This window comes from Mobula hypostoma, chromosome 15, assembly GCF_963921235.1.
Source record: "Mobula hypostoma chromosome 15, sMobHyp1.1, whole genome shotgun sequence".
In the NCBI taxonomy this organism is placed as follows: Eukaryota; Metazoa; Chordata; class Chondrichthyes; order Myliobatiformes; family Myliobatidae; genus Mobula; species Mobula hypostoma.
In genome coordinates this window covers 71,468,096-71,612,274 of record NC_086111.1, presented here as the reverse complement: position 1 = coordinate 71,612,274, position 144,179 = coordinate 71,468,096, and the positions used below count along the sequence as shown (strand labels likewise).

Here is a 144,179-nt window from a genome sequence, read left to right as displayed (position 1 = left end):
GGCCAAGTGGTTAAGGCATTCGACTAGTGAGCTGAAGGTCATGAGTTCGAGCCCCAGCTGAGGCAGCGTGTTGTGTCCTTGAGCAAGGCACTTAACCACACAGTGCTCTGCGATGACACTGGTGCCAAGCTGTATTGGCCCTTGCCCTTCCCTTGGACAACATCGGTGTCGTGGAGAGGGGAGACTTGCAGCATGGGCAACTGCCGGTCTTCCATACAACCTTGCCCAGGCCTGCGCCCTAGAGAGCGAAGACTTTCCAGGCGCAGATCCATGGTCTCGCAAGACTAACGGATGCCTTTGGAGGAATTTCCTTAGCCAGGGAGTGGATAATCTGTGAAATTTGTTGCCACAGGTGGCTGTGGAAGCCAAGTCTTTGGGTGTTTTAAGGCAGAGGTTGGTCAGGGCATGAAGGGTTACAAGAGATTGGGCGCTGAGGGAAATAGATGGCCATGATGAAATGGAGGAGTGGACTGAATGGGCCTAGTTCTGCTCCCACACCTTATGGTCTAATCATGACAGTTTAGCAACATGAGCACCATCTTGATCAGAGTCAGGATTATTATCATTGTGAAATTCATTATGAAATGTGAAATTCAGGGAAGCTGACACAAAGTGACGAAGGAACTCACCAAATAAGAGGAATAAACAGCCATAGATTCTCTTGTGTGTATGTCATGAAATGTGTTGTTTTGTGATAGCAGTATGGCATAAAACATAAAACATATATTATAAATTACAATAATAAATATAAATAGAGTAGAAATAGAGCAAAACAGCGAGAGAGTGTCCATGAGTTCATGGACTGCTCCGAAATCTATTTATTTAGTTTCTGAGATACTGTATAGAATGGAACAGGCTCTTCCAGCCCTTCGGGTCACGCTGCCCGATTTAACCCTTGCCTATTCACCAGACAATTTACAATGACCAATCAACCTAGCAACCGGTACGTCTTTGGACTGTGGGAGGAAACCGGAGCACCCGGAGGAAACCCACGCGTCACAGGTAAAACATACAAACTCCGAAACCTGAGGAATTCTGCAGGTGCTGCAAGTTCAAGCAACACACATCAAAGTTGCTGGTGAATGCAGCAGGCCAGGCAGCATCTCTAGGAAGAGGTACAGCCGACGTCTCGGCCCGAAACGTCAACTGTACCTCTTCCTAGAGATGCTGTCTGGCCCACTGCGTTCACCAGCAACTTTGATATAAACTCCTTACAGGCAGTGGCGGGAATTGAACCGGGGGTCGCTGGTACTGCAAAGTGTTGTGCTAACCACTATGCTACCATGCCAGGCAGAGGGCAACTTTAGTAAAAAAAAATCTCTCAACCCAATTGGTCAAGGAAAGTGTTCATGCACCAGTGACCCTCATCTCACCCAACAGTATTCCTTTCCTAAAAAAAACAAGGGGTTCTGCAGACGCTGGAAATCCAGAACAACACACACTAAATGCTGGAGGAGCTCAGCAAGTCAGGCAGGAATGAACAGTCAACATTTCAAGCTGAGACCCTTCATCAGGACTGGAAATGAGGGGGGAAGAAGGTGGAATAAGAAGGCATGGGAGGTGAAGGAGTACAAGCTGACAGGTGATAGGTGAGACCAGGTGGAGAGGAAGGTAGGATGCTGGGTTGGGCCTATTCCTTTCCTTTTCACTTTTAACTGTAGACCTTGCTTCTCCTTAAATATTGCTTTTCTGTTCATATCTTTTTCACTTGGTGGTACATTCCACATCCTAACCACAGAGTAAACACAATTCTGTTGTCGCATGGCCAAGTGGTTAAGGCATCGGACCAGTGACCTGAAGGTTGCTAGTTTGAGCCTCAACTGAGGCAACATGTTGTGTCCTTGAGCAAGGCACTTAACCACACTTTGCTCTGTGATGACACTGGTGCCAAGCTGTATCGGCCTTAGTGCCCTTCCCTTGGACAACATCGGTGGCGTGGAGAGGGGAGACTTGCAGCATGGGCAATTGCCGGTCTTCCATACAACCTCGCCCAGGCCTGTGCCCTGGAAACCGTCCAAGGCACAAATCCATGGTCTCACGAGACTAATGGATGCCTATAAAACACAATTCTGTGAAATAATAGTACAGTTATTCAAGCCTAGCTTGTATTCAGTCTCAACCCTTCAGGTGGACGGGAGAGGGGAGAAGAGAGAATGTCTGGGATGGTGGGGAGTGGGGTGGTCTTTGGTTGTGTCGGTTGTTTTATCAAGGCAGCCAGGTGTAGGTAGAGTCCATGGAAGGGAAACTGGTTTCTGTGATTTGTTGAGTTGTGCCCATAACTCTCTGCAATTTCTTGTGGTCACAGACAGAGCAGTTAATAATAATAATAATAATTTTACTAATAGAGCACTTTTCATACAGACAATGTAGTTTAAAGTCCTTTACAATGGTATAAAAGTGCAAACATGAAAATAAAATTTAAAAATTAAAATAAACATGAAAAAAGACAAAAAGATGTTCACTAAAAGCAAGGTTAAATAAATAGATTTTGAGCGGGCATTTAGAAGTGTCAACTGACTCTGCAACCCTTATAATTTTAGATATTGAATTATAGTTTAGGAGCATAGTTCAAAAAAGCTGACCTGGCAAGAATCTTTTGAGGGAGATTGTTTAAATTTAGGAGACTGGCAGAAACAGAACTGAGAGCTCGAGCAGGATTATAAAATGAAAATAATTCTGTGGTGTACTCTGGTCCCAGACCAATAAGAGTTGTCATAGCAGGCTGTGATACGTCCGGATAGGATGTGGCCAAGGGCAAAGATTCCTTGGAAGTGACTGTAAAGAGAGATGGGTGGCTGGTGTCTAGAACAAAGACACACAAGAAAATAGAAGCGGGGCAGGCCACTCAGCCCCTCTAGTCTGGCCTGCCATTCAATACAATCATGGCTGACCTCAAGATTCAAAATTGTTTAATGTCAAGCAATACACTCAAAATGCTGGAAGAACTCAACTGGTCAAGCAGTATCTATGGAAAAGAGCAAGCAGATCACATTTCAGGCCGAGACCCTTCAGCAGGACTGGAAAAAAAGGTGATAAGTTAGAGCAGAAGGTGGGGGGAGGGGGGATGGGAGGAAGAAGTACCAGGTGGTAGGGGACAGGTGAAACCAGGAGAGGGGAAGGGGTGAAGTTAAGAGTTGGAAAGCTGATAGGTGAAAGAGATAAAGGGCTCTGGGTCTTTTCAATGACTTCAAGTTCCTTGGCCCTGATCATCTCATTTTCACCATGGACATCCAGTTCCTATACACATCCATCCCCATCAAGAGGGCATTAAAGCTCTCTGCTTCTTTCCAGATAACAGACCCAACCTGTCCTCGCCCCCCCCCCCCCCAAACCACCACCACTCTCATCTATCTGGTGGAACTGGTACTCATTCTCAATAATTTCTCCTTCAGCTCCTCCCACTTCCTTCAAACCAAAGGTGTAGCCATGGGCACTCACACAGGTCCCAGCTATTTCGGCCTTTTTGTTGGCTACCTGGAACAGTCTATGTTCCAAGCCTACACTGGTATCACTCCCCAACTTTTCCTGTGCTACAACGACCACATTTGGGACTGCTTCCTGCACCCATGTTGAGTTTGCTGACTTCATCGACTTTGCCTCCAACATCCACCCTGCCCTCAAATTTACCTGGTCCATTTCTGACACCTTCCTCCCCTTGCTCAAGGACACACATGCTGCCTCAGCCAAGGCTTGAACTAGCGACCTTCAAATCACTAGATCAATGCCTTAACCACTTGGCCATGCACCAACACATACATACACATACACACACACACACACACACACACACAAATATATATGTGCTTGTGATATTAAACCTGATCCTGATTCTAACTTTATTTTTTATATGATTCTTTATTTGTTGTTAACTGGTGAATGCTGTTTTTTGTTGCATGTTCCACTGTGAGCAACGCACCACTGCAAAATTCCTAATACACGTAAATGTACATAATGAATAAAATTGATCCTAGATCCTTCATCTTTGAACAACCCTCTCATCCCAGCAACTATCCCAATGAATTGTCCCGTAGGCTGGAAAATTTAATTTTTAAAATGTATTTGGAGATGCAGCACAGAACTGGCCCAATGAGCCACACCGCCCAGCAACCCACATACGTGTCTTTTTTTAATACTAGCTCAATCACAGGACGATTTACAATGACCAATTAATCCACTGACCTGTATGTCTGGGAGGAAACCGGAGAACTCAGAGGAAATCCATGCAGTTCACGGGGAGAATGTACCAACTCCTTACAGACGGCGCCGGAATTGAACTCCAAACTCAGGAAGGCCCTGAGCTGTAACAGCGTTGCGCTAACCACTGCACTACCGTGGTGCCCACTTTCTCTAGTGCAACGGAGACCAAGGAAGGATTTGACAGCAGTTTATAAAGTAACGTGAGCAATAGATAGAAGGTCGACATTTTCTACCCAGGACCGAAATGTCCAACAGTAGAGAGCCAGAGGTGAGTGAGGAAAAGCACAAAGGAGATGTTGTTATCCAATGTCTCAAGTCTGTGAATCTCAGAAAGCTTGCTGGGGAAGTCTGTGCTCAATGCCTGTGCGTCTGGGACCAGCGGAGGCTGGAAGTTGAAGATGGCCTGTTTGGGGTGTGTGTGTGTGTGTGTGTGTGTGTGTGTGTGTGTGTGTGTGTGTGTGTGTGTGTGTGTGTGTGTGTCTGTGTGTGTGTGTGTGTGTGTCTTGTTTCGCTGTTGTTGTTTTGTTGCCTGTTGTGTTCTGCTGAGCATGATGGGCATGCTATGTTGCTGCAGGAATGTGCAGCAACACTAGTGGGCTACCCTCGGGTGTGTTGGTTGTCAGTGCAAACGGTGCATTTCACTGTACTGTATGCTTCGATGTACATGTGATGAGTAAATCTGAATCTGGATCTGAAAGTGTGGGGCAAGAATTTTACAGAGAGTGGTGGGTGGCTGGATTGCACTGCCAAAGGTGGTGATGGTTTCTGTGTTTCTGTTTCATACGAACCCATAAAAGATTCTCAGAAAGGGTCATTAATATGCAGAGAAGGAGGTTTTCAAGTGATGTGTGGGGAAAAGGATTAGATTAGAAGTATGGCGAAACCTGCACACTGCCCCCAGCAAATATTCACACGGTGTTGGTCGTGGACACAAAAGAAACATTTCACTGTATGTTTCAAAGTTTCAATGTACATTTGGCTAGAATTAGAGGTCATGGGTTAAGAGCGAAAGGTGAAATGTTTAAGGAATGTTCCATGAGCTGGAACTTGTTCACTTAGAGAGTGGTTGAAGTGTGGAACAAGCTGTCAGTGGATGTGGGTTCCATTTCAAAATTCAAGGGAAATATCGATAAGTAAACCTTTGGGGAGGGATATGGAGGGCTTTGGTCTGGGTGCAGGTTGATGGGACAAGCCACTGTAGTAGTTCAGCATGGACAAGATGAGCCAAAAGGCCTGTTTCTTTGCTGCAGTGTTCTCTGACTCATGCGACAAATAAAGAAAATCTTCATCTTTAGATTAATTAGGTTTAATTAGTCGGCACAACACTGTGGTCGAGGGGCCTTCCCTTTTTTCCAGTGTTAGTATAACATTCATGAAAGCAGTACCCGAGGTTGCTCAGAAGTTCACCTCTTCTAGTCTCTGACACCCTAGCAATAAAGGTCAATGCACCATTGGTCTCCTTGACCATTTGCTACACTTGCGTGCTAATTTTCTCAGTTTCATGCTTGATGGAAAGCTAAGAGGAATTTCGCCGTGTGATGATTTTTTTCTCTCCCATGGGCTCTTGCCTCTCCCAGATGATTCCTTGGTTGGGGGGAACAGAATACGTACATATGCAATACTGAGTTCAATGAATCAGCTGACCTCTTCAAAGTTCAAAGCAAATTAACTATCAACGAACATATATGTCACCATGTATAACCCCTAAGATTCATTTTCTTGCAGGCATTCGCAGTAAACGTAAAGAAATATAATAGAATGAAAGGCTGCACAAAACAAAGCACACAAACAACTGCAACAAACTGTGCAAATACGAAAAGAATAAATAAATAAACAAACAAACGAACAAATAGGCAAATAAATAAATAGGCAGGTGTTCCCATAACCAATGGACTCACTTTCAAGGACACTTCATCTCATGTTCTTGATATTTATTGCTTATTTATTTATTATTGTTATTTCTTCTTCTTGTATTTGCACAGTTTGTTGTCTTAGACCATAAGACCATCAGATATAGGAGCAGAATTAGGCCACGTGGCCCATCGAGTCTGCTCCGCCATTTCACCATGGCTGATCCAATTTTCCTCTCAGCCCCAATCTCCTGCCTTCCCCAGTATCCTTTCATGCCCTGACCCATCAAGAATCTATCAACCTCTGCGTTAAATATACATAAAGCCTTGACCTCCACTGCTGCCTGTGGCAAAGAAGTCCACAGATTCACCACTCTCTAGCAAAGAAATTCCTCCTAAATCTCCATTCTTAAAGGAAACTCATCTAGTCTGAGGCTGTGTCCTCTGGTCTTAGACTCTCCCACCATAGGAAAAATCCTCTCTATCAAGGCCTTTCACCATTCAATAGATTTCAATGAGGTCACCCCTCATTCATCTGAATTCTAGTAAACACAGGCCCAGAACCATCAAATGATCCCCATAAGACAAGCCATTCAATCCTGGAATCATTTTCGTAAACCTCCTTTGAACCCTCTCCAGTTTCAGCACATCCTTTCTAAGATAATGGGCCCAAAACTGCTCACAATACTCTGTGAGGCTTCACCAGTGCTTTATAAAGTCTCTACATGACATCCTTGCTTTTATATTCTAGTCTTCTTGAAATGGATGCTAACATTGCATCTGCCACCCTCATCATGACTCAACCTGCAAATTAGCCTTCAGGGAATCCTGCACAAGGACTGCCAAGTCCCTTTGTGCCTCATTTTTTGTATTTTCTCTCCCTTTAGAAAATAATCAAGCCTCTTTCATTTCTTTTCTACCAAAGTGCATGACCATACATTTCCTGATACTGTATTCCCCTCTGCCATTTACTTGCCCATTCTCATAATCTGTCTAAGTCCTTCTGTGGCCACTCTACCTCCTCAAAACTACCTGTTCCTCCACCAATTTTTATATCATCTGAAAAGATTGCAATAAAACCATCAATTCCATCAACCAAATCATTGACATATAACATAAAAAGAATCGGTCCCAACACAGATCCCTGTGGAACATTACTAGTCACTGGCAGTCAACTAGAAAAGGCTTCCTTTATTCCCACTCTTTGCCTCCTGCCAATCAGCCACTGCTTTATCTAGGCTAGAATCTTTTCTGTAATACCATGGGCTCATAGTTTGTTAAGAAGCTTCATGTGTGGCACCTTGTCAAAGCCCTTCTGAAAATCCAAGAAAGTCGACCGATTCTCCTTTGTCTATCCCGCTTGTTATTTCTTCAAAGAATTCAACAGATTTGTCAGACAAGATTTCCCTCAAGGAAACCATGCTGACTATGGCCTATTTTATCATAATCGACTCCAACATTTTTCCAATGATTGATTTCAGACTAACAGGCCTATAGTTTCCTTTCTCCTGCCTCTCTCCCTTCTTGAAGAGTGGAGTGACATTTGCAATTTTCCAGTCTTCTTGAACCATTCCAGAATCTAGAGATTCTTGAAAGATCATTACTAATGCCTCCACAATCTCTTTAGCCATCTCTTTCAGAATTCTGGGGTGTACACCATCTGATCCAGGTGACTTATCTACCTTCAGACCTTTCGGTTTCCCAAGAACCTTCTCTCTAGTAATGTTAACTTCATGCACTTCATGATCTCTAACACCCGAAACTTCCACCATACTGCTAGTGTCTTCCACAGTAAAGACTGATGCAAATTACTTATTCAGTTCATCCATGTTCCCTATTACTACCTCTCCAGCATAATTTTCCAGTGGTCTGATATTCACTCTCACCTTTCCTTCACAAGTATATATCTGAAGAAACTTCTGGTATCTTCTTTAATACTATTGGTTATCTTACTTTCGTATTACTTCTTTACGTTCTTAATGACTTTTTTAGTTGCCTTCTCTTGGTTTTTAAAAGCTTCCCAATCCTCTAATTTCCCACTAATTTTTGCTCTATTATATACCCTCTCTTTGGTTTTGACTTCTCATGTTACCCACCGTTGTATCATCTTTCCTTTAGAATACTTCTTCCACCTTTGTTTGTCTTCTGCATTCTGATTGAATGCCCTTGTTGGGCAGTCTTTCATTGATTCTATTATGGTCATTACTCTTGTTGAGTATGTCCATAAGAAAATAAATCTCAGAGTTGTATATGGTGACATACATATATTTTGATAATAAAGTTACTTTGAACTTTGAAATAAGCAATAAATATCGAGAACATGAGGAGTCCTTGAAAGTGAGATGATAAGTTGTGGGAACAGTTCAGTGATGGAGTGAGAGAAATCGAGTGAAGTTATCCCCTTTGGTTCAACAGCCTGATGGCTGAGGGTTAATAACTGTTCCTGAACCTGCTGGTGTGAGTCCTGAGGCTCCTGTACCTTCTGGTCTAATCTCACTGTCAGCTCAAAGGATAACAATCCTGTTAACACACACAAAATGCTGGAGGAACTCAACAAGTCAGGGAGCATCTATAGAGAGGAATAAACAGTAGATATTTTTGGCTGAGACCCTTCATTGGGACTGAAAAGAAAGGGGAAAGAAGCCAGAATAAGGAGATGAAGGGCAGGAGTAAATGCTGGCAGGTGATGGGTGAAACCAGGTGAAGGGGAAGGTAGGTGGGTGGTGGAGGAGGTTGAAGTGAGAAACTGGGAGGTGATAGTTGGAAAAGGTAAAGGGCTGAAGAAGGAATCTTCAACTTGATCAGGGCCAGTCATGCCCACGCATGGGGCATAAACTCCAAAGAAAAATGTATTGTTTATTGCGATACAGTGTGAAGTAGTCTCTTCGAGCCATGCCGCCCAGCAATCCCCCAATTTAATCCTAGGGACACTTGACAATGACCAATTAGCCTACCTACCAGTACGTCTTTGGACTGTGGGAGGAAACCAAAGCCCACAGAGCAAACCCACATAGTCACGGGGAGAACGTACAAACTCCTTTTGGGAATTGAACCCAGGGCTCCTGAGGTGTAAAGTGCTGTGCTAACCACCGTGCCACCTTCCTTCTTGCTGTCGAGCTAGCCTGTCTTTGGGATCCAGTACCTACATATCTCCAGTATCTGCATTGGTGAAATGTGGAAAGTCCCAGTAGACACGCCTACCTCCCCCCCTACCTGGCTTCACCTATCACTTTCCAGCCTGTATTCCTTTCCCTCTCCCCCTCACCCCGACTTCTTATGCTGATTCTTGTCCCTTCCTTTCCAGTCCTGATAAAGGGACTTCGCCCCAAACTTCAACTCTTTATTCCATTCTATGGATGTTGCCTGACTTGTTGATATCCTCCTGTACTTAGCATATTGATTTCCAGCACCTGCAGAATCTCTCGTATTTATGACAAACCCGTTCCTGAGTCCCGCGTCCTTAGAAGAAGGTGTAAGAATATTCTCAACAATGCCTTGGCGTTTGGATATAATGGTAGAATGGCAGGCAACCTCGGCACGAGTCCCTCGGCGTTCTGTGGTAGTTTGGCGCTCCAGAACGGTTATTCGTTTGAAGTCTTTGAGGGGTTCTATTTTAATTTCAAACCTGTTCGACTCGTTTAGTCTTCACAGATGAAGAATGCGTCCCCGTAACGAAGGCGCGCGGGTCAACGGAGAGTTATTAAAATGGCCGCTGGGTCTGGCGTTACCAACGGAAAGCGTTAAGATGCAGCTCGCCGAGTCGCCGACGATCCCCACCCTCGGCTTTCTCTCGAAAATATGATTCGTGTTTTATGTCATTGCTGTTACTGTCCCCGAAGGCCGATTGAAGCCGATGAAAGAAGGACCCCTCAAGGTTTATTTTACCGGGACCTCCCACATTTCATCAATGCAGATGGGAGTCGCCTGTTCTGTAGATACTGGATGCCAAAGACACCAGTCAGGTTAGCTCGACAGCAGGCACGAACTTCTTGTGTGGAGATTCCGATCTGGGGGAGTCACAGACGGTTTGATTGGAAAACGGGAGGTGGGAGCGGGAATGATCGAGGGGCAGAGGGGATATGGAACATTACAGCCAAGACCACCAGACGCAAAATGCTGGAGGAACTCAGCAGGTCAGGCAGCATCTGTGGAGAGGAACACACAAGCCCTGATGTCTTTAATAAACAAGACCACCTGTCCTGATGAAGAGTCTTGGCCCTCCTCTCCATAGACACTGCTTGACCTGCTGATTTCCTCAGGTATTTTGTGTGTGTTGCTCTGGATTCACAGCAGAATCTCTTATGTTTGCACATTACAGCCCAGGATGTTGTGCCAACCTTTTAACTACTAGACCAATCTAACCTTTCCCTCCCACATAACTCTCCATTTTTCTATCATCCATGCACCTAAGAGTTTCTTAAATGCCCCTAATGTACCTTCCTCTACCCTCACCCCTGGCAGTGTATTCCACACACCCATCACTCTGTGTAAAACTCTTACCTCTATCATCACCCCTGTACATTCATCTAATCATTTAAAAATTATACCCCTGGTATTAACCATTTCCCCTGGAAAAAGTCTCTGGCTATCCACTCTATCAATACCTTTCATCATCTTGTACACTTCTATCAGGTTGCCTCCCATCCTCCTTAGCTGGGATGGATGTTCAGTGAGATTGTGTGTGAACAGTTCCCTTTCAACTCCAATTCTCGTAATCGTTAACGCAAGAAAATCTGCAGATGCTGGAAATCCAAGCGATACACACAAAATGCAGGAGGAGCTCAGCTTCTGTGGAAAAGAGCAGACATTCAACGTTTCAGGTTGAGACCCTTCATCAGGGCTCATGAAGGGTCTCGGATGGAAACATCGACTGTCTACTCTCAGGGTGAACACACACAGGCTTTTTCTCAGGGAAGGGGAACTAAAAACTTGAGGGCATAGGTTTAAGGTGAGGGGAGAAGATTTAAAAAGGAACTGAGGGGCAACTTCTTCACACAGAGGGTGGTGGGTTTATGGAATAAGCTGCCAGAGGAAGTATTTGAGGTAGATACAATAACAATATTTATAGTTTTTGTTTTAGCCAGACATTTGGCTAAGTAACTACTAAAAGCTTAGATGGATATGGACCAAAGGCAGGTAACTAGGACTAACTTGAAGGGCACAATGGTCAACAGGGATGAAGGGCCTGTTTCTGTGTTGTAATACTCAATGCTATACTTTGAAGACCCTGATCTGACCTGCTGTTTAATTCATTTTGCTGCTAAATCCTCCAGAGCACTAATGATGATAATACATGATGCGGGTGAACACAGTGGCCGCTACGAGAACTTAGTTGAGTTATTCTTGGAGCTTTCCTTGCTCGTCTTCTCGCATGATCATGGTAGGTGTTGGGCGCTGGATCTGCGCACGACCACACAACAGGAGTTTACAACGCGTTTATTCTCAGCCACATCACGTTTCAGTGTTCAGCATCTGCCACACACAAAAAGTCACTCAAAGGTATTTCGTTTTATGGAGATACATCGTGGAATAGGCCCTTCCGGCCCTTGGAACCACGCTGCCCAGCAACTCCTGATTTATCCCTAGCCTAATCACGTGTGTGTGTTTTCCCTTCCAAGTGTACCAATTAAACTATTGAACCAAGAATCATGGATTGATAGGTTAATTACCCCCCTCGTGCAGAATCCAAGGCTAGTTCACGGGAAAACCTGTGCACTAATCCCGAAGATGCACAACATAAAACAAAAGATAATGGGCCAAATTTCATTTGTGATGGCTCACTGCCCATGCTCGCTAGTCAACTGCTTCCTAAACCTAAACATATTTCGGTGATATCACCTCTCAATATTCCAAACACCATTGGAAACCAGTCCAACAAGTTTGGCAGTGCAGTCTCCTCAAACTGTGAATCTACTAAAAAGCTTTGAGAATGGGAGGGTGGGCGGTAGGTGTAGGGTCGACAAATTTGACTGTGAAAGCTGTCAAACGGCTTGAAGGATTGCAGAGATCTCATTCACAAACATGTAAAGCCTAAAAGTGAAAAATACAATTTGAAAATTGGCAAAAAATTCAATAAAAATTAAAACACAAGTCAATGCTTGAATCGTACATTTAAAATCAACCCAATTAAATCGAACAGATGTCTTTAATCTCTCCGATGAAACTTTTGGAAGATTAAGAGGTGATAGCATTGGAATATACAAAGTTCTAAGGAGACACAAGAGACTGCAGATGCTGGAAATCCAGAGCAACACACACAAAATGCTAGAGGAGCTCAGCAGCTCAGGCTGTATCTGTGGAGAGAAATGGGCATTCAGCATTTCAGGTCAAGACCCTTCGGTGGTGGAAGACATCCAGTATAAAGAGGTGGGGGTGAGGGTTTGAGGAAGATCTGCTGATAAGTGGATCCAGGGGAGAAGGGGTGAGGGGTGCTGGGCAGACGGATGGGGGTGGGGTGCGGAGGGGAGTGGAGATCATGGCAGAGACTGGGAAGTGGGAGGATTAGGGAACACAAAAATTGATACAAAGAATATGTTAAAGTTATATTAAAGGAACAACATCTCATATTCCACCTTGGTAGCCTCCAACCTAATGGCAGGAACATCAATTTCTCTAATTCCCAATTACCACTTCTATCTGTCCCCTTTGTCCCTATCCCACCAGTGCCCATCACCCCATCTCTTTCCTCTCCCTCACCATTTTGTTCTTCCCTTCCCCCATGCATTCCACCCTCAGGTTCTTCTCCCCATTTCTTTCTCTTCAGATTCTATCAGATTCCGTCTTTTCAGCCCTTTGTCACTTCCACCTGTCACCTCTTTTTCCATTTCCCATTCTTCTCCATGCCTCACCTGCCTATCACCCCCTCTCACCTGGATCCTCCTATCACCCACAGGCTCATTCCACCATTTCCCACACCCACCCCCACCTCTTGTGTTAACTATCTCCTCTCTTCCTCTCTTTCTGTCCGGTCTTGATGAAGGATCTCAATCCAGAACATTGACTCTCCATTTTCATCAGTTGCTGCTGCCTGGCCCACTGAGTTTCTCGAGTATTTTGTGTTTTGCTTCAGAAGTCCAGCATCTGGAAATCCCTGTAACGAAACTCAATTTCCCTCAGGATCAATAAAGTATGTCTATGTCTATGTCTATTTTGTCAAGGATTATGTTTTCCATGTTCCGGGTATCTGAATATGTCAAAGGTCACAGTCTCAAAATAAGGTAATTCAGCTTTACAGGGTGGATCGAGATCAACTCTCCACCCTGTGGGTAGTTAACCTTTGTGGAGATGCAGTCCCTGGGTATCTTCAAGGCAGAGGTTGATGGATTCTTCTGAGTTTAGGGAAAACTGAGGTTGGTACAGAAAACCACTGTTGAGAAAAAAGCCCAGCTGTGGTGTGGTCAATGCAGAGGGGCTGGCCTTCATCCTCCTCCTCCCTCTATTGGAGGCAATGGGTTTGTTGCTTCTATCTATCCTCACAGGTGAAATGGGCAGAATTCCCAGCAAAACACTCCAGTAGAGTCAGAATCGGGTTTATTATCTCTGACGTATGACATAGAACTTGTTGTTTTGTGGCAGCAGTACAGTGCAGTACATTAAAAATTGCTACAAGTTATAATCATCATCATCACCATCATCATTATGTGCAGTGTCGTATGACGTGGGCGATCATGGTCTTTCCATGACCATGATTGTTCTTGGCAAATTTTTCTACAGAAGTGGCTTGCCATTGCCTTCTTCTGGGCAGTGTCTTTACAAGACAGGTGATCTAGCCATTACCAACACCCTTCAGAGATTGTCTGCCTGGTGTCAGTGGTCGCATCACCAGGACTTGTTATACGCACCACCTGCTCCCGTGGCTTCACGTGACCCTGATCAGGGGACTAAGCAGGTGCTACACCTTGCTTAAGGGTGTCCTGCAGGCGAGCAGAGGGAAGGAGCACCTTACACCTCCTTTAGTAGAGAAGTATCTCCATCCCGCCACCCAGACAAGTTATAATAACAAATATTTTAAAAAATAAGTAGTGCACAAATTGAGCAAAAAGTAAGGTCATGTCCATGGACCGTTCAGAAACCTGATGTCAGAGGGGAGAAAGCTGTTCCTAAAATGTCGAGTGCATGTCTTCAAGCTCCTGTATCTCCTCCCTGGTGACAGCAATGAGAAGAGGTTTTGTCCTGGATGGTGAAGAGTCCTTAACGCTGGATGCCGACTTCTTCAGGCATTGCCTATTGAAGATGTCCTCAATGGTGGGAAGGCTGCTGCCCATGGTGGAACAGGCTGAGACTACAAACCCCTGCAACACACAAAATGCTGGAGGAACTCAGCAGGCCAGGGCAGCATCTATGGAAAAGAATACAGTCAACGTTTCAGGCCAAAACCCTTCAGCAGGACTCAAATCTCTGCAGTTTTTTCCTATCCTGTACATTGGTGCCTCCACACCAGACACTGATGCAACCAGTCAGAAGGCTCTCCATGGTACTTCCATAGAAACTTGCTCAAGTCTTTGGTGTCATACCAGATCTCCACAAACTCCTAATGAAATATAACCGCCCTCTTTGTGATTGCATCAATGTGTTGGGCCCAGAATAGATCCTCAGAGATGTTGATATCCAGGAACTTGAAGCTGCTCACACCTTCCACTGCTGACCCCTGGCCAGGGTCAGAGGGCAGTGCATGATTCCCGAACTCCCTCACTAGAGAGGTGATAAATGCAGACGGCTCCACAGGGAACTGCCAACTCCTTTTGCCAATTTGGGGCAATAAAAGGAATTGGAAGATAGGAATTTTTTTTGGGTCATTTTATGCCTCTGATGTAATTCCCTTGCCATTCCCCTGAAACATGGAATCCAGGCGTGAACTCCAGAAAGCCATTAAGGGCGCCAAGAGGCAATATCAAGCCAAATTGGAAGATCAGGCTAACCAGAGGGATGCCAGTAGACTATGGCAGGGTCTAAATGAGATCACTGGGCGCAAAGAAAAGGCTGGGAGCATCAATAACTGTGGCGCTTCTCTTCCACTCGAACTTAACGTATTCTACGCAAGCAACACACATCAAAGTTGCTGGTGAACACAGCAGGCCAGGCAGCATCTCTAGGAAGAGGTACCCTCGACGTTTCAGGCCGAGACCCTTCGTCAGGACTAACTGAAGGAAGAGTTAGTAAGAGATTTGAAAGTGGGAGGGGGAGGGGGAGATCCAAAATGATAGGAGAAGACAGGAGGGGGAGGGATGGAGCCAAGAGCTGGACAGGTGATTGGCAAAGGGGATATGAGAGGATCATGGGACAGGAGGTCTGGGGAGAAAGACAAGTGGGGGGGAACCAGAGGATGGGCAAGGGGTATAGTCAGAGGGACAGAGGGAGAAAAAGGAGAGTGAGAGAAAGAATGTGTGTATATAATTAAATAATGGATGGGGTACGAGGGGGAAGTGGGGCATTAGCGGAAGTTAGAAAAGTCGATGTTCATGCCATCAGGTTGGAGGCTACCCAGACGGAATATAAGGTGTTGTTCCTCCAACCTGAGTGTGGCTTCATCTTTACAGTAGAGGAGGCCGTGGATAGACATATCAGAATGGGAATGGGATGTGGAATGAAAATGTGTGGCCACTGGGAGATCCTGCTTTCTCTGGTGGACAGAGCGTAGGTGTTCAGCAAAGCGGTCTCCCAGTCTGCGTCGGGTCTCACCATATATAGAAGGCCACATCGGGAGCACCGGATGCAGTATATCACCCCAGCCGACTCACAGGTGAAGTGTCATTCTACGCAAGATTCGCACAGAAGAGGAGTGTCCTGCTCCCTCCAAGATGATCTAGACCTGGTGGCATTGAGATTCATCATCACCGAGGAGGATGTTAGAAGGGCCTTCTTGAAGATAAATCCAAGGAAGGCGATGGGCCCAGATGGTGTCCCGGGACGGGTTCTCCGGGCCTGTGCAAGCGAGCTAGCTGGAGTGTTTGCTAACATCTTCAGCTGCTCCTTGCTTCAGTCTAAGATCCCCTCATGTTTTAAGAAAGCAATGATAATCCCAGTGCCGAAGAAGAGCAGTGTGGCATGCCTGAATGACTATCGACCTGTGGCTCTGACATCAATTGCTTTGAAGTGCTTCGAGAGATTGGTTATGGCACACATCAACCACAGCCTATCGGTCAACCTCGACGCTTCGCAATTCGCCTACCGGAGCAACAGGTCAACGGCAGATGCCATCTCTCTGGCCCTACATTCCTCCTTAGAACACCTGGAGAATAAAGATGTATACGTAAGGCTCCTTTTCATTGACTACAGCTCTGCCTTTAACACCATCATTCCAAATAAACTGATTCCTAAGCTCCGGAACCTGGGCCTTAGCACTCAGATCTGCAGCTGGATCTTCAACTTCCTCACAGACAGAACCCAGGCTGTAAAAATAGGGGACAAGCTCTCCTCTACAATCACTCTGAGCACCAGTGCCCCACAAGGCTGTGTACTCAGCCCCCTGCTGTGCTCACTGTACACCCATGATTGTGTAGCCAAGTTTCCATCAAACTCAATATATAAGTTTGCTGGTGACACCACAATTGTAGGCTGTATCTCGGGTAATGATGAGTTTGAGTACAGAGAGGAAATTAAGAACCTGGTGGCATGGTGCGAAGACAATTACCTATCCCTCAACGTCAGCAAGATGAAGGTTGTTGACTTCAGAAGGAGTAACGGACCGCACAACCCAATTTACATTGGTGGTGCTCAAGTGGAACAGGTCAAAAGTTTTAAGTTCCTCAGGGTCAATATCACAAATGTCCTGACTTGGTCCAACCAAGCAGAGGTCACTGCTAAGAAGGCCCACAAGCGCCTTTACTTCCTGAGAAAAGTAAAGAAATTTGGCCTGTCCCCTAAAACCCTCACTAATTTTTATAGATGCACCGTAGAAAGCATTCTTCTAGGGTGCATCACAACCTGGTATGGAAGTTGTCCTGTCCAACACCGAAAGAAGCTGCAGAAGATCGTGAACACAGCGTAGCACATCACACAAACCAATCTTCCGTCCTTGGACTCACTTTACACCGCATGCTGTCGGAGCAGTGCTGCCAGGATAATCAAGGACACGACCCACCCAGCCAACAGAGTTTTTGTCCCTCTTCCCTCCGGGAGAAGGCTCAGGAGCTTGAAGATTCGTACCGCCAGATTTGGGAACAGCTTCTTTCCAACTGTGATAAGACTGCTGAACGGATCCTGACTCGGATCTGGGCTGTACCCTCCAAATATTCGGACCTGCCTCTCGGTTTTTTGCACTACCTTACTTCCATTTTTCTATTTTCTGTTTATGATTTATAATTTAAATTTTTAATATTTACTATTTTTTATATTTGTAATCCAGGGAGTGTGAAGCGCAGAATCAAATATCGCTGTGATGATTGTACGTTCTAGTATCAATTGTTTGGCGACAATAAAGTATAAAGTATAAGTAGAAAAAGTATAAGCAGACCATTTCAAACAGTTACAGCCAGCCCAGTTACTTCAGTTCACAGACACAGATTGTTCTTCTGTATTGATCATTCTACCTTATCAAAGAACACTCCATGAATAATTTATTATTTGGAAATTATCTCTGGTTTACAATATTATTGATAGGGGCCTCGTTACATCCACTTTCGATTGCTTTAATCCAGCAAGGGTTAGTTCAGGAAACAGTTCACAAAAAGGTGGTCACAAGAACTGCCTCACAAAGTGGTGGACTCCATTCCTTGCCATGGCAACAACAAAGGCATTTGCTTTGTCTTTTTCCACTGTCCTTGACTTATTCCAGCTACTTGTTTTATAGATACTTCCTTCCTTCCTTCTTAACCAACAACCCTTTTCTCCAATTTTTACATTTCTGATAAAATGTCACTGACAAATATCATCTCGGTTTCTCACTCCATGGAGGCTGCCTGACCTGCTGAGTTCTTCCATCATTTTATGATTTTATCATCTCACAATCGGGATCAGAATCAGGTTTATTACCATCAACTGATATCGGTGGATGCAGGTTCAATTTCAACATTGAGAAATTTGGACAGGTACATGGATGGGAGGGATGTGGCAGGCTGTGGTCCAGGTACGTGTCGATGGGACTAGGCAAAATAACAGTTTGGCATGCACAAGATGGGCCAGGGGCCTGTTTCTATGCTAAAAATTCCAAAATTAATAAATAGCGCAAACTATGGATAATGAGGTAGTTTTCATGGATTCATGGACCATTCAGAAATCTAATAGTGGAGGGGAAGAAGATTTGAGGTTGGATCTTCATGCTCCTGTACCTTCTTGATGGTAGTAAGAGGGCTATCCTAGATAGTCAGAGTCCTTGGCAATGGATGCTGCCTTTTGAGGAACCATCTCTGGAAGACGTCCTCAACAGTGAACTGTGTGGTGCCTGTGTTGGAGTGGCCTGTCTTGGATTGGTGATTGTGGGTTGACGTATTCCTGGATCATTCAGGCACTGTACAGTGTCTCTAAGTTCCCACCACTACTCATCTATTGTGAACACTCACACACGAATCTGCCTTTGCAATGGAATGAGAGAGTGGCCTTAATTATCATTATGTAATTGGAACATAGAACAGAACTGTAACAGTCCTTTTGGCACAGATCTCTGCGCTGGCCACAATGCCAATTTAAACTAATCTGGCTGTACATGGTCCATGTTCCTCTATTCCCCGTCTGTGTATGTGCCTGTCTAAATGACTCCTAAATGTTGTTATTGTACATTCTTCTGTCAACCCTCTGGCATTGCTTTCCATGCCACTATCACTCCATCAGACAAAATAATCAAAGACCCCACCCACCCCGGCTTCGCTCTCCCATCAGGCAGAAACTGCAAAAGCAACACACATCAAAGTTGCTGGTGAACGCAGCAGGCCAGGCAGCATTTCTACGAAGAGATACGGTCGACGTTTCAGGCCGAGACCCTTCGTCAGGACAAACTGAAGGAAGAGTTAGTAAGAGATTTGAAAGTGGGAGGGGGAGGGGGAGATCCAAAATGATAGGAGAAGACAGGAGGGGGAGGGATGGAGCCAAGAGCTGGACAGGTGATTGGCAAAGGGGATATGAGAGGATCATGGGACAGGAGGTCCGGGGAGAAAGACAAGGGGGGGCGGGGAACCAGAGGATAGGCAAGGGGTATAGTCAGAGGATCAGAGGGAGAAAAAGGAGAGTGAGAGAAAGAATGTGTGTATATAAATAAATAACGGATGGGGTACGAGGGGGAGGTGGGGCATTAGCGGAAGTTAGAAAAGTCGATGTTCATGCCATCAGGTTGGGGCTACCCAGACGAAATATAAGGTGGTGTTCCTCCAACCTGAGTGTGGCTTCATCTTTACAGTAGAGGAGGCCGTGGATAGACATGTCAGAATGGGAATGGGATGTGGAATGAAAATGTGTGGCCACTGGGAGATCCTGCTTTCTCTGGCGGACAGAGCGTAGGTGTTCAGCAGAACGCTCTCCCAGTCTGCGTTGGGTCTCGCCAATATGTAGAAGGCCACATCAGGAGCACCGGACGCAGTATATCACCCCAGCCAACTCGCAGGTGAAGTGTCGCCTCACCTGGAAGGGCTGTCTGGGACCCTGAATGGTGGTAAGGGAGGAAGTGTAAGGGCATGTGTAGCACTTGTTCCGCTTACACGGATAAGTGCCAGGAGGGAGATCAGTGGGGAGGGATGGGGGGGACGAATGGACAAGGGAGTTGCATAGGGAGCGATCCCTGCGGAATGCAGAGAGAGGTGGGGAGGGAAAGATGTGCTTAGTGGTGGGATCCCGTTGGAGGTGGCGGAAGTTACGGAGAATAATATATTGGACCCGGAGGCTGGTGGGGTGGTAGGAGAGGACCAGGGGAACCCTATTCCTAGTGGGGTGGCGGGAGGATGGAGTGAGAGCAGATGTGCGTGAAATGGGGGAGATGCGTTTGAGAGCAGAGTTGATAGTGGAGGAAGGGAAGCCCCTTTTCTTTAAAAAAAGGAGGACATCTCCCTCGTCCTGGAATGAAAAGCCTCATCCTGAGAGCAGATACGGCAGAGACGGAGGAATTGCGAGAAGGGGATGGCGTTTTTGCAAGAGACAGGGTGAGAAGAGGAATAGTCCAGATAGCTATGAGAGTCAGTAGGCTTATAGTAGACATCAGTGGATAAGCTGTCTCTAGAGACAGAAAGATCTAGAAAGGGGAGGGCGGTGTCGGAAATGGACCAGGTAAACTTGAGGGCAGGGTGAAAGTTGGAGGCAAAGTTAATAAAGTCAACGAGTTCTGCATGCGTGCAGGAAGCAGCGCCAATGCAGTCGTCGATGTAGCGAAAGAAAAGTGGGGGACAGATACCAGAATAGGCACAGAACATAGATTGTTCCACAAAGCCAACAAAAAGGCAGGCATAGCTAGGACCCATACGGGTGCTCATAGCTACACCTTTAGTTTGGAGGAAGTGGAAGGAGCCAAAGGAGAAAGATCGACAGCATGGACCACCAGGCTGACTGTTATAAAACTATTGAATGGTTCCCTAGTATGATAAGATGGACTCTTGACCTCACAATCTATCTCATTATCACTCTATACCGCCTGTTACTCCAATGGCGTTTCGGGCAGCAATAAAGGTTCTCCATCTCTGACAGTGCTCAGAGCTTCCTTCATCGTATCAGTAGCCCGGTTTTCACTATTGTCAGTCATGCAAGACCCAGGTGGAGACTCAGGAACACCATCACACTCAGATGTAGAAGGATTCTTCATTGCTGTTTCTGTAACAGTTTTGTTTTACCAGTCAGGGTTGTTAGCCCTGGGCTGAACCCCAAATCCTGGAAGACCAGTAGACCACTCTTAGTCTGGCCTCTACCCTTTGACATGTTTGGCATGGGCAACCCTACCAAGAGCCAAAGCATAAAGTCCTGACTCCAGCTGACATACAGTAGCTCTCCAGGTCATAGAGGCACCCAGGCCTCCAAACCATGACGAGGTTTGTGGTCCTCTTGAAGGAACCTCATTATGACCTTGCACCTTATTGTTTACCTGCACTGCACTTTCTCTGTAACTGAAACGCTTTATTCTACATTCTGTTATTGTTATACCTTGTTCTACCTCAATGCTATCTGTTTTCATGCTATCTGTTTTCATGCTATCCATATAGATCATTTTCACTGTTCCTCAGTATATGTGACAATAATAAACCAATTTGCCAATTTAATTTTAATTTATTCTCTGTGTAAAAACACTTGCATGATAAATATTCTCTAAATTTTTACAAATTACAGAGGAGGTGTTTGCTGTCCTGAGGCAAATGAGGGTAGATAAATCCCTGGGGCTGAAAGGTGTTCTCTCGGGAGGCAAGTACGGAAATTGCTGGGGCCCTAGCAGAGCTATTTAAATCATCCTTAGCAAAAGCTGAGGTTCTGGAGGATTGGAGGGTAGCCAGTGTTGTTGCGCTATTGAAGAAAAGCTCTAACCATACACCAGGAAATTATAGACCAGTGAGCCTGACATCAGTAGTGGGAAAGTGTAGATGGAATCCTATGGGGGAGAGACTGGTTCCTGTGATGTACTGAGCTGTATCCATCATCCTCTGTGGTTTCTAGCAGTCATGGGCAAAGCAGTTGCTGTCCCAAGCCATTATGCATTCATGAAGGGAAGTAGCCAGTTGACACTTTGAGTCTCAGCCTGAAATGTCGACTGTCCACTTCCCTCCAGAAATGCAGCCTGACCTGCACTTTGTATGTTGTCCCAGAACTCCGCCAGCAGATTGTTTACAGTGAGTATCGCCCTCGTTTGGATATCTCATTTGACTTTTGTGGGGGGGGGTGGCTCCTCGTTAACATCTAAATCTTCTTCCTCCTCACTCAGTTGGACACGGACAGAGTGAAGGGAAGCGTCTGAATATATCGGATTTCAGAATTTACATCCGTGACTGCCTGCAACACATCGACATAATGAAGAGGCAGCATCCAAATCTAAAGCTTTATACCATTTCCTTCTCCATGGTAAGTAGCTTCATGGAACAAAAAGTTACGATAGTGTGACACAATTACAGCACCAGCCACCCGGGGACAATTCTGACTCTGGCTGTAAGGAGTTTATACATTCTCCCGGTGACCACGTGAGTTTCCTCCAGGTGCTCCGGTTTCCACCCATATTCCAAAAATGTACAGGTTAGTCAGTTAATTGTTATATGGGTGTAATTGGGGAGCGTGGGCTCATTGGGCTGGATAGGCCTGTCACTGTGCTGTATCTCTAAAACATATAAAAATAAAAAGATACAAATGAATTAATCTGGGTAGCATTCAGTTTTCTCAGTGTTTCTACACATGAACAAGGGGGTGAGTAACATAACCTGGAACTCAGACTCAATGATTGAGCATTCAACCATGCAGCACTGGCCAGGCCACTCAGCCACAATGTTTTGCCAATCTTGACGTTAATTTGTATTAATTTTCCTCTTCCTGTGTTTCATCCATATCCCTCCATTCCCTTCATATTTATGTTTCTATCTTAAATCTTCTTAAACTCCCCTTGTAACCTGTTCCTGGCACCTTCCACTCTCTGTGTGTAAAAAAAAACTCACCTCCACCCACAATGTTAAAAGCAGGTCCTCCACTGTTTGACATTTCTACCCTGGGGAAAGAATTCAGACTGTCAGAGCCTGTCATAATTTTAGTGACTTCTCACAGGTCTCTCCTCAGTCTTCGATGCTGTGGGGCAAGGATTCCCAGCATGGTGTCCATGGACCCTTTGCTTAATGGTATTGATCCAGGGCATAAAACAGGTTGGGTCCCTGCTCTAAGGAGAACAACCTACGTTTGTGCAACTTGTCCTTATAGCACATACACTGTAACCTAGATAGTATCCTGGTTAACCTGTTCTGAGCCCCCTCCACAGTCTCCACATCCTTCCTATAGTGGAGCAACCAGAGCTACACACATTGCTCCAAATGCAGTCTGACTAAAGTTTAATATAGCTGCAGCATAACTTCCTTACTCTTATGCTTGGTTTGTTGCCTCCCGGGTGCCAGAGTCCGGGATGTCTCTGACCGGGTGCACGACATCCTGGTACGAGAGGGAAAGCAACCAGAAGTCATGATACATGTTGGGACCAATGACATAGGCAGGAAGAGGGATGAGGTCCTGAAGTGTGAGTTTCGGGAACTAGGCAGAAGGCTGAAGAACAGGACCTCAAGGGTGGCGTTCTCAGGATTGCTGCCAGTGCTACGTGACAGTGATGGTAAGAATTGGAGGAGATGGCAGTTGAATGCGTGGCTGAGGAGTTGGTGCAGGGAGCAGGGTTTTAGATTTTTGGATCATTGGGATCTCTTCTGGGGAAGGTAGGACCTGTACAGATTGGATGGGTTGCACCTGAACTCGAGGGGGAGCAATATCCTTGCAGGTAGGTTTGCTAGCATGGGTTGAGAGGGTTTAAACCAATTTGCAAGGAGGTTGGGACCTGGAGCGATAGAGCAGTGAAAGAAGTGCATGGAGTAAAGCCAGATCTAACATATAGAGAGGCTTTGAGGAAAGAGAAGCAGAATAAACGATGTAAAGACACTAAGGTAGAAGGGCTGAAATGTGTGTACCTCAATGCAAGAAGCATCAGGAACAAAGGTGATGAACTGAGAGCTTGGATACATACATGGAATTATGATGTAGTAGCCATTACAGAGACTTGGCTGGCACCGGGGCAGGAATGGATTCTCAATATTCCTGGATTTCAGTGCTTTAAAAGGGATAGAGAGGACGGAAAAAGGGGAGGAGGGGTGGCATTACTGGTCAGGGATACTATTACAGCAACAGAAAGGGTGGGTAATGTAGCAGGATCCTCTTTTGAGTCAATATGGGTGGAAGTCAGGAACAGGAAGGGAGCAGTTACTCTGTTGGGGGTATTCTGTAGGCCCCCTGGTAGCAGCAGAGATACAGAGGAGCAGATTGGGAGGCAGATTTTGGAAAGGCGCGAAAATAACAGGGTTGTTATCATGGGTGACTTTAACTTCCCTAATATTGATTGGCACCTGATTAGTTCCAAGGGTTTAGATGGGGCAGAGTTTGTTAAGTGTGTCCAGGACGGATTCCTGTCACAGTATGTGGACAGGCCGACCAGGGGGAGTGCCATACCAGATCTAGTACTAGGTAATGAACTGGGTCAGGTCACAGATCTCTCAGTGGGTGAACATCTGGGGGACAGTGACCACCGCTCCCTGGCCTTTAGCATTACCATGGAAAAGGATAGAATCAGAGAGGACAGGAAAATTTTTAATTGGGGAAAGGCAAATTATGAGGCTATAAGGCTAGAACTTGTGGGTGTGAATTGGGATGATGTTTTTGCAGGGAAATGTACTATGGACATGTGGTCGATGTTTAGAGATCTCTTGCGGGATGTTAGGGATAAATTTGTCCCGGTGAGGAAGATAAAGAATGGTAGGGTGAAGGAACCATGGGTGACAAGTGAGGTGGAAAATCTAGTCAGGTGGAAGAAAGCAGCATACATGAGGTTTAGGAAGCAAGGATCAGATGGATCTATTGAGGAATATAGGGAAGCAAGAAAGGAGCTTAAGAAGGGGCTGAGAAGAGCAAGAAGGGGGCATGAGAAGGCCTTGGCGAGTAGGGTAAAGGAAAACCCCAAGGCATTCTTCAATTATGTGAAGAAGAAAAGGATGCAGGAGTGAAGGTAGGACCGATTAGAGATAAAGGTGGGAAGATGTGCCTGGAGGCTGTGGAAGGGAGGAGCGAGGTCCTCAATGAATACTTCTCTTCGGCATTCACCAATGAGAGGGAACTTGATGATGGTGAGGACAATATGAGTGAGGTTGATGTTCTGGAGCATGTTGATATCAAAGGAGAGGAGGTGCTGGAGTTGTTAAAATACATTAGTACAGATAAGTCCCCGGGGCCTGACGGAATATTCCCCAGGCTGCTCCATGAGGCAAGAGAAGAGATTGCTGATCCTCTGGCTAGGATCTTTATGTCCTCGTTGTCCACGGGAATGGTACCGGAGGATTGGAGGGAGGTGAATATTGTCCCTTTGTTCAAAACATGTAGTAGGGATAGTCCGGATAATTATATACCAGTGAGCCTTACGTCTGTGGTGGGAAAGCTGTTGGAAAAGATTCTTAGAGATAGGATCTATGGGCATTTAGAGAATCATGGTCTGATCAGGGACAGTCAGCATGGCTTTGTGAAGGGCAGATCGTGTCTAACCAGCCTGATAGAGTTCTTTGAGGAGGTGACCAGGCATATAGATGAGGGTAGTGCAGTGGATGTGATCTATATGGATTTTAGTAAGGCATTTGACAAGGTTCCACACGGTAGGCTTATTCAGAAAGTTAGAAGGCATGGGATCCAGGGAAGTTTGGCCAGGTGGATTCAGAATTGGCTTGCCTGCAGAAGGCAGAGGGTGGTGGTGGAGGGAGTACATTCAGATTGGAGGATTGTGACTAGTGGTGTCCCACAAGGATCTGTTCTGGGACCTCTACTTTTCATGATTTTTATTAACGACCTGGATGTGGGGATAGAAGGGTGGGTTGGCAAGTTTGCAGACGACACAAAGGTTGGTGGTGTTGTAGATAGTGTAGAGGATTGTCAAAGATTGCAGAGAGACATTGATAGGATGCAGAAGTGGGCTGAGAAGTGGCAGATGGAGTTCAACCCGGAGAAGTGTGAGGTGGTACACTTTGGAAGGACAAACTCCAAGTACAAAGTAAATGGCAGGATACTTGGTAGTGTGGAGGAGCAGAGGGATCTGGGGGTACATGTCCACAGATCCCTGAAAGTTGCCTCACAGGTGGATAGGGTAGTTAAGATAGGGTGTTAGCTTTCATAAGTCGAGGGATAGAGTTTAAGAGTCGCGATGTAACGATGCAGCTCTATAAAACTCTGGTTAGGCCACACTTGGAGTAGTGTGTCCAGTTCTGGTCAGCTCACTATAGGAAGGATGTGGAAGCATTGGAAAGGGTACAGAGGAGATTTACCAGGATGCTGCCTGGTTTAGAGAGTATGCATTATGATCAGAGATTAAGGGAGCTAGGGCTTTACTTTTTGGAGAGAAGGAGGATGAGAGGAGACATGATAGAGGTGTACAAGATAATAAGAGGAATAGAAAGAGTGGATAGCCAGCGCCTGTTCCCCAAGGCACCACTGCTCAATACAAGAGGACATGGCTTTAAGGTGAGGGGTGGGAAGTTCAAGGGGGGTATTAGAGGAAGGTTTTTTTACTCAGAGAGTGGTTGGTATGTGGAATGCACTGCCTGAGTCAGTGGTGGAGGCAGATACACTAGTGAAGTTTAAGAGACTACTGGACAGGTATATGGAGGAATTTAAGGTGGGGGGTTATATGGGAGGCAGGGTTTGAGGGTTGGCACAACATTGTGGGCCAAAGGGCCTGTACTGTGCTGTACTATTCTATGTTCTATGTTCTGTGCTCAACACCCCTACCAGTAAAGGCAAGCATGCCATACGCCTTCTTTACCATCTTATCCACTTGCACTGATGACACCACTGCTGCTGGCGGAATCTCAGATGGCAATGAGGAGACATACAGAAGTGAGATAGATCGGCATATTGAGTGGTGTCACAACAACCTCACACTCAATATCAGAAAGACCAAGGGATGATTGTGGACTTCAGGAAAGAGAAATCAGGAGAACACAGACCAGTCCTCATCAATGGGTTTGTCATGGAGAGGGTGAGCAGCTGTCAATATCTCAGAGGGTCTCTCCTGGGCCCTACATATTGATGCAATCATGAAGAAGGCACGCCGATGGCGATACTTCATTAATAGTTTGAGGAGATTTGGTATGCCATCAAAGACTCTAGCAAATTTCTACAGATGTAGTGTGGAGAGCATTCTGACTGGTGGCATCGCTAGCTGGTAGGAAGGCTCCAATGTGCAGGGATTCAAAGAGGCTGCAGAGGATTGTAGACTTAGCCAACTCCATCACGGGCACAAGCCTCCCCACCATTGAGTATATCTTCAAGAGACAGTGCCTCAGGAAGCTGGCATCTATCATTAAGGACCCTCACCATCCCAGGTCACGTTTCTGGTGTTGATGTAGCATGCCCACAACTTACTACCTCTAACCTGTATGTCTTTGGAAACCGGAGCACCAGGAGGAAACCCATGTGGTCATGGGGAGAATGCACAGACTCCTTACAGATAGGAACTGAACTCTGATCGCTGGCACTGTAAAGCGTTATGCTCGCCACTACATTATGGTGCTGCCCAACCATCGTCACCAACACAACTTCTATAGTCTGGAAGTCTTTACAGATTCCTTCCCCTTACCAGCGTGTTGTCTGCACTTCCCTCTTCTCTATCATAGAACATAGAACATAGAATAGTACAGCACAGTACAGGCCCTTCGGCCCACAATGTTGTGCCAACCCTCAAACCCTGCCTCCCATATAACCCCTCACCTTAAATTCCTCCATATACCTGTCTAGCGGTCTCTTAAATTTCACTAGTATATCTGCCTCCACCACTGACTCAGGCAGTGCATTCCACGCACCAACCACTCTCTGAGTGAAAAAACTTTCTCTAATATCCCCCTTGAACTTCCCACCCCTTACCTCAAAGCCATGTCCTCTTGTACTGAGCAGTGGTGCTCTGGGGAAGAGGCGCTGGCTATCCACTCTATCTATTCCTCTTGTACACTTCTATCATGTCTCCTCTCACCCTCCTTCTCTCCAGACAGTAAAGCCCCAATTCCCTTAATCTCTCATCATAATGCATACTCTCTAAACCAGGCAGCATCCTGGTAAGTTTCCTCTGTACCCTGTCCAATGCTTCCACATCCTTCCTATAGTGAGGCGACCAGAACTGGACACAATACTCCAAGTGTGGCCTAACCAGAGTTTTACACAGCTGCATCATTACCCTGCAACTCTTAAACTCTATCCCTTAACTTATGAAAGCTAACACTCCATAAGCTTTCTTAACTACCCTATCTACCTGTGAGGCAACTTTCAGGGATCTGAGGACATGTACCCCCAGATCCCTTTGCTCCTCCACACTACCAAGTATCCTGCCATTTACTTTGTACTCTGCCTTGGATTTTATCCTGTTAAACATGCTCAGGGCATCAGTCAGATTCAATGTAACGAATGCTGTACACTGTACTACCAAACCATCCAAGCAACAAGAGCCTCCAGGACATCAGTGTGGAAGCTGGCTGCCGTTAACTCGAGTCTGAGATGTCACCTCTTCTAGCCAGAGTGGCCCCTACTCCCCAATCCGCTGGTAGAGGGGACTGGTGTTACTCTGGTATCGCCATCATTTTGCAATATCTGTCCCTCAATCAACACAAGATCAGATTATCTGACAGTGTTGTAGCAATTGCTTTGTTCAAAGTGATTGCTAGTTTTACCCACCTTCTGTAGTCGCCTCATGACATGAGGGGCTTGGGGGCTTCAGAGAGAGTGCAGAAGAGGTTCACCAGGATTTGCTGCCTGGATTAGAGGGTTCAGCTATACGGAAAGGTTGGACAAACTTGGATTGTTTTCTCTGAAGCATCAGAAGTTGTGGGGAGACCGGACAGCAGTTTATAAAATGTTGAGGGGCAGAGACAGGGTAGTTAGAGCATTTTTCCATGGTGGAAATGTCAAATTCTAGAGGGCATAGCTTTAAGATGAGAGGAAAGAGGTTTAAAGGGGGTGCGTATGATTAGTTTTTGTTTTTACACAGAGTGGTGGGTGCCTGAAATCCACTGCCAGAGGCCGTGGTGGAGGCCGAGGCAATAGTGGCACTTAAGAGGCTTTTAGATGAACATGTGAACATGGAGATATATGGCAGTTTGTTTTAGCATGATTTGGCACCATGATTGGCACACACGTTGCTGACTTATCCTTAGCAACACACACACACACAAAATGCTGGAGGAACGCAGCAGGTCAAACAGCATCTGTGGAAAAGAGGCTGTGGGCCTACACTGGGGTTCTGATCTGAGGACTCCGTTGGTTCAGAACGCCGTTGTTCGCTTCAGTTGTTTGCATGCTCTGTATTTTGTTTTCTTTCTCTAGCACATCGAGTGCTGGTCTTTTATTTTTATTTTTATTCTTTTTTTTCTTTAATTGGGTTCTTTGGGGTTTCTTGGGTTCTTCTCAGGTAGTTTTGTGGCTACCTGAGAGCAAGCAAATCTCAAGGTTGTGTAATTTATATATTCTTTGATCATAAATATAGTTGAACTTGAATCTTGAAACAGTCGACGTTTCAGGCTGAGACCCTTCTTCAGGACTGACAGGCAAGGGAAAAGATGCCTGAACAAAATTTCTTCCCCTTTTCCTTTATTCTCCACTCTTACATTTTACGTCTTCTACCTGCCTACTACTTCCCCGGGTCCCCTCCTCTTCCTCTTTCTCCTATGGTCCACACTCCTTTCCTGTCGGATTCCTTCTTCTCCTACCCTTGAGCTTTCCCACCAACTTGGCTTCATCTATCACCTTCTAGCTAGCCTCTTTCCCCTTACCCCTCCTTCCTTCTCAGTCCCGAAGAAGGGTCTCGGCCTGAAACATCAACTGTTTACTCTTTTCTGTAGATGCTGCCTGACCTGCTGAGTTCCTCCAGCATTTTGTTCTGGATTCCAACATCTGCGATTTCGCGTGTTTGCTGAATTATCCCTGTAGTCTTCTATATTCAATGTTCTCAGAGTGTCTGAACTTAAAAATAACTTACTAGCCTTGGGATTGCTCTAAGCGGTGACAGGAGCTAAATAAATGTCTTTATTCTTCCATTTCTGCCACTTCTTGCATTCCAGGGAGGACTGATACAAATCTATATCATGAACAAGAGACCAAATATTGTGGCAGGGGCAATTTTTCTAGCACCCCTGGTCCTCATGAATCCTGAATCAGCAACTCCAATTAAGGTAAAAACAGACTCTTGAAACACCAGATGTTTCCAGTACTATTAGGTTCCATTTGCTCCGGCACCCATTCTTGCTCCATGTAGTCAGAGCAGGTCTGATCATTCTGTTACCATGGTACCCCACTGGGCACAATGAGTTCTAAGTGACCACTAGGCCTCAGGGAGTCGAGGAGCATCTGTGAGGGGAGAAGGAATCATCGACATTTTGGGTCGAAACTATCAGATCTAAGTCCTGATGCAGGGTCTTGACCCCAAAATGTCGACAATTCCTTTCTCTCCGGGGAAGTGTGGGTTCAAATTCAACATTTCAGGTAAGTTTGGATAAGTGCATGGATGGAAGGGGTACAGAGGGCTATGGTCCAGGTGCGGATCAGTGGGACTAAGCAGAGTAACAGTTCAGCATGGACCAATGGGGCTGTTTCTGTGCAGCCGTGCTCTAGGACTCAATGGCAATGACTCCGACAGATGCTACTTGACCCACTGGGTCCCTCTGGTAGACTGTGTGTTGCTCCAGACTCCAGCTTCTGCTGTCTCTGTTGTCCCCATCTAATTCACACTAATCCTGTTTCCCAACACATTTGCAGATGATACAAAGATCAGTGGCACTGTGAATAGTGTAGATTGCCAAAGAACACAGCAGGATATAAATCAGTTACAGATATGGGCAGAGAAATGGCAGATGGAGTTTAATCCTTTCAAGTGTAGGTGTTGCACTTTGGGATGTCAAATGTAAAGGGGGTGGCAGTTTCTATCGTATACGATGATGACAGGAATCCTGTACAGGAGAGATTTTAAAATGGAAAAGCTGCTGCACTGGGACAGTTCCACTCACCTGACCTCAAAATCCAGCTTCTGTGGGACAGGTAGTCGTCACAATTGGGGTCTTCCTTGGTTGCAATGGTTGGCCATAACTTGTTCTGTGCCTCATCATGTCCTTTGCTCTCCACGGAGCGTTGCAGAACCACCTGGCTGTTGGATCTCACTATAGATCTCATCGCACCCCGCCCCCCAGTCTGCCAGAGCTGACTTCACATGCTAGGACAGGCATGTCCCTACCTCACCGGGGTATGAGGCCCGACGGCTACCCTCACCTGGTTTAGCCCACCTGTCGAAGTGGTGTACCAGGGTGTGGCCACCGTTGCACGCCAACAGTTACTTGAAGCCACAGATGAGAGTTGAATGTCTGGTGGGGACCAAAGGCGAGAGAGCTGCCCCAGACTGGACACAACGAGTCCATTCACCAGAGGAGCTGCCTCTCCCCGAATACCCCATACGCCCCAAATGCAAAGAGACAGTACACAGTTATGACAGGATAATTAAGTGTGTTGATGTACAGAGGAATCTTGGGGTTAAAATCCATATCTTCCTGAAGGTAGCTATGTGGTAAAGAAGGCGTTTGTGTTCTTGCCTTTATTAGTCAAGGCTTTGAGTTCGAGTCAAGAAGTTATGTGTCAGCTTTATAAAACTCTAATCAGGCTGCGTCTGGAGCAGGGGTTCCCAACCTTTTTTTTTGAACCGCTACCATTAACTGAGGGGTCTGTGGACCCCAGATTGGGAGCCCCTGATCTAGAGTTTTGCATTCACCCCATTACAGGAGGCTGTGGAGAAAGTGCAGAAGAGGTTTGCCAGGATGTTGCCTGGATTAGAGGATATGTGCTACATGGAGAGGTTAGACAAACTTGGGTTGCTGTCTCTGAGGCTGCAGATGCTGAGAGGAGAACGGGTAGATGATTATAAGATTATGAGAAACAAAGACAGAGTAGGTAGCCAGTGTCTTCTTGTTAGGTTCAAAATGTCTAATAGTAAGGAGTATGCATTTAAAGTGGGACGCGGTAAATTTAAAGGGAAAGTTCAGGGCAAGTTCTTCTACACAGAGTGGCAAGTACCTTGAATGTGCTTCCAGGGGTGGTGGTGAAGATGGATACTACAGAGACAATTAAGAGGCTATGAGGTGAAAGTACAGCGAATGGAGGGATATGGACATTGAGTGGCAGAAGAGATGAGTTACACCACAGAGATCGGATCATAATTAGGCAATTCAGCCCATTGAGTCTGCTCCACCATTCGATTGTGCCTGATTTATTTTCCCGCTCACTACATTTGATGTTTAATTACTAATTTAATTAGTTTGGCATGACGACATGGGCCGGAGCACCTTTCCCAGTGCTGGGCTATGTTCTACATTCCAAATATACTCCAGAAAAGGCCATTCATGTCTCTGACACCAATTTTGTCCACTATGATTGGCTCTTCATTTCAGTTCGGTGACCCAAACATACACCCCCCCCCCACTGTGACCGAGGAATTTTAATCCCAGTGTGTAAGAATGCCGTGAGACCTCCAGCCCCAAGTTCCTGATGTGTGCTGGGATCCAATCGGTGACGTACATCTTCTCATCTCAGTTGTCCACAGCCCCAGATCTCTACGAGAACAGCGTCTAATCAAGGGCAGGGACTTTACTCAAATTCTTTTTGTTTTCTCTACTCTAGATGTTTCTGGCCAAAGTGATGTATCACATGTTACCACGCTTACCCCTGGGGTACATAGATCCCCATGCAATATCCACCAACGAACATGAGGTGTGTCGGTCTTTTCCTAGTTAAATAAGGAATTCAATGGATTCTATATGAATCTGTTGATGTAGCTCTATATATACATAAAATAGCTTATTTACATAGATTAGGTTCAGGACCAATAGGGTTCAGGACAGCTTCTTTCACCAGGTCATCAGATTGATCAATACACATTGATCTGATTGCATATCTGACTGTACATACATTATGCAAAACAATTATATATACAATTTCAGGGTTTGGGCAATACCTTCCCTCATTTCTCCTCTTTCTTGCTTGAATATTGCGACAGAGACGCAATATAAAGATTTTTACCCCCCTTGGATGTAAGAAATAAAACAAACAATTAAATAAAGAAATATACTGATCCCATTTGCCAGTGCTGTTCATAGCCTTTCACGTCTTAGTCCTTTTGAATTGTATCAAATATCAGCAGTGAAAACTTCCCTACTTCCCAAGATAATACGAAAACAGCTAATAATATTTCAATGGTTCAAAGTATATTTTACCTCTTCTTCCTGACCCCATCACCCTTACTGGGACATAGGACAACCAACAGCAGCTTGCCACAGTCCTCAGTCCTGGGCTGAAGGAAGGTTGATTGGCCTTGTGGCCTCCACTTTCACCGCATGCATTCTTAAGTCTTCTTAAGGATGGGGTCTTTGGAGCTTCTGTTGGCGTTTCTGTAGTTCTAGGTTTTCAAAGGATAGGATTGCTAGTTCCATGCCCAATCCAGCAGGCCAGGCAGCATCTATGGGAAAAGAGTACAGTTGACGTTTCAGGCCGTGGCCCTTCAGCAGGACTGGGAAAAAAAAGAAGAGTAGTTTTGAAAGGTGGGGGAAGGGGAGGGAGAAACACAAGGTGATAGGTAAAACTAGGAGGGGGAGGGGTGAAGTAAAGAGCTGGTGAAAGAGATACAAGGCCAGAGAAGGGAGAATCTAATGGGAGAGGACAGAAGGCCATGGAAGAAAGAAAAGGGGGAGGAGCACCAGAGGGAGGGGATGGGCAGGCAAGGAGATGAGGTGAGAGAGGGAAAAGGCAATGGGGAATGGTGAAGTGGGGGGGGGTGGAAATTATCGGGACAATGTATACATTCATGTTCCAAAGTCTTTCAGTTTCCTCTTCTAATTCAGCATATTTCTGGTGTTTTTCACTTATTGATTTCTGTAAGTTATGTGTGTTTGGAATGGCTGTATCTATTAAGTAAGCTGTTCTTGCTTATTTATCCTCTATTATTATATCTGGATGGTTATTATGGATTGTCCTATCTGTAATAACAGATTATTATGTAATTGCCCTATCTGTCATAATATAATTTGTGGTATTCCGACTCTAAAACTGGATCAGGCTTCTTTAATAAGTTTGTATTTTAAAGCAAGATTTTGGTGAATGATGTTTGCCATGTGATTATTATTATTATTTGTCTTTGGATGGTTTGTCTTCTTTGCATATTGGTTGTTTGTCAGTCTTTATTTGTGTTTTGTTTCTGATTCATTCTAGTGTATTACTTTATTCTACCATGAATGCCTGTGAGAAAATGAATCTCAGGGTAGTATACACACTTTGTAATATATTTAGTTTAATTTTGAACTTTGGAACATTTGCCACTTGACTGGAAAAGTACAATTCCAACAACCTTCAACAACTCAATGTCATCCAGGATAAAGTAGGCCACTTGATTGGAACTTATCAACCATTCTACCCTCCACCTCTAGTATACATTGGCTCAGTATGTACATCTGTCGTCGGGATTCTGAATGGTCCATGAATCCATTTTATTCTGTTTTGCAATATTTATTTATTTTCTAACTTGTAACTTTTAAAGTATTGCATTGTACTGCTGCTACACAAACAATTTTACAACATACTGTATGTCAGTGATAATAATATCACTGGCATGCATTGTGAAATTTGTTGCTTGCAGCAGCAGTACATTACAATACTTAATAATAAAAAACTATAACTTACAATAAGAAATATATTTCTAAAAATAAATTAAATAAATAAATAGAATAGTAAGGTAGTGTACATGGATTCATTGTCCATTCAGAAATCTGATGGGGGTGGGGAAGAAACCTCTCCTGAAACTTTGAGTGTGTGTCTTCAGGCTCCTGTATCTCCTCCTCGATAGTAGCAATGAGAAGAGGGCATGTCCTGGGTGATGAGGGTCCCTAATGATTGATGCCGCCATTTTGAGGCACCGCAGTGGTGAGGAGGCTAGTGCCCATGATAGAACTGGCTGAGTTTGCCACTTTCTATAGCTTATGCAGTGGCCTCTGCATACCAGACAGCAATGCAACCATTTAGAATGCTCTACACGGTACATGTGCAGAAACTTGTGAGTCTTTGGTGACATACAAATTCTTCCCAAACTCCTAATGAAACACAGCCACTGTAGTAACTTCTTTGTAATTGCATCAATATGTTGGGCCCAAGATAGATCCTCAGTGATGTTGACACCAAGAACTTGACAGTGTTCACCCTTTCCACTGCTAATCCCTCGATGAGGGCTGATGTGTGTTCCCTTGACTTTCCATTCCTGTAGTCCACTGTCAATTCCTTGGTCTTACTGATGCTTTCTGGTGATTCTGATCTTTTTATGTTCTCATCTTTGTCAAACAAAAGCAATATCCATCATCAAGTACCCCCACCATCCAGGTCATGCTCTCTTCTCACTGCTGCCATCAGGAAGGAGTACAGAAGCCTCAAGACTCACACCACCAGTTTCAAGAACTATTACCCCTCAATCTCTTGATCTAGATGGAACAACTTCACTGAGCCAACACTGAACTGTTCCCACAACCTATGACACACTTTCAAGGACTCTTCACCTCATGTTCTCGATATTTATTGCTCACTTATTTATTATTATTATATTTTCTTTTTGCATTTGTACCATTTGTTGCCTTTTGCACATTGGTTGTTAGTTCATCTTCTTTGTTGCTGTCTTTCATTAGTTCTATCGTTTCTTTGTAATTACTCTGAACACCTGCAAGAAAATGAATCTCATATTTGCACAGGGTGACATAGATGTACTTTGATAACAAATTTACTTTGAATTTTGCTTTCAAGTGATTCATTTAGTTACTAAGATTCACTCAGCTGCCAGCATGCTGAAAACCATTCTCATTTTTGCAGGTGGTGAGCTACATAAATGATCCTCTCGTCTGTAACGGACCAGTGAATGTAAAGTACTTTGTTGAGGTGTTACATGCACTAAGTAAGATAGAAAAGGTTTTCCCCACCATCAGCTCTCCTCTGTTGATAATGCATGGTGATTGGGACGCACTCTCAGACATCAGGGGTTCCTTCATCATGTACGGCAAGGTGGCAAGCATAGACAAAACGTTTAAGGTGATGCATCTTTCCACACGAACAAAATACTAAAACTGGTGTAACATAAGTTTGCTTAACTCTTAAATACTTGGGATAATACATGGGGCGCCACAGTAGAAGATGATAGGGCAACATTGCAGTCAGTGGGATGGGTTGCAGCGTAAAAGGGGGACAAAATTGAAAGGGGTGACAAATGCAGGACTGAAGGTGGCATATTTGAATGCATGCAGTATAGGGAGTAAGTTAGATGTTCTTGTGGCGCAGTTAGAGATTGGCAGGTATGATGTTGTGAATATCATGGTGTCATGGCAGAAAGACGATTGTAGTTGGGAGCTTACTATCCAGAGATACACAATCATAAGGAAAGGCAGGCAGGCAGAGGGGGTGGAGTGGCTCTGCTGGTAAAAACTGAAATCAAACCTTTAGAAAGACATAACATAGGACTGGAAGATGTTGAATCCTTGTGGTTAGAGTGGGAATCCTTGTGGAAAACTGCAAGGGTAAGAAGATCCTGATGGAAGTTATCTACAGGCCTCCTGAACGGTAGCCAGGATGAGGTCTACAAATGAAAGATTGAAAATGCATGTCAAAAAGGCAATGTCATGGGGGATTTCAATATGCAGACAGATTGGGAAAATCAAGTTGATGCTAGAATCAACTTCATCCAAGAGAGAGAATGTGTGGAATGACTTGAGATGGCTTTTTGGAGCAGCTTGTGATTGAGCCCACTAGAGATCAGCAATTCTGGATTAAATGTTGTGTAATGAACTGGACGATTAGGGAGCTTAATGTAATGAAACCCTTAGGAAACAGTGATCATAATATGATATAATTCACCCTGCAATTTGAGAAGGAGAAGCTAAAGTCACATATATTGGTACTACAGTGGAGTAAAGGGAATTACAGAGGTATGAAAAAGGAGCTGGTCCAAGTTGATTGCAAGAGGACACTGGCAGGGATGACAGCAGAGCAGCAATGGCTGGAGTTTCTGGGAGCAATTCGGAAAGCATGGGATAGGTACATCCCAAAGAAGAGGAAGTATTCTAAAGGCAGAATGACTCAACCGTGGCTGACAAGGGAAGTCAAAGTTAACATAAAAGCAAAAGAGAGGGCAAATAATAGAACAAAAATTAGTGGTTAGCTAGAGGATTGGGAACTTTTTGAAAACCAACAGAAGGCAACTAAAAAACAAACATAACGGGGAAACGATGAAATATTTAGGTAAGCTAGCCAATAATATCAAAAATGATACCAAATGTTTTTTGGGATATATAAAGAGTAAAAGAGAGGCAAGGGTAGATTTTGGATCACTGGAAAATTACGCGAGAGATAGAAATGGGACAAGGAAATGGTGGACAAATTGAATAAGTATTTTGCATCAGTCTTCACTCATAGTACGCTGGAAGTTCGAGAGTGTCAGGAGGCAGAAGAGAGTGCAGTTGCCATTACTAGAGGGATGGTACTTGGGAAACAAAAGGTCTGAAGGTAGATAAATCACCTGGACCTGATGGACTACACCCCAGGGTTCTAAAAGACATAACTGAAGAGATTGTGGTGGCATTAGTAATGACCTTTTAAGAGTCACCAGATTCTGGAATGGTTCTGGAAGATTGCAAAATTGAAAATGACACTCCACTCTTCAAGAATGGAGAGAGGCAGAAGAAAGGAAACCATAGGTGAGTTAGTCTGACCTCAGTGGTTGGGAAGATGTTGAAGTTGATTATTAAGGATGAAGTCTCAGAATACTTGGAGGCACATGACAAAATAGGCCAAAGTAAGCATGATTTCCTTTAGAGAAAACCTTGCCTGGCAAATCTGTTGGAATTCTTTGAAGAAATAACAAGCAGGATAGACAAAGGAGAATTGATGGATGTTGTATACTTGAATTTTCAGAAGACCTTTGACAAGGTGCTGCACATGGGGCTGCTAAACAAGATAAGAGCCCAGGGTATTACAGGAAATATACTATCATGCATAGAGCATTGGCTGATTGGCAGGAGGCAAAGAATGGGAACAAAGGGATCCTTTTCAGATTGGCTGCCAGTGACTAGTGGTGTTCCACAGGGGTCTGTGATAGGACTGATTCTTTCCATGTTGTAAGCTAATGATTTGGATTATGGAATTGATGGCTTTGTGCCCAGGTTTGCAGACAATACAAAGATAGGAGGAAGGGCAGGTAGTGTTGAGGAAATAGAGTGGCTGCAGAAGGACTGAGACAGATTAGGAAAATTGGCAAAGAAGCGGCAGATGGAATACAGTGTAGGAGGGTATATAGTTATGCACATTGGTAGAAAGAATGAAAGGATAGACTATTTTCTAAGTGGGAGAAAATTCAAAACTCTGAGGTGCAAAAGGACCTGGGAGTCCATGTGCAGGATTCCTTAAAGGTTAAGTTGCAGGTTAAATCGATGGTGAGGAAGGCAAATGCAATGTTAGCATTTATTTCAAGAGGACTAGAATATAAAAGCAAGAATGTAATGTTGAGGCTGTATAAAGCACTGATGAGGCATCACTTGAAGTATTATGAGCAGTTTAGGGTCCCTTATTTAAGAAAGGATGTTCTGACATTGGAGAGGGTTCAGAAGAGATTCATGCGAATTATTCTGGAAATGAAAGGGTTACCATATGAGCAGCAATTGAAGTCTCTGAGCCTGTACTTGCTTGTATTAAGAAGGATGGGGGGGCGTGGAGTCTCATTGAAACCTACTTAACATTGAAAAGCTTAGATAGAGTGGACAGGAGAGAATATTTCTTATAGTGCGGATGTCAAGGACCAGAGGGCACAACCTTAGAATAGAAGGACATCACTTTAGAACAGAGATGAAAGGAGATTTATTTAGACAGAGAGATGATGAATCTGTGGAATTTGTTGCCACGGGTGGCTATGGAAGCCAAGTCACTGGGGGCATTTAAGGGGGAGGTTGATAGTTTCTTGATTAGTCAGGATGTGAAAAGTTATGGGGAGAAGGCAGGAGAATGGATTGAGAGGGAAATGGATCAGCCATGATGAAATGCTGGAGCAAAGTCAATGGGTCCAATGGCCTAATTCTGCTCCAGAGCCTTGAATTTTGGAGTCCAATTCCGGTGCCCTCTGTAAGCAAGTTTGTGTGTTCCTTCCTGTGTGCATGTGGGTTTCATCTGGGTGTGCTCTGGTTCCCTCCCCCAGTCCAAAGTATATACTGGTTAGTAGGTTAGTTGGCCTTTGTAAATTGTCCTGTGATTAGGCTAGGTTTAAATCAAGGGTTGCTGGGTGGCATGGCTTGAAGGGCCTTTTCTGCACTGTATCTTTAAATAAATACTCAAATGCAGGGTTATACTAGTTTGAGGTGCAGGCACAAGGGAGGCTTCAGAGGCTGTAAATCTAGAGGAACATACAAGGCAGCAAAGGAACTCAGTGGGTCAGGTAGCATCTGTGGAGGGAAATGAGCAGCTGACATTTCAAGAAACACACAAGAAAATGCTGGAGGAACTCAGCAGGCCAGACAGAAAAGTGTTTTGTCAACAAGTTGAGATGTTTCGAGTTGAGAATTTTTGTCAGGACTGGAAAGAAAGTAGAAGAGAGGCAGAATATGAGGGTGGGGAGAGGGACGGGGAGGGTGAGAGTGGAAATGATGTCAGAATCTAGGAGGTAATGGATGGAAGTAAGGAAGGACTGAAGAAGATGGAACCTGATAGGAGAGGATGGTGGACCAAGGAATAAAGAGGTGAGAAGGAATTTCTTTAGCCACAGGGTGCTGAATCTGTGGAATTCATTGCTTTAGATGACTGTGGAGGCCAAGTCAGAGAGCATATTTAAAGCAGAGGCTGATAGGTTCTTAATTAGTAAGGGTGTCAAAGACTACAGAGAGTGGCAAGAGAATGGGATTGAAAGGGAGAATAAATCACCCATGATTGATGGGCTGAATAACCTAACTCTGTTCCTATGTATTATGGTCTTATGGTCTATATAGCATTGTGATATGGAAGGGCTGGTGGGGTTGATGAACTTGTGGAACTGGATAGGGAGACCATGAGGGGAAGATGGAACCAGACGGGAGTTTTGGTGGACGTGGAAAGATGAACAAAGGGAGAAGACATCTTGTTCCACCTGTCACCTTCCAACCTCTGTTCCCCAACTCCCACCCCCCGCCACCTTCCTTCATAACAGTATATAGATTCAAAGTTTCATGGAGCTATACAGTCACAGACACAGGCTTTTTAGCCTAATTCATCCATGCCAATCTATTGGTTGTCCATCATATCCAATAATGACTGGAGACCTGTGTGGAAAAAAAAGTTGCACTGGAACATTTCCCACTCACTCGAGCTCAGCAAAATGGGTCTAGTGGAATGAGTAACCATCACAAACTGGGGTCTTCCTTGCTTGCAATGGATGACCATGACTTCTTCTGTGCCTTGTCATGTCTGTCACTCTCCGCAAAGCATTGCAGAAACAGCTTTCTGCCTGTTGGATCTCTCTATTGATCTCATACGCCCAGTCCACTGCTAGGAGGTGATTTCACATGCTAGGACAGGCATGTCCCAAATGCCAATCTAATAAAATACCATTTCTCTGTGACATCCCCTCATAGGAAATATATGATTAAATCGGAAAGAGTGCAGAATAGATTTACGAGGATGTTACCAGGAAAATGATACTATTGTCCCCGTCTCACTGGCAACCCACCACGCTCAATATGAGAAAAGTTGCCCTTCAGGCTTAGGATGAGGGAGGAGAAATTTAAAATGGACCTATGTCCCCTAGTTTTGCACTCCCTACCTGGGGAAAAACTGTTACCATCCACTTTTTGTGATTTTAAACACTCTGTAAGGTTACCCTTCAGTCTCCTTCATTCCAAGGAATCGACCTAGCCTGGACAACCACTCCCTATAACTCAGACCCCCTAGTCATAGAACATAGACCATAAAACATGGCAGCAGAATTATACTACTTGGTCCATTGATTGTGCTGAGGACAGTATGGATGGTAAAAAAGCAAAGATAGCGTGCAGTCAGACTGTCAGGAAGGGCAGATGATAGGACAAAATTGCAGCCATTAGGGTGATTATCAGTACATTAAGTCATAGTCACAGTCATACTTTATTGATCCCGGGGGAAATTGGTTTTCGTTACAGTTGCACCATTATAATAAATAGTAATAAAACTATAAATACTTAAATAGTAATGTGTAAATTTTGCCAGGAAATAATCAGCCTATTGGCTGCAAGCCTAAGGATGCAAAATCAAAAAGGGTAGTAAATATAGCATGCAAAGCATTATATCTCAGTGCATGGGGTATAAGAAATAAGGTGGATGATCTTGTTGCACTTTTACAGATAGTCTGGTCTGATGTTGTGGCCGTCACTGAATCGTGGCTGAAGGATGGCTGTAGTTGGGAGCTGTCCAAGGTTACACTTTGTATTGGAGGGATAGGAAGGTAGGCGGGGTGGGGGGTAGTGGTTGGCGTGACTCTGATAGTAAAGAATAGCATCAAATCAGTAGAATGATGTGACATAAGGTTGGAAGATGTTGAATCCTTGTGGGCTGAGTTAAGAAACTGCAAGGGCAAAAGGACCCTGATGGCAGTTATATACAGGCCTCCCAACAGTAGCTTTGATGTGGGCCACAGATTACAACAGGAAATAGAAAATGTGTGTCAAAAAGGCGATGTTATGATAGTCTTGAGAGATTTCAACTTGCAGGTCGATTGGAAAATCAGGTTGGTAATGGATCTCAAGAGAATCAGTTTGTTGAATGCCTACGAGATCGCATTTTAGAGCAGTTGGCATTGACCCTACTGGGATCAGCTATACTGGATTGGGTGTTATGTAATGAACCAGAGGTGATTAGAAAGCTTAAGCTAAAAGACGCTGAGAGCGTGGTGAATTTGTGGAATTTGTTACCACAGGCAACTGTGGAAGTCAGGTCATTAGGTGTATTTAAAGCAGAATTTGATAGGTTCTTGATCAGACATGGCATCAAGGCCTCAATTGAGCATTGTTAACAATTTTGGGCTCCTCACCGAAGAAAAGATATGCTGGCATTTTGAGAGGGTTCAGAGGAGGTTCACAAGGATGATTCCGAGAATGAAATGATTATCATACGTGGAACGTTTGATAGCTCTGGGTCTGTACTCGCTTGAATTTAGAAGGATGAGGGGGGAATCTCATTGAAACCTTTCAAATGTTGAAAGGCCTAGACAGAGTAGATGTGGAAAGGATATTTCCCATGGTGGGGGAGTCTAGGACAAGAGGGCGCAGACTCAGGATAGAGATGCATCCATTTAAAACAGAGATGCAGAGAAATTTCTTCATCAAGAGCATGGTGACTTTGTGGAATTTGTTACCACAGGCAGCTGTGGAGGTCAGGTCTTTAGGTGTCTTTAAGGCAGAATTTGATAGGTTCTTGATCAGACATGGCGTCAAAGGTTATGGGGAGAAGGCCGGGAAGTGATGCTAAGGAGGGGGAGAAAAGGGTCAGCTATGATTGAATGGCAGAGCAGACTTGATGGGCCAAATGGCCTAATTCTACTCCTATGTCTTAAGGTCTTATTCATATCCATAAATGCTGCCTGACTTGCTGAGTTCCTCCAGCATATTGTGGGTGTTGCTTTGGATTTCCAGCACCTGCACTTTCTCATGTTAGTGATACAACAGGTTAGAATGTTACTAAAACCAGTTAGAACTCCTTGGTGAAGGAATAACTTCTTCTTTCATTTCATTAACAAGTAAATTTGAGTTTCTGAAGCACTAAGAAGATGTTTTTGAAGCATAATAATGCATTTCAATGGTCTTTTGATGTTCAGTCATTCCTACTTCTCATTCTTATGAATTTCTGCCAGATCTTTCAGAGTGCCTTTCATGACCTCCACCATGAGCAGCCAGATATTGTTAATGAGGTGTTGGCGTCTTTGAAAGCATGGCTTATGGAGCGATTACCATCTGAAAATGCAACTGATTTGTGATACTGGAAATTCTGAAGGCACGGATTTCTATGGAATAGAATTAATTGGGGAAATGTAGTTGAAAATAAATTTCAAATCAGAAGTAACGAAGAAAACCCTTTCTTTTCCCATGGTGTTTTTAAAACAAAAACAAACTCTGCCTAGCAACTTTCATCAGAACTTTGTGGAACTCAGGCTCTGGCAAGACTTTGAAAGTTAAAGAGATGTTTCCTTTCCTGTGTGCCGACTTCTCCCACTTGTCAGTGAAGTTTCCCTCAGCTCGTCTGTCCCCCATTGTCTGAAAGCATTTCTTTGTGTCCTGGGAGAAAACTGTGGAGCCCACACTCAGAGAGATTCTCGGTGTTATAACGGCATTTAAGTTTTATAGAATATGGATTAGGAGTACAACAAAGGGAAAACTGGATCAAATACAAGTAACGTCATTTCCAAGACCAACTATGCACATGACAGCTTGTCGGCCATTGTACTGACGGTATTACCTTAAAATATCTAAGATTCAGATACCTTACATCTACTTCTCAGACCGCCGAAGGAAATTGCCTTACAACCAGACTCTAAGGAACCAAAGAGCCAGGAAATCTGCTTCAGGTTAGCAACAATGATTACAAAGAAGAAACAAATTACAATTTTTTTAAAAACTGCATTCATTGTTAACTATTTCCTTCTTTCAAATAATGCCATTGCATTTCATGGCAAATTATCCATTTTACAATGCCAACCCATATATTTTATTTTACACTTACATCAAACCTTGTTGGTTGAACTCTTTCCAACACCGTATGCTAAGCAATGACCCAAGACTGCACTCCTCACACCCAAGTCGAGCAATCATAGGTTTCCATTCTGTAGATGAGATGAAGGCTCTTCGTTGAAGTGTGTGTCGGAAGCCTCTCAACCCCGGCGAAAGCTGGACCTTCCCCTCACTCAAAGCTTGAACAAGTTCATCACTTGTTTTGTTCCACCTGTGGGCATCTCACCTCATCAGAAAGACACACAACATTGTCATAAAATCGCAAGTCTGCCTTCAAAATTAAAAAAAAAATTTTAAGTTTTTCTTTTTGTTTCCTCCTAAGAAATCATTCAGTAGTTTCTATATTAAATTATTTATTCTGGGAATATGAGCTTTATGGCTAAATTTAGCTTTTGTACTCATTTGTCGCTCCCAGTAGGTGTGGTTCATCTTCCCATTACAGTGGAAAAGACATCTGGAAAAAGACCTATTTACACTCAGTGGCCACTTTATTAAGTACCTGCTGTACCTAATAAAGTGGCCTCTGAGTGTATGTTCATGGTCTCCTGCTGCTGTAGCCCATCTCTTTCAGGATTCGATGTATTGTGTGTTCAGAGGTACTATTCTGCACACCACTGTTGTAACGTGTCATTATTTTAGTTACTGTTGCCTTCTTGTCAGCTTGAACCAGTCTGGCCATTCTCCTCTGATCTCTCTCATTAACAAGGCATTTTCGCCCACAGAACTGCCATTCACTGAATGTCTTTTTGTTTTTTCACAACACTATCTGTAAACGTTAGAGACTGTGTGTGTGTGTGAAAATCCCAGGAGGTCAGCAGTTTCTGAGATACTCAAGACACCAACAATCACTCCACGGTCAAAGTCACTTAGATCACATTTCTTCCCTATTCTGATGTTTGGTCTGACAACAACTGAACCTCTTGACCATGTCTGTGTGCTTTTATTCATTGAGTTGCTGCCACAGGATTGGCTGATTAGATATTTGCATTAATGAGCAGGAGTGCAGGTGTCCCTAATAAACTAGCCACTGAGTGTGGTGTCTTGTGCCAAAGTGCTTTACAGCCAGTGAAGCACTTTGGAAGTGATGGCATTCCTGAAACGAAGGAAATTTGGCAGCTAACTTGCACACGTCAGAAGACAATATTGTGTGTCATGTAGACCCGGTCCAGTAAAGACAGTTTCCCATGACAAAAAAATTGTTTCTGTGGGTGATCCAGGTTCCAGCCTCTGCGTGAAAATCCCCCGGTTCCGCTTAAATATTTCACCTTTCACCTTTAACCTATGACCTCCAGTTCTAGTCTCACCCAACACAGAAGGAAAAACCTGCAAGCATTCACCCTATTTATACCCCCTATAATTTTGTACACCTCTGTAAGATTTCCCCTCATTCTTCTGCGCTCCAGGGAATAAAGACTTAACCTTATTAAAAAAAGTCATTGTTAATGAGTATTTGTCCACAGCCGTCCATTTTTCTTATGTCCATGCACCTATCTACTAAGAGTCTCTTAAACGTTTCTAATGTTTCAGCCTCTACTACCACTACCCCTAGCAGTGCATTCCAGGCACCTATCATTCTCTGTGTGGAAAAACGTACCTCTGACATCCCCCTATACTTCCCTCTGCTCACTGCAAAAAGAGTACCTCTGGTATTGACCATTGCCACCCTAGAAAAAAAAGGTACATGCTAGTCTACTCCTTCTATGCCTCTTGTAAACTTTTACACTCTATCAAGTCATTGAGTTGTAGAAAAGTACAGCACCAGAAACAGGCCATTTGGTCCATCTAGTCTGTGCCAAGCCATTTAAACTGCCTACTTCCATCGACCTGCACCAGGACCATCCATGTACCTATCCAAACTTCTCTTAAACGTTGAAATCGAGCCTTCGTGCACCACTTGCACTGACAACTCATCCCACACTCTCATGACCATCTGAAGAAGTTTCCCCTCATGTTCCCCTTAAACTTTTCACCTTTCACCCTTAACCCATGACCTCTAGTTGTAGTCCCATCAAACCTCGGTGGGAAAAGCCTCCTTGCATTTCCTCTATCTAAACTCCTCAAAATTTTGTATACCTCTATCAAATATCCCCTCGATCTTCTACATTCCAAGGAACAGAATCCTAACCTATTCAATCCCTCCATACAACTCAGGTCCTCCAGACCCAGCAAAATCCTTGTAAACTTTCTCTGTGCTCTTTCAACCTTGTTTACATCTTTCCTGTAGGTAGGTGACCAAAAGTTATTGGGGATTTCATAGGGTTCACTGGGAATTACTTGGGAGTTAGTTACTCTGAGCTGCAATTGGAATGGTGACAGAAAGCTGCAGCATACACCATCAGTCACTGCAGTGTTAACTTTTGCCACGGGGAAACAGAAACAAGGAACGTTGTTAAACTCATTTCCTCACACCATAGACACATAAACTCTTTCACAGCTAGTGAAAGCAAAACTAATATAAACCAGAACTTAATTCCGCTGAAGCTCAAGGTAAGGGCTGTCGCTTCGAGTTTGCACAGCATCAGACTGCTTGTATGTCATGGGAAAATTGGATGAGAGCTCTTGGACCCGAGATCATTTCACTTGCTGACACATTCCAATTATTGCTGGATGTTCTGGCAAATTGAATTTCCCAGGTAGAGCTGAAGAAGTCAAGAGTGACAGGTAGTGATCGTTCTGTCCAACATACCATACCAGACACTGACCATTGGGTGAAAACCACCAACACCCCAAACAGGGTCTATCCCATAAAAAGGTGGAGCAGATGGGCTGAATGGCCTAATTCTGCTCCTATGTCTCAGAGTTCACAGGGAAAGGGGTAGTTTTTAAAAATGCATGATGTATAGAACATCAATAAGTGTGGTTGTATGCAATGAATATAGAAAATAGAACACTCCAGCACAGTGCTGGCCCTTTGGCCCACGATGCTGCAGCAACCTTTTAACCTACTCTAAGATCAATCTGACCCATCCCTCCTGCATTCTATCTTGATATACAGATGAGATGTGACAACATCTGCTGGACATTGATGAATGTGGTAGTACAAAAGGCCATGAAACCATGACTTTAGAAGAGTACACTGCTATCATTGTACCAACAGCACAGATCCAATTCCGCTATGGCAAGCTTTTATCACACAGCATTGACAATATTGGCTTTGATGAAAATATTTGCAACAAGGTTCAAAATGTGAATATGGAAGAAAGGACCCCTGCTGTTTTATTTTAGTTGCAGCAGAACAAAATATGTGCAGGAAGAAACTTCAGTGCATAACTGAATTCTAATGAATGACTTAAAGTATTGCAGGTGAAACCAGTGGGATGTTAAGCAAACTGATCTCAAAAGATCACAAGAACGATGATGTCAGAGGTGCAATACCTTACTTTCCATCTGGGTAACCTCCAACCTGATGGCATGAACATTGATTTCTCATAACTTCTGGTAATTTTTTCTGCCTTCCTCCTTCTTCAGTTCCCCACTCTAGCTCCCCTCTTACCTCTTCTCTTCCCCTCACCTCCTCCTGGTGCCCCTCCTCCTTCCCTTTCTCCCATGGTCCACTCTCCTTTCCTATAAGATTCCTTCTTCAACCCTTTACCTTTTCCACCTATCACCTCTGATCGTCTCATTTCATCCACCCCTCCTTCACCTGTGCACCCACCTTTTCCCTTGTCTGGTTCCATCCTTCCCCTCCCCCTCCTTCTTGCTCTGTCTTCCGCCCACTTCCTTTCTAGTCCCGATGAAGGATCTGGGTCTAAAACGTCGACTCTTTATTCCACTCCATAGATGCTACCAGACCTACTGAGTTCTTCCAGTATTTTGTTTGTGTTACTCTAGATTTCCAGTATCTGCATAATTTCTTGTGTTTGTGATCTTCCCCTTTTTGTGCAGGGTGGGTACAACTTGGTGCAGGAAGCATTGGAACCATGATACAGGTTGATTCTACACAGCATGGCACACAGTACCAACAACCAATAAATAAATCATTTTCACAGTACTTCATATAATATTCCAGCAATGATCTCAGCACTAATATACTGCCAATTGTAAGGCTTATGGGAGAAACAAGATTGTTTGAAGAATCCATGGCTGTTTCATATCTCACCCAAACGGTTGCTTAATTAATACCTGGGTCATGAGCTCATTAATTCTCAATCTAAAACACTCCAAAACACAAGGGATTCTGCAAATATTGGAAATCCGTAACAGAAAAGGTGGAGGAACTCAGCAGGTTACATACACTGTAGAGAACATTCTAAGTGGTTGCACCACTGTCTGGTACAGACGGACAAGTGCACAAGATTGGAAAACGTCTGCAGAGGGTTGCAAACTCACCCAGCTCGATTATGACCTCTAGTCTCCCCACCATCGAGAACACCTTCAAAGGCAATGTCTCTAAAAGGCAGCATCCTTCTCTCAGGACATGCCCTCTCCTCATTACCACCATCAGGGAGGAGATACACTCAATGTTTTAGGAACAGCTTCTTCCCTTCCACCATCATATTTCTGAATGGTCAATTAGCCAGCCCACCCACTGATTTTGCTGTCTTTTTCCACTCTATATTTTTATATACTTCATATTGTATAGTTTTTTATGTACAGTATTGCACTGTACTTCGGCTGCAATACAAATGTGTTACATTGATCATCTTCAGTGTAATCATAACATTCCTATAGTGCAGGGACCTGAACTCCAGCTCTGACACAAGAGAAAATCTACATAGTTGATCCACAGTCTGTCTGCTCTTATATTCCATGCCGTGACTGATAAAGGCATAAATTCTCAACATTCAGTGTGTATTAGCCTCCCAAAACATAGCACCACTGATGTTTTAGGATGAAATCCCATCTGCTACTCCTCTGCCCAATTAACCAATTTATCAATATCATTCCTATGACATTTGTGGAGAGGATGTTTCCTACAGCGGGGGAGTCTAGGACCAGAGGGCACAGCCTCAAAATACAAGCACGTCCCTTTAGGAAACAACTGAAGAGGAATTTCTTTAGCCAGAGTGTAATGACTCTGTGGAATTCATTGCCACAGATGGCTGTGGAGGCCAAATCATTGGATATATATATAAAGCAGAGGTTGATAGATTGTTAATTAGTCAGGGTGTGAAAGGTTACAGGAAGAAGGCAAGGAGAATTGGGTTGAAAGGGATAATAAATCAGCCACGATGGAATGGCAGAGTAGACTTGATGGGCTGAATAGCCTATTTCTACTCTTATATCTTAAGGTAATTCAGTAGCTAAAGATAATCTGTATAACTATGACAATAGCACAAATTATCTGAAAGTTTATCAATCATACCTCCTACATCAACATCCAAATTGGTGACATGTTTACAATGGACTGAGAGTCACTGCACTGATCCTTATAGTACACCATGCCTAGGACCAGGCCCTTCGGACTATCACGTCTATCCCATCTTCCCACATGGAGTCTGTACCTCTCCAATCCCTGCCTGTTCCTGAGTTTTCCTTAATGTATCTAAAACGTTGTTATTGTATCTGCTATGACCATTCACATGGCAATACATTCCGGTCACTACCACTCTGTGTGGAAAAAAAAACCTACCTTCTAAAACTCTCCTCGCCTTAAAGCTTTCTCAAGTATTTGGGTTCAAAGGAGGTTCACAAAAATGATTCCAGGATTGAAAGGCTTATCATATGAGGAGCATTTGATGGCTCTGGACCTGTACTCACTGGAATTCAGAAGAAGGAGGGGGGGAGCTCATGAAACCTATCAAATGTTTAAAGGCTTTAATAGAGTGGATGTGAAGCAGATGTTTCCTATGGTGGGGGAGTCTAGGACCAGAGGGCACAGCCTCAGAAAAGAAGGACATCCATTTAGAAAGGAGGAGGATTTTCTTTAGCCAGAGGGTGGTGATGCTATGAAACTTGTTGCAACAGGCAGCGATGGAGGTCAAGTCACTGGGTATATTTAAGGCACAGGTTGATAGATTCTTAATTAGGCAAGGCATGAAGAGATATGGGAAGAAGGCAGAAAACTGGGGCAGAGAGAGAAAAAGGATCAGTCATGATCAAATGGCCAGCAGACTCGATGGGCCCAATGGCTGAATTCAGTTCCTATATCTTATGGTCTTATGGACATAAACAGTATATCCTGGGGAAAAGACTCTATCTCCCCTACCTATACCTCTCAATTTTATAAACTTCTAAAAGGTCATCCCTCAGTCTCCGAAGCTGCAAAAAATAAAACATCCAAGTTTGTTCAACCTTTCCTTAAAGCTAATACTCTGTAACCCAGAGTATGTGTGTATGTATGCATGTGCACGCCAGAATGTGTGTGTGTGTGTTTTTCTATTTGTGTGTGAGCATATGTTTATGTGGCTGAATGTATACCTATATGTATGTCTATTTGTGTGAGTTTGTGTGTGCAGCTGAGACTGTATATCTGAATGTACTGCATCTTTCCATATGTCCTTGAATACATGTCTACATGTTCAATACTGTGCAAAAGTCTTTGGCACATATATATACTGTAGCTCAGGTGCCTAAGTCTTTTGCACAGCAGTGTATATTATGTCTTTCCAGTTACCCAATAATGCTTAATACTACTAAGCTAATACAAAGTTAACTACTTTTTATTTCTGTTTCCCAACTATCTACCTATTTTAACCAATATTCAGTACTATGCAAAACTCATAGGCACACTAGCTAAGGACTTTTGCACAATGCAGTATATAAGTATCTATGTGAATGTGTGTCAGTCTATGTGGTATACACTTACATATTCACATATATTGTATGTTTGCATACTGTATTTACTATATGCAAACTAAAGTGTACATGAAAGTTTTGTGTGAATGTGTACCTGCGTGCATATATACCTCTGTGGTGTGTGTGTGTGTGTGTGTGTGTGTGTGTGTGTGTGTGTCGCATGCGCGCGTATATCAAAGGTGAAGGTTATTGGGAGAAGGCAGGAGATTGGGGTTGAGAGGGATTAAAAAAATCAGACTTGATGGAATGGTGAAGCAGGTTCAATGGGCTGAATGGCCAAATTTGCTCACTACTATACTCATTTATCCTTTGATGTATGCATTTCTCCAGTTCGATCTGCTACAATTACCAGGCATTCATTCCCCCCTCTTAATTGGCATCAAACTCTAGACAGTCAACTAGGTAGTCTTGTCCCCCACCTTCTCACAGCATTTCCTTCATCATCTTCACACCTGCCTTCTCCCCCCACACTTGTTTCCTCACTAGTCCAGCTCACAAGGCCATAAAACAGGAGCAGAATTAGGCCATTTGGCCCATTGCGCCTACTCTGCCATTCCATCATGGTAGATTTAATATCCCTCTCAATACCTACCTTCTCCCCGTAACCTAATCAAGAACCTATCAACCTCTGCTTTAAATATACCCATTGACTTGGCCTCTACAGCCCTCTGTGGCAACGAATTCCACAGAGTTACGCCCACCCTCTGACAAAAGAAATTCCTCCTCGCTCTGTTCTAAAGGGACGTCCTTCTGTTCTGAGCCTGTGCCCTCTGGTCCTAGACTCCCCCACTACTGGAAACATCCTTGCCACATCCACTCAATCTAAGCCTTTCAATGAAGATTTAGCAATTTAGAAACGTAACCCTGCATCCCTCATCACAAATCATCACTGAACCATTTTGTGTATCCCCGGGACCTTCTATTTCCAGTGTTTGCAGGGATTTGTTTTTTTTTCTCTCTATTCAGCTATCAGACCTTAAATGCAACATCACTCAACAGGGCCATTATAGATTCCGGATGCAAACGCAGATTGTGTTTGTAGCTATGGTAATTACTGATGTTGGCAGATGGGATCAATTTAAAGTAATGAGGTAAAATTATCACACAGGAATTACACTGTTTTAGTACAGAAGCTAACTGACATAAATATGATCCTTTTCATATTGGTCAGATAATACTTGGTGTATTGTGAGCAGTTTTGGGCCCTTTATCTAAGAAGTGGGCGGCAGGGTGGAGATACATCTCTACTGAACGAGGTGTAAGGGGCTCCTTACCTCCGCCTGCCTGCAGGTGACCCTAGGCAAGGTATATCACCTGCTTAGCCACTCTGATTAGGGCTATGTAAAGCCCATGGGAGCAGGTGGTGGATGGTCGTATGAGTAGCTGCTGCACATCACAAATCCTGGTAATGCGATCACTGACGCCAGACAGACAATCTCTGAAGTGTAGTGGTAATGGCTGGGACGACCAAATTGTAAAGACACTGCCCAGAAGAAGGCAATGGCAAACCACTTCTGTAGAAACGTTTGCCAAGAACAATCGTGGTCACCATGATTGCCCACATCATATGACATGGCACATAATGATGATGATCGAAGAAAGGATGTGCTGGTGTCAGAGAGGGTTCAGTGGACTTTCATGAGAATGATCCCAGAAATGAAAGGCTTAATGTAAGTAAAGCATTTGATAGCTCTGGGCCTGTACTCACTGGAGTTTAGAAGATTGGTGGGGGGGATCTCATTGAAACGTACCTAATATTGAAAAGCTTATGATAGAGTGGGCATGCAGAGGATGTTATCTACGGCAAGAGAGTCTAGGACCAGAGGGCACAACATCAGAATAGAAGGACAAACAAGAGAAAATCTGCAGATGCTGGAAATCCCAGCTATACACAATGCTGGAAGAACTCAGCAAGCCAGGCAGCATCTATGGAAAAGAGTAAACAGTCAACACTTTGGGCCAAGACCGTTCATCAGGACTGGAGAAAAAAAATGACGAGTAAGAAATACAAGGTAGTAGGTGATGGGTGAAATCAGGAGAGGGGGAGGGTCAAAGTGAAGAGCTGGGAAGTCAATTGGTGAAAGATATAAAGAGCTGGAGAAGGAGGAATCTGATAGGAGGTGACAGAAGGCGATGGTAGAAAGAAAAGGGGGAGGAGCACCAGAGGGAGGTGATGGGCGGGTAAGGAGATAAGACAAGAGAGGGAAATGGGAATGAAGAATGCTGAAGTGGGGGAGGGGCATTACTGGAAGCTTGAGAAATCGATGTTCTTGCCATCAGGTTGAAGGCTACCCAGATGGAATATAAGGTGTTGCTCCTCCAACCTGAATGTGGCCTCATCACGGCACATGGTAGTCAAGGAGGCCATGGACTGGCATGCCGGCATGGAAATGGGAAGTAGAATTGAAATGGGTGGCCACCGGGAGATCCCACTTTTTCTGGCAGACAGTGTGTAGGTGCTTAGCAAAGCAGTCTCCCAATCTTATGTTGGGTCTCACCAATATACAGGAGGCCTCACTGGGAGTACAGGATACAATACCGGACTCACAGGTGAAGAGTCATCTCACCTGGAAGGACTGTTTGGGGCCTTGAGTGGTAGTGAGGGAGGAGGTGTAGGGGCAGATATAGCACTTGTTCCACTTGCAAGAATAAGTGCCAGGAGGGAGACTAGTGGGGAGGGACGAATGGACAAGGAAGTTGTATAGGAAGTGATCCCTGCGGAAAGTAGAAAGTGGTGGGGAGGGAAAGATGTGCTTGGTGGTGGGAACCTTTTGGAGATGGTGAAAGTTACGGAGAATTATGTGCTGGGCACAAAGGCTGGTGGAATGGTAGGTGAGGACAAGAGGAACCCTATCCCTGGTAGGGTGGCGGGAGGATGGCATGGGAATCAGAATACAAGGATTCTGATACAAGAATTCCAACGGGATCCCACCACTAAGCACATCTTTCCCTCCCCCCCTCTCTCTGCATTCCGCAAGGATCGCTCCCTACACAACTCCCTTGTCCATTCGTCCCCCCCATCCCTCCCCACTGATCTCCCTCCTGGCACTTATCCGTGTAAGCGGAACAAGTGCTACACATGCCCTTACACTTCCTCCCTTACCACCATTCAGGGCCCCAAACAGTCCTTCCTGTGAGTCGACTGGGGTGATATACTGCGTCCGGTGCTCCCGATGTGGCCTTTTATATATTGGTGAGACCCGACGCAGACTGGGAGACCGCTTTGCTGAACATCTACGCTCTGTCCGCCAGAGAAAGCAGGATCTCCCAGTGGCCACACATTTTAATTCCACATCCCATTCCCATTCTGACATGTCTATCCACGGCCTCCTCTACTGTAAAGATGAAGCCACACTCAGGTTGGAGGAACAACACCTTATATTCCGTCTGGGTAGCCTCCAACCTGATGGCATGAACATTGACTTCTCTAACTTCCGCTAGGCCCCACCTCCCCCTCGTACCCCAGCTGTTACTCATTTTTATGCACACATTCTTTCTCTCACTCTCCTTTTTCTCCCTCTGTCCCTCTGAATATACCTCTTGCCCATCCTCTGGGTCACCCCCCCCCGTCTTTCTCCCTAGGCCTCCTGTCCCATGATCCTCTCGTATCCCCTTTTGCCTATCACCTGTCCAGCTCTCGGCTCTATCCCTCCCCCTCCTGTCTTCTCCTATCATTTTGCATCTCCCCCTCCCCCTCCAGTTTTCAAATCCCTTACTCACTCTTCCTTCAGTTAGTCCTGACGAAGGGTCTCGGCCTGAAACGTCGACTGCGCCTCTTCCTATAGATGCTGCTTGGCCTGCTGCGTTCACCAGCAACTTTGATGTATGTTGCTTGAATTTCCAGCATCTGCAGAATTCCTGTTGTTTGCAGAATACAAGGACGTTGCTTTAAAACAGATGAGGAGGAACCTATATAGGCAGAAGGGTGGTGAATCCGTGGAATTCATTGCTACAGGCGGCGGTGGACGTCAAGACATTGGGTGTACTTAAAGCGGAGGTTGCTAGATTCTTGATTAGTAAGGGTATCAGAAGCTACGGGGAAAAGACATGAGAATTGGGTTGAGAGAGATAACAAATCAGCCATGATGGAAGGTGGAGCAGACTTGATGAGCTGAATGGCCCAATTCTGCTCCTATGTCTTATGGTCTTATAATTTTAAGTTTAGTCCATTAAGACTCAACCCCATTTAAAACTTGATCTTTAATATCCAGCAGATACATATGATAAGCAACTTGTATCCCCAATGTTACCCCACTCAATTGAATTTCTACTAAATAATCAGAAATGACTCAATGAGGAAAGCAGTTTCTTCATCCAAGAACAAAAAAAAATTAAGACTTCCTGCTGGTAGCAACATATTGAGGTTTATAAATAACTTAGATCATTAACATTCATTTGCATAGAGAGCAAATCTCACATTTTAATGTGAAACTACCCGTGCTTATTTCTGAATTTCATCTCTTGAAATTGACAGCACCTGTAACAAATCTTCATGACAGTGAACCTGGAAAGAAGCACTGAATAATTAAATGAGGAGGAGAATAACCAATGTCCATAGCGCCGGAGAGTTGTAATATTTTTAGTATCTGCTGTTTTGGTGGGCCAAAGGGGTTTGACATATAAAAATATCATATACAATCTCAACTCGATAAAATAATAAAGGATATATTCTGTCATAGCTATTCAGTAACAATCATTAAGCAAGAATTTCCAATTTTTGTGCAATATGGGCCAAACATTGAGCTATGATCTGGAAATATGATTTTTAAAGCAACTTCACATTGTGCTTAAGAGCGACGCTGCAGACTGTAACATGGTAACTATGAGCTGGTTGTTGGTCTCACCTCTCGCTGTGGAAAGGGAGACACTTCTCTCTCCCTTGTTAGCCTGTGACATGTCGAATTGTTGGATGAACAATGGCTTTTGTTGGACTGCGGATCATGGTCTCTATTTGGGGGCTCTGCTGTTGCTTGCTTGGTGGGTGGTGGGTGGTGATTCTTCCTGCTGGAACAAGGGGAGGGAGGGTTGAACCTTTGCTATTGCTTGTGGGGGGGCTTTGGGGTTCTAATATTTTTCTGTCATTCATTCTTTGGGGTTTTCTTCTGTTTTGTGGATGTCTGAGAAGAGTAAGAATTTCAGGTTGTATACGGTAGACATTCTATGATATTAAATGTAATCATTGAACCAGTGGACTTTTGCATCCGGAATCCAAAATGATTGAAATTAGAAGTGCTATAATTAGTTACTCAGGTAGCTTAACGAGGAGGTGCAGGGTGAGCTGCTATTAAAGGCTGTGGGTTTGAAGGATCTCCGGGTTAATTGGGCACTAGTATAAGTGGTTTGATTCGAAATAATCTGGTGATGGGGACAGAGCTATGTGGAGAGGACAGGAGAACGGTTCAGCATGTGATGACAGGTTGGCCAATTCACACTCAGGGATGAGGTAAACAGTGGCACCCTCTTCATTATCAGCATCCCTACAGAATGATCTGAGAAAGAGTGACGGCATCGTGGAAAGCTCCATACTCACAAGCTCAAAGGGGGCACGGATACAGATTGAAGATTAAAGTGTTAAAGATGCTATGACTAACAATGAGAAGAGTAGGCTCAGAGGACCTAATTACCTGTGGGCCTGCATGAATAACAGTACAGAATCTGGGACAAAGTACATAATCAAACATCTCTAGCGTTTATCAAGAGGTTAAACAAAATAGGTAAAGATGGAATAATCAATTTCAACTTGGAGGAGAAAATAACAGCATTGTACTTCGCCCATATCCAGTTATTAGCAGATAAGTGATCCATTTCCAGATTCATCACACGTAGCTGCTCCTTTAGGGATTTAATACTTGAGATGCGTCACATGGGCTCCAAGCAATAAACCAAAAATGAACTGATCATCAAGAAATCTCAGCAACAGCAGACGTTCAGCTTTCCTGCCAACATTTTTCTTTGGCCTGCCAGACAGTTACACTGGGCCGGGCTGGTGCAGTTACCAATACTGTTATATAAATGATAAAAACAGCACCATGATGTTAGTGTGCTCATTCCTAGGACCAATGTTTTCTTGTGCAAACTTTCAGCAACTTTGGATCTTCATAGTAGAGGTTTTTAAAAAAAACAGCAAATAATAAACACCTTAAATAAAAGGACAGAAAACACTATAAAGTCAAAGCTTCACAATGAAAGAGGAAAAAGTAACCAAAGGAACATTTTGGATGAGGATATTTGATCAGATGTTCACTCATAACAGATTATGATTGATAAGGTGTCAATATTTAGCCGTTTTTTTATTCAAATGCTGGTTAAGATGCACACTGTCAAGAATTTGGTGGCATTTGGTGGCTATTCAGTTCACAACAGATGTCTAACAAGAATGCAGCAAACTGAAGTACCAATCTTGATACTCGAAATATTTTGCAGAAAATATTGATTGTTGAAATTCGATAATTGTGTTAGCTGGAACACTTGTAACATTTCTACCTTATTGCTTTAAACTTCCAACAAAATGGGGCACATCTTGTCTCATAAATGTCCTTGATTTTTATCGTGTAAAGATGCAGTCAAGCTTACAAAACAAGTTAAAGTATTGCCAGAGCAAAGGCTCACTGTTTTCAGTGCTGATCTCCAAGGCCTTCGATGCAGCCAGACACAACTGCAAAGCAATTTAACACTCGAGTTCCAGTCTAGCCAGGAGTTCATCCAGAGCTTTCAGTTTCTGGTTAGCTTCCTCGATAGCACTGTAAGTCAGTACGTTGCTAGTAACATGGAAGCGGATATCATCTACAAGGGGGATAGAGTCGGTCTCCTGGCGGGCCTCTACAGCTGTAGCGTCCTCTTTTACCACTTGAGCAAACTCCTCTGATTCCACAAGCTACAAAGTAGAAACAAAAGTGTTGAGAATTGAGATAAATTCCCCTCCCTTCATACAATGCCTTGTAAAAGTATTCAGCCACCAACCCTTTGTTCACATAACTGAGTATTACAATCAGGGATTTTGATCAATTTAACTGCAATTTTTTATTTGTCAATCACATGTTCCTTTTTTCACAGTAGAGCCCAAAAACAGGAAAATGGTAAAGCATGGAAAAGTAAAATTTCAAAACTTGAAAAGACAACAGTTCAAAAGTATTCATTCCCTTTTGCTCAGTACTTAGTTGAACACCTCTCCCAGCTATAACAGCCAGTAGTCTTTTTGGATAAGTTTCTATTAGCTTGACACAACGTGATGGAGCAAGATTTGCCCATTCCTCCTTGCAAAATTCCTCAAGCTGTTCCAGGTTAGTTGGGGAGCAGCAGTGCACAGTAATCTTGAGGTCTTGCTAGAAATGTTTGATCAGTTGAAGGTCAGGACTCTGACTAGGCCGCTCAAGAACGTCAATTTTCTTCATTTGAAGCCACTCCATGGTTGCTCTGGCAGTGTGCTTTAGGTTATTGCCCTGCTGAAAGATGAACTTCCTCTCCAGTTTAAACTATCTGGCAGAGGCTAACAGGTTTTTATCCAGGATCACTCTGTATTTAGCAGCATTCATCTTCCCATCAATCCTGACCAGATCTCCAGAAAAACATCTCCGTAGCATGATGCTACCTCTACCATACTTTACAGTAGGGATAGTGTACCTGGCTAATGCACAGTATTAGATTTACACCACATGTATTGCTTAGTATTGAGGCTAATAAGTTCCACTTTAGTCTCATCTGTCCACAAGACCTTCTTCTACATCTTTACAGTAAGTGATGCTTTGCAAAGATTTTACGGGCAAGGATATGTTTTTTTTTACCCAGGGCTTCTTTGCCACTCTTCCAAAAATACCTTTTTTATGCAAGGCCTCAGAGATTGTGGAGCCGTGAACTTCATCTCCAGGTGCAGCCACTGACTTCTGCAGCTCACTCAGTGACTGTTGGTGTCACAGTAGCCTCTCTTACAAGTGCCATTCTTCTCTAGTGACTAAGTTTAGAGGGACGTCCTGACCTAGGTAGTGTGGCTGTGTTTTCGTATTTTTTCCACTTTTTCATGATAGACTGCACTGAGCTCCAAGATATGTGCAGTACCTTTAAGATAGTCCTGTAATCTTCCCTAGATTTGTGCTTCTCTATTATCATTTCCCTGACTTGTCTTGAATGCTCTTTTGTCTTCATTTTGGTTTAGTCTGTTGAAAATCTACCATATTATTAAATCAACATACACAAAATGCTGGAGGAACTCAGCATCTATGGAAAAGAGGAAACAGTTGATGTTTTGGGCAGAATCCCTTCATCAGGACTGGAAAAAAAAAAGATGAGAGTCAGAGTAAGAAGTGAGGGGAAGAGAAGACAGTAGTGATAGGTGAAACCAGGAGAGGGGGAGCAGTGATACAAAGAAGTGGGGAGTCAATTGGTGAAAGAGATAAAGGGCTGGAGGAGGGGCAATCTGACAGGAGAGGACAGAAGAACACGGGAAGAAAGGGAAGGAAAGGAGCACCAGAGGGGGGTGATGGGTAGGTAAGGAGATAAAGTGAGAGGAGGAAATGAGAAATGGGGAATGGTGAAGGGGGGGCAATTACAGACAATCACAGCCACCTGTGGCAACAGATTCCATAGATTCACCACTCTCTGGCTAAAGAAATTTCTCCTCATCTCCATTCTAAACAGACATCCCTCCACACCCGCATGGTTTGTTGCCACCCGGGTGCCAGGGTCTGGGATGTCTCTGACCGGGTGCACGATATCCTGGTACGAGAGGGAAAGCAACCAGAAGTCGTGATACATGTTGGGACCAACAACATTGGCAGGAAGAGGGATGAGGTCCTGAAGTGTGAGTTTCGGGAACTAGGCAGAAGGCTGAAGAACAGGACCTCAAGGGTGACGTTCTCAGGATTGCTGCCAGTGCTACGTGATAGTGATGGCAAGAATTGGAAGAGATGGCAGTTGAATGCGTGGCTGAGGAGTTGGTGCAGGGGGCAGGGTTTTAGATTTTTGGATCATTGGGATCTCTTCTGGGGAAGGTGGGACCTGTACAGATTGGATGGGTTGCACCTGAACCCAAGGGGGAGCAATATCCTTGCAGGTAGGTTTGCTAGCATGGTTCGGGAGGGTTTAAACTAATTTGCAAGGAGGTTGGGACCTGGAGCGATAGAGCAGTGAAAGAAGTGCATGGAGTAAAGCCAGATCTAACATATAGAGAGGCTTTGAGGAAAGAGAAGCAGAATAAACGGTGTAAAGGTAGTAAGGCAGAAGGGCTGAAGTGTGTGTACCTCAATGCAAGAAGCATCAGGAACAAAGGTGATGAACTGAGAGCTTGGATACATACATGGAATTATGATGTAGTGACCCTTACAGAGACTTGGCTGGCACCAGGACAGGAATGGATTCTCAATATTCCTGGATTTCAGTGCTTTAAAAGGGATAGAGAGGGGGGAAAAAGGGGAGGAGGGGTGGCATTACTGGTCAGGGATACTATTACAGCTACAGAAAGGGTGGGTAACGTAGCAGGATCCTCTTTTGAGTCAATATGGGTGGAAGTCAGGAACAGGAAGGCAGCAGTTACTCTGTTGGGGGTATTCTGTAGGACCCCTAGTAGCAGCAGAGATACAGAGGAGCAGATTGGGAGGCAGATTTTAGAAAGGTGCAAAAATAACAGGGTTGTTATCATGGGTGACTTTAACTTCCCTAATATTGATTGGCACCTGATTAGTTCCAAGGGTTTAGATGGGGCAGAATTTGTTAAGTGTGTCCAGGATGGATTCCTGTCACAGTATGTGGACAGGCCGACCAGGGGGAATGCCATACTAGATATACTAGATCTAGTACTAGGTAATGAACCGGGTCAGGTCACAGATCTCTCAGTTGGTGAGCATCTGGGTGACAGTGACCACCGCTCCCTGGCCTTTAGCATTATCATGGAAAAGGATAGAATCAGAGAGGACAGGAAAATTTTTAATTGGGGAAGGGCAAATTATGAGGCTGTAAGGCTAGAAATTGCGGGTGTGAATTGGGATGATATTTTTGCAGGGAAATGTACTATGGACATGTGGTCAATGTTTAGAGATCTCTTGCAGGATGTTAGGGATAAATTTGTCCCAGTGAGGAAGATAAAGAATGGTAGGGTGAAGGAACCATGGGTGACAAGTGAGGTGGAAAATCTAGTCAGGTGGAAGAAAGCAGCATACATGAGGTTTAGGATGCAAGGATCAGATGGGTCTATTGAGGAATATAGGGAAGCAAGAAAGGAGCTTAAGAAGGGGCTGAGAAGAGCAAAAAGGGGGCATGAGAAGGCCTTGGCGAGTAGGGTAAAGGAAAATCCTAAGGCATTCTTCAATTATGTGAAGAACAAAAAAATGACAGGAATGAAGGTAGGACCATTTAGAGATAAAGGTGGGAAGATGTGCCTGGAGGCTGTGGAAGTGAGCGAGGTCCTCAATGAATACTTCTCTTCGGTATTCACCAATGAGAAGGAACTTGATGGTGAGGACAATATGAGTGAGGTTGATGTTCTGGAGCATGTTGATATCAAGGGAGAGGAGGTGTTGGAGTTGTTAAAATACATTAGGACGGATAAGTCCCCGGGGCCTGACGGAATATTCCCCAGGCTGCTCCATGAGGTGAGGGAAGAGATTGCTGAGCCTCTGGCTAGGATCTTTATGTCCTCGTTGTCCATGGGAATGGTACCGGAGGATTGGAGGGAGGCGAATGTTGTCCCTTTGTTCAAAAAAGGTAGTAGGGATAGTCCGGGTAATTATAGACCAGTGAGCCTTACGTCTGTGGTGGGAAAGCTGCTGGAAAAGATTCTTAGAGATAGGATCTATGGGCATTTAGAGAATCATGGTCTGATCAGGGACAGTCAGCATGGCTTTGTGAAGGGCAGATCGTGTCTAACAAGCCTGATAGAGTTCTTTGAGGAGCTGACCAGGCATATAGATGAGGGTAGTGCAGTGGATGTGATCTATATGGATTTTAGTAAGGCATTTGACAAGGTTCCACACGGTAGGGTTATTCAGAAAATCAGAAGGCATGGGATCCAGGGAAGTTTAGCCAGGTGGATTCAGAATTGGCTTGCCTGCACAAGGCGTGATTTTTATTAACGACCTGGATGTGGGGGTAGAAGGGTGGGCTGGCAAGTTTGCAGATGACACAAAGGTTGGTGGTGTTGTAGATAGTGTAGAGGATTGTCGAAGATTGCAGAGGGACATTGATAGGATGCAGAAGTGGGCTGAGAAGTGACAGATGGAGTTGAACCCGGAGAAGTGTGAGGTGGTACACTTTGGAAGGACAAACTCCAAGGCAGAGTACAAAGTAAATGGCAGGATACTTGGTAGTGTGGAGGAGCAGAGGGATCTGGGGGTACATGTACACAGATCCCTGAAAGTTGCCTCACAGGTAGGATAGGGTAGTTAAGAAAGCTTATGGGGTGTTAGCTTTCATAAGTCGAGGGATAGAGTTTAAGAGTTACGAGGTAATGATGCAGCTCTATAAAACTCTGGTTAGGCCACACTTGGAGTACTGTGTCCAGTTCTGGTCGCCTCACTATAGGAAGGATGTGGAAGCACTGGAAAGGGTACAGAGGAGATTTACCAGGATGCTGCCAGTTTAGTGAGTATGCATTAAGATCAGAGATTAAGGGAGCTAGGGCTTTACTCTTTGGAGAGAAGGAGGATGAGAGGAGACATGATGGAGGTGTACAAGATAATAAAAGGAATAGATAGAGTGGATAGCCAGCGCCTCTTACTGAGGGCACCACTGCTCAAAACAAGAGGACATGGCTTTAAGGTAAGGGGTGGGAAGTTCAAGGGGGATATTAGAGGAAGGTTTTATACTCAGAGAGTGGTTGGTGCATGGAATGCACTGCCTGAGTCAGTGGTGGAGGCAGATACACTCGTGAAGTTTAGAGACTACTAGACAGGAGGAATTTAAGGTGGGGGGTTAGATGGGAGGCAGGGTTTGAGGGTCAGCACAACATTATGGGCTGAAGGGCCTGTAATGTGCTGTACTATTCTATGTTCTATGTACTCTGAGACAGTGTCCTCTGGTGTTAGACCTCTCTCCTGCTCACCCCCGCCCCCCAGCACAGGAAACATCCTCTCCATATCATTCTTCTCATGACGCACTATCTTTTATAGATTAGCTCAAAAAATCCTGCTTCAATACATTTTAAATTTAGAAAATGTGCAATAAAATGTGAAAATACTTGTGGGAGCTGAATACTTTTTCAAGGCACTGTAAATCTTAAATCTGAGTGTTTGGGTACAGAAGTTGAGATGTTATGTTGAAGTTGTTGTGAGTTTGGTGAGGCTGAATTTGGAGTACTGTGTGCAGCTCTGGTCACTTACTTACAGGAAAGCTATCAATAAGCTTGAAAGAGTGAAGAGAAATTTACAAGGTTGCTGCCAGGACTTGAGGACCTGAATTTTAACGTTGAATAGATTAGGACTTTATCCCCTGGAGTGCAGGAGAATGAGGGGAGATCATAAAGAGGTACGTATACAAATTTATTATGGATACAGATAGGGTGAATGCTTGCAGGTTGGATGAGTCTAAGTCTGAAGGTCGTAAGTTAAGGGTGAAAGATGAAGTATCTCAGGAGAACCTGAAGCGGAAGTTCCTCACCCAGAGGGTGGAGAGAGTGTGGAGCAAGCTGCCAGCAGAAGTGGTGGATATGGGTTCAATTTCAGCATTTAAGAAATTTGGGTAAGTACTGGATGGGAGAAGTATGATCCAGTACAGGTCAATGAGACTAGGCAGAAGACATCAGCATGGACTAGATGGACAAAGGGCCCGTTTCTGCACAGTATGACTCCATAAATCCTCAACATCATATCTGACCTCAGTTCCTCTGGCCACCACATACTCAGAAGACTGGGCATGCATGACTTACACTGTCTTACACTCCACAGCAGCAGTGAGCAGTGCCATCGTTCAAATGAAATGTTAATCTGAGCCCTCGCCTACTCTCTTAAACAGGTACAGTATAAAACGTAACTCATTTTCAACATTGTTAAAAGAACAGTTGTGTCCCAACTGCAAAGTCCAAGGTTTCACCTAAAACAGTTTCCTCTGAGGTAGAGTACCAAATCATAAACATAAGAGATTTTGAAGTTGCTAAAAATCTTGAGCAACTCGCACAGAATGTTGGAGGAACTCGGCAGCTCAGGGGAATAATGTTGACTGTTTATTCCCATATGCAGATGCTTCCTGAATTGCTGAGTTCCTTCAGCACTTTGTACATGCTGGTCTGATGTAGAGCTGGAGAAACAGAAAGCATCATGGTGAATATTCACTGATTTTAATATATTTGATTAAAGGGAGAATACTAGTCCAAATCAAAGTACAAGTAAATTTATTATCACCATATACTACCTTGAGACTCATTTTCTTTCAGGCATTCACAGTACAGAGAAATACAATAGAATCAATAAAAAATACACACAATCGACTGACAAACAACCAAATGTGCAAAAAAAGACAAACTGTGCAAATAAAAAATAGACAAATAAATAATACTGAGAACATGAGTTGTAGACTCCTTGACAGTGAGTCCATCGGTTGTAGAATCAGTTCAGCGCTGAGGTGAGTGAAGTTACCCTTGCTGGTTCAGGAGCCTGATGGTTGAAGGATAATAACCGTTCCTGAACCTGGCGGATACGGCCCAGCCCATCACTGGTAAAGCCCTCCCAACCATTTAGCACATCTACATGAAATGCTGCCATAGGAAAGCAGCATCCATAACATCAGAGATCCCCACCACCCAGGTCATGCTCTCTTCTTGCTGCTGCCATTGAGTAGAAGATACAAGAGCCTCAGGACTCACACCACAAGATTCAAGAACAGTTTCTACTCCTCAGACATCAGGTTCTTGAATAAAAGGGGATAACTACACTCACTTGCCCCACCACTGAAATGTTCCTACAACCAATTATATCACTTTATGACTCTTTATCTCATTATCTCATGTTCTCATTATTTACTGCTATTTATTTATATTGTAGAGACTCCTTAATTTCATTGGGCAGAAGTCACCCTGGTTGTTAAGGATTAAGTTTGCCATGTATGTTATGTGTTACATTGTACGCTACTACGTTTTGAGGGCTGGGTTTTTTCTTACATATATACGACGTCGCCATTTGTTTGGGAGTGGAATAAAGTGTATATTAGAAGTAATTACACTCATGTTGATTTTTTGTCGACTCTCCTACAATATTTGCATTTGCACAGTTCGTTGTCCTCCGAATTCTGGTTGATCTTTATAATATAGATTTGCTGAGTGTGCCCACATGAAAATGAAGCTCAGGGTTGTATATGATGACATATATGTACTTTGATAATAACATTTACTTTGAACATTTGATGTGGGCCCTAAGGCTCCTGAAACTCATTCCCAATGGCAGGTGTGAGAAGAAAGCATGGGGGCGGGGTAAGGTATGTAATACATATTACAGATTATCCCTGAAGCATTTACACCTTGGTGCCAGTGTTTCCACAGCTAATGTGACAGTGGTCAGATGCCAGAAGAGTAATTTTTATCAGAGGCACCATTTCAATTCTGGGCATAAGCTGGGTGAGCTCCCCTGTGGCGCCTGTATGTAGCTGTCAAGCTGACTGGAACATGACCACATTTTTTCTACATCTCTACCCTTCAAAGTAATTTATTTGAGAGTTTCCTGAGAGACGCCATCTGTGCTATGCAAGTACATTTTGTATACAATCAAAACTGCTAGGTGATGGACTGAACTCCAATGGTTAATAATTCCACTTCTGTATAATGTGAGGCACCATGGAGGGATTTCTACAAAGCTGTTTGACAGTTAATTCAATGGAAATGTTTTATAGGTTAAACAAAATAAGCACATTGTTGTTAGTAGAGAAAAAAATTACTGCAGAACTGAACAATACTCAAAGAATGCTTTTTAATTTGAAAAAAATTTTACTTATTTAGCATTCAAGAATTTTCTACACTACTACAATGCCTCAATGTATCAGTGAACAATGGAACAGTTATTACCATTCAACCATTAGGCTCCTGAACTACAAACACAAGAGATTCTACAATGCCGGAATCCTGAGTAACACACACAAAATGCTGGAGGAACTCTAACAAAAAGTAGTGGATACAGCCCAGTCCATAATGGGTAAAGCCTTCCCCACCAATGAGCCCATCGACACGAAATGCTGTCTCAGAAAAGCAGCACCCATCATTGGGGACCTCCACTACCCAGGACACGCTCTCGTCTCGCCGCTGCCATCAAGAAGGTACAGGAGCCTCAGGACTCACACCACCAGGTTCAGGAACAGTTTCTACCCCTCAACCATCAGGTTTCTGAACCAGAGGGGATAACTTCACTCAACTTTACCTGCCCCATCATTGAAATGTTCCCACAACCAATGGACTCACTTTCAAGAACTCTTCATCTCATGTTCTAAATATTTATTTATTACTGTTATTTCTTTCTTTTTCGTATTTGCACATTGTGTTGTCTTTTGCACCGAGGTTGAGCACCCAAGTTGCTGCAGTCTTTAATTGATTCTATTATGCTTTTTATTCTCCAGAAGTATTGAGTATGCCCACAGAAATGAATCTCAGTGTTGTATATGGTGTCATATATGTACAAACGTACTTTGATAATAAATTTATTTGAACTCAGCATGTCAAGCAGCATCGAGGGGAAAAAATAAAGAGTTGACGTTTCAGGCCAAGACCCCTCATCAGAAATACTGACTCTTTATTCCTTTCCATAGGTGCTACCCGGCCTGTTTAGTTCCTCCAGTGTTCTGAGTGTGAGGCTCCTGAACCAGTGTGGATAACTTCACTCACTTCAACTCTGAACTGATTCTACAACCTACAGACTCACTTTCAATGACTGCACAATTCATATTCTCAGTATTATTTATTTACTTATTTATTCTTTTTAATTTACACAGATGTCTTCTTTTGCACATTGACTGTGTGTCACACTTTGTGTGCTATTGTGTTGCAGATTCTATTGTATTTCTCTTTTCTGCTGTGAATGCCAGCAGGAAATTGAATGCCAGCAGGAAATTGAATCTCAGGGTAGGATACAGTGACATGTACGCACTTTGATAATCAATTTACTTTGAACCTGAATACACTCTGAATGTGATATTTATAGCTAATTTATGCAACTAATGAGGTCTAAACACACAATGATTTAGTGACTATAACCATCTGCAAGGAGTGGTGCCTCAGAAAGGCAGCGTCCATTATCAAGGACGCCCGTCACCTAGGGCATGCCCTCCTCTCATTGCTGTCATCAGGAAGGACATACAGGAGCCTTAAGGTACACACTCAATGAGTCAGGAACTTCTTTCCCTTTACCATCCCATTTCTGAATGGACATTGACCATGAACACTATCTCACTACATTTTTGCACTACTTATTTAATATATTTAATTACAGTAATTCACAGTTTTTATTATGTATTGCATTATATTCAGCCACAAAGACAAATTTCACAACATATGCTGGTGATATTAAACCTGATTCTGATTCTGTTTTAGTTAGCCAGGAAGAACAGAATGCAAGGTGGCAAATTCAAACTTCGTGAACCTCAAGCCAGGACTATCTCGCCTCCTCTGTATAAACAGACAAAACCTCTGTTTTCTGATGGCCCCATGCAAAGGTTTAGTTTCTGGTCCCCCACATCAATAAAATTAAGACTGCTAAACAACCTTGTTCAGCACTGGGCCAAAACTGCAGACCAGATAAAATGCCTTGTTATGAGCCAGCTGGCAGCTTTGAAAAAGAGACTGAAAAATCCCTGTTGCAAAAAGGGATTGAGCTGGATTTTCCAGAGTGGAACCTGATGCCTACATTCACTGCTGTGACCACTAATCCCCTAGAACCCACCTCTGCCAATCCTAATGGCCAAACTGCTTATTCAGTCATTCCTGGAGCCAAGCTGCAAGGCCCTAGGTGGTGGTCGGACTTCAGACTGTGTCTTCACATGGGCAGGTCAGAGGAGCCCTAACAACAAAACTCCCTGGGAAAATTTTGACAGCCTTGTGTCAAAATTTTCCAAACATCCACAAAGACTTGGAATCCACAAAAGTGAAAAATTAAAATAGCAGTGTGACGGCTCGACCACGCCGCAAGCGAACTGGTTCCAGCAGTCGCGGGCGAGTCTGCAGCCAGCGGCAACCGAGAGGGCTCTGAGGGGCAGACCTCGGCCCGGAAGCCGATGTCACTTCCGCCCCGCAAAGAGCGGGGGATGCTGGGAGCGCGCACAAGCGCGTGCGGATTGAAACAGTAAACAGGGTGGATGAGTTGGCAAAGAGGGCGTTAAAGAAAGAAAATATGGAAATGCACATTAGTATCAGTAAAGCAGAGGTTAAGTGTGTAATCTAGGAAAAAGTCAACCGAATGTGGCAAGAAAGATGGGACAGGGAGGGGAAAGGGAGGCATTTATATCAAATACAAAAGAGTGTTGCAGTTACTAGGGTAGGTAATGGAAACAGAAGAGAGGAAATTGTGTGGACTAGGTTAAGGCTGGGGCATTGTGCATTAAACAAAACATTGAAAATGATAGGGAAACACCAGACAGGATTGTGTGAGGAATGTCGGGAAGAGGAGTCAGTAGAGCATGTAGTTTTGTGTTGCAGGAAGTATGGGAGACAGAGAGAGATGATGAGAATTAAATTAAGGGAGTTGGGGATGCAGGAATTCACATTAAAAGGGTTGCTGGGCATGGGTGGGAGAGCACAAGTCCGGGTATTTTTAGCGTTTTTAAGGGGTACAGGGGTTTTTTATAGGATATGACGGATAAACAGTAATAGGATACTAGGATGGTCAAAGATGGGAGGGTGAAGTGTAGGTTTGTGTGTGTGCGCGTGCGCGATTGGGTGAAGGGATTTAGAATGTATGTCTAGTGCACATTCTGGAGCAGAGGGTGGCGGTAATGCACCATTAAGCTGGATGCCGGCCGCCGTAAAACAAGATACAGACAGACAGAACAGTAAACAGTTCAACCAGACCCTGCTCGACTCAGTGTGTTGCTTTCACTCGTTGCGTATCAGCGCGACCACAAGAGCATATTTAAATAATGTGAAGCCAGGTATGTCTTAAAATATTCTTGCCTAATTTTTCTCCTTCAAAACCCCGAAATCAATGATCTTGCAAATTTTGTATCAGCTCTAATGACAAAATCCTGGGCAGATTGGGCGATAGCACTCCGAGACAAACACAGTCCCAAGTCTTCCAGTACAGTTCATAATTGGGACTAGAGCTTAGTAGATCTTTGAGGGGGGCATGATACAGGAAGAGCAGCTTACTCTACCGATTTCATGCTGATTACACGATGGAGTTCTGATCTGCGGCATTGCTTTACAACTAAGATCAAGACGGCTAGGGAAATACTCCCTAGAAATCTAATGAGAGGTGTTCTCATTGAAACATAAAATGCTTAATAAACTTTACTGAGTGAGTGCTGGGAGGAAGTTTCTTCAGGCTTGGAACCCTAGAACAAAGTGCCACAAATTCACACTATGAAGTCGGCCATTCAGAACTAAGATGAGGAAAAATATTTCACTTAAAGATTGAGGGTCAGTTCTCCAATTTACCAAAAACTGAGGCTTTTGAATACTACATGACTCAAGGACTATGAGGATAGTGTGGGAAGATCAAGTGGAGGTCAATGATGAGCTTCAGACCATTCTTGGAAAGTCAATCAATGATCAACAATTTGCTGCATACGTTTACATGTATTAGGAATTTGCTGTTGCGTGTTAGTCAGTGTGTGACATGCAACAAAAAACATTCAACAATTATAAAGGATAACAAATTATATAAAACTGATGTTAGAAGTATGCATATGGGAGAAAATGTGCCTAAATACATAAATACCAGATTTACAATGTAAGCAGCATTATAAAAAGTGGTTTAAAGTGTTTACAGTGCAATGAAGGGGTTAATATATAGAGGGGGAAGCTAAGTAGAATGGTTAATCAGATTAACTGCCCGGGGGAAGAAAATTTTAAATTGGCGTGAAGTTTTTGTTTTAATAACCCTATAGAAGGGAGCTTTTGGAAAAGGCTGTTTGATGAGCATATTCCTGCTGCTATTAGTATTATTATGAAATCTGCGGCAATTCTTTTCCAGACCAGGCAACAAAAAATAAATCAGTACAATGACTTCCAAATGAATACATCATTTAAGATCATGGAACTATCATTCCCCCTAAATAACACAACATTCTTTTTGGGACAACAATCACTACTCCACAAAGATATCGAATTAGTGCCCCAGCATTTCTGAGTGAACACTGCCAGTGCATGAAAAGAGCAGCAATTTAAAGGGTAGGCCAAACATTACTCAAGATTGATAAACAGCTCATAAAAATAAACAAGTCATTAAATCAGAGACCAATCCAATTATCTATTTGAACCCTCAAATTCTTCTCTTAAATAACAATGCTTAAATATCAATGGGTGCTATAGTAGCACAGTGGTTATCACAACACTATCAAAGGTAGTTTTTGTTTACACAGAGAGAGGTGGGTGCATGGAATGGGCTGCCAGGATGATAGTAGAAACATTGGGGATGTCTAAGAGACTCTTAGATAGGCACATGGATGAAAGAAAGATGGAGGGCTATGTGGGAGGGAAAGTTTAGACTGATCTTAGAGAAGGTTAAAAGGTTGGTACAACATTGTGGGCCAAAGGGCCTGTGCTGTACTGTTCTATCTCACTCTTTGATAATATTTCTAAAGCTATGTTACATGCTGGGCAAAAGTTTTCTTGCCGACCCCTTTTCCCATTCCTAACATCCTAGTGTATTGCTGGTGTGCCAGATGAGAGTACAATTCAGATTGAACAATTTTATTATTTCCTTTATCAACCTTCACATGAAGGCATTTTGTCCACAAGCAAAAATTACAAATTTCTCAGCATTAGAGTCCAGTCAACAATCTTCAGAGCATGCCAAGAACTTCAATTTTGTACACCAATTGACAAAAAAGGCTTGTCATTAGTAACCAGCTTTTTTTTTTGATTATCTGAGCTTTGAATTATGAAATATCATTAATATTCACACACAATCACCCTAGAGTAGCTAATTCGGTCATGGACATACAAGAAACTGCAGATGCTAGAATATGGAACAAGGAATGTGATGCTGGAGCAACTCAGTGGGTTAGGCAGCATCCATGGAAGGAAATGGACAGTGAATGTTTCAGGTTGAATTCAGATGCTGCCAGACCTGCTGAACACCTCCGACCTATTAACCCACCAGAGCACAAATAAAAATTACCTTCTCGATGATTTTAGCCATATACTCTGTACACTGATCTTCCAGCCGGGAAAGTCTGAAGAGTTTTGCTGTCTTCCAGATGCTGACTACGGTGTCCTCAGTCAGCATGGTTGCAAGGGTCTTTCCACATAGCCTCTTCAAGCCTGGCAGAAGATACATGTCAGCAACACACAGCACCTCATACACATTTTCCGGGGATAACTGCAAGCAGGAGAAAGGGAGAATGAACAACTAGGGCTGTAATGCTCTTGTCAAGACTCACAAACTAATTTCCTTGCTTTTACACTTAAGAGATTTCCCAATAGCATCCCATTTTAATTCTTCTTCCCATTTCCATTCCAACATACCAAGGAATGAGTCCATAGCCTCAACTGCCACAATGAGATCACACTCAAGCTGCAGAAGCAACATCTCAAATTCTGTGTGGGTAGCCTCCAACTTGAGGGCATGAACATCGAATCTGCTAACTTATGGTGATTTCCCTACTCTTTCTCTCTTTTTCCATTTCCCATTCTGGCTCCCCTCTTACCCTTAGTCTTCTCCTCACCTGCCCATCAACAGCCTTTGGTGCCTCTCCTCCTTCCCTATCACTCAGGGTCTGCTGTCCTATCGGATTACTTCTTCAGCCCCTTACCTCCTCCATCTGTCACCTCTGAACTTCTCACTTCATCCACCCCACCCAGCCACCCACCTTCCCTTTCACCTGGTTTCACCTATCCCCTTCTAGCTTACACTCCCTCCCCTCACCCCCACCCCCACCTTCTTATTCTGGCCCTGCTCCCTTCCTTTCCAGTCCTGAAGGGTCACAGGCCAAAACTTTTGACTATTTATTCCCCTCCATAGCTTCACCGGCATTTTGAATGGGTTTCCTTTCTTTTGTTTTATTTCAATGTGATGCTTGGCTTTGACTGTCAAGTTACATGTTTTTATAACATAATAATTTTTATGTCTTTTGTGTACTACTGTAGGGTAGTGCTGAAGTGTAGCAGCTAGAACAAGTGCCAGCGACTCAGGTTCCATTCCTGCCTGTCTGTAAGGAGTTTCTACATTCTCCATTTGACGGCATGGGTTTCCTCCGGGTGCTCCAGTTTCCTCCCCGAGGCCAAAGAAGTATGGATTAGGATCAGTAAGTTGTGGTCACACTATGCTGGCACTGGAAGCACGCCAACACTTCCTCACCACACACATCCTCGGACACAAACAGCACATTTCAATGTATGTCTTAATGTACATGTGGCAAATAAAGCTTGTCGGGAGGAGAGAGAGCAGCGCGCCACACGTGCGCAGCCCTCCGGTGAAAAATGATATCGTATCCGTCAAATAGGGGCCATGGACAATTCTGATTTGATGGAGACAGACGTGAAAGCACAGAGGAACATCTGGAGAAATTTCTGAAACGCCAGTTCGCTGCTGTCGTTACCGTGTGGTCGGGAATCTTTCGGAGGGAAGGCCTCAAAATCCCCGGCTTTGCCTGCTGTTGGCGACAGACATTGAGGTCGACTCGTTCGGATAGAGATGGTGCTCAGTACTCAGTGTCGGAGAGCTGATCGGAGGCTCGAAGTTTTCAGATGACTCAGAGTGGTCGAGCATGGCAGGGAGAGTTTTTCTTCCTTCTCCTGCCTGCGTGAGATGTGGGACATTTGAGAGACTTTGAACTTTTTACTGTGCTCATGGACTTCTTCATCAAGTTATGGTATTGTTGCACTGTTGTAACTATATGTTATAATTATGTGGTTTTGTTAAGTTTTTTTCAGTCTTGGTCTGTCCCGTGTTTTGCGATATCACACTGCAGGAAATATTGTATCATTTCTTAATGCATGCATTACTAAATGACAATAAAAGAGGACTGCGTGTCTTCATAATCTAATCTCATCTAACCTTTCTTTGATTTTTTTATTTTGTATTGCTGCCGCAAAACTACTGGGAGAGAAAGGGGGAGATGGCCAACATATAAAGAAGAATGGCGGGGAGTGGAAAGACAGGAGCCATAATTGACAGAATGAGGAGAGGTGGAAATCACAGGCAGATTGCACCAAGTAGACAGGGGTGGGTGATAGGTGAGACCAGGTAAAAGAGAAGGTGGGTTAGCGGTGGAGGGAGGATGACAGGCATTCTGGTCCGTGGCCTCCTCCACAGCCACATCAGGCCACACTCAAGTTGGAGGAGCAGAACCGTATATTCCAACTGGGTTTTCTCCAAACTCTCTAATTTCTGGTAACTTCCCCTCCTCCCCTTTCCCTTTCTCCATTCCCCATTTGGTTCCTTCTCACCCTTTCTCTTCTCCTCCCCTGCCCATCACCTCATTCTGGTTTCCCCTCCTCCTTCCCTTTCTTCCTTGGTCCACTGTCCTCTCCTATCACATTCTTTCTTCTTCAGTCCTTTGCCTCTTCCACCTGTCACCTCTCAGTTTCCTACTTCATACCCCCTTCCCCACCCACGTGATCTAACCTATCACCAGCCACCTTGTACTCCTTCCCCTCCCCCACCACCTTATTCCGGCATCTGTCGCCTTTCTTTCCAGTCCTGATGAAGAGCCTTGGTCTGAAATATTGACTGTTTACTCCCCTCCACCAATGCTCCCTGACTTGCTGAGTTCCTCCAGCATCTTGTGCATGTTACCTGAGGTGGGAACAGTGCTCTAATATTGACTACTACTCAACCCAATGACTTCCTCCAGCATTTTGTGTGCATGTTGCCTGAGGTTGGAGGTGGGGAGGTTTGCTCCAATATAGACTACTACTCAACCCATTGAGTTCCTCCAGCAGATTTTTTGTTGCTGATAACAAATGGCAGTGCTACAGAACAGTTAAGTAAGTTTCTAGTTAACTTTGCCATTGCTGGGTGTCAGGAAGAGTTTATGAAGTATTCTCAATAGACAGTGATGGGTGTGAAGGAATTCTCACACTAACCAACACTCTCATGGTGCAGGGATTGTCCTTAATAAGAACGACAAGAAGAAATTGGATAAACTTGGGCTGTTTTCTCCAGAACATCAGAGATTGAAGGTGACTGGGTAGAAGATTTATAATTGATAAGAGTCACACATAGATTTAATTTTTTTCTCTCAGGGGAGAACTTCAAATGAAAATAACAGGGTCTAGTGCTTCCCAGCATTAATGACAAATAAACTCTTGTTGGGCTTCAAGCCAGGACAGGTATATTATAACCGACGTCTGAATGACAAACTCTGCCAGCTTCTTCAGGGATGATGCCTAGACATGTCTAGTCTGGTGCTATTTATAACTCTGTACTCCATCCTCATCCAATCAGACTTCTGCTCTCCTACCTTGTTTACAATCAAATTTCAGTTTTTAGAGCAAAACCTTCAGCTTTGTTAAAATTCGTTTCATTTAGTTTTATTTCAATGGCTTCCTTTACCAGGTTTTACAAGCCATTGGCACGGCATAGTAGATTTGTGCCCTCAAAGTCAATCCTATGGCCATTGCGAATGCAATGTTCTGCTACTGTGGATACACCTCCTGTGCTCCTTGATGCGTGTTTCCACCATTCATCCCGTCTGGCCAATATACGCTGCTCTGCATTCACAGGGGATCCTGTAAACGCCAGCCATCTCTGACCTGCATACGTTGTGACTTCAGCTTCCTTACGAGTTTGTGAATGGTATTAATCCAGTGTTTCTTCAGGATCCTGGTGATCCTTCCAGAAAATGTGGAAATATAGGGAGGACAGGCGGTTTCTGAAAGGGAACCTGATTGGATGAAGACAAACCACTAGACTAGACATGCCCAGGCATCAACCCTGAAGAAGACAGCAGTGTTTGTCATCAAAGAATCAATTATAATCAATACCTGTTACCGGCTTGAAGCCCGAGAAGAGTTATTAGAAATTTCAAATGTTAAGGGCAAGCATGAAGGGGGGAAAGTTTAAAGGAGATGCATGTGGCAAGTTTTTTTTTTTACAGAGAGTGGCAGATGCTTGGAATGGGCGGCCAGAGGTGATGTTGGAGCAGATATAATGGTAGAGATTAAGCAGGTGCTAGATAAAACCATAAACATACAGGGAATGGAGGGATATAGGTCATGTACAGGCAGAGGAGATATAGTGGCATGTAAAAGTTTGGGCAACCCCGGTCAAAGTTTCTGTTACTGTGAATAGCTAAGCAAGTAAACGATGACCTGATTTCCAAAAGGCATAAAGTTAAAGATGACACGTTTCTTTAATATTTTAAGCAAGATTACTTTTATTTCCATTTTTTACAGTTTCAAAATAATAAAAAAGGAAAAGGGCCCAAAGCAAAAGTTTGGGTACCCTGTATGGTCAGTACTTAGTAACACCCCCTTTCGCAAGTATCACAGCTTGAAAACGCTTTCTGTAGCCAGCTAAGAGTCTTTCAATTCTTGTTTGGGGGATTTTCGCCCATTCTTCCTTGCAAAAGGCTTCTAGTTCTGTGAGATTCTTGGGCCACCTTGTATGCACTGCTCTTTTGAGGTCTATCCACAGATTTTCGATGATGTTTAGGTCGGGGGACTGTGAGGGCCATGGCAAAACCTTCAGCTTGCGCCTCTTGAGGTAGTCCACTGTGGATTTTGAGGTGTCTTTAGGATCATTATCCTTTTGTAGAAGCCATTCTCTTTTCATCTTCAGCTTTTTTACAGACGGTGTGATGTTTGCTTCCAGAATTTGCTGGTATTTAGTTGAATTCATTCTTCCCTCTACCAGTGAAATGTTCCCCGTGCCACTGGCTGCAACACAAGCCCAAAGTATGATCGATCCACCCCCGTGCTTAACACTTGGAGAGGTGTTCTTTTCACCCTTTTTTCTCCAAACATACCTTTGCTCATTGCGGCCAAAAGGTTCTATTTTAACTCCATCAGTCCACAGGACTTGTTTCCAAAATGCATCAGGCTTGTTTAGATGTTTCTTTGCAAACTTCTGATGCTGAATTTTGTGGTGAGGACGCAGGAAAGGTTTTCTTCTGATGACTCTTCCATGAAGGTCATATTTGTGCAGGTGTCACTGCACAGTAGAACAGTACACCACCATTCCAGAGTCTGCTAAGTCTTCCTGAAGGTCTTCTGCAGTCAAACAGGGGTTTTGATTTGCCTTTCTAGCAACCCTATGAGCAGTTCTCTCAGAAAGTTTTCTTGGTTTTCCAGACCTCAACTTGACCTCCACCGTTCCTGTTAACTGCCATTTCTTAATCACATTACAAACTGAGGAAATGGCTACCTGAAAACGCTTTGCTATCTTCTTATAGCTTTCTCCTGCTTTGTGGGCATCATTTATTTTAATTTTCAGAGTGCTAGGCAGCTGCTTAGAGGAGCCCATGGCTGCTGATTGTTGGGACAAGGTTTGAGGAGTCCGGGTATTTATAAAGCTCTGAAATTTGCATCACCTGGCCTTTCCTAACGATGACTGTGAACGAGCCATAGCCCTAACAAGCTAATTAAGGTCCGAGACCTTGGTAAAAGTTATCTGAGAGCTCAAATCTCTTGGGGTGCCCAAACTTTTGCATGGTGCTCCTTCTTTTTCCACTCTAAAATTGTACAAAACAAAAATAATACAATAATCTTGCTTAGAATTTTGAAAAAAATGTTTTATCTTTAACTTTATGACTTTTGGAGATCAGTTCACCTTCTACTCACTTCACTATTCACAGTAACAGAAATTTTGACCAGGGGTGCCCAAACCTTTGCATGCCACTGTATAGTTAAAGAGAGAAGGAGTGCCTTAAACCTTTGATAGAGACGTATCTCAACCCTGCCACATAACCTGAGTGGGCATGGAATCAATAAGGCAAAGTTGATTGGCAAATTCAATGAATTTACAGTACCCCTCCCAAAAATGATTCTATCATGCATCCCCTTCCCATTACTTATTCAGCCCCAAGCCCTCATCTTATCCAAGCCAACAAACCGATCGCCAATGTTTTATATGATCATCAGAAGTGAAATAAACAAAATGTTTTTTCATAAGAATAATTATAGAAACCTAGAACTTGCTTTCTCAAGCAACACATATCAAAGTTGCTGGTGAGCTCACCTGTCCAGCTCTTGGCTCCATCCCTCCCCCTCCTGTCTTCTCCTATCATTTTGGATCTCCCCCTCCCCCTCCCACTTTCAAATCTCTTACTAACTCTTCCTTCAGTTAGTCCTGACGAAGGGTCTCGGCCTGAAATCTCGACTGTACCTCTTCCTAGAGATGCTGCCTGGCCTGCTGCGTTCACCAGCAACTTTGATGTGTGTTGCTTGAATTTCCAGCATCTGCAGAATTCCTGTTGTTGTTACTTGCTTTCTCAATGTGTTCTAATGCTCTTTGAGTTGGAATTTTTAAGATCTTATCAGAAAGATTGTTAAATAAAGAGGAAAAGATTAGCTTTATTCGTCACGCGTACATCCAAACATAATGAAATGTACTGTGTGCATCAATAACCAACATAGTCCAAGCACAATCTACTAACTAACTTGTACGTCTTTGGAATGTGGGAGGAAACCAGAGCACCCATATGGTCATGGGGAGAAGGTACAAACTCATACAAACTCCTTACAAAGAGTGATAGGAATCGGTGATCATTGGAACTGTAAATGGCAATGCTAACTGCCCTACCATGCCACCCCACATAGTTCAAGATCTGCTCTCCATCCCTTAATAATACCAAGAGATAGACAGCAGAAGTTCCAAACTGGAGCTGAAGTACATGATCCAACTGAAAAACAGAATAGACTTAATGGGCTGAATGGCTGCCAACAGTGCATAATTATCCACGACCTATTACAGTGTATGACTTTCAAAGTAGGATGAGAGAACATCCATTATTTATTTTTGATTTGCTTTTAATACAGCACAGTACTTCTGATGGAATTGTCACTGAAATAAATGTTTATTCCCTTTAATAATCTACAAAATTTAATAAATTCAAATTGAAATTCGTAGATCATGGCAATATTTGTAATCAATCATACCTTTGCCTCAACTTGGGAGACTATTTTTCAATTTGCAAATCACCAGTGCTCCCTAGTGGCAAAATCCAGTACTGCAGTATTACGTACCTGATTTTTTGAAACTGCCAATCAGTTCAAGCAGCATTAAATAGCTGAAATGCTGGAGGAACCCGGCAGGCCAGGAGGTAAATAAACAGTCAATGTTTCAGGTCGAGGCCCTTCATCAGGACTGGATCAACATTAAATAACAGCTGATAGGTTCTTGATTGGTCAGGGCATGAAGGGATACAGTGAGAAGGCAGGAGACTGGGGCTGCAAAGTACCATTTCACACAGGAACAGAGGTGCACAAGTCCACAGCTTCTCAAATCTTCACAAGGCTCATCTGTTGCCTTGTAAGAGATTTTACATTAACAATTGCCAAGATTTGCCAAAAAAACTGTTTCATTTATTTAGAGATACAAGGTGGAATAGGCCCTTTTGAGCTGCACCAGCCAGCAACGCACCAATTTAATCCTCACCTAATCACGGGACAACTTACAATGACCAATTAACCTACTAACCTACTTTGGACTGTGGAAGAAACACACACACACACACACACACACACACACACACACACACACACACACCACACACAAAGGAATATTGAAACTTGCTCACAGAGGGTGTGGGAATTGAACTCTGAACTCCCCAAATTGTAATCGTGTCGTGCTAACCGCTAGGCTACTGTGGTGCCCAAAAAGTTGCCAGATGCAAACGCCTGGGTTATTGGGAGAAGTTGGGCACGTTAAGATGGGTGGGGGATGTCATTATAGAGGTGTATTAAATCGTGAGAAACACACAGTCTTTTTCCCAGAGAAGGGAAATCAAGAACTAGAGGGCACAGGTTTAAGGTAAAAGGTGAAAGATTTAATAAGAACCTGAGAGGCAACTTCTTCACACAGAGGCTGCTGAGTAAATTGAATCAGTAAGTGGTTGAGGCAGGTACAATAGGGTATTTAAAAGACACTCAGAGAGGTACAGGGATAGGGAAGGTTTATAGGAAAGGTTCCCAACCTGGGGTTCACAGACTCCGCAGTTAATGGTAAGGGTCCATGGCATAAAAAAAAGGTTGAGAACCCCTGGTTAAGACTGATATGGGCCAAATGCAGGTTTGCTTCGATGGGCATCGTGGTTGGGTTGGCATGTACAAGATGGGCTGAAGGGCCTGTTTCCATGCTACGACACAACTTCAAACTGCATTTGACAGAAAAGTTCCGAGCTTTTACCATCCTGTGCATGCAGAAGCATTTCCTTACAGTTATCCTGAAATGCCTAGCAACTGAGCCAAGCTTAACAGCCGGCTGTGTCATAGGGTCACTTGTGCCCTGAAGCTTGGATTTTATTGAAATATAGATGTCACGCCAGATCCAGCCTGTTTGAGTTGTCCTCTTGATTCTTCCTGAAGTGAGACATCACAATGCAACACTGACAAGAATATGACTGAAACCTTTACAGTCACATTGTCTGTATTAAAAATGCCTCAGGAAGGTTTCCATGCAGTAATTCCAGTAACCACAAGGAATTCTGCAGATGCTGGAAATTCAAGCAACACACATCAAAGTTGCTGGTGAACGCAGCAGGCCAGGCAGCATCTCTAGGAAGAGGTACAGTCGACGTTTCGGGCCGAGGGATGCTGTCTGGCCTGCTGCGTTCACCAGCAACTTTGATGTGTGTTGCAGTAATTCCAGTAACACTGTTTCTCATTTTTTGTCCATGCCCTGGGTACTTAAGCTCAGTTTTATTGCTCCCATCTCCCCGCAATATCTATTTCACTTTTCACACACCCAAAGCCCACAGCCACAATTCCTTCTTTATTCAGAGATACAGCATGGCAACAGACCCTTCTCGTTGACCAATTACACCTATGTGACAATTAACCTTTACCTGGGCACATTGGTTAAGTTACTAGGCTGGGTCTGCATACAAAGAAACTTTCAACTACAGTGATGATTCTTTAAAAAATTATTGTATTGATGAAATACTTTTGGAAATTGTTTGTCTATTTATTTATTTAGAATACAGCATTGTTACAGGTCCTTCCAGCACAACAAGGCTGAGATGCCTAATTACACCCATGTGACGAATTAATCTACTAACTTATAACTTTGGACTGTGGGGGGAAACCAGAGCACCCAGAGGAAACCCACATGGTCACAGGGAAAATGTACAAACTCCTTACAGGCAGTGCCTGAACTGTACCCCGGTGACTGGCACTGTAGCAGCGTTACGTTAACAACTATGCCACTATGCCATTCCTGTGAACTGTAAATGCTTTTCCTTTCTCAGGTATCCTAAACCTTAACAGTGGATTGTTACCTTCATGGAATCAAAAAGATTTCGGTTCAGATGTGGCTCAAACCAATTCTCTCTTCTCATCAGGGTATTCCAAGGAACAAAGATCAAGGATCAAGGATCAATTTTATTCGTCATGTACATTTACATGTATTACGAATTTGCTGTGGTGTGTTGGCCAGGGTGCAACATAGAACACAGAATAGTACAGCACAGTACAGGCCCTTCGGCCTATATTGTTGTGCCAACCCTCAAACCGTGCCTCCCACATAACCCCCCACCTTAAATTCCTCCATATACCTGTCTAGTAGTCTCTTAAATTTCACGAGTGTATCTGCCTCCACCACTGACTCAGGCAGTGTATTCCACGCACCAACCACTCTCTAAGTAAAAAACCTTCCTCTAATATCCTCCTTGAACTTCCCACGCCTTACTTTAAAGCCATGTCCTCTTGTATTGAGCAGTGGTGCCCTGGGGAAGAGGCGCTGGCTATCCACTCTATCTATTCCTCTTAATATCTTGTATACTTCTATCATGTCTCCTCTCATCCTCCTCCTCTCCAAAGAGTAAAGCCCTAGCTCCCTTAATCTCTGATCATAATGCATACTCTCTAAACCAGGCAGCATCCTGGTAAATCTCCTCTGTACCCTTTCCAATGCTTCCACATCCTTCCTATAGTGAGATGACCAGAACTGTACACAGTACTCCAAGTGTGGCCTAACCAGAGTTTGCATGTTTTATTATCAAAGTACATATACAGTATACAACCTTGAGATTTGTCTTCCTGCAGGCAACCACAAAACAAAGAAACATCCCCACACAATAAAGACCATCAAATACCCAATGTGTGAAACAAACATCAAGTTGTGCAAACAATAAAAAGTAAACAAATAACACACAGAACATTTACTGCAGAGTCCCCAAAAGCGAGTACACAGCCACGAGCTGTGGAGGCGAGAAAAGCCATTCCAGGAGCCCAATGGCTGCAGAGTTAATTCAGCGCCGAAGCACCTTGATCAAATCGCGTAAATAGCAAAAAAAAAGTAAACAAGAGGACATAGAACATGAACTGCAGAGCCCCCGAAAGTGAGTCCACAGCTGTGGAACGCATTCAGCATTGAGGTGAGTGAAACCCATCCAGGAGCCCGATTTATGCTCCCAAACACAGCAGCATGGGTCTCAATATTCCTGCACCATCTGCCAGCAGCAGTGGGAAGAGAGGGAGACCAGTCAAACGCACCAGGTGCTGCTGAACACCTCTTCATTTTCCACTCTCATACTTGCCAATTTTAAGCTTGCTCAACGTTTTAATTGGCATGGAGTAATGGACCCAACCATGGGTTCATGTTCCGCCACTAGGAATCAATGCAGCCACCCCCAGCAATGGCTGCCCCTGTACTCTCCTCGCCAAATCCCCAGGAGATCGCAAAAGCACCAGGTCATTCAGTTGGATCAAAAATACATCCTTAAAATGGAAATACAGGCTGCACTCGATGCAGTTCAGAAGTGTGCTTAGAAGAAGAGTATCTAGTAGTTTTGTGAGCAGTCTGCAAAATGTTGCTGTTAGTCAGTGGTGCCATCTTCCTTGTCAAAAATACCAACATTCAACAATTATAAAGAATAAAGAATAGAGAATTATATGAAAATAAAGTTAGGGGTTAAAGGACAGATATGGAATAAATTGTCCGTAAATATACCTGTATAAATACCAGCATGTATTTATAGAAACATAGAAACATAAAAAACCTACAGCATAATACAGGCCCTACAGCCCACAAAGCTGTGCTGAACATGTCCTCACCTGAGAAATTACCCAGGGTTACCCATAGCCCTCTATTTTTCTGAGCTCCATGAACCTGTCCAGGAGTCTCTTAAAAGACCCTATCGTATCCACCTCAACCACCGTCGCCGGCAGCCCATTCCATGCTCTCACCACTCTCTGCGTAAAAAATTTACCCCTCATATCTCCTCTGTACCTACTTCCAAGCATCTTAAAATTGTGCCCTCTCGTGCTAGCCATTTCCGCCCTGGAAAAAAGCCTCTGACTATCCACATGATCAATGCCTCTCATCATCTTATACACCTCTATCAGGTCACCTCTCACCCTCCGTCGCTCTAAGGATAAAAGGCCGAGTTCACTCAACCTATTCTCATAACGCATGCTCCCCAATCCAAGCAACATCCTTGTAAATCTCCTCTGCACCCTTTCTATGGTTTCCACATCCTTCTGTAGTGAGGTGACCAGAACTGAGCACAGTACTCCAAATGGGGTCTGACCAGGGTCCTATATAGCTGCAATATTACCTCTCGGCTCTTAAACTCAATCCCACAATTGACGAAGGCCATTTCTTTCTTAACCACAGAGTCAATCTGCGCAGCAGCCTTGAGTGTCCTATGGACTCGGACCCCAAGATCCCTCTGATCTCCACACTGCCAAGAGTCTTACCATTAGTACTATATTCTGTCATCATATTTGACCTACCAAAATGAACCACCTCACACTTATCTGAGTTGAACTCCATCTGCCACTTCTCAGCCCAGTTTTGCATCCTATCAATGTCCCACTGTAACCTCTGACAGCCCTCCACACTATCCACAACATCTCCAATCTTTGTGTCATCAGCAAATTTACTAACCCATCCCTCCACTTCTTCATCCAGGCCATTTATAAAAATCACGAAGAGTAGGGGTCCCAGAACAGATCCCTGAGGCACACTGCTGGTGACTGACCTCCAAGCAGAATATGACCCGTCTACAACCGCTCTTTGCCTTCTGTGGGCAAGCCAGTTCTGGATCCACAAAGCAATCTCCCCTTGGATCCCATGCCTCCTTACATTTTCGATAAGCCTTGCATGGGGTACCTTGTCAAATGCCTTGCTGAAATCCATATACACTACATCTACTGCTCTACCACCATCAATGTGTTTAGTCACATCCTCGAAAAATTCATTCGGGCTCGTAAGGCATGACCTGCCTTTCACAAAGCCATGCTGACTATCCCTATTCATATTATGCCTCTCCAAATGTCCATAAATCCTGCCTCTCAGGAGCTTCTCCATCAACTTACCAACCACTGAAGTAAGTATTTATGATATAAACAGCATTACAAAATGTGGCTTTAAGTTTAACAGTGCAGTGACGGGGGTAATAGTTAGAGGGAATATCTAGAATGGTTGATCAGATTAACTGTCTGGGAGAAGAAACTTGTAAGGTATGTGAGGTTTTTCTTTAATGGCCCTAAGCGCTTTCAAGAAGGAAACTTTTGGAAAAGGCAGTTTTCAGGGTGGGAAATGTCCACAATGTTTTTTCCTGCCCATTTCTTTGTCCTGGACATATACAAGTCCTGCAGTGATGGTAGTCTGCAGCCAGTGATGTTTTCTGCTGACCTGTCTATCACTTGCAGAGTCTTAAGTGCTAAAATCTAGACTAATATTCTAGTACTGTATAAAGGGAATTCTCCTTTGGAAGTGCTATCCTTTAGAAGAAACAATAAACACTATCAGGTGGTCAAAAGATACCATGGCCCTTTTTTCAAAGAAGATTCTTCTCATCAACTTGAACAATGCCGATCGCAAGTAACACCAATAATCATTAATATATTGATTTTGTGAGCTTACCATGTGTTACTGCTCCTGAACCTAAATCATAGCAGGGAGCACACTTCACAAAGTAGTTATGTGTTTGAAGATACTTTCAACTCAACACAAAAGGCACTATATAAATGTTATCTCCTTCTTTAAACTGGTAGAGTATCAACCATTCCTTCAAATACCCCTTCAAACTTTGGGAGGACAAGAAACAGGTGAAATTCAGCCATAAATTTAGTTGTGAATCAATGAAAAATACCTACTCAGAAAATTCTACAGTACTGAAGGTCATTTGGACCCACTCTGCTTACAAAAGATCTTGTTACACCAGAATATGAAAATAAATCAGCAACTTATCGTATCAGCAGGCTGCTAATCAAATGTGGAAAGTGATTTTGAATAAAACACATGAAAATTTTCTCAGGTTCACTATCAATAAATGTATCTGCAGTGTAAGAAAATAGAAAGCTCTCTTTTACATATGTGCCTCAATTTAACTTATTAAAACCCATATTCTGCACAGATGGTGACGAGTCCCTCCTCTATTTTACAAATGCAAATCTAATTAAGTGTGGGATCTCAGGAGAACCAATTTATTTACCCATCAATGAATAATAAACATCCTAACACACATTTCATCATCCCTGGGGGAACTGTTGGAGATTCTTCCAAAATTATTTAAAATTCAGTGAAATATGCCAACAGTAAGCATGGAATTGTGCGGGAGGGAGTACAGAGAAGAGATGGGCACAGTAGCGTAGCGAGGACAGTGCTGTGGCGCCAGTGATCGGGGTTCAATTCCCACCGCTCTCTGTTAGGAATCTGTACATTCTCCCAGTAATGGTGTGGATTGCCTCCAGGTGTTCAGGTTTCCTCCCATATTCCAAAGACGAGCAAGTTGAGGTTAGTAAGTTGTGGGCATGTTATGTTGGCGGTTCGATGCATGGTAACACTAGTGGCCTGCCCCAACACATTCTCCTACTGTAAACATAGAAATCTACAGCACATTACATGTCCTTCAGCCCACAATGTTGTGCTGAGCATGTAATGTACTCTAGAAACTGCCTAGAATTTCCCTAGTGCATAGCCGTCTATTTTTTTAGGTTCCATGTACCTAAGATGCTCGTAAAAGACCCTATTGTATCCGCTTCCACCACTGCCGCCAGCAGTGCATTCCACACACCCACCACTCTCTGTGTGAAAAACTTACCCCTGACATCCCCTTGGTACCTATTTCCAAGCACCTTAAAACTATGCCTCCTCATGTTAGCCATTTCAGCCCTGGGAAAAAGCCTCTGGCAATCCACATGATCAATGCTTCTCATCATCTTATACACCTCTGTCAGGTCACCTCTCATCCTCTGTCACTCCAAGGAGAAAAGGCCAAGTTCACTCAACCTATTCTCATAAGGTACACCCTCCAATCCAGGCAACATCCTTGTAAGTCTCCTCTGCACAACTGTGTTGGTCATTTTCACAAACAACACATTTCACTGTATGTTTCAATGTACCGTACATGCGACAAATAGAGCATATTGTTTAAAAAAAACCTCTTTTAAAAGAAAAGATTCACCAAGATATTGCCTGGACTGGAGGGCTTTAGTTATGGGGACAGCTAAGATAGGAAGGGCTTGTTTTCCCTCAACTGACAAGGACTGAGGTACAACTTGATTAAAAACATGCAGGATTATGACAGGTGTAGATAGTATGACAGATAACCATGGTAGTATGATAACCATATTAGTATGATCATAACCATAGTAGGGATATCAAAAGAAAGAGGTCATAGATTAAGGTGAGAGGAAGGAATTTTAGAGGGGATCTGGTGGTTAAGTTAATTTTCAGACAGATTGGTTAATATTTAGAACTTGCTATCATTGGAATTTGGATAGCAGGATGGAGATACGTCTCTACCAAAGGACCCTAAGACCATAAGACATAGGAGCAGAATTAGGCCATTCAGCCCATCGAGTCTGCTCCACCATTCCATCATGGCTTGATAAAAAGGTGTAAGGCGCTCCTTCCCTCCGCTAGCCTGCAGGCTACCCTTGGACAAGGTGTTCCACCTGCTTAGCCCCCCTGAACAGGGTTACATGAAGCCATGGGAGCAGGTGGTGGATGGTCGAACGGGCAGCTGGTACATCTCGCCTACTTCGTACAGCACATAATGATGATGATGACCATAAGATTGATATAATTACTAAATTTAAGAGACATTTACACAGACAAGACATAGAAAGATACAGTCCTAATGAAGGCAAGTGAGATTAACGTAGATCAGGGATTCTCAACCTGTGGTCCACATTCCCCTTGGTTAATGGTAGGGGTTCATGGCATAAAAAAGATTGAGAACCACTGGAGTAAACAGACAAAAATGTCAGCATGTCATTCAAAACTGTGACAATCTTCTATAGATGTGCAGTGAATTCTATATTGACTGGTTGCATCACGGCCTGGTATGAGAACACCAATTCCCTTTAATAATAAAGCCTCCAAAAAGAAGTAGATACAGCTCAGTCTATCACAGGTAAAGCCCTCTCCACCATTCAGCACATCTACAAGGAACGCTGTCCTATCTATCATCAAAGACCCCGCTCATCCCCACCATCCAGGCCATGCTCTCTTCCCGCTGCTGCCATGATGAAGGTGGTACAGGAGCCTCAGGACTCACATCAACAGGTTCAGGAATAGTTGTTACCACTCAACCATTAGGCTCTTATAGGCTCTTTAGGCTCTTACCATCTCTATAAGAGATAACTTCTCAACTTCACTTGCCCCATCATTGAACTGTGTTCCCATAACCTCTGGACTCACTTTCAAGGACTCTTCATCTCATGTTCTCGAAATTTATCACTTATTTATTATTAATTTTTTCTCCTTTTGTATTTGCACTTTCTTGTCTTTTGCACAGTGGTTGTTTGTCCATTCGTGTTGTATGAGGTCTTTCACTGATTCTATTGTGTTTCTTTGTATTTATTGTGAATGCCCACAAGAAAATGAATCTCAGGATTGCATTTGGTGACGTATATGTACTTAGGATAATAAACTTACTTTGAATCTGAACTTTGAACAAAAGCATCAATTCTGAAAAGAGATTTACTGTCTAAATGCATAAAAGTGCTTATTTTGGAAATCTTAAATAAAAACAGAATATACTGAAAATATCAAGCAGAAAAAGTAGCATTCTTACAGAGAAACAGAATTAACACAACCATGTTCTTATGAATGATCATTAAACTAAAATGTTAACTGCTTCAATATCCATAGATTGCTGGCCTGCTAAGAAGATCCAGCAATGTCTGTTTTTATTTCGTCCCGTTCCTTTGAAACAACATTGGTGATGTTGTGTCATCAAGCCCGAGCACCGTTCAACAAGACTGAGCATGATTTGTTGGCACCAAATTGTGTGGCTACACCTGTGGGTTGCCCCCAGCACATCCTTAGATGAGTTGATTGTTAACGCAAACACATTTCACTGTATGCTTCAATGCTCATGCGATACTTTATAGTCGCCAAACAATTGATACTAGAGCGTACAATCATCACAGCAATATTTGATTCTGCGTTTCACACTCCCTGGAGTACAAATCGATAGTAAGTATTTAAAAATTTAAATTATAAATCATAAATAGAAAATAGAAAAGGGAAAGTAAGGTAGTGCAAAAAAACCGAGAGGCAGGTCCGGATATTTGGAGGGTACGGCCCAGATCCGGGTCAGGATCCGTTCAGCAGTCTTATCACAGTTGGAAAGAAGCTGTTCCCAAATCTGGCCGTACAAGTCTTCAAGCTCCTAAGCCTTCTCTCGGAGGGAAGAGGGACGAAAAGTGTGTTGTTCAGATAAATAAATAAATAAATAAAATAAATCTGAACCTGAACCTGTTGACTGGTCACCCTATCTTACCTCGGTTTCATCACTGTAGATGTAGTAGAGGACTCGAATGAAGATTTCTTCTGTCACATTGTGCAGCGTCACCATGGGAATACTGGGCTGACTCTGAAGCTGCTCACTCTCAGAGAAATGGTCCTGCAAAAGTGCTCTGAAGTAATCGCTACGACTGCAAAAAAATGCCTGCAAGCACAAAATAAAGGACCAGCGTCAAAGCCTGTGCACCACAGGACTATGCAATCCATATGAAGTGTCTTGGCCCAAAACATAAACTGCTTATTCCCCTCCAAAGATCTACCTGACCTGCTGAGTTCCTCCAGAATTTTGGATGTCTAACTTGAATGTTTTTTGGCTAACATTGGCTGAATAGCCAGGTCCATGTTGTAAATTTTTACAACATAATTGTAACATTCTTGATGTAACTTCTTATTAACATTTAAATAAGTCTATTTGACATATAACAAATCATTATTTAATGATTTCTGAGAATCAAAAATGGAAGCTGAAAGGCAACAGACCACAATAACCCTCAGAGGACAGTAAGAACTGCCAAGAGGATCTCTGGGGTCTCCCTTCCCCCTTATTTGTGACATTAACCAGAAGGACTGTATGCGAAGGGCCTAAAGCATTGTCGAGGATCCCTGCCACCCATCCCACTATCTCTTTGACACTCTACCAGCAGGAAGAAGGTAGAGCATCAGGACTATGACTGCCACACTGAGTAACAGCTTCTTCCCTCTGACTGTGAGACTAATAAATACCCTGCCACCACTGAGGTATCATCACTAGGAGCATTAAAAACGAGAGGGCTTAGGTTTAAGATCGAAGGGGAGAGATTTAAAAGGGGCAGCTTCTTCACACAAAGGGTGGTAAGTGCTGCCAGAAATAGCGCTGATGCTGGCACATTAACAAATTTAAAAGCCCATGGTTAGGAGAGGTTTAGGCGGCCATGGGCTAAATGCAAGCAAGTGGGACTAGCTTGCTGGGCAACACGGTCAGGATGGGAGAGTTGGGCCAAGGAGCCTGCTTCCATGCTGTACGATTCTGTAACTCATCTCTGGAGTTAATCAGAATGTATGGAGAATTACACACAAAATTGGTTGAATAGTGTATCTGTGTAACTAGATGGTTGATGGTCAGTGCACACAGCGAGGCAAAGGGCCTGGTTTGTGCTGTTAGCTTTATAAAATAACACCAACATAGAGACCTTATGACAAAGGAAGATGTAGCCTTCCACTCTGAAGCTCAGGTCTGGGTAGCTGCTGAAGTTGTCTGTGCTGTCGAAAGGTAGCTCACCAAATCCAACCTGCAAATGAAAGAGCAGGATCAGGTTAAAAACATTGATTTAGAAGGACAGTAAAGCAGAAACGTTTATAAAGACAGTGGTTGGGCATGTAAGGACTCCGTTCCTGAGAACTGTCCATAAACTGATCTCTCCGAAGTCAGGAATATCCATCTCCCATAGTGACCCATATCGTATTTCACATACTTGCCATAGTTCTTTCATTCCATTGAAGAATCACTCTAATACTACCCATAATTAAACTACTGACTATCACCGTTCTACCCTTCAGTCCAGATGAAGGGTTTCAACCAGAGATGTAAAAATGTTCGAATACAGCATCTACAGTCTCGAGTCTCCATTATGGATATATATCTGTATCCTTTCACTAATGAATACCATGACATATTTTATTATTATTACTAGCTAGAAAAAAGCTGTGAATTATATGGGAGAAATTTTGTAAAGTCAGATTTCCACAGTAACGTATGAGGAGTGTTTGATGGCTTTGTGCCTGTATTCACTTGACTTTAGAAGAATAAGGTGAGGGGGATCTCATTGAAACCTACTGAATATTCAAAAGCCTAGATAGTCTAGATATGGAGAGGATGCTTCCTAAAGTGGGGGAATCTAGGACCAAAGGGAATATCCTTAGAATAGAAGGACATTCATTTACAACAGAGATGAGGAGGAATTTCTTTAGCTGGGGGAGGAGGGTGCATCTGTGGAAACCAAGTCATTGGGTATATTTAAAGTGGAGGTTGATAAACTCTTGAGCTGTTAGGGCCTGAATCATTAAGGGAAGAAGGCAGGAGAAAAGGGTTCAGAGGGATAATAAATCAGTCATGATGGAATGACGAAGCAGACTCGATGGGCTGAATGGTGTAATTCTGCTCCTATGTCTTATGGTCTAGCTCTGTACAGCAATTGCTCTAACTGCTATGCTAGAGGGGATCAGAGGAAGAGTTCTTGAAAAAAAGAGAGTAATCGGAATGTGAGAAACAATGGCAAAGTGTTTGTGGAGAAAGGTACTCTGAGAACACTTAGCATCCAGACAAGAATTTGAATTGTCAAGGAATAGAGAACTATGGACCAAGTCCTTGTAAAGGGAATTTAGATAGATATGTACTTGATAGTCAACATGGATATTGTCTGCCATAGGGCCTGTTTCTCTGCTCTATGATTTCATTTGGAAGTGCAGAAATGTCTATAGAACGAGAACACAAAAACCAGGAGCAGGAGTCAGCCATTTGGCCCATCAAGACCACTCTTCCGTTCAATAAGATCATGGCTGATTTGGCCACGGACTCAGCTCCACACACCAGCCTTTCCCCACAACCGTCAATCGTCACCAAAGACACTCGCACACTTCTACAGATGTACCGTGGAGAGCATTCTGACTGGTTGCATCACTGTCTGGTATTCCTGCTGCTGTCTGCAAGGAGTTTGTATGTTCTCCCCATGACCCTGTGCTCTTCCTCCAGGTACTCTGGTTTCCTCCAGATTCCAAAGACATCCAGTCATTGAGTTGTGAGCATGCTACGTTGGCACCTGAAGTGTGGTTTCACTTGCACAAAAGGAACACTTTACAGTACTGTATGATTCAATGAACATGTGACACATAAAGCCAATTTTTAATCTTTATCTCAAAAATCTATCCAACTGGGTCTTAAATATACTTAATGTGGTGGTCTCTACTGCTTCCCTGAGCAGAGAATTCCACAAATTCACTGTTCTCTGGGAAAAGCAGCTTCTCCTCATCTCTGTCCTAAATCTACTCCCAAATCTTGAGAGTATGTCCCCTGGTTCTAGTCTCATTTATCTAAGTGGAAGCAACTTTCTTGCCTCTAACTTTAACTATTCCTTTCATAAATTTATATGTTTTGATAAGATCCCCACGCATTCTTTGGAATTACAGCAGAAAAAATGACCTAGGTGACCAAATGAGATGAATGGAAGCAATTTTCTTGGACTCACTCAGAAAATTAAATTTCTCAGACACTTTCTTGATATTGGGGCACATTACACAGGCAAATGGGGTCATAACAAGAGCTTTTGGCACATTGGCTTTCATAAATCAAAGTACTGAGTACAGGCGTTGAGATGTTACCTTGAAGTTGTATAAGACATTGGGGAGGCCTAGTTTGGAGTATTGTGTGTAGTTGTGTGGTCAACTACCCACAGGAGAGGTATCAGTAAGATTGAAAGGGTGCAGAGAAAACTGACAAGAATGTTGCCAGTACTTGAGGACCTGAGTTATAGAGAAAGGCTGAGCAGGTCAGGAATTATTCTCTCGAGCGTAGGAGAATGACGGGAGATTTGATAGAGGTATACAAAATTAAGAAAAGTATAGACAGGGTAAATGCAGGCTTTTTCCACTGAGGTTGGCTGAGAGTAGAACTAGAGGTCATGGGTTAAGAGTGAAAGGTGGAATATTTAAGGGGACCATGAAGAGGGATCTCCTTCACTTAGAGTATGGTGGAATGAGCTGCCAGCGCAAGTGGATGTGGTTTTGATTTCAACAATTAAGAGAAATTTGGAAATGTAGATGGCTGGGAGGGGTATGGACGGCTGTGGTCCAGGTGCAGGTCGATGGGACTGGGCAGATTAATAGTTTGACATGGACTAGAGCTGAAGTGTTGTTCTATGTTCTTTATGCTATGTAATATCAGGACTGATGTCCCAGTCAGCAATGAATAGTACTGAAGATCCAAGACATCTTCAAGAAGCAGGGCCTCAGAATGGCAGGGTCCATTATTAAGGACTCCCATCACCCAGGACATGCCCTCTTCTCGTTGTTAACATTGGGAAAGAGGTACAGATGCCTGAAGGCATACTGTAAGTGATCCAGGAACAGCTTCTTCCCCTCTGCTATTCAATTCTTAAATGGACATTGAACCCTTCAACACCACCGCACTTCCGTTATTTCTGTTTTTGCACTATTTTAAACAATTATATATATATTATGTATGTACACACACATACATATATTTACAGTGACAGATTGATTGATTGATTTATTTCTATATTATCATGTATGGCATTGTACTGCTGCTGATAAGTTAACAAATTTCACAACAAATGCCGGTGATATAAAATCTGATTCTGAAATGGAACAGCTGTACTTTCAAAATTACCATTTTTTGAATGACATGTCAAGCCCAGACCCCATGTCAGATGGGGTAAAAGGACTTGTGACACCACTTGAAGAAATGCAGGAAGCTAGTTTTCTAATTAATATATACCTTTAAATTCATTAAAATCAGGTACCTAAATATTTACCCCAATGCTGTTTGTTGAAGCATATAATCTGTGGAGGAAAAGGAATTGACATTTCCAGTTGAAGCCATGCATGAGAACCTGGTCCTTTTGCAGAGTTTCGACACGGAACATTTAACATTTTCTTTCCTCCCAGAAATGCAGCTCAGCCTGCTGAGTTCTTACAGCAGATTGTTTGTTACTCTAGATTCCTGTACTTTAAGTCATTTGTGTGTTGAAGAGAGAAGAAACGATGACATGAACATATTCTACATTTTTATGTCAAATACTTACTCCATTTACTGTACTGTGCCAAAGTCACAGGCACATATATAGTTAGAAACTTTGCACAGTACTGTAGTAATTTTATGTATTGCAGTGTACTGCTGCAAAAAAAAAACACATTTCGTGACAGATGTGAGTGATGATATACCGGGTTCTGATATGAGTCTCTACTGTGGACTGAGAGTGGGAAAGGGGGAAGGGAGAGAGGGAAATCACAGTTGGCAAAAGGAGAAAGGAGGAGAGTGGGTAGTGGGAAGCACAGAGAGGCATTCTATAATGATCAATAAACTAATTGTTTGAAATCAAATGAACTTGCCTGGTGTCTTAGGGCTGGTTGTGTCTGTACCTGTGCCCCCCCTTACCCCTGGCACTCCTTCCCTGCCACCTGTCCCTCACCCATCCCTCAGCCCTCTATCCTCACCATTCCCAACATCCTTTGCTCCCACCAGATTTCCAACTTGCTCCCCGCTCCACGATGACAAATACAGTATATATATATATATGTGCCTCAGACTTTTGCACAGTACTGTACGTTTCATATTTTGGAATTAATATTGTATTAGATACTGCAATTTTTGCTCAAATATTCCCCAGTGCTCTTTGGAAATCTCAGGCTCACTAAACAATCAAAGTGTGTCTAGCACAGGTGACCATTCTGCCTATTGTGTCTGTTCCAAATCAGCAAATTAACTAACCAAGTAAAATTCCTATCCTATTGCAGTGCAGTGTAGCCCTGTAAAAAATCCTGTTTCAAATATATATCCATTCCTCTTTTGAAAGTTTAATAGCCTCCATCATCTTTATAGGATGTGCACTCCAAATGTGTACATAAATTTTTCCTTCACCTATAGTGTATGCCAGTATCCTTGATAATTGATCATTCTCTCTCTCTCTCCCTCCCTCTCTCCCTCTCTCTCTCTCTCCCGCTCAAGCGTACATTTACTCCAACCTCAGTAATCTGACTTTTCCTAACCTCCTGTATTTCAGGAAACATTAATCATTCAACATCTTCTGAAATCCTTTGCAAGATATACTCTAATAAGACAAGACTTACCCGAAGCTCAGGTGGCAGGGCACAGTCCGCAAGCATGGCCAAATCGTCTTGTAGTCTGCCGTTCTCTTGAGGTTCCAAAGTTAAGATTTTCACCCAGGTCCCAGGCTTTGAAGAGACTGTATTAAAAAAATATAACCACTCTACCAACCTTTTAAAGTAATTCCCTACTTACTTTTATTTTTATATTGCACTCATGTTCATTTCAAAGCAATTAAGTACTTCAGAAGTAGAATCACACTTGTAATGTAGGAAAATGCAATGTGCTAATAACCAGATAATTTCCAATAGTGATGTTGGGTGTGAGATAAATACCAGAACACTGGGAATTACTCCACTGCTCTTTTTAAAACCATGCTATAAGATCGTTTCTACTGAATTATAGAGTAATACAGCGGGGAAACAGACCTTTTGGCCCATCTGTTGCATGCTGACCAATTTGCCCCATCCAAGCTAATCCCATTCACCAATGTTTAACCCATAAACCTCAAAGCCTTTCCTACCCACGTACCTGTCCACTGTCTCTTAAAAGTTCTTACTGTATTTGCTCAACAACTTCATCTGGAAGCTCAGTTCACATATGTGCCACCCTTTGTATGAAAACATTGTCCCTAAAATTCTCTTTTAAATCTTTCTCCTCTCACCTAAAACTTATGGCCTCTGAGTTCTTGATTCTCCAACATTGGGAAAAAATGTCTTCACCACAAACCAAAATAGACTTTGTTGAATTTAATTGTGTACTTCCTAGTAAAAAGTCATGTACAATTTATGTTGAAGTTATGTTTTTCCTCAAGAATGCTGCTTATCTGATGCTCTTTGCCTGGGATGCTGCTGCAAGTAAGATTTTCAGTGCACCTGTGCAGATGACAATAAAGTTGACTTTGACTTTAATTATCTGATCACATAAAGGACAGTGCTGTCTGCAGATTAGCCATCACACTCCCTACATCACAAAACAGTGATATATTAATTACAGAGCACTTTGGAAGATCCTGCAAGTAATAAAATGCTACCTTTATCTTCAGATTCTGTAACCAAGGAAGCTTATAGGACACAGAACAGTACGGCACAGTACAGGCCCTTCAGCCCACAATGTTGTGCCAACTGTTTAACTGACTCAAAGACTATAATTCATAGAAGCAGAATTAGGCCATTTAGCCCATCGAGTCTTCTCCACCATTCCATTATATATGATTTATTATCAACTCCATTCTCTTGCTTCTCCCCATAACCTTTGACCTCATTACACATCAAGCACCTATCAACCTCTGCTTAAATATACCAAATGACTTGGCCTTCATAGCCGTCTGTGGCGATGAATTCCAGATAAACCACCATTTGCCTAAATTCCACTGATTCACCACCCTCTGGCTAAAGATCAAGTTAACCCTTCCCTCCCACATAGCCCTCCAGTTTTCTTATGGCTAAAGAAAACATATTTTGTTTTGGAGATTTCAGTGATTTAGTACATTGAATACTGCAAGAACTTACCAAACTCGTACACTTTCTTGCATTTCCTTTCTACTTCACTGATAAGCTCTTCTAATTTGCACTGCTTTGCCAAGATTTTAAAATCTTCCACATTTTCTACTTCAATGTCTAGGCGGCCTGTGGAAACAAGAAAATGAAGATGCAGACCATGCATACCACTCAGAGGCACCAGAGTTTGTGCCTTCGAGTTGGCGTGAAGGCAGCGTCCAAGACCCTGTTGTACATTGTTTGTGTCAGGCCTGCTTCACTTGTTTGGTGGAGAGACAACTTGGACCAAGCCTCAGTCCCCCGGCTTGCGGGGTAGTGTGGTGTCCAGGCTCAGTTGGGGGTGGCCTCTAATGCTGCCCTCTAGTGGTGGATCAGTGGAATTACAGGCTGGACGGCCAGGAACCATCAATTTGCGGGACTTCGTTCAGGAACTTCGGTCTAACAATTTGTTTTCTTACATCACTATGTTCTTTTTTTCCTTTCTCATTATTTTGAATGCGCATGTATGTTTTTGCTCCTTGGCTCCAGAGAAACGCTGTCTCATTCAGCTGTATCCATGTATGGTTTGAATGACAATTAAACTTGATTTGATTTGATTTGAAAATTGCTGAAGGTAAAATGCTGAGCTGGTAAAGATATTTTTAAAATGCACACAGCATTATAACATAGAACATAATGTAGAACAGTACAAGTCCCACGACCTACAATGTTGTGCCGACCTTTTGACCATTTAACCCTTCCTCCCACATAACCCTCCATTTTTCTTTCATCAATATGCCTATCTAGGAGACTCTTGGCTTTATAAATATAAACATAAATGCAAAAGCAAGAAATTTATTATAAAACTTTTTTGTAATGACCAGATTGTGATAGTTTCTTTGAAACAGTTACTTTCCCAAAGTCATCAGCCCGATCAACAACTTACCCACCTACAACACACTGCCGCCACATACAGATCATCTAGCATCACTTTATGTACGTAAAATCAGTCCTGTATATAACAATTACTTGTACATTGTCTTTTATAGGAGTGCTTTTATATTTATATTGTGTTTTTATTGTGTTCTTTATGCATATTGTGTTTTTAATGCTGCAGCATATCCAGAGTAACAATCATTTCATTCTTCTTTACACTCGTATATTAAAAAAATACAATAAACAATCTTGAATCTTGGTAAAAATAATGTCTAAGGAAGTCAACTGGAACAGCACTAATTTAAGGTGCCTATTAAAAAGGGAAGAAACAGAAATCAAAATTATTCTCTTTAATGCAGAAAACTAAAAAAATTAATTTAAAAGGTCTTCATATTTACAAAGGGCTTTGATAGACAGATGTTTGTACAAGTTACAATACAGAATGTATTACAAATTCAGAACTGCAGAAGGAGTCAATATGCTATCCACGCTCTGCAGCTCTTCCATTTCCATGCCTTCCATCTTGATGACAGCTCCATTATGTTGCATCTTATTAAATGTGTTTTGAAAGCTCACATTATATACTGTAATATTAACTGCATTTCCCTCATTTCCTACTTGATCAAAAACTCGATAAGCCTACTTGCACATAATTGCATTTAACAAATTCATGCTGGCTTTCTGTCATCAATCCTCACTTGTTGCTGGGACTTGAGGACCTGAGTTATAGAGAAAGGTTTAATAGGTTAGGACTTCATTCCCTGGAGCACAGGAGAATGAGATTTGATAGAGGGATACAAAGTTTTGAGGGGTACAGATAGGGCAAATGCAAACAGGCTTTTTCCAATGAGATTGGGTGAAGCTACAGCTAGGTCACAGGCTAAGGGCAGCCATCCCACCTCTCCCGGAAGTTCCAGGAGTCTCCCGCATATTAATAGTGGCTCTCTGATGCCCGCAAATTACATACAATATCACGGAAATCAATTTTTTTGAGAGCGAGCGAGCGAGAGAAAGCAAGCGAGAGCGCTAGAGCAAGCAAGCGAGAGAGCGAGAGAGAAAGCTAGAGAGAAAGCAAGGGAGAACACGAGAGCACGCGAGAAAGCAAGCGAGAGCACGAGAGAGCGCGCGAGCGACGAGAGCGAGAGAGAGCACGCCATGGCAGAGTGTTCCAAAAAAAAAGAAAATATAAAATGTACATCACCCCAGACTACACTAAAGTGTACCCCTGCCTAATAGGGGTCAAAATAATGACAGTGTTGCTGGCTGCACTGTTTGCAACAGTGACTTTTCTATTGCCCATGGTGGGTTAAGACTATAAAAGACGTGTTGAGGTGAGTTTAACAGGTGTCATTCGTTCATTAGCATAGCTAACATTATTTAAACTAGCTGGCTGGCTGCTAAGGAGCTACTCTATTGCAGACATCCCACCTCTCCCGGAAGTTCCGGGAGTCTCCCGCAAATTGATGGGGCTACCTCCCTGAAATCAGTTTTTGCAGGGTGGGATGTCTGTAAGGGTAAATGGTGAAATGTTAAAGGGGAACCTGAGAAAGAACGTCTTCACTCAGAGGGTGGTGCAAGTGTGGAACAAGCTGCCAGCGGAAATGGTGGAGGCAGTTTTTATTGCCACGTTTAAAAGAAGTTTGTATAGATCAGTGAATGGAGGGATACAGAAGGCCACAGCCCACATGTGAGTCGATGAGATGAGGAAGAATAACAGTTCAGCACAGATTAGACGGGCCAAAGGGCTTGTTTCTATGGTGTAGTGCTCTGTGACTCTATGACATTGCTTTATAAAGCTCAGAATCAGAATTAGAATCAGGTTTAATATCTATGTTGAGAAATTTGTTGTTACGGAGTAGCAGTACACTATATACATAATAAAAATAAACTATAAATTACGTTAAGAAATGTATATATAAAGTTAAATTAAATAAATAGTGCAAAAAGAGATCAAAAAATAGGGAGGTGGTGTACATGGATTCATTGTCCATTCAAAATTCTGATGGCGAAAGGGAGGAAGGTGTTGCAAAAATGTTGGGTGTGTGCTTTAGTTATTTCAGTTAGAGATGCAGCACATCAAACCGCACCATATAGCAACCCTCCTGTTTAACCCTTACCTAATCATGGGATAATGTACAATAACCAATTAACCTACTAACTGGCAGGTCTTTGGAATGTGGGATGAAACCGGAGCACCGTGACGAAACCTACGCATTCACAGGGAGAACATACTAACTCCTTACAGATGACATCGGAACTAACTCCAACGCCCAAGCTATAATAGTGTCACGCTAATCACTATGCTACCGTGGCACCCAGACTCCTGTACCCTCTCCTTGATGGTATCAATGAGAACAGGGCATGTCATAGGTGACAGATACCATCTTTTTGACACTGACAGAATGACTTGGCATCTTTTTTTGAAGATAGTCTTCTGAAGACTATTTTCCTTGATGCTGGGAAGGCTAATGCCCATGATGAGCTGGCTAAATGTATAACCCTCTGCAGCTTCTTCTGATCCTGTGCAGTGGTCCCTCCATAACAGATGGTAATGCAACCAGTTAGAATGCTCTCCACGGTATATCTGTAGAAATTTGCTAGAGTCTTTGGTAACATACCAAATCTCCTCAAACTCTTCACGAAGTATAGCTGCTTTCTTGCCTTCTTTGTAATTACATGAACATGTTAGGCCCAAGATAAATATTCAGAGATGTTAACACACAGGAACTTGAAACTGCTCACCCTTTCCACTGTTGACATCTTGACTTCTCTCACCTTCTCCTTCCTGAAGTCCAAAATCAATTTCTTGGACTTACTGATTTTGAATGCAAGGTTATTGTTGCAACACCACTCAACCAACTGAACTACCTCACTTCTGTACACCTCCTCGTCACCATCTGAAATTCTGCTACCAAAGGTTGTGTCATTAGCAAATTTATAGACGGCATCTGAGCTGTGCCTAGTTACATGGTCATGGGTATAGACAGAATAGAGCTGTGGTCTGAGCATGCATCCTTGAGGTGTACAGGTGTTGACTGACAGTGAGGAGGAGATGTTGTTTCCAATCCGCACTGACTGTGGTCTCCCAGTGAGGAAGTCAAGGATCCAGATGCAGAGGGAGGTACAGGCGCCCAGGTTTTGGATCTTGTTGATTAGTACTGAGGGTATGATGGTGTTGAACACTGAGCTGTAATCAATAAACAGCTGAATATCAGTTTTTTAAGTATGCATTTAAATAATGTTTCTCTCCTTATTTGAGCATACTTGAAGTAAAATCACTCTGTCAGCGTCAGAATAACAACCAGAATCATATTCAGCTATTTATCACATGTATTTTGAAACATGCCATTCAGGGCCACTTTATTAGATACACATCTAATGTGGGAGTTAGATATGGCCCTTGTGGCTAAAGGGATCAGGAGGTGTGGAGGGAAGGCTGGTACAGGGTTCTGAGTTGAATGATCAGCCATGATCATACTGAATGGCGGTGCAGGCTTGAAGGGCCGAATGGCCTACTCCTGCACCTATTTTCTATGTTTCTACATGCTGCTCATTAATGCAAATATTTAATCAAATCGCAACTCAATGCATAACAGCATGTAGACGTAGTCAAGCAGTCCAGTTGTTGTTCAGACTAAACATCAGAGCGAGGAAAAATATCATCAAAGTAACTTTGCTATTTGAATGAGTGTTGGTGCCAGATGGAGAGGACTGAGTATCTCAGAAACTTCTGATCTTCTGGGATTTTCACGCACAGAAGTTTCTAGAGTTTACAGACAATGGTGCCAAAAAAAACCTAAAAAATCCTGTAAGCAACAGTTCTGTGGGCAAAAATGCCTTGTTAATGAGAGAGATCAGAGGAGATGGCCGGACTAGTTCCTGCCACTGCCTGTAAGAAGTTTGTATGTTCTCCCCATGACCGCACTGGTTTCCTCCCACATTCCAAAGACGTACCAGTTGGTAGGTTAATTGGTCATGTAAATTAAGTTAGGATTAAATCAGGGCGATATGGCTCGAAGGGCCAGAAAGGTTGGGGGGGGGGTGGAGAGGAGGAAGGGAGGGAGGGAGAGATGGATGAGTGGATAAGCAAGCTGACTGGAAGGCAACAATAACTTAAATAACCACACCTTACAACAGTGGTGTGCAGCAGAGCATCTCTGATCGCACCATACATCGAACCTTGAGGTGGATGGGCTACAGCAGCAAAGGGCGACTTTGGGTTCCACACCTGTACCTAATGAAGGGGCTACAGAGTGTATTGTGAAACGTATCGTCTGTGTTAACAACCACCGCTACCCAGTGATGTGCTGAGGCCATCCCGCCAAATGTCGCCACACATTCCGCCACCATAGCAAGCTCACAGTGCTCAGAACAGCACAGAACACAACAAGCAACAAAACAAACCCCTTCCCTTCGTCCCTCCCACCCACACACATTCAGAGTGTCCTCCAAATCTAGGGCAGGCCTCCAAGCCTCCAGTCTGCAGGCTCCCAAATTGTACACAGCAAGCTTTCAAAAACAGCAATGTGTAAATTGTAGACAGAGAAAAATATCATTTCAGGACATTGTGGAAAACACTTCTCTCTTTTAATTAGGAGATCCTTTATATTCATCTGTGAGAGGTTTGGAGGTGGGGGTGGGAAACAGACTGCACATAGGCTTGTCTCTCCTGAAGGATGGAAGGAGGTACGGGGTCTCAGGTCCCACAGCACCAGGTTCAAGTCAAGTCAAGTCAAGTCACTTTTTATTGTCATTTCAACCATAACTACTGGTACAGGACATAGTAAAAATGAGAGAACGTTTTCCAGGACCATGATGCTACATGAAACAATACAAAAACTACACTGAACTACCTAAGAAAAAACACAAAAACTTCACTAGACTACAGACCTATCCAGGACTGCATAAAGTACACAAAACAGTGCAGGCACTACAATAAATAATAACAAATAGTAAACAAGACAGTAGGCACAGTAGAGGGTATAGTAGGTTGGTGTTAAGCCAGGCTCTGAGTATTGAGGAGCCTGATGGCTTGGGGGAAGAAACTGTTACATAGTCTGGTCATGAGAGCCTGAATGCTTCAGTGCCTTTTTCCAGATAGCAGGAGGGAGAAGAGTTTATATGAGGGGTGCGTGGGAACAGTCATTACCTTTCAACCATCAGGCTCCTGACCCAGCGTGAATAACCTCACTCACCTCAACTCTGAACTGATCCCACGACCTTCCACACTGGGCACTGAGGAGTATGGTAGAAGATAGGATCTGGGAATACAGCTCCATAATTCATTGAAAGTGGCGTCACAGGTAGAAAGGGTTGTAAAGAAAGCTTTCAGCACTTTGGCCTTCATAAATCAATATATTGAGTACAGGAGATAAGATATTATGTTGAAATTGTATAAGACACTGGTGAGGCCTAATTTGGAGTACTGTGTGCAATTTTGGTCACCTACCTACAGGAAAGATGTAAATAAGGTTGAAAAGAGTGCAGAGAAAATTTATAAGGATGTTGCTGGGTCTGGAGGACCTGAGTTATAAGGAAAAACTGAATAGGTTAGGACTGTATCCCTTAGAACATAGAAGATTGAGAGATTTCATAGAGGTATATGAAATTATGAGGGGTATAGATAGGGTAAATGCAAGGAGGTTATTTCCATTGAGGTTGGGTGGGACCACAACCAGAGGTCATGGGTTAAGGGTAAAAGGTGAAAAGTTTAAGGGGAACATGAGGGAAATCTTCTTCACTCAGAGGGCTGTGAGAGTGTGGAATGAGCTGCCAGAGCAAGTGGTGCATGTGTGTTCAATTTCAATATTTAAGATTAGTTTGGATAGGTACACGGACAGTAAGAATATAGAGAGTTATGATCCCAGTGCAGATCAATGGAAGTAGGCTGTTTAAATGGTCTCGGCATGAACCAGATGGGCCAAAAGGCCTGTTTCTGTGCTGTACTTCTCTGTGACTGACCTATGGACTCACCTTTGATGACTCATGTTCTCAGGATGCAGGTACTAATTATTTTTTTAAATACTTGCACATATTGTATTTTTTTTTGCACGTTGGTCGTTTGTCAGGCTTTGTGTGTAGCTTTTAAATGAATCTCAGGGTAGTATGTGGTGATATATACATATTTTCATAATAAACTTACTTCGAACTTCTGAATTTTAAATGTAGAGCACCCCTCCCTCAGGAGCAAGTCTAAAATATGCAACAGTATTTTTGGTCAAATGGCTAGCAGTGTAAAACTTGAATGCACAACCCATTGTTTCAAAGGCAACAGTACTGAGTCACAGTTATCACCTATATTCGAGTATCTCCAAGTATTTGAGTTCCAAGTATTAGGGTGGTACAGTAGCGGAGTGGTTAGAGCAACATTTTACAGCACCAGTGACCTGGGTTCAATTCCCATTGCTCCCTGTAAGGAGTTTGTACGTTCTCCCCGTGACCACATGGGTTTCCTCCGGGTCCCCCAGCTGCATCCCACAGTTTAAAAACATACTAATTAGTAGGTTAATTGGTCATTGTAAATCGTCCTATTAAATTGGGTGTTACTGAGTGGCATGGCTCAAATATGCCAGAAGAGCATATTCTGTGCTGTATCTGAATAAATAAATATATTCGTGCAAAGTTTAGTATTCCATACCTGTGTATAAATACTGCAGAATTGCCCTGAAGGCCATTGGATTAATCTGTGTGAAAGAGAGAAAGATTTTACATTTAAAACATATGTACTTTGTTTTCATGCTACTCTGGCAAAATAAATAATCTAGCATTATCAAGCATTTAAAACCTAAAAACTGCAGAAACTAGAAATTGGCTACAATAGAACATGCGGGAAACACTTAGCAGGTCAGGCAGCATCTGCAGAAAGAGAAACAGATTTAATAGTGCAGCTCAATGACTACTCATCAGAGTAACACACAGTAGGTCAGGCAGCATCCGTGGAGAGGAATAAAGAACATGCTTTTTGGGCCAAAACCCTTCATCAGCCTGCAAAGTTGGCTCTTTATTTCTCTCTACAGATGCTGCCTGACCTGCTGAGTTCCTCAAGCACTGTCACTCCAGATTTCCAGCCATCTCTTGTGTTTAAGTCTACTCTTCAGAACTAGGAAAGAGAGGAAACTACAGTTTTAAGTTGCTGAGGCGGTGGGAGAGGGGTGCATAAGGACAAAGAAAAGGCGAAATTGTTATGGTGATAAGTGGTGAAGAAGCTATCTAGATGTTAGTTTAATAAATGCAGTTAGAGAAAGACAGAAAAACCAAGGGTCACATCAAAGTATGAAATACAGGTCAGGTCAGAGCAGGAATCATTGGTGGGCAATCCTACTCTTAGAGTCATACAGTTGAGAAATGGACCATTTGGCCCACTTTGCCCATGCTGACCATTTTGCCCACCTGATTCATATCCTCCTGTGCCTTGACTATTCAAGTGCTCGGTCTCTGATACTGAGTAACTGTATCGGGAACACACAGCAGATCAGCAGTGCAATAAAGCGAGGAAAAACTGAGTTAGTATTACATGGGTAACCTTCAGAAGAACTGCTACAGCGTTATAGAGTTATCTGCAATCTGTTGAAACTGCAGTGTCCTTGTGTTCCACCTCACCTCCCGTCATATTCAACAGATCAATCTGTTATTGTTTTCCTTGTTCTGCCTCAACGCACTGTTGCAATAAAATGATCTGTATGGATGGCATGCAAAACAATGTTTTTCCACTGTACCTTGGTACTTGAGACAGTAATAAACCGATTGCAATTCAGTTTTTATCACCTTCAACAAGATTCAGAATTAGGTTTATTATCACTGACATACATTGCAAAATGTGTTGCTTTGCAGCAGAAATACATTAAAATGCTATGTTTTAGAATAAGAATATATATATAAATAAATAAATAATGCAAAAAGGGTAGTGTTCAGAAATCTGATGACAGAGAGAAAGAAGCCATTTCTAAAGAGTTGAACACGGGTCTTCAGGCTCCTGTACCTCCTCCCTGATGGTAGTAATGAGAAGAGGGCATGTACTGGATGGTGAGGGTCTCTCACCATAGGACCTGATAATGTGGTACCTCAGTGCACTGATGTAATGAAAAGATCTGTCTGGATAGCATGCAAAACAAAGATTTTCACTGTATCTCAGTAGATGTGGCAATAACTAATTCTAATTCAGTTTTTCTACCACCTTGAACAAAATTCTACAACTGGACACATCTCCTGCCCTGCCTTCTCAGTATTCCAAGAGGGGCTGCTCCTTTCATCTCTCCATTCTCCACCAACCACACAACCTGATGACAGATGAGTGGATGATCTCTCCCAGTTTTAGACAGGCATGAATAAAATAACCACCAGATGGCAGACTAACTAAATCGAGAACAAGTCAACAGCACCTTTGCAAGAGTAAGTGAGGAATGGAATATGCATGACCTTACTGGTCAATGACCACAGTTTTAATTCAAATTCAACTATCATCCAAAAAGAGAGTCCTATTCTGCCAAATCTGAAAGTTATTATCAAAAAAAGCTGACAATGTTGAGTAACTGGTACATTATGGAGGTTCAGGTATTGGAGATTCACCCTTACGGAAGAATATAAACAATAAGAGGAGCATGAGTCAACCATCTGGCTGGTTGAACCTGTTCCGTCATTCAGTAAGGTCATGGCTGATCTGGCTGTGGATTTAGCCACACCTACCTGCCTTAACCCCATAGTCCTTAACTTCCCTGCTACATAAAAATCTGTGTCTAATTTAATATTTATTTATTATTACTATTATTTCTTTCTTTTTGTATTTGCACAGTTTGTTGTCTTTTGCAATCTGATTGAACGCCCAAGTGTGTGTGGTCTTTCATTGATTTCATTATGGTTATTATTCTATAGATTTATTGAGTATGCCCACAAGAAAATGAATCTCAGGGTTGTATATGGTGACATATATGTACTTTCATAATAAATTTGCTTTGAACTTTGAATATATTTAGCCTTTTTTGCTTCCCTGGGCAGAGAATTCCGGTGATTCACTACTCTCTGGGAAAAGCATTTTCTCCTCATTTCTATCGTAAACCTACTCCCCTAAATCTATTATTCCCCTAAGTTTATTTTTCCTAATTCTAGTCTCACTTCAGTATAAATAACTTTCCTGTCTCTATCTTATCAATCCCTTCATAATAATAGAAAAGAGATTTCTATAAGATCCCTTCTCATTCTTCTGAATTCCAGCAAGTATAACTCCAAGCGACTCAATCTCCTCATCTCCAGATCAGCCTGGAGAAACTCCTTTGCACTGCCTCCAAAGCCAGTATGTCTTTTCTCAGAGTAAAGAGACCAGAATTGTATATAGTACTCCAGGTGTGGCCTTCCTAGTACACTGTATGATTGCAACACAACTTTCTTTCTCTTTAGAAACATAGCCAAAAAAAACAGCACAATACAGGCCCTTTGGCCCACAAAGCTGTGCCAAACATGTCCTTACCTTAGAAATTGCCCAGGGTTACCCACAGCTCTCTATTTTTCTAAGCTCCATGTACCTATCTAGAGGGTCTTTTAAAAGACCCTATCATATCCGCCTCCACCACCGCCGCCAGCAGCCCATTCCACGCACTCACCACTCTTCACGTAAAAAACTTAACCCTGACATCTCCTCTGTACCTGCTTCCAAGCACCTTAAAACTGTGCCCTCTCATGTTAGCCATTTCAGCCCTGGGGAAAAAAGCCTCTGACTATCCACACGATCGATGCCTCTCATCATCTTATACACCTCTATCAGGTCACCTCTCATCCTCCGTCGCTCCAAGGAGAAAAGGCCAAGTTCACTCAAACTATTCTCATACGGCATGCTCCCCAACCCAGGGAACATCCTCGTAAATCTCCTCTACACCCTTTATATGGTTTCCACATCCTTCCTGTAGTGAGGCAACCAGAACCAAGCACAGTACTCCAAGTGGGGTCTGACCAGGGTCCTATATAGCTGCAACATTACCTCTCGGCTCCTAAACTCAATCCCACAACTGATGAAGGCCACTTTAATTCAATCCCTCTGACACTCGATGTCAACATTCCATTTACCCTCTTTATATTTACTAGCAAAAAAATCTGAATCAGCAAAAATCAGAATAAAAAATTGCTCCAACAAAATTTATGGAGAATGAATAAATGAATTTTTTAAATTTTTAAAAAAATATACGTATTCTGTTTCAACCTGCATTTCTTGTTGCATGTGCCTATGATGCAGCTTCGCATTATGGCAACTCATGATGTGGACCACTTTCTAGAAATGCAACCCAACCATAAGACTTAACCGTTAAGACTTTATTCCCTGGTATGTAGAAAAATTAGGGGAGATTTGATAGAGGTATATAAAATTATGAGGGGTGCAGATAGGGTAAATGCAAGCAGGCTTTTTCCACTGAGGTTGGGAGAGATGAGAACTAAAGGTCATAGGTTAAAGGTGAAAGGTGAAATATTTAAGGGGAACCTGAGAGAGAACATCTTCCCTCAGAAGGCGGTGAGAGTGAGGAATGAGCTGCCAGCACAAGTGGTGGATGCAGCACTTAAGCATTTAAGAGAAATTTGGACAATGGTCTGGGTGCAGATCAATGGCACTAGACTGAATAATACTTTGAATAATACATGGGCCAAAAGGCCTGTTCCTGTGCTGCAGTACTCTATGAATCCATGACAACTGTTCTGAGATATGAATTATTTGCACGGGTAAACAATGCATTAACTTACCAGCGGATGCTTAAGGGCTATCGCCTTCTTTCCCTTCCACTTAGTCTGAAACATTTCTGCAAAATACGTCGAGCGTGCATTCAGCACACAGCGATGGGCTCGGAACATCTCACCATGAACTAGGAAGGAAATGTCACTGTAAAGTCCCTGCTCCAGTAACCTGATCAAGAAAAACGGAGAATAGTAAAACTGGTTTATTACTGTCATGTACATGTACAGTGAAACACTCTTGTTTTACATGCCATCCATACAGATCAATTCATTCATCACATCAGTACACTAAGTACAAGGGAAAACAATAAAAGAATGCAGTTGTGTTAGTTACATTTGCAGAAAAATTGCAGTGCAAGCAGGAAGTAAGGAGCAAGCCATTAAAAGGTAGATTGTGAGGTTGTGTCCTTAATGCACAATAGTTCCCTTGTACAATCAGGTGGACTCCTAACCTCACAATACACAAAATGCTGGAGGAATTCAGCAGATCAGGCAGCATCTATGGAAATGAATAAACAGTTGACATTTCAGGATGGGTACCTTCTTCAGAATTTAAAAGGCAAGGGGAAATGCCAGAATAAAAAGGTGAGGGATGGGGAAGGAAGACTAGCTAGAACAGGGGTCCCCAACCTTTTTTGCACAGCGGACCGGTTTAATATTGACAATATTCTTGCGGTCTGGCCAACCGGGGGGAGGGTGTTAATCACAACCGGAATATAGGTGATAAGTCAACTATATATATTAATGACTTGGATGAGGGAATTAAATGCAGCATCTCCAAGTTTGCGGATGACACGAAGCTGGGTGGCAGTGTTAGCAGTGAGGAGGATGCTAAGAGGATGCAGGGTGACTTGGATAGGTTGGGTGAGTGGGCAAATTCATGGCAGATGCAATTTAATGTGGATAAATGTGAAGTTATCCACTTTGGTGGCAAAAATAGGAAAACAGATTATTATCTGAATGGTGGCCGATTAGGAAAAGGGGAGGTGCAACGAGACCTGGGTGTCATTATACACCAGTCATTGAAAGTGGGCATGCAGGTACAGCAGGCGGTGAAAAAGGCGAATGGTATGCTGGCATTTATAGCGAGAGGATTCGAGTACAGGAGCAGGGAGGTACTACTGCAGTTGTACAAGGCCTTGGTGAGACCACACCTGGAGTATTGTGTGCAGTTTTGGTCCCCTAATCTGAGGAAAGACATCTTTGCCATAGAGGGAGTACAAAGAAGGTTCACCAGATTGATTCCTGGGATGGCAGGACTTTCATATGAAGAAAGACTGGATGAACTGGGCTTGTACTCGTTGGAATTTAGAAGGTTGAGGGGGGATCTGATTGAAACGTATAAGATCCTAAAGGGATTGGACAGGCTAGATGCAGGAAGATTGTTCCCGATGTTGGGGAAGTCCAGAACGAGGGGTCACAGTTTGAGGATAGAGGGGAAGCCTTTTAGGACCGAGATTAGGAAAAACTTCTTCACACAGAGAGTGGTGAATCTGTGGAATTCTCTGCCACAGGAAACTGTTGAGGCCAGTTCATTGGCTATATTTAAGAGGGAGTTAGATATGGCCCTTGTGGCTACGGGGGTCAGGGGGTATGGAGGGAAGGCTGGGGCGGGGTTCTGAGTTGGATGATCAGCCATGATCATAATAAATGGCGGTGCAGGCTCGAAGGGCTGAATGGCCTACTCCTGCACCTATTTTCTATGTTTCTATGTTTCTATAAGTCACTTATAAGTGACTAATACCCTCAATTTCATTTCTAAAAGGGTTTATCTAACGAACTTAATATTAAACACACAGCGCATATTTTCCTCACATGAATATAGTGATAAGTCAATTATAAGTCACTTATATAAGTCAATAGCATCATAACATTTTAAGTTACATTTGGCTACTAAACACACAGCGCATATTTTCCCTGTATGAACATATAAGATCATTGCAACACACCAATATGGCTGAATCAGTGGAAGCCCTGGGCTTGTTTCCCTGCAACAAGACAGTCCAATCGAGGGGTGATGGGAGACAGCGATACTTGAAGGGGGCTCCTTATGTAATGATCTTGCGTGCGTTCAAGTTCCATCAGTGGGCTTGACAGGGAATGAGGAAAGGTGCAGCTGACTCATATTGTTTCATATCGCTAAATCATATTGTTTCCTTGCGGCCCGGTACCAGTCCGCGGCCCGGTGGTTGGGGACCAATGAGCTAGAAAATAATAGGTGACGCCAGGTGGATAGGAAAGGAATCTGATAAGAGTGAAGAATGGACCATGGGAAGAAGGGAAGGACAAAGGGCACCAGAGAGAAGTGATAGGTAGGCAAGGAGAAGAGATGAGGCCAGAGTGGAGAATAGAAGACAGAATATAAGACATTGTTCCTCCACCCTGAGAGTGGCCTAATTGTGGTAGAACAGGAGGCCATGGACTGACATGTTAGAACAGGAAAGAGGATAGGAATTAAAATTGGCAGGCAGCTGGAAATTCTGGTTTTGGCGGATAGAGTGGAGGTGCTTGACAACGCAGTCCCCCAATATTCGTTGGATCTCACTAATGTGGAGGAGGAGGCAACATTGGGAGTACCAGGTAGAATAGACAACCCCAACAGATTCGCAGGTGAAGTGCATCTCACTTGGAAGGACTGTTTGGAGGTCTAAGTGGAAGTGAGGGAGGAGGTGAATGAGCCATGCATGGAGGTGAACAGCACTTCTGTCACCTGCAGGGATATGTGACAGGAGGAGGTTAGTGGGGAGGAGACAAAGACCAGTTTAGTGGTAGAATCCCATTGAAGATGGTGGACTTTGTGGATAATGATGTGTTGGATGCGGAGGCTAATGAATGGTAGGTGAGGGCAAGAGGAATTCTATCCCTGTTAAGGCGGCGGGAAGATGGGGGAGCACTTCTCGGGATGTGGAAGAGATGCGGATAAGGGCAACATCAATGGTGGAGGAAAGGAAATCCCATTCTTTGAAGGAGGAGAACAACTCTGGTGACCTGGAATGGAAAGCCTCATCCTGGGACAGGTGCAGTGGAGACGAAGGAACTGAGAAAAGGGAATAGCATTTTTACAGGCGATAGGGTGGGAAGAGGTATAATCAAGACAGCTGTGGGAATCAGCAGGTTTATAAATGATGCTGGTAGACAGTTTGTCTCCAGAGATGGAGACAGAGATTGAGAAATGGGAGAGAGGTGTCAGTAATTGACCAAATGAATGTAAGAATGTAAGGGTGGAAGTTGGAAGCAAAGTTGATGAAATTAATGAGCTCAGCATAGGTGCTTGAAGCAGCACCAATACAGACACGAAAGTAGCACAGACAGTATTGTAGAGCAGGACCAGGGAAGGCTTGAAACATGGACTGCTCCATGTAGCCATTGAAAAGGCAGGCATAGCTAGGGCCCATGGCTACCCCTTGCTTTTGGAAAAAGTGGGTGGTGCCAAAGGATAAATTGTTGAGAGTGAGAACTAGTTCTACTAGACAGAGAAGAGTGGTAGTGGTGGAGGGGAATTAGTTGGGTCTTTTGTCTTAACTTCACAATCTACCTTGTCATGGCCTTGCAACTTCTATTCTTATAGAATTTGTCCTTGAGCCTGGTGGTATATTCTCTTAGGATTTTATGTCTTCTGCTCAATGGTGGCTTGGGAGAAGAAGAGAGAATGTCCAGAGTGGATAGGGTCTTTGATAATGTTGCTGCTTTGCTGAGCTAAGGAAAAATGTAGTCAAGAGTCTGCGGAGAGGAAGCTGGTTACCATGAAATACTGAGGTGTGTCCACAGCTCTAAGTTTCTTACAGTCAGGAGCAAAGTATTTGTTATACCAAGCCATGATACATTCTGTAGTGCACCTATATCCATTGGTGAGAGTCAAAGGGGGCATGCTGAATTTCTTTAGCCTCCTGACATGTTGCTCAAGTTGAAAAGTCAGAACATCTGACAGTGTTTTCTTTTGACTTCTTGAGGTGGTGTCATCAGTGTTCATATTTCAATGGTCATAGAGTACTACAGCACAGAATCAGTCCTTCAGCCCATCTAATCTAAGCCAAACTGCTATACTGCCAAGTCCCATTGACCTGCACCTGTATCACAGCCCTCCTTACCTTTCATGTACTTACCCAAACTTCTCTTAAATGTTGCAATCAAACCCATATCCACCACTTCCACTGGCAGCTCTTCCACACTCACACTCACACTCACTCGCTTGGATTTACCCTATCTATACCCCTCATAATTGTGTACATCTCTATAAGATCTCCCCTCATTCTCCTGTGCTCCAGGGAATAATGTCCAAAACTATAAAATCTTTCCCTTTAACTCAAGTCCAAGTAACATCTTTGTAAATTTTAATGTTTGAATCAGTCCATCACTTCCCGCATCTTTGAAATGCCGGGCTATGTGTTGCACTCCGAAACACTCCTTCAGTTATACTAATATAGAACATTTCCCTCCAGCTGCCTGTGGCAATGAATTCCACAGATTCACCACTCACTGGGCCTAGACTCTCCCACCATAGGAAACATCCTCTCTACATCCAATTTCTGCCATTTCAAAAGATATGTTGCAGACATAATAGCCCAAATGGATTCCTTTCACCCCGAAGGCTTCCATAAACCTAAAACAGCCTTTAAATAATGTTAATAAGAATGTTAACACGTTGGTGTATCTGGTGATTAAGTATGTTAGCCTCTACCATAAGAGGATATGAATACAAAAGTAACAGATATTTTTGTTTTGTATCATTTAAGCAAAAACGGAGAGATCAATCTGGACTAAGATGAATATGAATTGTATAAGGGAAAGGCTGGCAAATAATCCATGTCATCAGCACTTCACTCAGAAATAACACAGGTTGACTGGATGGTAAACACAGCCTGCATGAGGCAGCACACTAGTCTATTGGTGAGTCTAAGACTCCCCCACCATAGGAAACATCCACTCTGTCGGGGCCTTTCAACAGTTGATACTTTTCAATGAGATCTCCTCTCATTCTTCTGAACTCCAGTGACTACAGATCCAGAACCGACGAATGCTCCTCATATGATAAGTCTTTCAATTTCAGCCGCTATCTGTAAGGGGTTTGTATGTTCTCCCTGTGACCATGTGGGTTCTTACCCCCATTCCAAAGATGTACAGATGAGGGTTATTAAGCTGTGGACATGAATGCTGGTGTTGAAAGCATGGTGACACTTGCAGACTGCCTGCAGCACAATCTTCACTGATTTGATTTCATGCAAATGATACATTTCACTGTATGTTTTGACATTTCAATGTACATGTGACAAAGTTAATTTTTTGAATGTTTTCATAAGCAACACACTTCAGACCATTCCCATTCTCTCCCCAAGCACACCACTCCCTATCCCAATCAAACACCTCACCCACCCTCACCCTACCCTATGCACACTTCACTCCCTCCTTGTACTCCATGAGAATCATCCCGTCTTGTACACACTTGGCTCCCTGCTTCGTTTCGCACATGCTCCCCTGCATCTCGCACACCTCTCCCTCCATCTCGTGCACGCCTATCTCCCTCCCTCCCTCATTTCACACATGCCTCCCTCTCTACCCCATCTCACTCATGCCTCCCTCCCTCTTACCTGCATAGAATGTGGTCTGGCAAGTAGGGCTTCATTCTCAACAAGGTGTGTCAGTGGAAGGGTTGGACAACCCATTCTGCAAGGGAGCAGTCTGGCAGAGTAGTGGTGCAACAGCATTTTGAAATGGGTGCTGACAACCCTCAGAGAAAATTTACAAGGATGTTGCCTGGATGTTATGTTGAAGTTCTATAAGACATTGGTGACGCCAAATTTGGAGTATTGGCTGCAGTTCTGGTCACCTACCGTCAGGAAAAATATCAGTAAGATTGGAAAGAGTACCAAGAAAATTTATGGGACTGTTGCTGGAACTGGTGGAGTTTAGCTGAATAGGGGAAGGCTGAATGGGTTAGGACTTTATTCTCTCGAGTGTAGGAGTTTGAGGGGAGATTTAAAAGAGGTATAGAAAATTATGAGGGGTGTAAATAGGGTGAATGGATGCAGGCTTTTTTCCCCCACAGGTTGGGTGAGACTGGGACTAGGAGTCACAGGTTTAGGGTGAAAGGTAAACTAATTAAAGGGAAGCTCTGGGGGTACTTCTTCGTTCAGAGGGTGGAGTGAATGTGAAATAAGCAGCCAGTGGAAGTGGTGGATGCAGGATCAACTGCTACTTTTAGATAAGTTTGGATAAGTACATGGATGGGAGGGGTGTGGAAGGCTATAGTCCGGATGCAGGTAGATGGGACAAAGCAGAAGACCAAGTTGGTAAGTTGGCTCGAGGACCTGTTCTGTGCTGTAGTGTTCTATAACTCTAACATTCTGGTCTGCAAACTGGCCCAAGCATTTCCCCAGGCATGCAGGTACTTGACCCCACATCACACTGCTTTCCCATCCCTACCCTAGACTCAGGATCCCTTTCAGCACTCTGTATCTGTGCTGCCCTGCACTGCACCCATTAAATCATGAAACATTTCAAATTTTCAAACTTTTGGACATTTGGGGTGGAGCGGTAGCACATTAGCCAGCGTTCAGGTATTCAATCCCAACCAATGGCTAAAAGGAGTTTGCAGGTTCTCCCTGTGATCGCGTGGGTTTTCTCCCACATTCCAAAGTAGTACAGGTTAAGGTTAGTAAGTTGTGGGCATGCTATGTTGGCGACAGAAGCGTGATTGTTCGCAGACTGCAATGGTCATTGACACAAACGATGCATTTCACTATATGTTTCAATGTACATGCAATGAATCTCTGTCAAGAAACACAGGCATTCCAGAAGACTGAAAAGGCGAGAAACACGTTCAAGACCATAAGAGAGGAAAAATTGTACTAAGCCAAATGATATTTCAGATTTTGTTCTGTTGAAGGGATTCCAAGGAGGGTGACAAAAACAAAAGGGATTTGGAGAAGCTGAGAGCTGTGGGGAATATACTGGTCTGTAGGTTATAGCTGTTATTGCTGGGATAAAGGGAACAGGTTGCAGAAGGTCCCACTTGGTTGTGGCCATATCATATATATATATGAAACTTCTTCAAGGCCTCTCTCTTTCAGCATATACAGAAAGTAGTCCTGAATGGGAATATGTGATAAGTCCCTTTGAAGCTGCTCACAAAGACTCCCCATTCTCTAGCAACACCTTGAAGGGAACTTAGACATGTCTTGATCCCACTGTTATGCTACAGTTGTTATGGGGGACTTCAACATGCAGGTAGACTGGAGGAATCAGGCTGGTGCTGGACTCCAAGAAAGGGAGTTTGTGGAGTCCCTCCGAGATGGATTCTTAGAACAGCTTGTACTGGAGCCTACCAGAGAGAACGCAATTCTAGACTTAGTGTTGTGCAATGAACCGGATTTGATCAGGGACCTCGAGGTAAAGGAGCCATTAGGAGGTAGTGACCATAATATGATAAGTTTTAATCTACAATTTGAGAGGGAGAAGGGAAACTCGGAAGTGTCAGTATTACAGTTGAGCAAAGGGAACTATGGTACTATGAGGGAGGAGCTGGCCAACGTTCAATGGAACAATACCCTAGCAGGGATGACAGTGGAACAGCAATGGCAAGTGTTTCTGGGAATAATGCAGAAGGTGCAGGATCAGTTCGTTCCAAAGAGGAAGAAAGACCCTAAGGGGTGTAAGAGGAGGCCGTGGCTGACAAGGGAAGTAATGGACAGCATAAAAATAAAAGAGAAGAAGTATAACATAGCGAAGACGAGTGGAAAGCCAGAGGATTGGGAAACTTTTAAAGTGCAACAGAAGGTAACTAAAAAGGCAATACGCGGAGAAAAAATGAGGTACAAAAGTAAACTAGCCAAGAATACAAAGGAGGATAGTAAAAGCTTCTTTAGGTATGTGAAAAGAAAAAAAATAGTTAAGACCAAAATTGGGCCCTTGAAGACAGAAGCGAGTGAATTTATTATGGGGAACAAGGAAATGGCAGACGAGTTGAACAGGTACTTTGGATCTGTCTTCACTAGGGAAGGCACAATCTCCCAGATGTAATAGTGGCCAAAAGACCTAGGGTAATGGATGAATTGAAGGAAATTTATATTAGGCTGGAAATAGTGTTGGATAGGCTGTTGGGTCTGAAGGCTGATAAGTCCCCGGGACCTGATGGTCTGCATCCCAGGGTACTTAAGGAGGTGGCTTTAGAAATCGTGGACGCATTGGTAATCATTTTCTAATGTTCTATAGATTCAGAATCAGTTCCTGTGGATTGGAGGGTGGCTAATGTTGTCCCTCTCTTCAAGAAGGGAGGAAGAGAGAAAACAGGGAATTATAGACCAGTTAGCCTGACGTCGGTGGTGGGAAAGATGCTGGAGTCAATTATAAAAGATGAAGTTACGACACATCTGGATAGCAGTAACAGGATTGGTCCGAGTCAGCATGGATCTACAAAGGGGAAATCATGCTTGACTAATCTTCTGGAATTTTTTGAGGATGTAACTATGAAAATGGACAAGGGAGAGCCAGTGGATGTAGTGTACCTGGACTTTCAGAAAGCCTTTGATAAAGTCCCACATAGGAGATTAGTGGGCAAAATTAGGGCACATGGTATTGGGGGTAGAGTACTGACATGGATTGAAAATTGGCTGGCTGACAGAAAACAAAGAGTAGCGATTAACGGGTCCCTTTCGGAATGGCAGGCGGTGACCAGTGGGGTACCACAGGGTTCAGTGCTGGGACAGCAGCTGTTTACATTATATATTAATGATTTAGATGAGGGAATTAAAATTAACATTAGCAAATTTGCCGATGACACAAAGCTGGGAGGCAGTGTGAAATGTGAGGAGGATGTTATGAGAATGCAGGGTGACTTGGACAGGCTGGGTAAGTGGGCAGATGCAGTTTAATGTGGATAAATGTGAGGTTATCCACTTTGGTGGTAAGAACGGGAAGGCAGATTATTATCTAAATGGAATCAAGTTAGGAAAAGGGGAAGCACAACGAGATCTAGGTGTTCTTGTACATCAGTCACTGAAAGCAAGCATGCAAGTACAGCAGGCAGTGAAGAAAGCTAATGGTGTGCTGGCCTTCATAACAAGGGGAATTGAGTATAGGAGCAAAGAGGTCCTCCTGCAGCTGTATAGGGTCCTGGTGAGACCACACCTGGAGTACTGTGTGCAGTTTTGGTCTCCAAATTTGAGGAAGGCTATTGAGGGAGTGCAGCGTAAGTTCACAAGGTTAATTCCCGGGATGGTGGGACTGTCATATGTCGAAAGATTGGAGCGACTGGGCTTGTATACTCTGGAATTTAGAAGGCTGAGAGGGGATCTTATTGAAACATATAAGATTCTGAAGGGATTGGACATGCTGGAAGCAGGAAGCATGTTCCCGCTGATGGGTGAGTCCAGAATCAGAGGCCACAGTTTAAGAATTAGGGGTAGGCCATTTAGAATGGAGTTGAGGAAAAACTTCTTCACCCAAAGAGTGGTGGATATATGGAATGCTCTGCCCCAGAAGGCTGTGGAGGCGAAGTCTCTGGATGCTTTCAAAGAAGAGATGGATAGAGCTCTTAAAGACAGTGGAATCAAAGGTTATGGGGATAAGGCAGGAACTGGATACTGATAGTGGATGATCAGCCATGATCACAGTGAATGGCGGTGCTGGCTCGAAGGGCCAAATGGCCTATTCCTGCACCTATTGTCTATTGTTATAGGTCAAACATGTGCACAACCTGCAAGTCAGAATTATAAGTTAACATCGATATACTACCTTTGGAGGAAGTCATCATAATAATCCCTCTGCATACACTTGGCAGTGATCTGCTTGTAGTCCTTCAGTAATCTTCGAATGGAATCATTCAACGCACCGTACAAACAGCGCTCCCCATCAAACGTATTGATTTCACATTTTGCTCCTGTAACAAGCAAACCTTCAGTTTGAGAACGAATGCCTTTGGAATGTTTGCCTTTGTTATTTCTCAAGGGTAATATTTTAAGCAACTAGAATAAATGTTAGCCTGATTAAATTAATGCCAACAGGTGAAATTGGTTATCACTGTTCTGAATATTTAACATAGAACATAGAACACTACAGCACAATACAGGCCTTTGGCCCGTGATGTTGTGCTGACCTTGACTCAAAGATCCTTCCTACATAGCCCTCCATTTTTCTTTCATATATGTGCCTATCTTAAGAGTTCCTTAAATATGCTGAGTGTATCAAAAATGAAATTTATGAAGCAGAACAATATCTAGGTCAGCACGTGGAGAAAACAGAGGGAACAGGTTATTTTCAATCCAACTATGTAACAAAAAGATCCAACCATAAGACCATAAGATATAGGAGCCAAATTAGGCCATTTGGCCCATCGAGTCTGCTCTGCCATTTCATTATGACTGATCCCTGATCCAATTTTCCTCTCAGCTCCAATCTCCTAGCTTCTCCCCCTATCCCTTCATATCCTGATCAATCAAGAATCTATCAAGCTCTGCCTTAAATATACATAAAGTCAGGGTCAATAGACAATAGACAATAGGTGCAGGAGTAGGCCATTCGGCCCTTCGAGCCAGCACCACCATTCACTGTGATCATGGCTAATCATCCACAATCGGTATCCAGTTCCTGCCTTATCCTCATAACCTTTGATTCCGTCCAAGTCAATGATCTGTGGGTTAAGTGGCTTTTAGTGACCACAATACAATATTTATTTTATTTATTGAGATACTGCACGGAACAGGCCCTTCTGGCCCTTTCGGCCATGCTGCATAGCAATTCCCTGACTTAACCAGGGAACAGACAGGAGGTTCTGTCAGCCTGATAGAGATACCCGCATGGTGAGTTGCCAAGTATGGGATGTCTTGGATCGAGTGCAGAGTATTCTGAAGGGAGAGGGTGAACAGACAGAAGCCTTGGTACACGTTGGTACCAATGACATAGGTAGAAAAAGTGAGGAGGTCCTGAAGAGAGAATTCAGGGAGTTAGGTAGGAAGCTGAAAAGCAGGACCTCCAGGGTAGTAATCTCAGGATTGCTGCCTGTGCCACGTGCTAACGAATGCAAGAATAGCACGATCAGGCATATTAATGCATGGCTGAGAGTCTGGTGTAGGGGGCAGGGCTTCAGATTCCAGGATCACTGGGGCCTCTTCTGGGGGACGTACGACCTGTACAAAAAGGACACATTACACCTGAACCCAAAGGGGTCCGATATCCTAGCAGGCAGGTTTAATACAGCTGTTAGAGAGGGTTTAAATTAATTTGGCAAGGGGATGGGAACCGGAACGATAGGGCTGAGGAAGGGGAAAACAGAAATAAATCAAAGATAGTGTGCGACAGAGATGATAGAAAAGACAAGCAGGAGATGAGGCATAATCACAGCCAGTGGGATCAATTGCTGGGCAATAGAGGCGTGGTGCAGTTAAAACAGAAAGCAACAAATACCAGACTGAAAGTGCTATATTTGAATGCATGCAAGAAATAAAATGGACGATCTTGAAATTCAGCTACAGATTGTCAAATATGACGCTGTGGCCATCACTGAAACTTGGCTAAAGGTGGCTACCATTGGGAGCTGAACGTCCAAAGATACACGGTGTATCGGAAAGATAGGCTAGTAGGCAGAGAGGGTGGTGTTGCCCTGTGTATAAGAAATAATATTAAATCATTAGAAAGGGATGACATAGGATCAGAAGGTGTAGAGTCTCTATGGGTTGAGTTAAGAAATGGCAAAGGTAAAAGGACCCTAATGACAGTTGTATACAGGCCTCCAAACAACAGCTGGGATGTGGATTACAAATTCCAGCAGGAGGTAGAAATGGCGTGTCAGAAGGGCAATGTCATGATAATCGTTGGGGATTTTAATATGAAAGTAGATTAGAGAAAACCAGGTCAGTACTGGACCTCAAGAGAGAGAATATGTAGAATGTCTAAGGGATGGTTTTTCAGAACAGCTTGTTGTTGAGCCCACTAGGGGTTCAACTGTGCTGAATTGGGTGTTGTGTAATGATCCACAAGTGATAAGAGAACTTAAGGTTAAGGAACCATTAGGGAACAGTGATCACAATACGATTGAGTTCACTTTGAAATTTGAGGAGGAAAAACTAAAATCCAATGTGTCGGTATTTCAGTGGAATAAAGGAAATTACAATGGCATGAGAGGGTATCTGGCCAAAGTTGACTGGAAAGGGACACTAGCATTAAGGACAGCAGAGCAGCAATGGCTGGAAGTTTCTGCGAAAAATGAGCGAAGTGCAAGTCAGATATATTTCAAATAAGAAGAAATTTTCGAATGGAAAAAGGATACTACCGTGGCTGACAAGTGAAGTCAGAGCCAAAGTAAAAGCAAAAGAGAGGGAATACAAGGAAGCCAGAGCTAGTGGGAAGATAGAGGATTGGGAAGCTTTTAAAAAGTTGCAGAAGGAAACTAAGAAGGTTATTAGGAAGGAAAAGATGAATTATGAAAGGAAGCTGGCAACTAATATCAAAGAAGATACAAAAACCTTTTTTAAGTATTAAAGGGTAAAAGAGAGTCGAGGGTTGGCATAGGACTAATAGAAAAAGACACTGGAGATATTGTAATGAGAGACGCAGAGATGGCAGAAGAACTGAATGCATATTTTGCATCAGTCTTCACAGTGGAAGACGTCTGCAATATACCAGATATTCAAGAGTGTCAGGGAAGTGCAGTTTGTGCAGTGAAAATTACGACTAAGAAGGTGCTCAGGAAGCTTAATGCTCTTAGGGTGGATAAATCTCCTGGACCTGATGGAATGCACCCTTGGATTCTGAAGAAAGTAGCTGGAGAGATTGCGGAGGCATTAACAATGATCTTTCAGGAATCGATAGATTCTAGCATTGCGCCGGATGGCTGGAAAATTGCAAATGTCACTCCACTATTTAAGAAGGGTGGGAAGCAGCTGAAAGGAAGCTATAGACCTGCTAGCCTGACATCAGTGATTGGGAAGTTGTTGGAATTGATTGTTAGGGATGAGATTACGAAGGCACATGACAAGATAGGCCAAAGCCAGCATGGTTTCCTGAAAGGAAAATCCTTCCTGACAAACCTACTGCAGTAGATGTGATGTACTTGGATTTTCAGAAGGCCTTTGACAAGGTGCCACACATGAGGCTGTTTAGCAAGATAACAGCCCATGGAATTACAGGAAAGTTACTAGCATGGGTGGAGTATTGGCTGATCGGCAGAAAACAGAGATTGGGAATAAAGGAATCCTATTCTGGCTGGCTGCCTGTTACCAATGGAGTTCCACAGGGGTCGGTGTTAGAACTGCTGCTTTTTACGATGTATGTCAATGATTAGAACTATGAGATGACTGGATTTGTGGCTAAATTTACAGATGATACAAAGATTGGTGGAGGAGCAGGTAGTGTTAAGGAAACAGAGAGCCTGCAGAGAGACTTAAATAGTTTAGGGAATGGGCAAAGAAGTGGCAAGTGAAATACAATGTTGGAAAATGTATGGTCATGCACCTTGGTGGAAGAAATAAATGGGAAGACTATTATTTAGATGGGGAGAGAATTCAAAATGCAGAGATGCAAAGGGATTTGGGAGTCCTTATGTATGATACCCTAAAGGTTAACCTCCATGTTGAGTCAGTGGTGCAGAAGGCAAATGCAATGTTGGCATTCATTTCTACAGATATAGAATATAAGAGCAGGGACGTGATGTTGAGGCTCTATAAGGCACTCATGAGACCACACTTGGAGTATTGTGTGCAGTTTTAGGTTTCCTATTTTAGAAAGGATATACTGACAATGGAGAGGGTTCAGAGAAGATTCACGAGAATGATTCCAGGAATGAAAGGGTTACCGTATGAGAAACATCTGGCAGCTCTTGGACTGTATTCCCTGGAGTTCAGGAGAATGAGGGGGGATCTCATAGAAACATTCCGCATGTTAAAAGGCCTGAACAGATTAGATAGGGCAAAGTTATTTCCCATGGTAGGGGAGTCTAGGACAAGAGGGCACGACTTCGGGATTGAAGGACGTCCATTTAGAACAGAGATGCAGAGATATTACTTTAGTCAGAGGGTGGTAAATCTGTGGAATTTGTTGCCACCACTGACTGTGGAGACCAAGTCATTGGGTGTATTTAAGGCAGAGATAGATAGGTTCTTGATTAGCCAGGGCATCAAAGGGTATGGGGTGAAAGCAGGGGAGTGGGGATGTCTGGAAGAACTGGATCAGCTGAGCCAAATGGCCTACTTCTGCTCCTATACTTCATGGTCTTATGGTCTTAACCATAGCCTAATCATGGGACAGTTTCCAGTGACCAATTAGACTACCAACTGGTATGTTTTTGGACTGTGGGAGAACACAGAGGAATACCACGTGGTCACGGGAGAATGTACAAGCTCTTTACAAACAGTGACAGGAATGAATCCGGGTTGCCTAAAGAGTTGTGCTAACCACTACACGACTCTGCAGTAGTGAGGTGTAGATAGAGTGAATGTGGACAGGATGTTTCCTACAGTGGAAGAGTCAAGGACCAGAGGGCACAATCTCAAAATAAAAGGACGCTCCTTTATAACAGAGATGAGGCAGTAGTTCTTCAGCCAGGGGTTGGTGAATCTGTGGAATTCATTGCCACAGTCAGTCATGGAGGACAAGTTATTTAAGCTATATTTAAATTGGAGTTTGATAGTTATATTTAAGTTATATATAAATTGGAGTTTGATAGTTTCTTAATTTGTAAGGATGTCATAGCTTATGGGGAAAGGGAAGGAAAATGCAGTTAAGAAGGATAGTAAATCAGTCGATGAAACAGCAGTTCAAACTTGGTGGGTCAAATGGCTTAATTCTGTTCATATGCCTTGTGGTCCAAGTTAGTGTGGAAACAGAAAATGGAATTGAAGTGGGTGGCCATCGGGAGAAACAGGCTATTACAGTGGATGAAGCAAAGATAAACTTTATTATTTGTTAATTTATTTAAGATAATATTACTGTTTCTTTGTATGTGTGCGTGTTATATATACTGTGTTATGCTCCTTGGTTCGGAGGAATACTAGAGTGAGAGTTAATCTGTCATTTGCGTCAATGACCAACACATTCTGAAGATGTGCTGGGGGCAGCCTGCAAGGGTCACCCTGCTTTTAGCACCAACTTAGAATGCCCACCATTTACCAACCCAAACCATATGTTTTTTTGGGATGTGAGAGAAAACCACAGCACCCTGAGGAAATCCACATAGTCACAGGGGAGAATGGACAATCTCCTTGCAAACAGCAGCAAGAACTGAACGCTGAATGGGATCGCTAGTGCTGCAAATCATGATGCTAACTATGGTACTACTCTGCTGCCCTTAATGATTAAAAGCGTACATACCATTTTCAAGTAAATATCGAACAAGTTCTTCATGTCCACACAGGCATGCGTAGTATCTATTATACAGAAAGTAAAGATAATCAACAAAATTATAAAATCATTAAGTTGAGTATTTTAAAATTGTCTTTAAATAAAGATGTTAAATGCAAGCAAGCTTTTCCACTAAGATTGGGTCGGACTATAAGACCATAAGATATAGGAACAGAAGTAGGCCTTTCGGCCCATCAAGTCTGCTTCGACACTCAATCATAGGCTGATCCAATTCTTCCAGTCATCCCCACTCCCCTGCTTTCACCCCATCCCCTTTGATGCCCTGGCTAACCAAGAACCCATCTATCTCTGCCTTAAATGCACCCAATGACTTGGCCTCCACAGTGCTGGTGGCAACAAATTCCACAGATTTACCACTCTCTGACTAAAGTAATTTCTCCGCATCTCTTTTCTATCCTGAAGTCGTGCCCTCTTGTCCCAGACATCCCTACCATGGAAAGTAACTTTACCAAATCTAATATGTTCAGGCCTTTTAACATTCTGAATGTTTCTATGAGATTCCCCCCCGCGGCATTCTCCAGAACTCCAGGGTATACAGCCCAATTCTACAATTAGAGGACAAGGGTTGAGGGTGAAAGGTGAAAAGTTTAAGATGAATATGAAGGGAAACTTCTTCACTCAGAGGGTGGTGAGAGTGTGGAACAAGCTGTTAGCACACATGGTGGATGCAAGCTTGATTTCAATGTATAAGAGAAGTTTGGATAAATACATGGATAGTAAGGCTATGGATGGCTATGGTCCAGGTGCAGGCCAATGGCACTAGATAGTTTAAATGGTTAGCATGGGCTAGATGGGCCAAAAGGCCTTCCTGTGTTGTACTTTTATATGACTCGATAAGAGCATCATGTTTGCAAGAGCAGAGGAAGCCATTCTGTTTGTATACAGTAAGACTTCAATAATCCACAAACTGATTGTTTGGAAATCCCAAAGTTTCACACTGGCTCTCTAGAAGTATTAAAAGTGGGTTTTATCCAATGTAGCCCAGCATTATCAAATTCCTAAGGATTATCAAGTTTTTACTTTAGTTGTGCAAAAATTGGTTTCATAATAGCATTGATAGAAGTGACCATCTTAGTCCTTGTGGAGGTGAAATTGTATCTTCACACTAAAGATAAGCTCCAGAATGTTGTGTGGCACTGCAAACAAACTAAATGAGGTAGATCATTAAATCACATTACCTGGTTACTGTTACACAGAAGTTAAAAAAATGGAGACGGCACAGTACTGTAGTGGTTAGCATAACACTATTATAATAACAGCAACCCAGGTTCAATTCCCGCCGCTGTCTGTAAGGAGTTTGTACGTTCTCCCCATGACCATGTGGGTTTCCTCTGGGTGCTCCGGTTTCCTCTCACAGTCCAAACGTACCTGTTCGTAGGTTAATTGGTCACATAGGTGGCATGGGCTCATTGGGCTGGAAGGGAAAAAAAATAACCTAGAGCTTTCCTTCTGCTTTCTCTAACTGAAGTCTCACTTCGCTGAAGCCTCAAAGAGCTAAAGTCTCAAGATGACCACCCTGACTGTCCGCTCAGACAATGGCCACTGTGCTTGCCACTGTTTCCTTTAATTTGCTCTTGTTAATCACTCCTAAATTGCCATTGGTCGCTGGTCAAAGCTCTTTTTCATAAGTTGCTGTGAAACTCCACCTTTAAAATCTCCATCACTGTCCTGATTAAAAGGTGGCTCTGAAACGCGCTCCCTGTTGTGGATTGTCCAACTCAGAGAAAACTGGCATGAAGCTCTGCTTTTAAATCTTGAACACGGACCTGACTGAAAGGTAGCTCTTTTCACCCACTGCCTTTTGCTGACTGATATTATTGTTTCCTTTTTATTTTTGTATTTGCACAGTTTGTTGTCTTCTACACTCTGGTTGAATACCCTAGTTGGGCAGTCTTTCACTGGTTTTGCTATACTTACTGTTCTATAGATTTGTTAAGTCTGTCCACAAAAAAATGAATCTCAAGTTTGTATATGGTGACATAAAGTATATATACTTTGATAATAAAATTTACTTTGATGGACATGCCATGTTGGTGCCGGAATATGTGGTGACACCCCTAGCATATCCTTAGGTTGTGTTGGTTATTAATACAGGTGACTGCATTGAGATGACATTTCAATGTACACGTGATAGAGAGGGGAGGGAACATCGATTCAGACCATGAGAGGCCAGCGTCGGGCATTTTCAGGCCTTACAAGGCACAGATTGGAAGTCTGTGTGGGGCACCACTCCTCGCACAGACACTAGAGCAATGTGTGGTTAAGTGCCTTGCTCAAGGGCACAAACACACTGCCACAGCTGAGGCTTGAACTAGCGACCTTCAGATCACTAGACGAACACCTTAACCACTTGGCCACGTGCCCAACACATATGATAAATCAATGTGAATTAGAATCTTACAAAACTCTCTGTACTTACTCACAGGAACTATTCTGACAGCATCTCTCAAACCACTGATCTCTATCACCAAAAATGCAACAGCAGACACAAGGGAACACTGTCCCCTATATCTGCTCCTCCAAGTTGCACAATATTCTAACCCAGAGATAAAGCATTGTTCCTTTTTCTCAGAAGGCCCTGCTCAATAGCAAGATGGGAGCTTTTCAGCAGAAGGAGGTAGGACAGCAAATGGCACAGCTTGTAGAGGAACTGCTCCAGCCACAAGGGTTCAATCTTGACCAGCAGTGCTGCCTGTGTTAAGTTTACACACACTGCCTGGGATTTCTTGCACATGCCAAAGAGCTACAGATTGGTAGGCTGCCAGCAGCTCTAGTGTACAGATCCACTGAAGAATCTGGGGGAAGTTGGTGAGAGTGTACGGAGAACAAAATGGAATTAAAGTAGGATTAGTGTAAATGCTGGTTGATAGGTGGTGTGGATGAGGTGCCTGAGTCCACACTGTACCTCTTTGTACCTCAGAAAGGAACTGCAGCTACTCAAGAATACTGCTCACCACTACCTCCTCAAGCCTGGTTATTATCAGATTAGGCTTCAGCAGCTTGTTTATATTCCTCGGCTGAAGTTTTAAAATCTGCTGATTTTTTGGCAGTTAAGACTCACAACCATTAAGGAAAGCACTCATAAGTAAATCTTAGACCTGCTCTTTAATCAGAAGGGTGGTGAATCTGTGGAACTTATTGCCATAGACAGCTGTGGAGGCCAAGTCGTTGAGTATATTTGAAGCAGAGGTTGATAGATTCTTGATTAGTCAAGGTGTCGAGAGTGGTTGAGATCCAGGGGTTGAGAGTGAAAATAAATTAGCCGTGATTGAATAGAGGAGCAGACTCGGTGGGCTGGATAGGCTAACGCTGCTGCTATGTCTTATGCTCTTTTCTCTCTGCTGCCTTCAGGAAGGAGGTACAGGAGCCTCAGGTCCCACACCACCAGGTTTAAGAACAATTATTACCCTTCAACCACTAGGTTCCTGAACCAGTGTAGATAACTTCACTCACCTCAACTCTGAACTGGCTCCACAACCTATGTACTCACTTTCAAGGACTCTACGACTCATGTTCCCAATATAATTGTTTTTGTATTTGCATTGTTTGTCTTTTTTTGCACTATGGTTGCTTATCAGACATTGTGTGCAGTTTTTCATTGATCCTTTTGTGTGCCTTTGTATCTACTGTGAATGCTACAAGAAAATATACCTCAGGATAGTATATGGTGGCATATTTGTACTTTGATAATAAATTTACTTTGAATTTTCTTACGGTCTAGCTAAAATCAAACTGCAAAATTTGTCACGTGTACAGCTGCAGTTATTATTCAATGTTTAAATGTACACTAGAAGTTTTCTTATACAGTTTTCTTATACAGTCCATTTAGCTTTGAAACTTTCAAACATTTCCTTGGTTTGATTGCACATGCTTACAACATGTTCCAGCATATCCTCTGCAACAGGCTTTCGCACAATGCCAAAGACAGTGAAACCATCTAGTACTTTGCACAAATCCACAAGATGGCACAGTAAATACTAATCAAACCGTCAGCATCAATGCAAAAATAATATGTCCTTTTAAAGCTTAAAAAGGCATTCAACACCAATATCAAACAAACAGCTTGATTGATTGAAAGTAACACTATTATCACGTCAACTTATTCCCTTTCTCACAAGTGCTTCCTGTATTGTTCTTAATTGGACATGACATCAAAGATTACAGGGAGAAGGCCAGGAACTGGGGTTGAGGAGGAGATTAAAATAAAACGATCAGCCATGATTGAATGACAGAGCAGAATCGATGGGCCAGATGGCCTAATTCTGCTCCTATGTCTTATGGAAATGGTATGTCATCTAAAACTTTGACAAACTTCTTTAGATGTGCAGTGGAGAATACTGTATATTGACTGGTTGCATCACAGCCTAGCATGGAAACACCAGTACCATTGAACAGAGAAGCCTACAAAAAGTAGTGGATACACCCAGTCCATCACAGGTAAAGGCCTCCCCACCACTGAGCACACCCACATGGAGCACTGTCACAGGAAAGCAGCATCCATCATCAGGGACCCCTACTTTTCACTCCGCTGTCATCAGGAAGGAGTACAGAAGCCTCAGGACTCATAGGTTCAGGAACAGTTATTACCCCTCAATCTTCAGGCTCTTGAAAAAGAGGGGATAACTTCACTCACCCCAACACTGAACTGTGGACTCTTCATTTAATTTTCTCAATATTTATTATTATTATTATTATTATTTATTTTGTAATTGTGTGTTTCTTTGCATTTATTGTGAAGAAAATAAATCTCAGAGTTGTATATGTTGACTTTGATAATAAGTTTACTTTGAATTTTGAAGTGCAGACACTTAGATACAGCACAATAAGGCTGACCTAGAAACCAGTTAGGCAAATTGCTGAGATAAACAGAATAGCAAAAGGAGGAAAGATGCAATTACAGCGTGACGCACACACAGGCAGCATCTGTTGTAAGTCTGGATTTAGGAATTTACAATGTAAGAGTTGGAAAAATTATAACAGAAACAGAGCCTCAAGTAAACTTTTGTAGATAGGAAGTGTACTTACAATGGGGTACTGTCCCACTTATCTTTTACATTTAATTCCACATCCCTTTGTTCAACCAGATAGCTGGAAAAAAAAAGTAAAGCTCTGTTAATATCTTTTCTAAAACGGCGTTTGTGATCATTTACGAAAATTCTCTGTATCTGGGCAGGTCTCAGTGGATTGGAAGACAGCAAATATCATGCCACTGTCAAAAATTTCAGTGGTAAGGAAATTTTGAGGGTCAGAATTAATCTAAAGGTGGAAAGCAAGTGATTAATCAATGATGGCATGGGAGACCCTGCTTTGCCAACTGACTGAGTTTTTGGAAGAGATATTAATGAGTGTGCTTGTTTCATGTAGACTTGCATATAGCCTTTGACAAGACCATATCTTGGTAACTTATGCAAAAGGTTAGTAACCACGGGATACAGGGTGAAATTGGATCCAAAATTGGCTTGGTTTGGCTGATGGTTTGGTTTTCCACAGAAGTGTTCCACAGGGACGGGAGTTGGAAACCTAACTGTTTGGATGTAAATATAGGAGCTATGTTTGCAGATGACCTGAAGTTGGTGGATTTATTGATAATGAACATGATGATATTGATCAGTTGGGAGGGTAGGCAGTGAGACGGCAGAATGAAAAGTAATCCTTCAGAGGTGAGCTCATGCACGTTAGGATGATTAATAATTTATTTGTTTAGCGATACAGCACAGTAACAGGTCCTTCCAGCCCAACAAGCCTCAGCCACCCAATTACACCCAGATGACCAATTAACCTACAAACTCTTTGCAACATGGGAAGAAAATGGAGCACCCGGAGGAAACAAACGTGGTCACAAGGAGAACACACGAATTCCTTACAAACACCGGCACAGTTGAACCTGGGTCACTAGCACTATAATAGCGTTATGCTATCCACAACACTACATAAGCTGGTACATAGACAATGAGTGTAGGCCCAAATGAATACTGAAGAACGGCGATACCTTGGTATATACGTCCAAGGATCTCTGAAAGTTGCAGCACAGGTAGATAAAATGGTTAAGAAGCCACTCAGGACATTTGCCTTCACTTGTCAGGCACAGAACACAAGAGCTGAGGGGTTATGGTACAATTGTATAAATCACTGGAGAGTTTTATTTATTTATTGGGATACAGCGCAGAATAGGCCCTTCCAGACCCTCGAGCCACTCAGCCCAGCAACCCCTGATTTAATCCTAGCCTAATCACAGGACAATTTACAATGACCAATTAATCTATCATCTAGTACAGCTTTGGACAGTGGGAAGAAACCTGAGCACCCAGAGGAAACCCACATAGTCACGGGGAGAACATACAAACTCAGCGATTCAGGAACAGCTTCTTCCCCTTTGCCATTCAATTCCTAAATGTCTCCTGAATCCATGAACAGCACTTCACTTTTTTATATATATTATTCCTGTTTTTGCACTATTTTTAATTTAACAATTTCATATACACATATATACTTAACGTACTTACATTTTTCTATATTATCATGTATTGCAATGTACTGCTGCTGCTAATTTCATGACATATGCCAGTGATATTAAACCTGATTCTGATTCCTTACAGGCAGCGGCGGGAATTGAACCCAGTCACTGGTACCGTAAAGTGCTGTGTTAACCACTACAATATCATGCCGCCCCCAATTGGAGTACTGCGCGCAGTTCTAGTCACCACTCGTTAGGAAGGATGTAATTGTGCTAACGAGGATACAGAGCAGAGTGGCTGGGATGTTGCCTGGGGTGAGGAATTAGAATTATAAGGAGTCAACATAATGTGTTTGTTCTCCTTATTGTGGATGAGGCTAAGGGAAGATCTGATTGAGGTAAACAGAATTATGAGCAGCATAAGAGAGAATAAATAGAAAGAAACTTTTCCAGAGACACTCACTAATTTCTACAGATGTACCATGGAGAGCATTCAAATTGGCTACATCACCATATGGTATGGTAGGGGGGGGGGTGGCTACTGCATAGGATCAAAATAACCTGCTGAGAGTTGTAAACTCAGTCAGCTCCATCATAGGCACTAGCCTCCATAGGATCCAGGACATCTTCAAGGAGCAATGCCTCAGAAAGGCAGCGTCCATTATTAAGGACCCCCATCACCCAGGTCATGTCTTGTTCTTATTGCTACCATCAGGAAGGAAGTACAAAAGCCTGAAGCACACACTCAACAATTCAGGAACAGCTTCTTCCCCCCATCATCAAATTTCTGAATGGACATTGAACCCATGAACAATACCTTGCTACTCTTTTATTTTAGTTTTGCATTACTTATTTAACTATTTTATTTATAAATATACTTACATGTAAATCACTTTTTTTCTATTATTATGTATTGCATTGTACTGTACTGTATGTATTGACAATGAATTTCACGACCGTTCCTGGTGCAGGTCAATGGGAATATGCAGTTTAAATATCTTCAGTACGGACCAGATGCTGGTCCATGACTCTACATTAGCAGAGATATCTAAAACCAAAAGCCACAGATTTAAGCTAAGGGCCAGGAAGTTTGAAGGGGATATGAGGAAGAATATTTTCACCCAGAGATGATGAGACACAACATTGAAATATCTTACCCCATCCATTATTTATTTATATCGTACCCCATCCGTTATTTATTTATAAAACTTCTGCTAATGCCCCACCTCCCCCCCCGTACCCCATCCGTTATTTATTTATATACACACATTATTTTTTTTCTCTCTCTCTCCTTTTTCTCCCTCTGTCCCTCTCACTATACCCCTTGCCCATCCTCTGGGGTTCCCCCCCGCCTTTTCTTTCTCCCTAGGCCTCCTGTCCCATGATCCTCTCATATCCCTTTTGCCAATCAACTGTCCAGCTCTTGGCTCCATCCCTCCCCCTCCTGTCTTCTCCTATCATTTTGGATCTCCCCCTCCCCCTCCCACTTTCAAATCTCTTACTAGCTCTTCCTTCAGTTAGTCCTGAAGAAGGGTCTCGGCCTGAAACGTCAACTGTACCTCTTCCTAGAGATGCTGCCTGGCCTGCTGCGTTCACCAGCAACTTTGATGTGTGTTGATTGAAATATCTTGACAAGCATGTAACTCAGTGAGGCAAATGAAGGCTATGTGCCAAGGAAAAGTAAAAATGATATAAGTGTTAATGTACATTTGATAAATGGTATGGATAGGCTTGGGCAAAGGGCAGATTTCTATTCTGAATGATTTGATGGCTCTATGACACAGTACAAAAGAAGCACTCCCTTATCAAAACTGTCATCTTTTGAATGTGATATTAAACCATCTACACTCACAGGCAGGTGTAAAGGTCTCCTGGAAATATATTTCAAAAATGAGATGGGCATTCGCTCAAGTACCCTGACAAATAGTTGCCAAACTACAATACAAAAATAGAGTATTTGATAATTAATGTATTGGCTGTTTGTGAAAGCTTAATGTGTTTGAACTGTATTTGTATACATTATAAAAGTAAGCACACTTCAAATCTGCCCCTCAAAGTCCAACCCTACATTCCTGTCGTGAGAGGTGGAAACGGGTAAGGCTGGCCAACAGGGCTCTGGTGAAGCTGTATCGGCCAGTCCCCTGTACAGCAGATACAATGGTTTGCAGCAGCATAGATGAACTCCAACCATACCATCGACTTCAGAGGTCGATGGGGACGGGAGGTCATCAATGGCCAGTAAGTACTCCACTGGGAGTTAAAGGCCCAAGTATGTAAGTAACACTTCAAATCTAGATCACTGACTGTGAAGGACATGGACAGCAGCAACTGTATAAAGTCTCTTTTATTTTATTTAAGAGGTAACAAGGTCCTAAAAACCCGTAACATATAATACAGAAAAAATGTAGGGTGCAACCAACCACAGCTTGAACCACACATGCAGCCCTGCAGCCAGCAACAGTCCTTTAGTGTGGCTGTTGAGAGACAAGATGCAAGCAATGGTTCATTGATGGCGCTGTGGTTTCATGGCCAAGGAACTATCGACAACAATAAATAACATTTCAACTGTACTCGAGGATGCTACGTTCAATTACATTTAGCAAAATGGAAATGTTTTGTAAGTGTATGACATACAACTGGAATACCTATAGAACTGTAGCAAAATATGGTAACTAATATATCTTTAATACACAACAGTAGGATAAAATTTTACCACCATGTAAACTGATTATATGCAAAGCACAGAGCTAAATAAGTATTAAATGCACGCTTAATGCTTTGTTGTTACAATTTTCTGTATTTATCTCTTCCCCTTTCACTTCGCGCCACCAAGATTCATACCTAAACAAATACAAATAATGGCCAAAGGATCTTAGTCACAGACTTTAAATACCCTACCATCGTTATAATTCATGATTGTGGCTGCAGAATTACTACAATCTGTTTATTGTAAGTTAACCACTGCTACTTCTCAGAACAGAGTTTTCCTGCTCCCTGGGTAATTTACAAAACAGTATCAATGATAGGTTGGTTTGACAAGGAGGCTGTGGACAGAGAATTATCGATAAACCTCTCATCCATCAGGACCAAGGCTTCTGGAAAAAGGGCCAGACACCCCTGCGTCAGGTCAATGAGAAGATGAAGTACACTGCACAAAACCCAGAGGGAAAACGGCTGCTGAAACACTTCAGCGTCAGTTTCCCAACCAATTATGTTCCCATAGCTCCACTACATAAACAGAAAGTATGAATCCCCAATGCATTTGAATATAACTTTCGTTGTGAAAAGAAAATGTGATCAAGTCGACAAAGGGAAACTGTTTCAGAGGTCACATATTTAGGATGAGGCCTCATTTTAAAAAATAATCAGTAAGCTGTCATCTGGAATTCATATAAAGTCTAAAGGGAACAAATGATGTAGTTCAGTTGGATTAGAAATGCAAGAGAACATTGAAGGAGGAAATCATGAGGGTTAAAAAGAAGGCATGAGGTTGCTCTAGCAGACAAGATGAAGGAGATCCCCAAGGGCTTCTACAGATATACAGATATTAAGAGCAAATGGACAGCAAGGAACAAAATGCTCCTCTTGAAGATCAGAGTGATCATCTATGCATGGAACTGAAAGACATGGGGGAGATATTAAATGGAATGTTTTGGCATCTGTAATTACTCAGGGGACAGAATAGACAGAAGTGAGGCAAAGCAGCAGTGAGATCATGGACTGTATACAGATTACAGAGGAGCAAGTGTTTGCTATTTTGAGGGAAGTTAGGGTGGATAAATCCCCAGGGCCTGACAAATCTCTGGGACTTTGTGGGAGGATAGTGTAGAAATTGCAGAGGCATTTAAAACATCCTTAGCCATGGGTGAGATGCTAGACAAGGAGTAGAGGATAGCTCATGCTGTTCTGTTGTTTAAGAAAGACGCTAAGAATAAATTGGGAAATTATAGGCTGGTGAGTCTGACATCAGTAGTGGCTAAGTTATGGGAGTTAGTCTAAGGGTCTAGATATATAAGTATTTGTATAGACGGGGACTGATTAGGGATAGTCACTTGGTTTTAAGCATGGAAGGTCATGTCAAACCATCCTTATAGAGTTTTTCAAGGAAATTACCAGGAAAGTTGATGAAGGCAAGGCAGTGGATGTTGTCTACCTGGATTTTAGCAAGGCCTTTGACAAGGTCCTGCATGGGAGGTTGGTCAATAAGGTTCAGTAGCTTGGCATTCAGGCCTAGGTAGTAAATTAGATTAGACATTAGCTTCGCAGGAAAAATCAGACAGTGGTAGTAGATGGTCGCATCCCTGATTGGAGATAGTGGTGTGCCACAGGGATCAATGCTGGGTCCATTGTTGTTTGTTATCTATATCAACAATCTGAATGATAACTGGATCTGCAATTTTATGGATGACACCAAGACTGGAGGTGCAGTGGATAGCGAGGAAGATTATCACAGCTTGCAGTGGGATCTGGACCAGCTGGAAAAATGGGCTGAAAAATGCCAGATGGAATTTAATGCAGACAAATGTGAGGTGTTGCACTTTGGGAGGACAAACCAGGACTTCCAGTGGCATCACAGGTAGATAGCATCATAAGGAGTGCTTCTGGTTCATTGGCCTTCAGAATTAAAAGTATTGTCCAGGAGTTATGTTGAAGTTGTATAAGATGTTGGTAATGTCTAATATGAAGTACTGTGTACAATACTCCTGGTCACCTACTCACAGGAAGCATATCAGTAAGAATGAAAGAGTGCAGAGAAAGTTCCAAGAATGTTGCCAGGACCCGATGATCCGAGTTACAGGGAAAAATGTTAATAGTTAAGGACTTTACTCCCTGGAGCCTAACAGAATGAGGGGAGATTTGATAGAGGTATACAAAATTATGAGAGGTATAGACAGAGTAAATGCAAGCAGGATTTTTCCACTAAGGTTGGGTGAGACCAGAACTACGGGTCATGGGTTAAGAGTGGAAAAATCAGGGGTTCCCAATCTTTTTTATGCCATACACCAATACTATTAAGCAAGGGGTCCATGTTGGGAACCCCTAGTGAAAGGTGAAATATTTAAGGGGAACATGAGGGGGAACTTCACTCCGAGGGTGATGAGAGTATGGGACGAGCTGCCAGCAGAAGTGGTGGATTTCAATATTTAAGAGAAATGTGGATAGGGGCATGGATGAAAAGGATATGGAGGGCAATGGGACTAGGCAATTTAGTTTGGCATGGACTAGATGGGCCAAAGGGCCTGTTTCTATGCTGCAGTGTTTTATGACTCCTAACTCTCAGCCTCCAGTCCTAGCCTATCCAGTCTCTCATAGAACATAATCAAGTACAGCACAGGAACAGGCCATTCAGCCCACAATGCTGAGCCGAACCAGCAAAGCAAAAGGGCCCATACACTAATCCCTCCTTGTAATCAAACCTGCCCCCCCCAGCCCCAATATTATCATTGTAAATAATTTCTGCAGCCTCTCCAGTTTAGTGGCGTATTTCCTATAGCAGGTCGGCCAGGACAGTTTGCAGTAATCCAAATGTGGAGGTGAGGCAAGAAACACTTACCTCCAAAACCTGGACCCAATATTTTAACATAAACTTCTGAAATATCAATTTATGAAGTAAAGCAACATTCATGGTGCAAGCTCAATAGAAATCCTTCTCTCAAATCCCATTAAATATCAAGAGATAACCACATTTACATCAGATAGTAACAGCAGAATCCCTTTCCTCTAAGAAAAGAGGAAGCAGGCTTGCATTTTTTTCTACATTGCTCTACAGTGATCAAAAACTCCTTTGAAACAGTCACTTGTAATGTCACAGGAAGTTACCCTCCCCCCCAAAAAAAGGCGATAATTTGTTCTAATATCATCTGACATAATTACTGGCCAGAGCACCAGGCAGAACATGCTGTTCTTGAAATAGAATCAACAATAGAATTTTAAAAACACTTTATTCAGTAAATATTTCAGATGTAATACAGGACATTGAAATCAACATTTCAATAGCATCATGCAATTTCCTCTTTATTACAATTAGCACATTTTCAGTTAATTATACTGCATGGAAACAGGCCCTTCGGCTCAACTGATCCATGCCAAACACACAGACCCACCCAAACTAATCTCATTTGCCCACATTCAGCCCCTAACCTTTGTTAGTGTCTGATGTTTTTAATCTAAGGTCCCTTTGGAAGTAAGGAAAGAGGCAAAAATCTTGTTGCTTTGCAGCACTTATTAAGTGTTAACATAACAAAGAAAATTGAAAATCAGCCAGAGGTAGAGGCTAGTAGTAGAAGGGGAGAAGAAGCAAAAGATAATGGTGTCGCTACATGGTCAGCTCTTTTTATACCTACAGATAAGAACCATTCCATTCAAATTTGGAGGCAAGTCAACCAATCAGACACCTCTTATTCAACAACAACAGAGATGCTTCTAGAACTTTCCAAAATCATACAAGTGTAACCAATATAACCAATAACTGAATAACCACATGAATAGTAACTATAACAAGTATTGACTCCCCTTGGAAGTTTTCATGTTTTATTGTTTTACAACATTGAATCACAGTGGATTTTATTTGGCTCTTTTTGACAATGATCAGCAGAAAAGACCCTTTTGTGTCAAACTTAAATCAGATCTCTACAAAATGATCTAAATGAATTACAAATATAAAACACAAAGTAATTGATTGCATAGGTATTCACCCCCTTTAATATGACACACCAAATCATCACTGGTGCGGCCAATTGGTTTTAGAAGTCACATAATTAGTTAAATAGAGATCACCTGTGTGCAGTCAGGGTGTTTCAATTGATTGTGGTAAAAATACACCCGTATCTGGAAGGTTAAACTGCTGCTGAGTTAGTATCCTGGCAAAAACTACACCACAAAGACAAAAGAACACTCTAAGCAACTCTGTGAAAAGGTTATTTGAAAGCACATCAGAAGGTGGATACAAGAAAATTTCCCAAGTTGCTGAATATCTCTTTGAGTACAGTTAAGTCAATCATCAAGCTATGGAAAGAATATGGCACAGCTGTAAATCCGCCTGAGGCAGGCAATCCTTGAAAACTGAGTAACTGTGCAAGATGGGGATTACTGAGGGAGGTCACCAAGAGACCTATGACAACTCTGGAGGAGTTACAAGCTTCAGTGGCTGAGATGTGAGAGACTGTGCAGACAACTGTTGCCTGGGTGCTTCACCAGTCGCAGCTTTATGGCAGAGTGACAAAGCGAAAGCCACTGTTTGGAAAAAAGCTCTGATGAAATCTCGGTTGGAGTTTGCCAGAAGGCATGTGGGAGACTCTGAAGTCAACTGGAAGAAGGTTCTATGGTCTGATGAAACCAAAATTGAGCTGCTTGGCCATCAGACTAAATGTTATGTCTGGTGAAAGCCAAACACTGCACATCATCAAAAACACAACATCCCTACTGTGAAGCATGGTGGTGGCTGCATCGTGCTGTAGGGATGCTTCACTGCAGCAGGCCCTGGAAGGTAGAGGGCAAAATGAATGTAGCAGAATACAGGAAAATTGTGGAGGAAAGCTTGATGCAGTCTGCAAGAGAACTGTGACTTAGAAGATTTCTTTTCCGGCAAGACAATGACTCCCAAGCATAAAGCCAAAGCTACACAGGAATGGCTTAAAAACGGCTAAGTTAATGTCTTGGAGTGGCCAAGTCCAGTCCAGACCTCAATCCAATTGAAAATTTGTGGCTGGACTTGAAAATGGCTCTTCATTCAAGATCCCCATGCAATCTGACAGAGCTTGAGCAGCTTTGCAAGAAGAATGGGGAAAAATTGCAGTGTCCAGATGTGCAAAGCTGATAAAGATCTATCCACACAGACTCAAGGCTGTAATTGCTGCCAAAGGTGCATCTACTACATACTGACCTGAAGGGGGTGAGTAATTATGCAATCAATTATATTGTATTGAATAATTGTAATAAATTTACACCAATTTGAAGAAATTTGTTTTCACTTTGACACGTCTTTTCTGTTGATCAGTGTCAAAAAAAGCCAAATTAAATCCACTATGATTTTAATGTTGTAAAACAATAAAATATGAAAATTCCAATGGGGGTGAATACATTTTATATGCACTATACATAGTGACCACTAGGAAACATACTAAATAGCTACATATATATAAGTAGTTATAAAAATGCTATCAGGTTAAGCACAAAGAAAATAACAATTGAACCGTCTAATCCAACACCTTCTAAACCTTTCCAAAACATCTACTTATCCAACTGCCTTTTAAGAATTGTTATTGTACCTGCTTCATCGGCTTCCTCGGGCAGCTCATTCCATGTATACATCACCCTTTTGTAACAACAAAGTTGCCCCTCAAGTTGCTATTAAATCTTCCCCCTCTCATCTGAAACCTATTCCATCTAGTCCTTGAACACGGGGGGGTGGGGGAGGAGAGACATTGAGTGCATTCATCCCATCTATGCCACTCCACAATTTTGTGCACCTCTACAAAATCAATTCTCTCTCCTCTCCTAGCCGCTTTTAAAATAAATAAATAAATAAATACTTAAGCTGTCTAACCTCTCACTATAACTCCCTTGGCAACACCTTGCAAATCTTATCCGCACTCTTTAATAACATCTGCAAAATAACTCAATACTCAACCTCCCCAATGCCCTGTTCAGTCATACATTGACCTCCCAACTTTTGTACGCAATGCCCATATGATGAAAGCCAGCTCTCAGCTAGTTTCAAACAACAACTAACTTTGATTAAGTTTACAAGTTCAAGTTTATGGTCATCTGACTGGACGTGTGTCCATGTCCGGACCACAGTGCACCCACAAAATGTGTATCACACAGAGCACATAAACCAAAATATACCATGCGTTAATAAAATATAATGCAAAATGCATGTAGTGCACAGCACAGGTAAACCATAAACGGCTCTGTCCTAGTGCGGTAGCAGGATATTGGGTATTCATTATTTTAAAGCTGGAGGGAAGAAGCTCTTCCCCACCTGGCAGGCCTAGTCCTGATGCTCATGTATCTCCTTCCTGATGGCAGCAGGCCAAAGAGATTATGGGATGGATGGTAGGGATCCTCAACAGTGCTTGGGGCCCTTTGTTTGCAACACTTCTGGTTAATCTCACAAATGGGGTAGGGAGACCCCAGTGATCCTCTTGGCAGTTTTTACTGTCCTCTGTAGGGTCTGGCGTCCGATGCCTTACAGCCTCTACCACACAATGATGCAGCTGGACAAGAGACTCCATAGTGCTCCTGTAGAAAGTTGTTAGGGGTGGAGAGCTTTGCATGCCTCAATCTCCTCAAAGTATAGATGCTGCTGTGCATTCTTGGCTAATGAGATGTTGTGAGTTCACGTGACTTTGACCAAGGAAACTCATTTCTCATCCAACACAACTAAAGAGCATGCACATAGACTTCCAATGACAGACAACAAACAATGGGGCTCTTCATGAATGCATCAGATAGAACGGTGGTTTGGAGTCACCTGGATACTGTGGAAAAACACCACAGGAAAGCCTGATAAAGGCATACAAAATTATGATGGGCATAGCTAGGGTAGACAATAGGAAACCTTTCCTATAGTGTAGGTCTAATGTGGTGTATCTGGTTTAGACAGAATATAAGGAAGAATTCTTTCACTGAGTTATACAGGACAGAAATGGGCTCTTTGGCCCAAATAACCCATGCCAACCAAAATGGTCCATCCAAACTGGTTGCACTTGCCAGCATTTGGGTCCTTTTTTAATCACTACAGTTTAGCAACACTGACCACTTTGTACTAAAAGAAAAACTTTTTTGTTCTAATTTATTCTTTCTTGTTAAAAACCGTATCATTTTCTTCGTTTCTCTTGTGAATGCTATTTATCTGAGGCTAATTGCCAGTGATTCTGCTGCAAGTAAGCTTTTCATTGCATCTGCGCATGCATGTACCTGAATATATGACAAGAAACTTGACTTTGACTTTAAAGGGGGGGGGAAATGCTAACATTTTCAAGGGGCCCTTTCACCCTCCTGAGACACTAAGCTGCATTACTGACTGATCTTCATAAATTATTTTGGAGCTTTACAGTCACGATCCACTTTCTTAATGATTATAGCTTTGTGACCAAGTACTCAGGATTTGTATTTTCCTGCACTGAATTCCTCCAAATCCCTACTAGAAAAGAATGATACCCAAACAGGATGAACCTGGTGTTGTGAGCCTTGGGTCCCACACCACACTAAGTTCAAAAATAGTTATTACCCCTCAACCATCAGGCTCCTGAACCAGCGTGGATAACTTTACTCAGCTCAATGCTGAACTGATTCCATAATCAATGGATGTACTTTCAAATACTCTTCAACTTGTGTTCTCAATTTATTTACTTATTACTATCATCACTATTTTATATTTGCACAGTTTGTCTTTTGCACGTGTTGTTTGTCAGTCATTGTGTATGGTTTTTATTCTATTATATTTCTTTGTTCTACTGTGAGTGCGTGCAGGAAAATGAATCTCAGGGCTGTATATAGTGGCACATACATACTTTGATAATAAACTTGCTTTGAAATTTTAAATGTCATCTTTGCTTTGAGTCAAGTAAACAACCAATCAGAAATTACAGAAGTCTTGCTCAACAGGCTGTTTTACTCGCAAATAAGGCGGGTACTTCCTCAGTGTTTTTCTATTTTATTTATTTGCACAAGTTAAGAATAGTTCTTACTATCTCACCAAGTTCTGTACTCAAATTAATTTGTATGTACCGGCTCTTTGAGCGAAGTATCACTCTCCTAATATTTTTCCACAGCATTCTGGATGAAGGAAGGGGGGGGGGGAAACAGAAGAAGGAATAGGCCACCAGGCCTCTCAAACATGCCCAACCACTCTATACTGGCTTCAACTCCTCTTCTGTGCCAGCATCCAGATCAATCTCCATTTTAAATATATACAAATATGGCCTTCACTACCCTTGGGGGCAGAAAATTCCAAAGAAGTTATTTCTCATTTTTCATTTATTGCTATGTTCCCTTCTTCATTACTTGCCCATTAGTGGAAACATCTCAAGACCACCTCAAACTTACTTAAGATGTGATGTTTGAAGGTCACCTCATTTCTCTAAATTAGGAATAAAGGCTCAAAATGTTCAACTTCTCTTGGTAAGATGATGCTGTTATCCCAGAAATTAGCTCAATGGGTCTGTCCAAAGGCGATTCAATGTTACAATATCCTTTTTTTGGACAAGAGGTCTAACACTGTTCAGTTTTCCAAATGTGACCCCACTAATACCTTGCACAAATGTATCGAAAGTTCCCCAGCAATAAAGGCCAACATGTTGCTTTCTCTAGCCACGTATTAGACCTCTCTGCTAACATTTGCAATTTGTGCACTGGAACCTTGATTCATCACATCCTGGTATGGAAACACCAAAGCCCAGGGACAGAAAAGTCTACAATGTGGTGGGCACAGCCCAGTCCATCACAGGAAAAGCCTTCCCCACCACTGAGCACATCTACAAGGAGCGCTGCCACAAGAAAACAGCATCCATCAAGGTTCTTCATCATCCTGGCCATGCCCTCTTCTTGCCATTACCATCAGGAAGGAGGTAGAGAAGGTACTTGACAACCATCCAGTCTCTGAACTAGAGTGGATAAACTTCAATCACAACTAGGCACATTCTGTTTTCCTCTAACTAAAATTACAAATGACTGAACTTCTGTGACAAACTTGGATTCTAATTGATGGTGAAATGGAATGGGAGAATCTGCATGCAGTTTAAGATATTTTTACTATTAAAGCCAATTAGTCCAGCAATCACCCAAATTAAACCAGGCTTCCACAGTTTGCCCATCCAACAGTTGTTGTTAGCTGTTATAATGCCACTAGCTCAGGTCCTAGTAAACAACCTGTTTCCCTACTTTCACTACCTACTTCAGGCACTGGTACTACCGAGACATTGATCACAATTTAATGATTCAACGGTTTACTCACAAATAATTTTGCTGATATGAACATCCCTGGTATAGGTCTGCTGCATAGAGTCATAGAAAAGGGCCCTTCAGCCCATCTAGTCCATGCCAAGCCATTTAAACTGCCGAGTCCCTTTGACCTCACTGAACCACAGCCTTCCATATCTCTACTATCCATGTAATTATCCACATTTCTCTAAACGTTGAAATCAAAATTGCATCCACCACTTGTGCTGGCAGCTCATTCCACACACTCACTTCCCTCTGAGTGAAGAAGTTTCCCCTCGTGTTCCCTTTAAACATTTCACCTTTCACCCTTGACCCAAGACCTCTAGTAGTCTCAGCCAACTTCAGTGGAAAAAGCCTGCTTGCATTTATCCTATCTACACCCCTCATAATTTTGTATACCTCTGTCAAATCTTCCTTCAATCCTCTATGTTCTAGGAAATGAAGTTCTAACCTACTCAATCTTCCCTTATAACTCCTGACAACATCCTTGTAAAATTCCTCTGTCATCTTTCAATCTTATTTACATCTTTCCTGTAAATAAGTGACCAAAACTGCACACAATACTCCAAATTAAGCCTCAAAGTCTTCTACAGCTTCAACATTACACCCCAACTCCAGACTCAATACTTTGATCTTGCTGCTTGGGTTCCCCATTCCCCCACATTTTCCCCAGCAGAATCCAAAGGGTAGATCTTGGCTGTCCAAAATGGAGAGGGAGATGGGTGTGAAACAAGCCCCATTCCTGAAACACTCTGGAAAGGTTCGTATAAGCTTCACAATGTGTGAAGAGCATTTGACGGCTCTGGGCTTGCACTCGCTGGAGTTTAGAAGAATGAGAGGGGATCTCATCGAAACCTACTGAACATTGAAAGGCACAGAGAGAGTACACATGGAGAGGATGCTACCAAGGGTGGGAGAGTAGAGGACCAGAGGGCACAACCTTGGACTATAGGGGTGTCCCTTTAGGAAGGAGCTGAAAAATAATTTCTTTAGCCAGAGGGTAGTGAATCTGTAGAATTCATTGCCACGGACAGCTGTGGAGACCAAGTCATTGGGTATATTTAAATCAGAGGTGGATAGGTTCCTGATCAGTAAGGTGTCAAAAGTTACAGGGAGAAGGCAGGAGAATGAGGTTAAGGGGGAAAATAAATCAGCCTTGATGGAATGACAAAGCATTCCCAAATGGCCAAGTGGCCCAATTCTGCTCCTATTGTCTGGTATTGCTGCTGATATTCAGGAGCTAAACAGAAACAAGTAATGTGCTTGTATATGATTCTCAGCAAGCAGAGTAAATAGAGAAGGAGACTACTTGGTCCATTTTGTATTTGGCAGCCAACTTTGCATAAATGCCAATTCCCATTTCTCGTCTATATGATTTCAAAATTCAAGATTGTTTAATGTCATTTCCAGAACACAAGTGTAAAGGAGAATGAAATAATTGTTATTCTGGATCCAATGCAGTCCAAAAAAAATCACACTAAAGAACATAATAATAAAAACACAATAAATATAAATTCATAAGATAGCTTATATACATTGATTGTATCTGCATAAAGCAGCAAAAGACTAACAGGAAATTATAAAGTAGTGGTGTTTGGGGGTTTTGAGAATGGTTTCTTTTTCCCTCTCCCATTGAGCAAAAGATACAAAAGCTTGGAAGTATGTATCACCAGGTTCACAGACAGCTTCTATCCCACTGTTCCAAGACTATTGATTGGTCCTCTAGTACAATATAAAGTTTAGGTCACACAATCCAGCTCTAGTTGGTCTTGCGCTTTGAAGTTGCCTGCACTACATTTCCACATTTCCACAGTAACTGTAACTCCTTACTCTGTTATTGTTATTGCTTTCCCTTGTTCTGCCTTGATGCACTGTTGTACTAAAAAAAACCGCATGAATGTTGTGCAAGACAACTTTTTAACTGTACCTTGGTAGTGAAGCCTTGTGTTGGTCATGGTCGACCATGGATATTGCATCCCAGCTGTCTACATGCTATGCAAGCCAGGGCAGTACCAGATGGAGAGCAAGCTGTTGCCCATGTAGTGGGCTTCCCTCCCACCCCTTCCACGCAGCTGATGAATCGGAGGAACGGCAGAGAATGATACAGTTTGCCCCAGCGGCGTCACAGGAGTTGCAGGACAGTGTTGAACTCAAGGTAGGACTGCTTTAGGGACTCCAGCTTTGGATTTTTCCTCAGGGTTTACACCCAAAGCCCTTCCCATGACAGAAGGCCAGGGAGATTTGAGATCAGAGTTTTCCTTCTCCTAGATGAGCTGCAACCACAGCTGATGAGCCTCATCTGCCTGAATAACCTGGTTTTAAGATGCCAATAATCCGCCTTTGCCCCTTCTCCTGTCAGTAGAAACAGTTCTGCCGGGCTTAGTAACTAAGCCAAAGGAGAAGGCCAGACCTTGGTGCATTGAACAATACTAAACCAATTCACCAATTTTATGGTGGGGTGGAGGTATGCCTCTACCAAAGGAGGTGTAAAGTATTCCTTCCCTCTGTAGCCTGCAGGTCACCTTTGGGTAAGATGTAGCACCTGCCTAGCCTCCCCCACCCCCGACCAGGGTCACGTGAAACCATGGGAGCAGGTCATGTGAGCAGCTGGAGCATTTACAAGTCCTGCTGATGCGACCATGGACGCCAGGCAGACAATCTCTGAACAGTATTGATGATGATGCCTGGGGTCACTTATTTGGGAAAGACACTGCCCAGCAGAAGGCAATGGCAAACCACTTCTGAGAAAAATTTGCCAAGAACAATCATGGTCATGGAAAGAGAGAGGGAGAACAGTGTGAAGGGGGGTCTCTTCTCCACAGGCAACTAAAGACAGATGGAAGACCATGATCACCCACATCATGTCACAGCACACGATGATGATGATGACTTGTTTTTTGTAGCACCCAAATAGTCATTAAAATCCTGCCTATGGTGATATTTTTGCCACCATCATCCTTGCAGGTAGTACGTGTTACACCCTCACACTCGTCAAGTGAAACCATTCTCTGAACTCTGCCAATAGTGCCAGTATCTCAAGTAGGTTGGTTCAGTCAATGAACAAACTTGATGGGAAGTCCCCAGTGGCTGGGACATGGGCAGTGCAATGTAAGCATTAAGCGGGTGTAGGGGGTGTCCAGGGAGGGATAGAACCACTAGTGAAGAGGCTTGTCATGTCCAATCTGCAATGCTTTGTGCAGAACAAAGGGCTTGGCAAGGCATAGAAGTAGTCATGGTCCCCTATTGCAACGAAGGAAGACCCTGGTTTAGGATGACTACTATTACCACTGCACTCGGATTTCCTAGGTCAAGAGAGTGGATCTACCCCAGTGCAACAGCGTTCCCAGTTGAAAAACTCTCTTGCATAGGTTTACTGTCATCGTTGGAGAGGATGAACAACCACCACCAATTATACAGGAGCCCCGTAACTTGTCACCTACTCTAAAATACGACCCAGGACTATTGGCAATCAATCCCTTCCCTTGCCCCAGGCCGCCCAATCAATCCCACCCACTCCTCTTCACAGGTCGACCAATCAATCGCCCACCCCTCAACCCAGTTCACTCAATCAACCCCTCCCCTCGCCACACAGTCAATCCCCCCCCCAACCTCTCGCCTCCGACAGGCCGACCAATCACCCCACCCCCCCGGCCATTCTGGCCCCTGACCCACCAGTCCACCATCTCCAGGCAATCCGTCCCCGCTCCCTTTCTGTCACTGATCCGGGCCATGGACCCGGCCTATCCCCCCGACACCGTCCTCAGCCGCTGACAGTTCATACCCGCCCCCGATCCTCACCGCACTCTGGAGAGTTCTCCCTTCCTACAGCTGGCGAAGAGCTCGCTGATGTCCATCTCTCTCCGAAGCCCAGCCGCCGATTCGATGCATTGACCCGAGGTGCCGTAGGACCGACAGGTTGTTTATGCGTCCTCGGGGGCGGTGCCGCGACGCAAGCCTGTCACAGCGCCGTCGCCCGCCGGGAGGGGGGAACAGGTCCTCCAGCTGCAAATCCTGTCACAGCGCCATCGCCCGCCGGGAGGGGGGAACAGGTCCTCCAGGTGCAAATCCTGTCACAGCGCCACCGCCCGCCAGGAGGAGGAACTGTTCCTCCCGCCTGAGCCTGGGACGAAGCTCATGCCCTCACCTTACAACTTGCGATGGTTCAAAAAGGCAATGTGCAAATCATCTGCAGTTTCCTCACGTAGTGCGTAGCTTGGAGACACAAGGGACTCTACAGTTGCTGGAATCTGGATCGACGCACGATATGTTGGAGGAACTCTGCTGGTCAGGCAGTATC

At 43.1% G+C, this 144,179-nt stretch overlaps 2 protein-coding genes and 1 long non-coding RNA gene across 6 annotated transcripts; 1 reads left to right on the top strand and 2 right to left on the bottom strand.

Moving 5' to 3' along the window:
* The first annotated feature begins 9,845 nt into the window (after window positions 1–9,845).
* LOC134357134 (monoglyceride lipase-like) lies at window positions 9,846–42,720 on the top strand. Its single transcript, XM_063068432.1, has 7 exons — window positions 9,846–10,009; window positions 11,321–11,427; window positions 21,868–22,004; window positions 29,759–29,869; window positions 32,358–32,447; window positions 35,580–35,795; window positions 42,598–42,720. Exons 1-7 carry the CDS (start codon window positions 9,846–9,848, stop codon window positions 42,718–42,720), a joined length of 948 nt encoding a protein of 315 aa, XP_062924502.1.
* Window positions 32,530–43,881, bottom strand: LOC134357135 (uncharacterized). Its single transcript, XR_010020525.1, has 3 exons — window positions 43,464–43,881; window positions 35,338–35,430; window positions 32,530–33,192 (listed from the first exon to the last, which is right to left on the bottom strand). It is a non-coding gene; the product is annotated as an uncharacterized LOC134357135 (long non-coding RNA).
* Window positions 43,882–54,375: 10,494 nt separating this feature from the next.
* Window positions 54,376–143,823, bottom strand: abtb1 (ankyrin repeat and BTB (POZ) domain containing 1). 4 transcript variants are annotated; one of them, XM_063068236.1, is made up of 12 exons: window positions 143,681–143,823; window positions 126,508–126,570; window positions 121,432–121,487; window positions 115,864–116,008; window positions 106,144–106,303; window positions 102,062–102,107; window positions 94,522–94,638; window positions 93,034–93,149; window positions 88,362–88,460; window positions 87,170–87,337; window positions 70,444–70,644; window positions 54,381–57,083 (listed from the first exon to the last, which is right to left on the bottom strand). In XM_063068236.1, exons 1-12 carry the CDS (start codon window positions 143,734–143,736, stop codon window positions 56,877–56,879), a joined length of 1,434 nt encoding a protein of 477 aa, XP_062924306.1. In that variant the 5' UTR covers window positions 143,737–143,823; the 3' UTR covers window positions 54,381–56,876. The 4 variants fall into 4 exon arrangements, with proteins under 4 accessions (XP_062924308.1, XP_062924309.1, XP_062924307.1 ...); XM_063068238.1 differs by lacking the exon at window positions 70,444–70,644 and having other exon boundaries at window positions 54,376–57,083; XM_063068237.1 differs by lacking the exon at window positions 126,508–126,570 and having other exon boundaries at window positions 54,380–57,083.
* Between the last annotated feature and the right edge of the window lie 356 nt (window positions 143,824–144,179).

Coding starts and splice junctions, on each gene's coding strand:
- LOC134357134 (XM_063068432.1), top strand. CDS start 9,846: ATGATTCGTGTTTTATGTCATTGCTGTTACTGTCCCCGAAGGCCGATT. Junction 22,005..29,758: donor ATACCATTTCCTTCTCCATG/GTAAGTAGCTTC, acceptor CTTGCATTCCAG/GGAGGACTGATACAAATCTA. Junction 35,796..42,597: donor GCATAGACAAAACGTTTAAG/GTGATGCATCTT, acceptor AATTTCTGCCAG/ATCTTTCAGAGTGCCTTTCA.
- abtb1 (XM_063068236.1), bottom strand. CDS start 143,736: ATGGACATCAGCGAGCTCTTCGCCAGCTGTAGGAAGGGAGAACTCTCC. Junction 94,639..102,061: donor TCTGCAGTATTTATACACAG/GTATGGAATACT, acceptor TTGTTTCCACAG/GCCGCCTAGACATTGAAGTA. Junction 70,645..87,169: donor TCTACAGTGATGAAACCGAG/GTAAGATAGGGT, acceptor TCCTGCTTGCAG/TTATCCCCGGAAAATGTGTA.